The 144,179-nt window shown below is 42.5% G+C and overlaps 3 protein-coding genes across 5 annotated transcripts; 1 reads left to right on the forward strand and 2 right to left on the reverse strand.

Annotated features, from left to right (window-relative positions):
* Window positions 1–18,101: 18,101 nt before the first annotated feature.
* Window positions 18,102–93,541, reverse strand: SLC13A5 (solute carrier family 13 member 5). Of its 3 annotated transcripts, XM_072138221.1 has the most exons (13): window positions 93,247–93,538; window positions 64,991–65,360; window positions 41,132–41,260; window positions 40,538–40,674; window positions 37,899–38,110; window positions 33,533–33,704; window positions 31,804–31,926; window positions 28,439–28,654; window positions 26,741–26,862; window positions 25,276–25,391; window positions 24,959–25,120; window positions 24,329–24,466; window positions 18,102–22,028 (listed from the first exon to the last, which is right to left on the reverse strand). In XM_072138221.1, exons 2-13 carry the CDS (start codon window positions 65,093–65,095, stop codon window positions 21,900–21,902), a joined length of 1,761 nt encoding a protein of 586 aa, XP_071994322.1. In that variant the 5' UTR covers window positions 65,096–65,360; window positions 93,247–93,538; the 3' UTR covers window positions 18,102–21,899. The 3 variants fall into 3 exon arrangements, with proteins under 3 accessions (XP_071994322.1, XP_071994324.1, XP_071994323.1); XM_072138223.1 differs by lacking the exon at window positions 24,329–24,466 and having other exon boundaries at window positions 93,247–93,541; XM_072138222.1 differs by lacking the exon at window positions 93,247–93,538 and having other exon boundaries at window positions 64,991–65,492.
* Window positions 93,542–103,861: 10,320 nt separating this feature from the next.
* CIDEB (cell death inducing DFFA like effector b) lies at window positions 103,862–118,247 on the forward strand. Its single transcript, XM_072138225.1, has 5 exons — window positions 103,862–104,000; window positions 105,453–105,597; window positions 108,326–108,475; window positions 109,307–109,494; window positions 117,904–118,247. The coding sequence occupies exons 1-5, from the start codon at window positions 103,963–103,965 to the stop codon at window positions 118,034–118,036; spliced, it is 654 nt and encodes a 217-aa protein (XP_071994326.1). The 5' UTR covers window positions 103,862–103,962; the 3' UTR covers window positions 118,037–118,247.
* A 3,632-nt stretch (window positions 118,248–121,879) lies between these two features.
* LOC140117091 (myeloperoxidase-like) lies at window positions 121,880–134,697 on the reverse strand. The gene is made up of 13 exons (XM_072133525.1): window positions 134,694–134,697; window positions 133,546–133,639; window positions 132,391–132,584; window positions 131,077–131,197; window positions 129,485–129,614; window positions 128,183–128,389; window positions 126,917–127,232; window positions 125,618–125,778; window positions 125,171–125,423; window positions 124,895–125,038; window positions 123,610–123,847; window positions 123,188–123,396; window positions 121,880–122,027 (listed from the first exon to the last, which is right to left on the reverse strand). Exons 1-13 carry the CDS (start codon window positions 134,695–134,697, stop codon window positions 122,020–122,022), a joined length of 2,079 nt encoding a protein of 692 aa, XP_071989626.1. The 3' UTR covers window positions 121,880–122,019.
* Between the last annotated feature and the right edge of the window lie 9,482 nt (window positions 134,698–144,179).

Here is a 144,179-nt window from a genome sequence, read left to right on the forward strand (position 1 = left end):
GTTGGCTGGCCAGATCAGGTGACCCTGGGATAGACTAGCCGCTGCCCGCGCTGCTCGGATCATTCTCTGTCTGGATGCCGCTAGGGAGAGAGCTGCTGCTGCTCAGGGAAAGCGTTAGGGTGTTCTATTAGCTTACTGTTAGGCAGGAGTGATTCTTAAAGAACCCAACAGCCCTTCTTAGGGCTACAATAACGTTATAATTTTTTTTTTTTTTTATTTGCAGCTAGTACCATATTGTGAGGAATTAGCAGGGGGACTTGCTACCGTTGTGTTTAGCTCTTAGTGACACACATATCCACCTCAAACACCAAAGTGGGAAAATTTATTAGGGGTTTGAGTAGAATTAGGCACAGTCTGCCAGTTTCTTTTTATTTTACGTTTATTTTTTTCATAACTCAGCGTCATCTCATCTGGCATAGTAGTGTGCTGTAATACTTGGCTAGAAAATAGCCATAGGAGAATACAAACGTCTTAATTACGCCTGCAGTAGCGTTATATATATTTGATTTCTGGTTGATCTGCTGGTGGCTGTACTTGCTGCAGTGCATCTACTATCAAATTGGGAGCAATTTGGAGTCAGACTTGCGACCACTGTGTTTTAGTGACGCACATATCCATCGCAAAGACCGAAGTGGGAAAATTTATTAGGGCCCGGGGTTGTATTTCAATTAGGCACAGTCTGCCAGTTTCTTTTTATTTTACGTTTATTTTTTTCATAACTCAGCGTCATCTCATCTGGCATAGTAGTGTGCTGTTATACTTGGCTAGAAAATAGCCATAGGAGAATACAAACGTCTTAATTACGCCTACAGTAGCGTTATATATATTTGATTTCTGGTTGATCTGCTGGTGGCTGTACTTGCTGCAGTGCATCTACTATCAAATTGGGAGCAATTTGGAGTCAGACTTGCGACCACTGTGTTTTAGTGACGCACATATCCATCGCAAAGACCGAAGTGGGAAAATTTATTAGGGCCCGGGGTTGTATTTCAATTAGGCACAGTCTGCCAGTTTCTTTTTATTTTACGTTTATTTTTTTCATAACTCAGCGTCATCTCATCTGGCATAGTAGTGTGCTGTTATACTTGGCTAGAAAATAGCCATAGGAGAATACAAACGTCTTAATTACGCCTACAGTAGCGTTATATATATTTGATTTCTGGTTGATCTGCTGGTGGCTGTACTTGCTGCAGTGCATCTACTATCAAATTGGGAGCAATTTGGAGTCAGACTTGCGACCACTGTGTTTTAGTGACGCACATATCCATCGCAAAGACCGAAGTGGGAAAATTTATTAGGGCCCGGGGTTGTATTTCAACTAGGCACAGTCTGCCATTTCCTTTTTTATTTTACGTTTATTTTTTTCATAACTCAGCGTCATCTCATCTGGCATAGTAGTGTGCTGTAATACTTGGCTAGAAAATAGCCATAGCAATAGGATAGCATCGTTTGGTTTTAAAAACTAAAAAACACAAAAAAAAAAAAAAAAAAAAAAAAAGTGAAAAAAAAAAAGTGAAAAAAAAAATACAAGTTATAACTCTCATTTTCAAAATGTTTAACCCGAGGGCTAGGGGTAGAGGACGAGGGCGGGGACGTGGGCGTCCAACTACTGCAGGGGTCAGAGGCCGTGGTCCTGGGCGGGGTGAGACACCACCTGCTTATGAGGGAGCAGGGGAACGCCGCAGAGCTACACTCCCTAGGTTCATGTCTGAAGTTACTGGGACTCGTGGTAGAGCACTGTTGAGGCCAGAACAGTGCGAACAGGTGATGTCGTGGATTGCCGACAATGCTTCGAGCAATTTGTCCACCAGTCAGTCTTCCACGCAGTCCACCCATGTCACCGAAATCGGCACTCCTCCAGCTCCTGCACCTCAGCCTCCTCCCCCCCAGTCTGCCCCCTCCCAGCAAAATTTGCCATTTGAACCGGCATACTCTGAGGAACTGTTTTCTGGACCCTTCCCACAGTCACAAACCACTTGTCCGGTTGCTGATGAGCAATTTTCCGATGCCCAGGTTTTCCACCAGTCGCAGTCTGTGGGTGATGATGACCTTGTTGACGTAGTGGAAGAAGTGTGTAAAGAGGTGTCCGACGATGAGGAGACACGGTTGTCAGACAGTGGGGAAGTTGTTGTCAGGGCAGGAAGTCCGAGGGGGGAGCAGACTGAGGGATCGGAGGATGATGAGGTGACAGACCCAAGCTGGGTTGAGAGGCCGGGTGAACACAGTGCTTCTGAGACGGAGGAGAGTCCTCGACCAGAACAGGTTGGAAGAGGCAGTGGTGGGGCCAGACGGAGAGGCAGGGCCAGAGCTGGTGCATCAGCGCCAAATGTGTCAACTAGTGAAGCTCCCGTGGCGAGGGCTCCTGCTAGATTTTCAGAAGTCTGGAGGTTCTTTAAGGAAACACCGGATGACCGACGGACTGTGGTGTGCCACATTTGCCAAACCAGGATCAGCAGGGGTTCCACCACTACTAGCTTAACTACCACCAGTATGCGCAGGCATATGAATGCTAAACACCCCACTCAGTGGCAACAAGCGCGTTCACCTCCGGCCGTGCACACCACTGCTCCTTCCCCTGTGTCAGCTGATAGTCAGCCCCCTGCCCAGGACCCTGCCACAAAAACCCCATCGTCACCTCCACGATCCTCCACAGCATCCACCAGCGTTCAGCTCTCCATACCCCAGACGCTGGAGCGGAAACGCAAATATAGTGCAACCCACCCGCACGCCCAAGCCCTTAATGTGCACATTTCCAGATTGCTAAGCCTGGAGATGCTGCCCTATAGGCTAGTAGAGACCGAGGCCTTTCGCAGCCTCATGGCGGCGGCCGCCCCTCGGTATTCGGTCCCCAGCCGCCACTACTTTTCCCGATGTGCCGTCCCAGCCCTGCACCAGCACGTGTCAGACAACATAATCCGTGCCCTGACCAACGCCGTTTCTGACAAGGTCCACCTGACCACGGACACGTGGACGAGTGCTGCCGGGCAGGGCCACTATATATCTCTGACGGCACATTGGGTTAACTTGGTGGAGGCTGGGACCGAGTGTGACCCTGCGGCTGGTCATATACTGCCGACGCCGAGGATTGCGGGGCCTACCTCGGTCCAGGTGTTTGAGGCCTACTATGCCTCCTCCTCCTCCCACCCCTCCTCCACCTCCTCCTCCGAACGACCATCCGTGGGCATGGCGCCATCAGTCGGTAGCTCTAGGCACAGCAGCAGTGCCGTCGCTAAGCGACAGCAGGCGGTGCTCAAACTGCTGAGCCTAGGCGATAAAAGGCACACCGCCCAAAAACTATTACAGGGCATCACGGCGCAGACTGATCTGTGGCTGGCACAGCTGAACCTGAAGCCAGGCATGGTTGTGTGTGACAACGGCCGTAACCTGGTGGCGGCTCTGCAACTCGGCAGACTGACACATGTGCCATGCCTGGCCCATGTGTTAAATCTGATAGTTCAGCGTTTCCTCAAGACATACCCCAATCTGTCTGATTTGCTCACGAAGGTGCGCCGCATCTGTGCGCATTTCAGGAAGTCCAGCACAGATGCTGCCACTCTCAGGGCAGCGCAGCGCCGCCTCCAACTGCCCGCTCACCGACTGTTGTGCGACGTGCCCACGAGGTGGAATTCAACACTGACCATGTTATCCAGAGTTTACAAGCAGCGCCGAGCGATTGTAGACTGCCAGATGTCAACTTCCACCAGAACTGGTAGTCAGGTCAGTCAGCTTCCTCAAGTCTACAATGAGGAGTGGACGTGGATGTCTGATATCTGTCAGGTGCTGAGTAACTTTGAGGAGTCAACACAGATGGTCAGTGGCGATGCCGCCATCATCAGCCTCACCATCCCGCTGCTTGGCCTGTTGAAAAACTCTCTGGTCAGCATGAAGTCGGAAGCTTTGCGCTCCTCACAAGAGACAGGGGAAGAAGATTCCCTTGTTGATAGCCAAAGCACCCTTAGGTCTGTTTCTCAGCGCATATCGGAGGAGGTGGAGGAGGATGAGGAGGAAGAGGAGGAGAATGTTGGCGAGACACAAGAGGGGACCATTGTTGAGTCCTACACTGTTGAGCGTGTATGGGCAGAAGAAGAGGAGTTGGAGGAGTTGGAGGAGGAGGAAATGGACAGTCAGGCCAGTGAGGGGAGTGAATTCTTACGCGTTGGTACTCTGGCGCATATGGCAGATTTCATGCTAGGCTGCCTATCCCGTGACCCTCGCGTTCAAAGAATTTATTCCAGCACCGATTACTGGGTGTTCACTCTCCTGGACCCACGGTACAAGCAAAATCTTTCCACTCTCATCCCTGGAGAGGAAAGGAGTGTGAGAATGCATGAATACCAGCAGGCCCTGGTGCACAAGCTGAAACAGTATTTCCCTTCTGACAGCGCTAGCGGCAGAGTGCGTAGTTCTGCGGGACAAGTAGTGAGGGAGAGTAGGCGAGCAGGCAGCTTGTCCAGCACTGGCAAGGGTACGCTTTACAAGGCTTTTGCCAGCTTTATGTCACCCCAGCAAGACACTGTCACCTGTCCCCAGTCTCGGCAGAGTAGGGCTGATCTTTACAGAAAGATGGTGAGGGAGTACGTAGCTGACCATACCATCGTCCTAAATGATCACACAGCTCCCTACAACTACTGGGTTTCAAAGCTGGACATGTGGCACGAACTGGCGCTCTACGCCTTGGAGGTTCTTGCCTGCCCTGCCGCTAGCGTCTTGTCAGAGCGGGTTTTCAGTGCAGCTGGTGGCATCATCACCGATAAGCGTACACGCCTGTCGACTGACAGCGCTGACAGGCTGACGCTTATCAAGATGAATAAAGCATGGATTTCTCCTAATTTCAAATCTCCAGCAGGTGAAGGAAGCTCAACCTGAATAATTTATCCACTCCTCCTCCTCCTCATTTTCCTCCTTCTCCTCCTCTTTCTACAGTAAAGCAGAGGAAACTGGCTGTTTTTTGACAGGGCCCACTGGCTCTAGGTATAGTACTTTATGCATTTAATTTTTCTGGAGGGCCACCGACACGGTCCTCTGTTTTAAACAATTTTTGGGAGTGCCACATACAGGCACTCAATCTATTCAATTTTTCTGGAGGGCCACCTTTCCGGTCCTCTGTTTTAAACAATTTTTTGGGACTGCCACATACAGGCACTCAATCTATTCCATTTTTCTGGAGGGCCACCTACCTGCTCCTCTGGTTTAAAAACTTTTTTGGACTGCCACATACAGGCACTCAATCTATTCCATTTTTCTGGAGGGCCACCTACCTGCTCCTCTGGTTTGAAAAATTTTTTGGACTGCCACATACAGGCACTATCCAAATTGAATTGTCTCCATAGCAGCCTCCACACGTTGTCTCCATTGCTACCTCCAAAAGTCGTCCATATAGCTGCCTCCATACATCGTCCCTTTATCAAACGAGGTTTGTCAGGCCGAAATTTGGGTTGTTTTCATGGATTCTACATCAAAGTTGTTAACTTTGTCGCCACCCTGCTGTGTTATCCACAAAATACACTGGCAAACTTTTACCATTTACGGATATTATTTCAGCGCTTCTTGCGCATCTGTTTACATTCCCCTCACCCGCCATATCCTAAACTTATAAGAACGCTACTACACTTGATCTTATACAGAAGGTTCTTAGAAGTGCTGTTTGGGGAGTAGCCTAGAGACAGGGGCTTGGATTGGCGAAAGCTCGCCTGGCAGCGGAGCGCCAGCTCCATGCGCATCATGCGCTTCTTGCGCATCTGTTTACATTCCCCTCACCCGCCATATCCCAAACTTATAAGAACGCTACTACACTTATCTTGGTGCAGGCTGTGACCGAGTCTGACCCTGGGGCTGGTCATATACTGCCGACGCAGAGGATTGCGGGGCCTACCTCGGTCCAGGTCTCAAAGGCCTACTATACCTCCAAATCCTCCCACCCCTCCTCCACCTCCTCCTCCTCCGAATTACCATCCGTGGGCATGGCGCCATCAGTCGGTAGCTCTAGGCACAGCAGCAGTGCCGTTGCTAAGCGACAGCAGGCGGTGCTCAAACTGCTGAGCCTAGGTGATAAAAGGCACACCGCCCAAGAGCTATTGCAGGGCATTCCACATCAAACTTGTTAACTTTGTCAGGCCGAAATTTGGGTTGTTTTCATGGATTCCACATCAAAGTTGTTAACTTTGTCGCCACCCTGCTGTGTAAGCCACAAAATATACTGGAAAACTTTTTTCATTTACGGATATTATTTCAGCGCTTCTTGCGCAGATGTGTACATTCCCCTCACCCGCCATATCCCAAACTTATAAGAACGCTACTACACTTGATCTTATCCGAAAGGTTCTTAGAAGTGCTGTTTGGGGAGTAGCCTAGAGACAGGGGCTTGGATTGGCGAAAGCTCGCCTGGCAGCGGAGCGCCAGCTCCATGCCAAGAACCAACTAACATAGTTTTAACTGCAGCACCTTTAATCTACTACTAGTTCACTGCCTCCATACATCGTCCCCTTATCAAACGAGCTGTGTGAGGCAGAATTTTGGATTGTTTTCATGGCTTCCATGTTAACTTTGTCGCCACCCTGCTGTGTAATCCACAAAATATACTGGCAAACTTTTATCATGTACCAATATTATTTGAGCGCTTCTTGCTCACCTCCTTTGGTTCCTCTCTGCTACCCATTGGTTTGAAGCCTGAGTCCATTTAGGGTATGTCGCCATGCCACTCTCTAGCCTTCCGCTGCTGCCGCTGCCTCTGCATGCCGTCCCCTATAGTGTCAGGGTCAATTATTGGATGTTTTAGATGCTATCTAGCTTCATTCTGTCACTCTGTCATGGCCATGCTGTTGGCCATAATTTTGGCATAATGGTGCATTTAAGCAGCCTCAGAGGCATCCATGCATGCTGCCCCTGCTGTTTCCTGTCCATTTCCGTGGTGTTTCCATCCTTTTCTGAGGTTCCCAGGTGTTTGGCCAAGCTTCCCTGTGCAGAGCCTTGGTCCCCTTGAAAAATGCTCGAGTCTCCCATTGACTTCAATGGGGCTCGTTACTCGAAACGAGCACTCGAGCATCGGGAAAAGTTCGTCTCGAATAACGAGTACCCGAGCATTTTAGTGCTCGCTCATCTCTAGTCATAAGGCTTCTTGAAAGTCGGCATTGATCTATAATGTCTATACAATGTCCTAATAGGGTCACCCATATTGTACTTACCCCGGTGAACTTTCCCGGGGCATGCTGGAGGTTTCATTACGGATTTCCATTGACTTCCCGGTGGATCGGGGGGCAGTGAGCTCAATACTAACTGGATACTTCTTTTTCCCATCAGAGAAAACTTATTAGCATATTCCTTATGTGTGGGAGCATCTCAAGAGTCTTTCTGTCTTGAAATCTCTGTACAGATGAACTGTGCTTGTGTTACATAAATGCATAAAGTAAGAGAAATCATATGGAAATAGTAAAATCCTAAGCCAATACTAATATTTGCTGAACATTCATGTGTGATAGTATCTGCATATGATGACCTCAGTAGTACAAACTTATAATAATACACAAAGGGATAGGCTATTCTGTTACTCCTGCAATGTTTCTTTACATAAGAGAGGTGCACAGAAATCCAGATTCAGATAAAAGTTTCTGGTACCTCATTCGGGGGTTGAGATGAAATTATCATTACCGTCCATTATATAGCATAAGGTATCATTAGTATCCCTATATATGGTAGGAGCAGCCTTGAAATTACATGCATTTTGCACATTTTCTTCCTGTAATTACTGTAATAGTATTACCTTACAGTAGGACAGTATGTGTTTAAAGGGATATTTACCAGTCAATTAAAAGGAACTTGTCATCAAGAACAGGCGCAATAAACCTTAGGCTATATTCACACTGCTGTATGGGGTGCGTATATATGTGGCCACTATACGTCCCTTATAGACTGCAACGGGACCGTACGGTGCAGCACACGCGCGGAACCATACCGCTCCGTACCCCGTGAAAAGATAGGACATGTCCTATCTTTTGTCAGCTTACAGCGCCGTGCTCCATATTCCTCTATGGAGAGGGGCTTGGGTGAGCAGCGCTCATCCCCTCCTCCTCTCCCTGACGCCGCCGTGTGCCCGCCGTGCTACGGTATGGCGGGGATTGGCAGTGTGAATGCGCCCTTATTCAACCCCCTCAATATGCATTTATTAAAAAGTGCAGTGCTAGCGTCCCATCTTAAATCAGACTCCTCCGCTCTGTAACATCCTTCCCTGAATGTTCTCCACCTTAATCTACATTGGACCCGCCCCATTGTCTATTGGTCCTACCCACTGCAGATGAAATAGTGAGAAAAACTGCAGTTTCTCTGTTCACTGCTAAATACACCATACAGAGAGAGGAACTGCATCCTGGTAAGGGCATGAATTGGAATTCCTGTCTGTGCAGGCCACGATTTGAACAGACACTGAGATGTCAGTCGAAATAAGGAGGCGTGGTTCACTGGCAGCCATGGAGGAAACTTGACTCTTTTCATCAGAAATTGTCTCATCTACTCATTTTCATATCAGAAAAAATGGCTGTAATTATGGTACAGAGCCTCAGATAATTTTAGGTGATATGGAGAGGTCTTTTAACCCTTTACGAGCAGGTATTACTGGTGTGAGGGTTGAAATTCTGGTGACAGGTCCTCTTTAAGAGATAACTGCACATGTGCATTACGTTTTCTATTTTCCTCAATGGGATATGTTCCAGTTGGGACTATCCTTTGAGGCTGGAGTCACACGGGACATATCCGTAGAATAGACAGTTGTCCCATATAAACTACAACGACCATGGAAATCACCTCCGTGTGTGTGAGCCCATAGAAATACACCGAGCCGTGTGCTATCCGTTAGCCAAAAAAATGATGTTCTGTGCATGTGACTTTACTTTAAGAGACTTTTCATAAATCGTCCCCAGTGTGTGAATATGTCCTAGTGTCTCCCACATAGTCAGTAATATGCTTTTTAGCTACAGTGAAGCTACACAGTTGCTTTTTAAATAATTTTTATTTGCCCTGACTTCCACATGAACTAAATTCTGTATTTTAATGAGATGTATCTAAAGGAAATTCTACGCAGAGATCTTTGTCAATTGTTTGTTCAGGACTTGCAGAGATAGATGATATTCAGGAAGCATCAAGTGTAACGACTGTTGCTAATGAATTAGACGAGCGTCTTATATCTATTATCCCAGAAAGCTAATCAACATTTTATGAAGAGTATGCGCTTGGCCATCGGCCATCAGCAATGTTCTGGGAGTTACCCCCACAATTCACTGGCAGCTAACCCAAAATAGTTTACCTGTATGACTCTTTAATTAAATTGTAGTAAGCATTTTGGTAGAATATGTTCACATCTTTATTACTCTGTTCACATATTTATCATTATTCTAATCTGAAACAAAAGAAACAAGTTAGATTTTTATATAATTAGTGAACCACTTACTGCTGTATCTCTATATATACATTGGACAATTGTATACGTGAGCTCTCTCCATATGTGTCATTATTATACAGCTAACATCTGCCAGTAACTTCTGCGGTCATTGGTGACACTGATTGCGTCAGATAGCTTGTTAGGTGCTAGGGGAACCCCAACACAACACTTAAGAGCTTTCCCCATGGGCGCCGCCATGTTTAAAAGTTTAAATTGGTTGCCATGACACCTGGGAGCCTGATAAAGTAGTAGTAGTAGTAGATATTGTAGTTTGACAGAGACAGAGTGTAATACCAAAGCAGTATACAGGGGGTCCCCTACTTAAGAACACTCGACTTACAGATGACCCTTAGTTACAAACGGACCTCTGGATGTTGGTAATTTTCTGTACTTAAGCCTTGGGTTACAATAAACAGCTATAACAATTATCAAAGGTGTCTATAATTAAACTTAATTATTAATCTTGGTTCTCATGGCAATCCTGTGTCGCACTGCCTGTATTCACAATATACTGCAATACAGTTGTGTTGTAATATATTGTAAGAGTGATCAGACCCCCTTAGGTTAAAGTACCCTAGAGGGACTGACATAATTAAAAAAAAAAATATATATATAATTCAACTCACCCCCTTTACCTAGAACTGAAACTGTAAAAATAAATAAGTGAAACACAGAACACATGTTCTGTGTCCAGAAATTTCACAGCTACAAAAAAATAAAAGCGATCATTCCCTGGGGAGAACCCTGTAATGCAAAATAGCACCCACATTTCCATATCGCCACTTTTTCCCCAAACGCATAAAAATTTATCAAAAGTTCGGACAGTCCCCAAAATGGTAGCAATATAAAGTACGGTAAGTCTCAGCTGGTCCTGCAAAAAGATGACACCTTAGTGTTGAAAAGTTATTTTGGAATATGGCAAAACTTTTTATTTTTACAAAAGGTTATAATTTGTTTTTAGTATTAAAACATAATAAACCTATACAAATTTGGTATTTGTACAGATCCACAGGAAAAGATATAAAAACAAAGCCTGTAAGAAAAGGGTGCAACAAAAATATAGAATAGAAAGCACAATTTGTCCTGAAGATAACAAGCCATTAAATGTCTCTGTAAAATGTAAAAATAAAAATTATACGTAAAGATGGAAAATGGAAGCGCTAAAATGTTAAAGGGCCTGCTAAGGAAAGGATAAATATGATACCAAATGTGTACAACAACCAGTTGTATTCAGCTGAATGGAACAAGGAGCAGACAGCTCTGTTCAGTGCACGTGTGACGGATGACTCTCTTTTATTCTATGGCTTAAACACAGTGGTCATTTCCAATGTCATGAAAAAGTCACATGGACAGTCACTGTCCCTAATGGGGCAAACAATCTACTCAACCTACCAGTATGTTTTGGAGTGTGGGAGGACACTGGATAACCTGCAGAAAACCCAACCGAACACGGAGAGAACATACAAACTCTTTGCAGATGTTTACCTAGATGGGACTTGAACCCAGGACCCCAGTGCTACAAGGCTGTAGTGCTAACCACTGATTACCATTCATATCACTGTTCTGAGATATAAATACATCACATATTCTTTATGAATCATTATGGTTTTGTTATATGTCTGAAAATATCCTGTCCTTTTGGATTTTTTGGAAATATTGTTCAATGATTAGGACTTCTTGCTAAAATATTTAATGACTGTATTTAGCTATGACTAAAACAATACAGCAGGGTAATGCATAATCACACAAACAGGCCAAATGTACCGATTTCAGTATAAATATTTCTAAGTCCCCTTGTAGGCAATGTTGGGGGGGGGGGTCGACATTTGTCTCCGTAGATGCCTAAGGCGTCCGGCCATGGTACGGTGAGCAAACGCGCATGTCATTGTACTGTGTCACTATCGGTAAAAAATAGAGCATGCTTTATCTTCTCCCGTACGTTCTGCCGTCGCTCTGGAGAGGGGTTCACCGTTCTTCAGTTGAACATTCTCCAGCTCGAGGATTGTATATGTTCGTGTTAAAGGGGCCTAACATACAGCATTTTATATGATCAAGATTATTGCAAACCTCACATCCTTTTTATGTATCAAAAATATTTTTTGGAGTGAGATCTATTATCCGAAGTTTTTGAAAGAATGATGTAGTATTGTTTTATTGCTGTGTAAAACTCAATTAAAGCCTGAAAGTTTTGAGCAGTTGTTGGTGGGTAGGAAGAAGTTGAGCATTACAATAGCTTCTCAAAGTATATAAATACAGAAGATAAAAAGAAAATGATGCTGTTAGTCATGACCTTCAAGTATGGTAAATTATGGGTCATATTCTTATAACCCATCATTTGCATTCTTCTTTCAGGACTGATTTAACTATTCTTTATGAAGTTTTCACAACCAGCTTTTGTTTGGATGCCAGATGCTTAAATGAAATGAACAAAAAAAGATGAGTGATTTAAGATGTATAGTTTTTTGGGGACTAAAACACCATGAAAAAATAAATTCAGACTATGTTCATATTTAGAAGAGTAAAGGGAATGCCAACTTTGTTGGTGGTCTAGGACATTAAGTGGGATAAGGCCAGTGTATTTTGTATTCTATCTTGTTGAGAGGTTAATTCCAGCTTCCCTGGTGGTCTACATTTGTGTGGAGGGGTTAAACGGGTAGGCCATAAGATCATTGTTACATGTGATCTGTATATAACATACATACCAGTGTATATAACAGTTCTCTGTTAAGTGGAGCTACAGTTTAATGCCTGTAATAAAAAAACAAGCAAAAAATTTCAAAAAGTTAAAAAAATTAAAGCGTTATCAACCCCCCTACTCCCAAATACATTAAATAAAAAATGTTAAATCTGTGGCTAAATATGTGGCATTAGCCACATTCCAGTCTGGGGTGTTAGTCATAGTCTGATCTGGGGAGCCAGTGTCAGCCATAGTCTGGACAGGTGGGTCTGGGGCATCAGCCATAGCCTGGACAGATGGGTCTGTGGCATCAACCATAGCCTAGACAGGTGGGTCTATGGCATCAAACATAGCCTGGACAGGGGGTCTGTGGCACCAACCATAGCCTGGACATGCTCTGGGGCATCAGCCATAGCCCAAACATAGCCATACGGATCTTGGGCGCCATTCATAGCCTGGACAGGAGGGTCTAAGGCATCATCCATAGTCTGGACAAGGGGGTGGTCTAGGTTGTCAGCCATAGATTGGACAGGGAGGTCATCCATATTCTGGAGAGGGGGGGGGGTCTGAGGCGCCAACCAGAGTCCGCTCTGTAGGTTGAAATTTTGTGAGGAGACAGAAAAAGGTTGTACACCCTTTATTCAATTTAAGCACTGAAACAGTGGCTGCAATGATTTTCTTATATAAATATTTGTCTATTAACACTATATATGCCAAGGAGTTATTTATTTGTATTACTGAAAATGTTATACTCTTCCTAAAAATACTCCTCAAAAATGGTGAGAAGAGATGAGTTTCTAGAAACACATGATAGTGGAAAACGTTTATGGGCTGTCCGGGCACACAGCTGCAATAAATTCAATACTTTTTAACAGATCAGTTCCCATGGCCACTATTCTAACCGACCCAACAACCTATACATTAGTTTATGATGATCCATGAATAACTGATGTCTGACTGTTGCAACTCAACTATCGTCTCGAGAAATGGCTCATTCCGTTGCATCTAGTAATAAGGATATTATAATCTCAACTGCACATGCATTGAATGCCCGCAGTTCCAGCAGAGAAGAAGATGTACCCAAAGAGGATCGAAGGGTCCAGTACCCACACATTAAGGCCATTTGAGAAGTTTAATCAGAAAATAATGAACCCATTTATTAATATATTTAAATAAAATGCTTTTTTGTTTCTGTACATGTTACTTTATATTGGGACCAGTTGAATTTAATGTTTAATTACCTTCTGATAAAAAACCATTGGGAGGATTTATCAAGACTTCTACTGGCTATTTCTACCCTTACACCAGCTCCACACAACATGAACTTTCTGTACCAGGCTGTGGATGCCCCACACCAACACACTGGCTATAGCCTGCACCAGTTCTTGGCTCAGGTTATCACATACTTCTATGCCAGGAAGAGCTTGGCATAGAAATTTCCTTTATGGCTTTCAACCAGATGTATTAATAGACCAGAGCATTTTGATATATCTGGCGCAAGCAAAGGGGCAGGGTTAACATCAGGCCCTAGCGCACATTGCACCAGTGTTTGATACCCCCACCCTTCGGATATAAAAACTGTTAGCCACCAAACATAAAAATAATCTTGTACAAGGTCGGCTTCAGCACTGGGCATACCTGAGCAAGTGCCAGGGCCCAGAGCTGCTGGGGGGCACACATGTGGCTGTAGATAAGGAATCCATGGGTGTGAGGGGACTGTATTTAATCAAACCATAGAGGGTGTGGGGGGCTTTTTATAAAATAACCATGAGTGAGCTGTTTGGGATGATAAACTAGGGAATATTTTAGGGAACAGGAGCCTCTTTTAGTTTTTGATTTTTGAATGCCGCCTGCAAAGGGGCCTACCGAGGCTCTGTCACCCAGGGGCCAACTGAAACCTGGAGCCAACCTGGTCTTGTATATATGAAACATAAATAGAAAATATTAAGCAGATGATTTTCTTGTGTTGTTGGTGCTGATGGATAGGAATGGAGAAGGTGAACATTGTGTCTTTCTCATCCTTCTTCTAGCAATACAAACATTTGAGTGGACAGATTATTATATTTTTAATATACAATGAGATGACCTGTTCTATTTCTCTCCGGGAATGTGTAATTTCTATGTGTAGGCTGTGATTTCATGTTCTCTGGTCTTTCAGAAGCGAGACCAAAATTATATACTATATGATAAATGTGGTGCTGTCCTTAACCCCTACTATGTATTCAGCTGCTGAACTCTCTAATTTGCTACAAAGTAATAGTGATTGTTCCGAAAACCCCACACATTTTACCAGAAAAGGTCCTAAATGTGTCAAATGTTTGTTTCCAAAAAGACAATCCTTACATGTTCATTAATGCAAATTCTATGTGGCTTTTATGGGCTTTTACTTATTGTCCACGGCTTTAACAAAACTAAACTACCAGCCCCCTCAGGTAGGGTATGTAATATGTAATCAAGAACAGGCACAATAAACCTTACTAACCCCCCACTCATGCCTTTGTTCAAAAGTGTCCCAATCGTTCCACTAACTTTTTCTCCCTTTGTCTGTTGACCCCACCCACTACCGGTGCGTGAAATGGTGCGATGATCTGCATTTTCTCATGTAGTTCTTACAGCTAAATACAAACTTGTAGTGAGAAGGACTGCATTCTGATAAGGACAGGGAGGGGACTTCCTTCTTTCTTGGGTCTAGATGGGATGATACACAAAAAACAACAACAGCTCTGTTTTATGCGGCCCCTAGTGTGTACACCGGTCTAACGATGTGTGTACACAGTGGACGATGATGTAACAACTTACTCCATGGTGGCAGCAAAGGCAAAGTACAGAATCATAAGGCAAACCTGTGGCAGGGACAGGCAGGAGGTCGAGACAGGCATCACAGGATCAGAGTCGGGGACATAGCAGTAGGTCAGGACAGGCAGCACAGGAGCAAAGTCAGGAATGGAATCGAGGTCACAACGGGAAATCAGGATAATCACAAAGGGCATGGAACAAAGTAGAAAGCTATCGTAGGGGACACAGGAAGGGGCTGCAATTTAAACGGAACGGGCGGCCGGCCAGTGCCAATTATCGGTGTGCTGGCCCTTTAAATCTCTGGAATCTGGCACACACATGCCTTAGGAGGTGGGGAAGTGTGAACCAGACCACCAGAGCCAGCGCTGGATCGAGGTGAGGTGAGTTAACCAGCAGGGGTCCGGGGCAGCGGAGAGGGGCACAGGTGCTCCTGCGACACGGGTTGTGGGTCGCAGGAGCACCCGTGACAAGTTTTGATAGCCCTCAATCTTTAGTGTTTCCCTGAACCAGTTTTCAAAGAAAATATCAGTATCAGCTTCTGCTGTACCTTCTGGGAATCCTGTTATTCAAAGATTAGATCTCTGAGACCTATTTTCTAGATAGGTCTTTCTTTCTATATCTTATTTTCCCTCCCCATTGTCTCAATTATTTTCTTTATAAACCTTTTGTTGGCATTTAACCTGTTGTTTTGTTTCTTTTACTGTATCTCGAATCCTTGTTAAGTTCTCCTTTAGCAAGGTGATATCTGTACTTTTGTCTTTTTTAATCTAAGATCTGTATCAAAATACAATTGGGATCTAACTCCTCTCCCTCAGATGATAAAACATCATATCTGGAGCCTCCTAATGTCTGCTCCTTTTCAATATCTTGAATATCAGAATGAGGCTGAGTGGCCTTGCCCACTTGTCTAGTTTTGGTTGTGGGATATTTAAAGAGTTTATCTATTATATCAGACCTATCACCACTATTACCAGATATATTGGGGGGTTTTTTAACTCCAAAAGTCACCAATTTTAGGAGACCACTATCTCTGCAAATAACCTCTTCCCCACCAAATTAACTTGAGTCAAAGACTACTAAACAACATGAACCATCACATTTGATAAATCCCCAGTTTAGCTACGGAGAAGAATTAAACTATATTGTCTAGAAAAGTGCTCCTAAAGGTTATTTACAGTGATTTGGAGTATTTCAGCTTAGCTTACAGACAGTTTGTAATATGAAATATCTACAGCTTTATCTACCTACATATTACACTTCACAGTGAGAGGTAAACATATGTTTATCCATAATCATGTAGTAATTTTCATCTTTTTTAGCTTAGACGTGCTTATTATTGAAAACCAAACATAACAAATTTCTAGCTTCCATTTATCACAAGGCACAGAAATGGACCAAATTTACCATTTAAACCAATATTTATTTATTTTTTCACACAATTTGTTGTATAATTTCATATTCTTTCGAATGCCATAAAAACACCCTTGAGCATGTGGTTTTTATAATTTGTGCAGATCATAAAGAGCCTGTGAAAGTTTAAAAAAAATCTTCCCCCTAGGATGAAGGATTGTAAACCAAGCATGCTGACATACTAGTGTGTGCTCCCTCTGGCAGGATCTGCTTTTATTTTAGCTCTTATTTTTAAATGACTTTAAACATCATGTAAATGAGCCTTAAGTGCTCTGGGTTCCATTAACACCTAGAGCCTGGAGCCTCTCAGGCTAATTTGCATAATTTTAAAAGTTTTTTTATTTGTAGAAACGAGGTCCTAAGAAGCTAAACATATCCTGCCAGAGGAGGATCACACCAGCATGAAAGTGTATTTGGTTTACAATTCTTGATCCTGGTGGTGGATGTCTTTTAAGTTAAAGTTTTCATAGACCTTCCAAGCAAATCTCCAGGCTTTTAACTTTTTAAAGGACATCTACCACCAGGATGAAAGATTGTAAAACAAGTACACTTATATGCTGGTGTGTGATCCCTCAGGCTGGATCTGCTCTTCTTTTAAATTCCATATGCCCTTGTTATTAAGAAAAAAAAGTCTTTTAAAATTATACAAATGAGTCGGAGGGGCTTTGGGCTCCATAGGTGTTAATGGAGCCTGGAACCCCTTAGGTACATTTGCATAATTGTAAAGCCTTTTTTCTTAAAAACAAGGCATAAGAAGGTAAACGAAGAGCAGATCCTGCCAAAGGAGGCACACACCAGTATGTAAGCGTACTTGGTTTCCAATCCCTGATCCTTCTGGTAGATGTCCTTTAACAAATGTCATTATAGAAAGTATCCTTTTTATTCGGTATCTATTTTGCCATTTATTTTAACAAAAATTTTCATAATAACTGAAAAATATACAGTGCCAACCAAAAGTTTGGACACAACTTCACATTCACACAGTTTTCTGTATTTGAATGAATATATAAATTGTAGATCCACACTGAAGGCATTAAAACTATGAATTAACAAATGGGGAATTATATACTAAACAAAAAAGTGTGAAAAAACTGAAAATATGTCTTATATTCTAGGTAATTTTGCTTTGATTACTGCTTTGCAGGCTCTTGGCATTCTCTTGAGGAGCTTCAAGAGGTAGTCACCTGAAATGGTCTTCCAACAGTCTTGAAGGAGTTCCAATTTAATGGTCCCAACTCCATTAAATAGGTAAGAAATCCCACTTATTAAGCCTTACAGGGCACCTGTGATGTGAATACCTTTTTAGGTGACTACCTCTTGAAACTTATCAAGAGAATCCAAGAGTGTGCAAAGCAGTAATCAAAGCAAAAGGTGGCTACTTTGAAGAACCTAGAATATAAGAAATATTTTCAGTTTTTTCACACTTTTTTATTAAGTATATAACTTCACATGTGTTAATTCCTAGTTTTGATGCCTTCAATGTAAATCTACAATTTTTATAGTCATGAAAATACAGAAAACTCGTTGTGTGTCCAAACTTTTGGTCTGTACTGTATGTTTATATATGTTTAAACATAAAAACAGGCCATGTTCAAAGGACACGTTCCCTTTTGTGAATTCTATATAATTGTTCTTCATAAAGTCAATCATTTTTGTCAGAAATATGTCAAACATGAAATACGTTTACTTATGCCCAACCCTTTTGACTTTTGAAATATGTATATTATTTATGGATACATCGATGTAGTTAGTTATGGAAGTAGGCAGTATAAAATTAAGGAAAACACCAAGTAAAATACAGTTTTTTATTTCTTTTCAAAATTTTGCACTCCATGTCTGTTTACATTGGATCATCTACAGCAATTTCCAGTGATATTACAAGGCTTCAATCACATCATCTTCATGGACTGGATGTGTCTATGGCTTTATCCAATTCAGAATTTATCCCATTCAGGATCAATCTGCCAATTATATGTAAGATATTAAGGCGTCTTGCACACAATTGTGTGCAGCCCATGGAAATGGACCCATAAATTAGCCCAATCCCATGGTCTGCAAATCTTGCACAGAAGGGGAGTACTTGCATTTTACCAAATTATGATGCAAAAACATCCCTTCTGCCGGCCAGACTGCAGTGCCAGCACTGTATTAACTGATACAGTGCCAGCACAAGTCTAGCTGGCAGACTGGAAGTCCTTGAATCATATTTTGGTATAATGCAATGACTCCCCTTCTGTACAAGGTTTGCAGTCCATGCAATCGGTCTGACATATTTGAAGTCTAAAAAAAACCTAAATATATTTGAAGCCTAAAAAAAACACATAATGGCTCTATTTCTCAGTGTATGAATTTATGGTGGTGATGTCAGGTTTTACATAATTTGGAAACCCCAGACTTCTTGGTGTGTTTCTGTACTTAGATAGGTCATTTAGGGTAAAACTATGCCCAGGAGATATACCAGGGTATATACTTTGCAGATGTAAAGATTTATCAAGTGTCTGAATATTTCCAATCACAGCTCCCCTTTAAAATATTCATGAGCACTGGTAAAATGAAAGCTGAGCTGTGATTGGTTGTCATGGGCAACTGGAAATATTCTGACTTTCAGACACTTGATAAATCTGCCCCTATGTTTCATTTTTTGGTGAATAAAGGAAGATAGCTATTGTACAGGTAGGTTGGATATATCTTCTTAATGGAATATGAGATCATTTTCCAAAATGTAATTTCAATCTAGTCTAGTAGCGACTATTCACGGAAATCAAAAATCTTAACATCTGACATTGCTATACAAAATATATTTAGGAAAATTCAAAATTAAGTAAGTTAAAAAAAAACTCTAATTTTTTTAATAAATACTTGTACATTCTATGCCCTTCAAGTGCTCTTCAAATATTAAGGGGGTTGTACCACAAAAGTCTCATCCGCACGAGTAAAAGATGTCCCGTTATTGGGAATCATTTATAAAAGGGAACATTTATAATTTATAAAAGAGAAATGTATTTAGCTATTTCACCATTTATAATATTTCCTAAATATTGAAAATATGTGTGACATATAAATATACCACATTACACATCCCATAACACCCTGGAAGCATCATATAAGTTAATAAAGGAGGCATTAACATTAATGTGCGTATTATCAACTAGGGATGAGTTGACCCATTCAGGGTTATCAAGTTCCGCTGAACCTTGAACAAAGTTTGGTTTGGTTGTTAACCCTTTAAATGCTTTGCCAGCATTTATCAAGGTCATGAGGTCATTATCTTTGCCTGCAGCATTTAAAGAGGTAATACCTGCGAGTGGTGCCATGACCGATCGTGGGTGTTACTGGTGGATGTTGAGTTAAAACGCCAAGCACAAACTTTTGATAGAAGTCTGGGTTTGGGGATCTAAACAATGGGGTTCATGTCCACTCAACCCAATTTTCAACAGTGATTTGTGGCTGTGGTAAATGTATATTTTATACAGATAAACCTAATCTTATTAAACTTATAAATATCCTGTAGGGTCCTAGAAATGATGGTCACTGATCTCAGGCGTTCTACACCATCCTGTTGACCCTCATAAACAAATAGGTCTGATGGGATCAGGCGATCATCTTTGATAACAACTTGTACGTGACCATTGCAGGTTTTCTGGTTGCACCTGCAAGTAAATTACATGTTACAGAAAAAGTAAAATTTTGAATTCAATAAATCTTTAGGAAACCATATGATGAGTCAATCTGTTTATCGATTCATTGACTTTTAGAAACTGATGATTTTTGGACACTGAATAGAATCATAATTGTTACGATTCACTTGTGCCCCTCTAGTCTTCTGGAAGCCCACTTCTTGAGCTCTTACCAGTGGTCTCATAGCAATTAATGGAGTGGGTGCAAACTTGCAAGACTGCGTCTGCATATAAAGAAAGGGGGATCATTCTTAGGGCCTCCATTCCAATGATTGGTGGGAGTACAAGTAGCTCTTCCATTCTCCTGTAGAAGCTTGTGCAATACAAACATACTATTACATGGTGCCCATTAAAGTAAATAGGCAACTATTTAATGATGCATAGGATTTTCAATAGGAGCTGAGGTTTTAATGACAGCTTCTGCCTATCACAAGGGCCCTGAGTCAACTTCTTCCGGCTTTGCGTCCTGCGTTTACCTTGGGCTGGATGTCGGCAATTATTGATTATATATATTATAAATTGATCGGCTATAAATTCGGATTCACCCTCAATGTAAATTTCTGTTCAATCCTTTTAAGTTTATACAGTTGGCATTTATGAGTAGGTCAAATTAACATCAGGGCCAACTCTACATTACAGATAAGTATAGTACATAATGCCCAACAATGCAAACATGAATTCACTGAATAGACACATGTGAAACTGAAATTGCTCTTCATTGTAGTAATGAATCCATGAATCCAATCAGCTTCTTATGATTATATGAAAGGTAGTCTAAGCACTGCTCTTACTATGAAGAACAGGCTTTGGTCCAGTATGGAAACATTTTAATAGTAGGAATCTATGTATGTACAATTTATAGATGTTATATACAGCTTTACTATATAACATTTAAATTTTCTTTAAAAACATAATTTTATTTTTCATAGTTAATAGTCCTCTGAAGTTAAAAGTCTGGAAACATATACATTGAGAGTGGTAATTTACCGAGGAATTACATCTACCGTGTATATACAAAACTGGAGACTTTGGGCCCATTAAACTGGGCAGTAAACCATCGATGGAGGAAGACTAATTTATTCAGTTGTCCATACTCCACCTCTCACTAAACGGGTAATGCCACCAGACTGTAGGTGGCCATACACATTAAAAAGTTGGTGATTGAACAGTCGTTGTCTGGTGGGTGACCATTGTAGTCCATATTTAGCATGCAAACTGGCCAAAAAGCTTCAGTGACATTTGGTGAGGGGCAGGCAATATTTATCGGAGCATCTTTCGTAAAAATATAAATATTTTGATTTGTCCATTTGACGAAAATCCCAACAACACTGATGACCTGTTTCCAGGTAATAACAGATTGTAATTATGTTGGCTAAAATAATCACATGTTCTTAAATTTCACCCAATAAATGTGAATCACTGGTGAGAATGTCAGTGTGTATGGGCTGACAATGATCAATGCAACCCCCCAAAAACGAGATCTCTCCCATAGATGGCCTTGTAGATTCAACAACAGATTATCTACTACCATAGTTCAGCCCGTATAGAGGTGGCAGTGACTGTCCCATTGACAGTCTCATATCATTTTACTATTAAATTTTACTATTATCACCAACTTAGAGAAACAAATATAATAACAACAACATGTGCAAAATTAGTATTTACAAAAGGAGACATAGTTTAAAAATGTCCGAAATCAGCCCATATAACCTCCTCGGATAATTGTATCAATATATTTTTTGCTCTTAGATCAACGGTCTCCTCTTGTTCCTTGATCTATTATTTTGGGGTGATCACTATATCTTGCAAATCAATTATTCACACCAATTCACAAGATGTCATTATAGTCTTCCTTATGATCACTGAACCAATATCTTGTGGGCTTCTGGCTATGCCTCAAAGTGATTTTCCATTAATTTCCATCTGTGGCATTTGCCCAGGTTGGGAAAGTATCCAAATGAAACATGGGACGGCCCCAGCTGTTGATGGCTATTGTGGAACATAAGACTCCAATGATGTTCATCATAATACCAGTTTTCACCTAAAAAAAAGAGAAAAACAACATGGAAATTTGTGACTATAATTCTTGCATTTGGTATTTATTTTGCTTATCGGTATTCGTGTTTAAGAAAGGTTTGGCATATTAGTAGGATATACAATATAAGGCTGCATTCACACAGCCGTATGGGGGGTTGTACATACCGCCGATGTATATACGTCAGATATACGTCCCCTGTTGATGGCAATGGGCGCACGGCACCCTATGGGATCGGTATGATCCAGCACAAGTGCGGCACCGTTTCGTACACCATGAAAAGATAGGACATGTCCTATCTTTTCCTGGAATACGGCTCCGTACGGCTCCATGTTTCTCTATGAAGAGGGGCGGGGGTGAGCTCCCTGGCGCCGACGTGTGCCCACAGTGCCACTTTACGGCGGGCACATGTTAATGTGAATGTAGCCTAAGTCTGTGTTCACATCACGTGGTCTCCCTCTGTCCTAAGGATACGTCTAATGGATTGCCGATATACTCCTATCATGGATGGCACATATATATATATATATATATATATATATATATGTATATATACACTCACCAGCCACTTTATTAGGTACACCTGTCCAACTGCTCCTTAACGCTTAATTTCTAATCATCCAATCACATGGCGGCATTTAGGCATGTAGACACGGTCAAGACAATCTCCTGCAGTTCAAACCAAACATCAGTATGGGGAAGAAAGGTGATTTGAGTGCCTTTGAACGTGGCATGGTTGTTGGTGCCAGAAGGGCTGGTCTGAGTATTTCAGAAACTGCTGATCTACTGGGATTTTCATGCACAACCATCTCTAGAGTTTACAGAGAATGGTCCGAAAAAGAAAAAACATCCAGTGAGCGGCAGTTCTGTGGGCAGAAATGCCTTGTTGATGCCAGAGGTCAGAGGAGAATGGGCAGACTGGTTCGAGCTTATAGAAAGTCAACAGTGACTCAAATCGCCACCGTTACAACCAAGGTAGGCAGAAGAGCATCTCTGAACGCACAGTACGTCGAACTTTGAGGCAGATGGGCTACAGCAGCAGAAGACCACACCGAGTGCCACTCCTTTCAGTTAAGAACAGGAAACTGAGGCTACAATTTGCACAAGCTCATCGAAATTGGACAGTAGAAGATTGGAAAAACGTTGCCTGGTCTGATGAGTCTCGATTTCTGCTGCGACATTTGGATGATCAGAATTTGGCGTCAACAACATGAAAGCATGGATCCATCCTGCCTTGTATCAACGGTTCAGGCTGGTGGTGGTGGTGTCATGGTGTGGGGAATATTTTCTTGGCACTCTTTGGGTCCTTTGGTACCAATTGAGCATCGTGGCAACGCCACAGCCTACCTGAGTATTGTTGCTGACCATGTCCATCCCTTTATGACCACAATGTACCATCTGATGGCTACTTTCAGCAGGATAATGCGCCATGTCATAAAGCTGGAATCATCTCAGACTGGTTTCTTGAACATGACAATGAGTTCACTGTACTCAAATGGCCTCCACAGACACCAGATCTCAATCCAATAGAGCATCTTTGGGATGTGGTGGAACGGGAGATGTGCATCATGGATGTGCAGCCGATAAATATGCGGCAACTGTGTGATGCCATCATGTCAATATGGACCAAAATCTCTGAGGAATGCTTCCAGCACCTTGTTGAATCTATGCCACAAAGAATTGAGGCAGTTCTGAAGGCAAAAGGGGGTCCAACCCGTTACTAGCATGGTGTACCTAATAAAGTGGCCGGTGAGTGTATATATATATATATATAAGCACATGCAGTGGGATACATTGCTCGCTGCCTCCTTCTCTCCTCTGAATGTGGGACTAATGGACATAGGCATCAATGTTCAGGTTGTCCTGGTGATGTCACTGTCCTTTTATGGTCAGTGACATCACTGAAATCCTCCCTCCTACTGAGCGATGTATACACTCACCGGAGGCTTGGAAGGGGTGCAGTACTGTTGCATCCATCCCCCATAGAGTTCACTTTCCTATGCTAAGCATGTACATTATACAACTGGAGGTAGCAGGATGCAAAGACATAGCTTACTCGGTACACAACATATACTGATCAGACGGAGGCAAAAACTATGCCTCCATCTGCCAGTATATATCAGAGTATACGCTGGGAGTTTTCCCGGCATATATGTTGAGCAAATATAAAAGGTGTGAATCTAGCCTTATTATATTTGTGAGGGGCTCAACCTCTGGGAGCAAAAATTATATTGTAGGTCGATGTCTCCCCCAACCAACCACCATCACACATGCACCTTATTCCCAAATAATGAAAGGCTAGTTACCATATCTGACACATGAAGATGCCCATATGAGAAGACAATGGCATTTGGTGGTGTGGCCACAGGTAACATAAAAGCAAAGGAAGTGCTGAGCGTGCAAGGAATCATAATGTACAGTGGATTTACCATGATGGATTTTGCCTGGAATGAGAAAATATTGAAAATGTCAATATTAGTTAAATAACTTATTTGAATGAACCAGAGCTGATTATTACTTGGAATCTAGTTATTCCAAGGGTAATATGTGATCAATTTCAATTCTAATAAGTGCATTGAGTCCACTGCAGGGAATATGGTATTTAGTATTACTATGTATTGTGTCTGTTGAGTAAATGGATGGACTTGGTTTCGTTTTACTTCTTATGTTATATTATGTACAACCCTCCATGGCAGATTTCCAATATGACACCATGCATTTATTCAATCTACAGTCCCCAAAACTCTTTTTGACACTACACCCAGGAGTATACAGTATGAGGTATGTACAAAGTACTTTGATGGAGTTGCAAGGGACCAAACACTTTAGTTACGAAAAAATCAGACACCACAAAATCCCAATTAATTTTGCTGTATATAAAGTTGACAACGAAATTGATTATAATAATGTTGAATTGTAATGAGCGATAGCCTTACCATAGAGGCAAGGATTGGAAGGAAGAGAGTGGCTGTGGCAACATTGCTGGCACATTCAGTAAAAACAGCGATCATCAAAGACAAGATGATGGCGATGGCCCATGCCGGAACGTTATGCAAAAATGTCATCTGTTCACCAAGCCAAGAGGACAATCCAGAGGCCTGGGGAGAAAGTAAAGATAGGATAGTGAATGACCAGTCATTGCTGTAACCTTTAAACTTCTGTAATTACAATGCTATGGTTACTTTTATCTATTTTGGGTATTTTGGATTTATGGAATTAGAGTAAGTGGAAAGAGCAGCATATTGGTACTTACATCACTTCCTTTGGCCAAGGCAAAGCCCCCACCCAGAAGGAGTACAATACTCCAAGGCATCTTCTTATGAACCACTTTCCATGTTAATAATGGTGCAGACATAAATGATTCTTCCTCTATAAATAAAAATAAAAATAGTGTTGCAAATAACCACAAAGATTTATAGTTTATCAATGATATCAGTTTTGTATCCCTATAGAGCACAATGAAGTGAGCTAACATATGTCTAGCTAGTTATTATTTAGTACGACACAAAACGCATTTTGAACCCCCCCCCCCCTCCCCATCCTATTCATTTCAATAGATGTATCCTATTCATTCTAACATCGGGGCAACCCTTCATCAGAACAAAGCATCACTGAAGTTTTTTTTATTATTTCAGAAATGAATAAAGCAGGGGTCATAGGATAATAGTAAACTCATTAAAGGAACCCTATCTTCAGATATTGACCTAATATATTATTACCGCTATCTTATCAAGCTGTTTAAAAGCTTTTAGATTATGTGTCTTCCATAGCCTAGTGTGGTGACATCATCCTGGCGGGGCTTGGGTACCACCATCTTGGATTGGATCATGTACCAGCGTCCTGTGATGTCATCGGGGGGGGGGGGGGGAGTTGACAATCTGTCTCTATGTAAGAAATATCAGGAGATATGTTGCAGTGTGCCATTTGCACAAAACCTAAAAATTCTAATCACCCCCAGTTTCCCTAGAAATATTTATAATAAAAAAAATAATTAAAACCCCCACAAATCATAAACATGTAAGATATTACCACGTCCCCAAAGTCCCAATCTATCAAGATATAAAAGTGGTTATTCCAAGCGGTGTAATATAGCGGTAATATTCCTTGTTTACTAAGGAAGCTTAACATTTACATTTATTGCAATAAAAAATGATATGTACATAGAGAATAGATATATGGATAAAAAAAAAGACAGCAACCAATCTATTTAGCAAAAGCTGTTTTGTTTGATGCACGCAGCCCAGGGTCCTAGTGTGCAGGATCCATAGTCCAAGACAAAAAGAGGAGAGAAGGCCACAGCATCCAATATGATGAAAAAAGGTTAAACCTTTATTCACACAGGCATAGAAAAAAGTGCCTTGTCTTAGATATATGGATAGATATTTGGAGCCTTGTAAATTACTTCAGTCGTACATACAAATTAAATGTGTGTCAACTAAAAGAGTCAATTTGATGGGGACAAGCCAAGGATATAGGGGGTTATTTATTATATGCAAGAGCAGCCCGGCTTAGTATCCAGCACAGCCGATTGCACCAGCGGGGGATCTTGTGCAGGCCCTGCCTGGCACAGAAATGAACTCAGCCATCGAATTTTCATGTATGAAAATTTGTCCGCTGCAGCAAGTGCGCAGAACACCCCGGGCCGGCTCACTCTCCGCCGGCCACCCCACCACACCTTAATGCCCCTCTACGCCACCTTCATGCCCCACCACTCTTACCTTCTACTGGATCTTCAAGGTCAAAACTGTTTTCTTTGTGGCATGAAAATCTAGGACTTTTGGCTGGTAAAATAAAAAGAAGGACAGCTACAAAGACGGCAACAGTGGCATCAGTTACATACCTGCAAGGATAATGAGAAAATATTCATACATTTTTGTGGTTTGATAATGATGGTTAATGACTGACTCTGCATCTAGTAATTTCCCTTCCAAGAGACAAACACTATGCATAATATAATTAAGGCAAATAACCATAATCATACAGTAATCATACTACACAGGCTGCTCCTCATGTCTGCTTATACCAGGCGAATCTGTTGCTGAATAAGCAGGAGCCTAGTTATTTTCATGAAATCTAGTTATATTTTATAAAAGATGTACATTTTATTCTGCATTTTATCATGATGAAAGGCTATGATACTTTGGATTTACATGCAGCCATAGTCATCATTCTTCTAATGTAATATTCTATACACTTGCTTTGTGTTGCTTGTGGAGTTCAGTCTGTGTACCACTGATTGTGCAGGGTCCTGTTTCATGGTCAGAACCTATGGCCCATAGCCACTCCGAGCACCGGGGAAACAGGAACTCCTTGCATCATATATATCAGTATGGTACTAAGGGTCCTGTCCCCAGGAGTGGGTTCCTTCTGTGAAACAGGACCCTGCACGGTCTGTGGTTGTAGTACCGAACTTGGCGGGTGTGAATGTGCCCTAAGAGTGGTCATACACATTAGCTGAATGTTGACCATAGTGTATGGTCAATGCTTCCCTAGCAGCATGTCTGATTTCAATATGTCTATACCCCTAAAGAGCTGTCTGATGGCACTGAGCTAAGTGTGCATGTTTATACGGGGGTAGGGAAAAATGGCTGTTGGATACATTGGGGCTTATTTATTAAGGTCACACGGCCGCATTTCCGTCGGGTTTCCCAACGTTTTCGGCAATCGCGCCGGGGGTTGCGTCGCACGTGATCGTTTTGTGTCGCAATTGCACTGGCTTTCATGCGACACAAAACAGGGGGCGGGCCCCTGGACGATCCGACAGATTCGGACAATGCACGGGATTTAACAATTCAGATTGTGTCGCAGGACATGCACTCATATACACCGAGAGGAAGAAGGTGAACTCGGGCGCATAATCTTGGTGAATCGCGGCAGACTTCATCCTCGTCGGACAACGCACCTCGGGGATCGCGCAGGGACCGGGTAAGTAAATATTCCCCATTATTTAAGATGTTTGCCTGCCCAAAGTTACTGTGTATCGTGCATATAACAATCCATTTCATTTCAGATTGGTTTAACAGGAATCATTTGAAATAAGCAAAAGATTAAAGCTGACTGTAAACTATAGATATAGCTTTTCCCACCCATAGCTATGTCAGCCGACACATGAACACTCAGCTTAGAATGTAGAAGAGTGAAATCTATAGGCAGACAACTCTGACTTTTATCCCCCACATTAAAAGGATTGGGCCATTGGAATTCCAGAAGACCCTGGCATCTCCTATAGATATCCCGGGGATTACTGGATGAAGCATTTGTGGAATGAGTCACTGTCATCCCTGTCTATCTGGATTAGGCAATGACTGATGAAATGATGACTACAGGTGACAGAAGGGTCATATATGACAAAGAATACATTTTACTCAAGCATGGAATGTGATGAAAACATCTATACGAAACCCATAATTCCTTACTCAATGTTGTCTTTATTGAAGAGCACAGTAGCCCAACCTTTCACAAAGCCAGGATCTCTTGTAAACCACAAGATGACCAGAAGAGTAAAGAGCAGAAGGACGTTGGACTCTGCAAAAGAAATAGGTCCCAGCTTGCGATATTCTTCCCGGATCACATTATACGCGGCCTGCTCCTTCTCCGAGCTCTTAGTGCCACAGCCCCAAGTCTTCTTAAAGCTTAATATGGGGAAAAGGTGAGGGTATTACTGATAAGGGAAGAGATAAAGCTTGTCTCAGGAAGAATACAATAACCTCCTTCTTTCCTACTGACTGATTAATCCTGTGGATTTCCCTACGGAAAGACAAGATAGAGAAGAGGAAACTGAATAATAGAAGGGACAGAAGTTAATAGAGCAGTAGACAGAAATAAAATGTGAGAAAAAGTGAGAGAGACGATACAGGAAAAGGCAAGGGTATAGCAACTCTATTAATCCAAAATAAATTAGGCTAAAAATAATATATATATTATATACACACACTGGAGAAGAACAGATAATGTCACAGTCATTGTGTTGTCCTATGTGAATATATCCTCACATGAGTAAAATAGTATTTTAAGCTTACGGGCAGTTCCCGGGTTACATACAAGACAGGCTCTGTAGATTTGTATGTAAGTCAGAACTGTATATTTTATAATTGTGACCAAAGAACTAAATATTTTTGGTCTCTGTGACAATTGGATTTTAAAAATGTTGGATTGTTATAAGAACCGAGATTAACAATAAACCTTAAAGGGGTTGTCCGAGTTTTGAAAAAAAAAACTATATGTGGCCGGGAGCGGGCTGCCTAAAACAATAAAGATTTACTTACCTTCCGGTGCCCTCCGGTATCCAGCGCTGCTGTCGCTCCGGTCGGGGCGCCATGTAAACAAACATGACCCCCGGAACAACGCTGCATTCAGCTTCCGGCTGGACCCGACAACCTTCCGGCCCCCATACACAATGCTGTGTATAGGGACAGATAGGCGTAAGCTGAGTGCAGCGCTGCTCCGGCGGCCATGTTTGTTTACATGGCTCCCAGACCGGAGCGACAGCAGCGCTGGATACCGGAGGGCACCGGAACATAAGTACATCTTTATTGTTTTAGGCAGCCCGCTCCCGGCCACATATATCTTTTTTTCAAAACTCGGCCAACCCCTTTAATTGCAGACACCTGTGATAACTGTTATAGCTGATCATAACCTTTGTAGCCTGGGACTAAAGGACAGTAAATTACTCACATCCAGAGGTCCATTTGTAACTATGGGTCGTCTGTAAGTTGGGTGTTCTTAAGGGAAACCTACCACCATGGATCTACCTATTAAGGTAATATCCAGTGGAATGTGCCTCTAATGTATGTAAGGATAATCCTTTTAAGGGCTAATCCTTTAATCCCCTTTATCTTTTTTAATCTTTAACTGTGGTAATATGTATATTTTCTAAAGAGGCTACTGGGGCGTGGAGTAGCCGGAGCTGAGGCTACATGGTGCGGCTAATCCACACCCCAGTAGCCTGCCTGATCCTCCTTCCCAGATAACCCTTGTCCGCGAAGCCGGCGTTCTGCGCATGTGGTTGGTCTGAATGAAGTGTCATGATTTGGGGAATGTTTTCTGCAGCAGGAGTTGGACCTTTTGTATAGCTACAGGGCAGAGTGAAAGCTAGTGTGAATTAGAACCTTCTTCAACAACACATGGTTTCTTTCTTGCATTAATCACTCAATCAGCCAGCAATTTTCATACATGGCAATGCTCAGTGTCACACAGCAAAATAGGTTAAGCAGTTCCTTGACAAAGAAATGTCCAGCCCAGAGTCCTGATCTAAACCCAATAGAAAACCTTTGGAAAAGTTATGGCCAAGAAACCCACAACAGTCACAGAACTGTGGAAGACTGGAAGAAGAGTGGACTAAAATCGCACCAGGGCAGGGTGAGACTCAGGGGTGTAACTTGAGCGGGTGCAGAGGTTGCGATCGCACCCGGGCCCAAGAGGTTTAGGGGGCCCTTATGATGTCACTTTCCCATATGAGAAGACTATCACTATAAACCATACATTATAGTCGGGGCCTGGCACAGACTTTGCACTGGGGCCCGTCAGCTTCTAGTTACGCCACTGGTGAGTCTATTGATGTCCTGTGGCTTCAGATGTGCTGAAGTCATTCAAAGCCAAGGCCTGTGCAGTTCCTACTGATTGATGACTGTTGTGATCTGCAGCAAACGTAACTATAATGTTTTTTTTATTTTTGCAAAGTAAAGGTTTTATCCATTATCTTTCATATAGCTGTAAATCACTGTTTTAGAAGCATGGTGTACCCCTTACAAAAATCCATAAAATGTTAATCAAAGGAGAGTACATAATTTTTGAAAACAATCATTTGATCATACATATTTCTCCAGTGTATATATATATACATTATATATATATATTTATATATGAACTCGTATTTATACATTTAATATCATTTTATATATTATTATGGTTATAATATTTTGTAATATATATTATATATTGAACATGATTACAATTTAACATATATGACAAAATTTTGTAAGACGTATTTTATTGCACATTTTCCATCCTTTGCAATTTCATCTAAAAAATGACTATACTTACAACACGGTTGTCAATGACAATATTGAATTCTGACTATCCAGTAAAACCTTGCAATTGGCAGAACTGACCACAAATCCCACTTAGCTGACATACAATGAACAATTCAGGCCTGAGACATAGCAAACATCCATCTTGCCTAGACTACTATAGGACTTGGGCACAATCACAGGACAAGTCGATGCCAGAAGTCTGGATCTCAGGGCAGTCAAGGGGCATTTGTGCACCCTCTCTTTGGGAAAACCTTTACACTTTTAAAGATTGAAATATCAAACTATTTGACAGAGAAATCCTCATTCAAATCTCAATTATCACTTGTTTGAACAATCCAGCCTGCAATTAAGCCTTCAACAAAAGATAGGACCAGGGCATCAACCCCAATACCATACATCTCCCGGGAAGTTCTATTGAGTGTGAGAAAAGACCCAGCCACCACCGTCCCTATAGTGATATGTGAGAGGAAGACATGGCAAGCAGAGACACCACCAGGAGACTTAAAAAAAGGGGGAAAATCCATGATCCATGTAGTCGACCCTGGGCCTAACAAGGAGAATTCCCTCTTCTGATACCTTCCGGAAACTAAATTATTAGTTGTGAGAACTTCCTGGTATCCATCTGTGTGGCCCACGACAATATTGCCATAAAACTTTCTCAGATATGGAGTGAGACCTCCACACAATCCATTCTAAAGATGTACTGATGTCGTTTTCTTTTTCTAGAAGTAAAAAAATATATTTCTTACTTTAGTCCCATGAAGGAGAACTGGAGCCAGATCCAAGCCAAAGTCAGCATCACTATCATGTTGGGAAAGGCAAATCCAAACCAAGAAGCAAAATTCAAAATATCTCCATTGTTTGGAAAAATTCTGTAGGAAATAAAAAAATATGTCAATAAATAATGTTTGAAGGCAACAAGGAACCAATGTTTGTCCAACCTGAGCTATACAATTAATTAATAGCTCTTCACTCTCTCTTCAATGCTAAGAAATAGTAACCTTTCCTGTGAGATACCATGTGGGAAGATGAGTTGTTTTTTTTAATGCAAGTTTTTAAAGCATAGTAACCCCTGAATGCAGTGCTTCGATCTTGGATGAGGTGTGAGGAGTTATATTTGATGAACTTTGGGGGAGATTTCACATAAAAGGGAATTTTAGAAAGGATGTTTCATACCCTACCTGAGGGGGCCAGACGTTTAGTGAGTTAAAACCTGGTGACAGGTTCCCTTTAAAGGTTTTTCATTTCTGCATAATATTGTTCTTACACAATTACACTAAGATCATTTTCCTTGCAAAACACATATAGAGATGCTGACACCAGTTTAATAGATAAAAGACACACAGTTTTGCCGGTGGGTTAATGTATACACAGAATAGACAATATACGTGTTCATCAATTTCAGGTTAGATGAATGTGTAAACTAGTGACCCCTTTACACAACCAGCAACCTATGAGCCCTTCATCTGGATACAGAACTCTACTTAGATATAACATTATTGTCAAAACTCGCTATTGACTTCTTCTTTGCTTACCGACCATTCTATTTGCTATACGATTCTGTATCTTTACCACCATCTTGGTTTTGACCCGGCTTGTTTGACTCTGCTTGTCTGTCTGTATCTGTTGTTCCTCAGTATCGTTTTTCTCCTAGTGTTACCCCACCTTCCTTTCTCAGTCTTGTGTCGGTTTCTGTGTACCAGTGTGCACACTGGTCTATCGCAGTATTCCAGTTACCTGTCCGCTCCACCATCCAACAGCTGCCAGACGAAATAAGCCTTCCCTGTCACCTTGTAGGGTCACTCAGGGACCATGAGTTAGGTTCCTGATAGTGGGTTCGTCCTTGGCGGTTTATCTGCTTTAGGCAGGGCCTTAGCCCGCAGGGACGTCGCATGGTGAGTTCGCCACCACTTACCTAGCCTGACAGCTATCTTCTTTTAAGGGAAATCTATAATGGGAAATCAACTCTCCAAAGTAAAAATATCTTCTTCTAGGGCTTCTCCTTTATAAGGAGCACTCTACCACTGTACCATTGAAAAAACATTTTTAAATTATGCTAAACTTCCTGAAGTTCATGATCAACATATAAACGGCATATTCAACATTCACCATGAACTTCAGATATGTCCACCTCTCTGATGCATGCTGATGCTGACATCAATCTGGTCGTTATCAACTAGACCCATTGGGCTCCGCGGCTTCCTCCAGGAGTACATTAAAGGTGCTCAAATGATGAAGCTGCTGGGTGGCCTGAGCAAGTGGGTTCCTCTAATAATTACTCTGAATCCATAACACATAATTTTTCTTATTTTTCTTGATTTTCTTTCCATTTTTGAGGGTTTCTAAATAGTTGTAATCATCGTTACTGATCTTTTTGTGACACGCATTTCTGAATTTTATTTTGCAGTAGTTAAAAAATTCCATATTTTCATCTCAAGCAAACTGATCTCACCACTACATAGATTTGTATCTACTTACGAGCTTATCTGTCCTTTCAGCACAAGGTTTGGCCCGGTTCCTGTTAATGTGGCGGTCCCTCCAATGCTGGCGGCGTAGCACACACACAGCATCATGCCTTTGTTAATTTTCTTCTTCTCCTTTTTTTCTTTATGCTCTATTGAAATATCTTGTATATGTCCATTGGCCACAACTATCGGAAAAAAAAACATTTTTTCTGAAAAAGGTGAAAGGAAATGCAGTATGACATACTGATGATATAACATTAGGTGTCATTTCTTGGTAAAGTTAATGATTTATTTAAAACAATTTCTTTATGGGATAGTTCAGTCAACTAAAAAATTTTAAAAGAACATCAGCAAACTACCTTCCCTGCGGCAGCATCCAGTTTTTTCCTAAATCTGGGATGCGGTTGCTGTAGAAATAAACTTTAATTGAAGATTATGCTAATTAATTGCAGAGGTTACTGGGGACATGTAGTAGCCTCAGATGACTCCAGAGTCGAAGGCTACTTAATGACCCAGTAGCCATTTCAGCTCAACATCAATCAAGCTCAGTGCAGAAGCTCCTGTCCCACTGCCAGAATTGCGCCTGCTGCTCGTGAGCATTGCGAATGTGCAGTAGCTCGTATACTTTGCCAGCGGTGCACCAGCAGCAGGAAAGCTATGCGTATGCACTGTAGCTTGTATAGCTCATGAGCAGCAGGCGCATATCCAGCAGCGGGACATGAGCTATGGCGCTTGCACAGAGCGTGATTGATGGAGAGTTGCAAGAACAACTAAATTACGAGGGGGTATATGGGTCTGAAATGTCTGCTGGGGGCGTGAAGTAGTCTTTGGCCCCCAGCGTGCTCTGGGGCTACTATATGCCCAATAATTAGCATAATCTTCAATTAAGGTTTATTTCTTCAGCAGCTGTGCCCCAGAATTTGTAATCTGTACGGGAAAATCATAAAAGTACTGTAGTATCGTTTCCCGGTAGTGGATTTCCTTTAAAGGATTCTACCAACTTCAAAATAACCTCCCACATAAAACAAGCATTCTGTAGAAAATTTCAAAAAATATTCCAGGCATATTTTTTATGTTTCTCACTAATTTTTCATTGTATAGTACATTTAGTTTTAATATTTATATAAATAAGCTACTCAGGGCACCAGGGATGGGGCTGTGATTCCTGGTGCACCCTATAGTTATATTTTGATGATGTCTTTCTACTAGTGATGTCAATCATTGTATAAAGGCATGCTTTACAGCACTACTTTGCATTGGAAAAAGAAAATTGTGCAATGGAAACTCATTTACATGGCGATAAAATCTTTCTCTAAAATGACAAATTGCTGGGAAATGAGAAATTGATTTCGAAAAGTATTTTGGGAAAATATATGAAGTTACATACACAAAACAGTATTTACGGTACTTGTTAATTGATTTGGTAGCTGGTAGATATTCTTTAAAGAGGGTATGCAAATATGAAAAAAATTCACAAAAATATTTTAACTGTAGATTTTTTTTAATCATGCTGCAAATAGATCTTAAAATGAAAGAATAAAGTCTTCCTCTGACTATTTCCCGTCTTTGAAATTTTTTAATTTTGCCTTCTTGTACTTATTTCATTAGCTCCTTGTAAGAGACAGTAATTTATGTATAGACTTCACGTGGTTCAAAGGTTCAAAAGTCCAAAAGTAAAAGAAAAGCCTGTCAGATGAACCTTTAGGAGAGTCTTAATGTCAATGTTTAATTGGTGAAGTTAAATAAGTAATTTCAGTCTAAATGTACTAGAAACCTGTGTAACGCAGAAGTCTTGTTTCTTGAGTCAATATTAACTCTTAAAAACAGCAATTGATCACCAAAGAAAATATTTCCACTTTTGCAATGTGATATATCCTGGGAAAATGTGCAATTTCTGTTTTAAGAAAATAAAACAATTCTTCTTCCACAGTCACCAAATATTCTAGTTTTGGTTAATCTGTGATTTGTTTCATTTGTTTAACTAAAAATGTTACCTTTTTTTAGCCTTTCAAACTCACTTGCTTCTTTCTACTTCTGTGATCTGTCCATAGAGGAAAATTTGATTTTGGAAATGAAAATTTAAAAAGAAAGGTTCTGGTTCCCTCTTTACTATACTCTGTATGTAAATAATGGAGAACACTATGGGGGGGGGGGGATTTATTAATTTGCCGTCTTCTGGATCAATGAAATATAAAGTTGGCCTTGATGGACTGATGTAATTTTCTAATCCATTTTACTATGACACTATTATGAATGTGTCAGTCTCTTGACAGTTCTCTGTTGCCCCAGATTAATCTTGTGTCCGATGCTGGAAGGATTATCTGGTGCACTATAAGACTCCTGAGTGGTACTTTGCACCTTCTATTAGTTGGTCTACTTTGCTGTGCCACAATTTAGAATTTTCTGGTGCACGTGTTGCTTCTGGCACAGACATGCCCTATTTTACCAAGGGCACACCACTTTTCGTAGGAGTCGGAAAAAGCATAAGCATAACATTATGGCCCTAAATGCCTTATGCAACAATTTATTGTCGTACAAGGCATGAAAAAGTCACATATTTTGTCACAACATGCAGTTTGCGCCTTTTTATCAAGGCTGGGTTCACATCAGTGTATACGTTGGGAAAGCTCCTGACATATACACTGAGTGTACTCATTAACATATACTGGCAGATGGAAGCATAGTTGTTGCCTCTGTCTGCTCAGCTTACAACGGATCCTGTGAAAAATACAGGAAGGTTTTTATAACCGAAACGCGTTACTGAGACATATCAATTTTACCAATTATGTTTTAATATGCCACTTTTTTGTTCAATGATTGTTTCAATAAATGTAATTATGTTCATTTAATCACTAATCTGGAGTAACAATTTATCACCAATTGAGATACTCCCATATGAATCGACTTAGCGCCCCAAGTTAGCTTCCCCCAATTTTTTCCTCTTCGTACCTCACTGTATATACCGCCCTCACTTTGGGGTTTCCGGTGGTTGTGGGAGCTGCTTGACTAAGCCAGCCTTCCACTTCAGTGAGAGAAAAACATTTTCCGGACAATTGAGAAGCCGTCCCCGGAGTGGGCTACAAACCACATCTCAACAAGTGGTCATCAGGTGACCCGTTTTCTTCTCATTCACCACACCTCAGCTCTAACAATATTACACAAGTCACCGTCCTCTCCTGTTGTTTCTTGTGTTCCTTCTACACTGTGAAAAATACAGGAAGGAAATACTGTATGTAGCAAGCTACATGCGACATAATACACTCAACAGAGGACACCTAAGTCTGTGGGGAGTGGATGCAGTTCCACCCAGTCTCTGCTGAGTGGATACGTCATTCAGCAAGAGGGAGGACACCAGTGATATCACTATCCTTATAAGTACAGTTTCATCACCCCTAACATCAACAGCAGCCAATCACAGGCTGTTGCCTTTGTTCACTCCCCCCACCCTCATATTCAGGGGTGAGGAGGACTCAATGGGTGACATATACCACTGTATAACCATCCAGTGGTATACATCTGTGCCATATGTTGTGAGGACATGTCGGGAATCCTACCGATGTGTCATTATAACATATAGCAAAAAACAAGGTGTGAAGCCAGCTAACTTTTAAAAAAAGGAACAAGAAGGGCCATCCAAATCTACCAGCCTATGTGTACCTATGTCTCCTCATGTATTCTTGCTCTCCTCCACAGCATCCCCCTACCATGTTCAGTACACAAGACAAGAAGTGGGGTATGGGGAGGGAGATGGAGTGTGGAGGAGAGAAGACTGACTCAGGCGCACACAGGTGTTAGCTGGCCCCCGTCCTGGGACTCACCACACACTTCTAACAGGGAGCCAAGTAATAAAATAAACTAATTTAAACCACTGAAATGATTCAGAATGCTGACAAAGGCATTTTTAAAATCAGCATAGCATAGGCGATAGGAACATGTCACTTGTTAAAAATGACATTCCTGGTGACAAGTTTTATGTATTATTAGACAGTGTCTATGTATGTCAATAATGTAATACAGAACAGGACATCTTTATAATCAGCTCTGACCAGAAGGTGTTGATCTGAAATAGGGGACTTCCACTACCACATTCTGTGAAGGAAATTAGGTTTATATGACATAATCGCTCATAAGAAAACAAACACTCTATTGTGTGTAGTTGGCATTTCCCGGTGGCGGGTGGCAGTGCTCCTCCTGGAGACTATATGAGGCAATAAACAGGTATGACAACTCTGAACAAGGGTGTTTAGTACTAAATCTAGCAATACATTATTACCTGATTAATGATGAGATAAATACATTTTAATGTATTCAAGGTGTGAACAAACAGATTAAAATCTGGGTAGAACCGAGGGCAAATAATTCATCATTTCTGTTCTTACCTTGTATATCAGTCAAGGGGATGGCGTTCTTTTCATCCAGTTGCATTGCTGGATTTGTCTGTCCTTCTGAGTCTAAAATGGAAGATTCCTGCCTAGTATTATTGAGCTGACCGAGGACTGCTTGGACGATAGGGACCATCATAGCAGTGGTTGCTGTATTGCTAATCCACATAGAAAGAAAAGCAGTGACTCCCATGAAGCCCAACATTAACCTAAGAATAATTCAGAAGAATTAAATGTTAGTTGTATAATATATGTAGATGTATGTTTGGGTATTTGTGTGCAGATATGTGATATGTACATATTATGACAACTGTCTCTCCCTCTCCTCTATAAATTCCCATAGAAACATGTTGAACCTCTCTCATACCTGGGGTACGTCACACTTCTGTGACTAAGGGAACTGTTGTCTTACTTTCCCTGGGGCAGCTTATGACCTAGAAGGTGGGATACACTTCAGGTGGCTTTCTCAGCAACAGGAGTCTATGGATGAGTACACACCTCGTACTGTATTGGGTGATCATCTGTTTCCCAGCCACTTGAGAGAGAACACAAAGGAAAAGTTCAAAAGGGTCTTGGAGTTGATGGTTGGGAAGGAAAGAATGGGCTCCTTACTATGACCACAATGAGGGGGGAAGACAAACCTCCCTACCAGGAGAAAAGACTATCGAAGAAGATCTCTGAACCAGACGGCTTTCATTCACCTTCCCCTACAGACTGTTGGCTGAGTAATTGTATCCCTTCCCTTTTTTCTGTTAACCTCTCTTACATACTTTCCCTTCTAATCAAATTATTCTATGGAAGTAGGGAAAGTTTAGTGTAAGGTACTTTATATATATATGTGTATTGATGCTTGCATGTGAATTGTGGGGTGGATTTAAGTATTTTGGGGTGATGTAGGTACTGTGATTTGTATTTTGTATTTATTTAGATATGCATATTTTATAACATATATATGTATATATTTATATACATATATATATGTATATATATATATATATATATATATATATATATATATATATAAATATTATATACATATATGTGGAAAGTGTTAATAAAGATTTTAACATTGAATGTGCTTACTAATTGTATACACCAAGGTGTAATTGGGAACAGAGGGAAGACTGACTCTGAGATAAGTGCAAAGGAGATAGTGATACTAGTTATTATTTGACATAATGGGGCAGATTTACTTACCCGGTCCATTCGCGATCCAGCGGCGCGTTCTCTGCGCTGGATTCGGGTCCGGCCGGGATTTATTAAGGTAGTTCCTCCGCCGTTCACCAGATGTCGCTGCTGCGCTGAAGAGCATCGGAACGCATTGGAATACACCGAGCCGGGCTGAGTGAAGGTAAGTGCAATTTTCGCAACACATTTTTTTTTAAATGCGGCGGTTTTTCCGGGTAACACGTCGGGAAAACGAGAATCGGGCCCTTAGTAAATGACCCCCAATAATTGATATAAGTTTGAGTCCTTTTACATTAGTCATATAAGAACTGCGGATGAGTTAATGCATTATAAGGACCTTTTACACGGACTAGTGATCACCACATGTGAACGTTTCTGTCATAGTCCTATCAATTCCTGAGATCAAATGGCAGACAATAGAGCGATTGTTTGTCATTGAACACATTGACAATACTATATGTGTCTACATGTACTGGATCATGCTGTATAGACATCCTCAAGATGCCAATACAGTCTAAAGCTGTGGCAAAAGAGAGTAATGGGCTCCCTGCTCTGCGAATGGGAGCAGATTTGAACACTAAAACTATGCATATGGTCCAAGAAATACCAAATCAGCCCTTTAAAGGAAATCACAATTTACCTATCCAAACCTACAGCTATGTTACGTATGCCTATGTCCGCACATGCCACCCATGCCTTTGCTCTTTCTTTAATATCAACACCTTGTGGTGCTCTGCCAAGCCAATCCTGACAGATTCCCTTTAATGTTGGGAAACAGAATTGATAAATTTATTATATATTTATCCCGAATTACTAAATGTACAGGTTCTTACCCTGAGCTGGAATCACAATCTGCAATTTTTTTAAGGACCCTTTTCTCTTGTATCAGGGAAACTCACTCCATAGGAAGCTCTTGGTTTTTGGCGTTTCAGGTTCCATCGGATGCTAACCCAATTCCTAGACGTGGGATTGACTCTTTCACCACATGCTCAATGAAAGTCACATCAGCACTTCTATTCTAATGAGATTAGAAGTGGGGGAGTGATTACTGGAGCTGTGAGGGGTCATCCAGTGGGTTGGGTCATCCAGTGGGTTTTCTAAATTTGTAGTCAAAATGTGACACCAATGGGGTTTTTCCGATCTTTGAAATACCCTCCACGATTTTGCACACTTGGCCCAGGATTTCTATAGTTACTGAGGTCAATAAAGAAAATGATTGTCTTTTTTATTTGATAAGTATCTTTGGTTTAGGTAAGTTATATTCTAGAATTTATAATATAGAAGTAATTATGAGTTATAAGTAACCCAAATAAACAGGTGAACAATGAAACGTTGAACTCTTGAGAACAGATACAAATATTAGAGCAAGACAATAGAAGCCCAGATAATGTTTAACCTGAATGAAAAAGACAACTTATGTTTGGTAGATGAATAAATGAGGGTCTTACAAGGGAGGTCGAACTCCAACAATGAGCAGGACCTTTAGTGCAATTCTCTTATGTAGGTTCCAGTGCTCCACGGCCACGGCTACTATTAATCCTCCGACAAACAACATATTCGTGTCCTTCAGATACTGCATACAAACCTAGGAAAGATCACATTGATAACTGCTACATCATTTTATGAACACACAGAAGCCATAAGAGAGCAGATAACAAAGGAATACTGATAACTTCCCAAAACCTTTAATCTTCCCAATTTGAAGGGTTTTTTACACATTTTCAACTCATCAGGGGTTAACTGCAGTAAGATAACGTTCATTGTCAAAGGGCTTTACATTACGTAAAACCTGTAGAAAACCTTTATAAGGAATTTTATCTTACTGGAAAACCCCTTTGTATTTTAAGGCTACCTTGTCATATACTGGAATGTGTTAAACAAATTTCCAAATTATATAGCAATAACTAAATTTTGTAAATTATTTCTCTTAAAAATGGCCAACAACTCTGTTATATCAGACCCCTAATTGTCTGGAAGCAATAAAGTCGGTAAAAGCACAAGAGGACAGTCTTTATATACAAAAAAGACACATTGCTACTTACATGCTTGGATTCCAGAATTCCAAACATTGGGAATAACAGGACTGGCAGGAGAGCAGTGACTGCTAGGGGTATGACCTCCGTACACCAGTACACCGCCATGAGGATTATTGAGTAGGCACAGCTGGCCTCCTGGAACGAAAAAAATATGTATCAAATCAAATAAGTCTTGACGACCATGTGATACTTACCTGTTACTATCTGGGAGTATCTTAAAGGTAACTTAGTACAGTCCAACCTATAGCCTTCTTGTGCTAGTGCTGAGAAGATGGTTACAGATGCTAATTTGGAAATATTTAGAAGTTAGAACTAATAATGTAATAATTTAAAATATGGTGCTTCATGGTTCCCTATAGAATATTGTGACTTTTGAGCCCTAAAGTAAAACAAGAGCTCTTGAGAATATCTTTTAAAAACTCAAAAAGTAAATCAGGATGTTGGCCTACACAGCTTCAGTGACTTATTGAAATCTACAACACATAGAGAACGTGGCTCTGGTACATTACCATTGTGTTTGTTTTTCCTCTAGGACACTTCTTCCTGACCTCCTATGGTGCCTACATTACCCTTGTGTGTTAGCATAGCATTAAACTTAATACAGACCAGATACATCAAGTACATGGAAATACAAGGGGAGATTTACTAATGCGTCGCTGTCTCTGAAAGTGCAGAGAGCTCGATAACACTAGACTTTTGCTGCAACAGATTCATCACTGTGATGATGAATCTGTCTCAGTTTAAGATTGTCACGTTCTACTTTTAGACCTGATTTTAGCTGATCTCAATTGTGTATCACAATGGGGAAGAGCCTTCAAATTTTTTGGCCCCCAGAATATTTCCTGACAGAGCACACTCCAGTTTCCAAAGCCACGCCCATTTTCAGGACGGACGAGTCAAAAAAGTGGAAAAAAAATGGTCTAAAATTTTTCATAAATGTGTTGGAAGGGTTTTTTTGTGTGCACATTAGTGCAGAAATTTGCCCAAAGCAGCTTCATAAATTCCCACATCTCGTACAGTCCTTCTACCCAGCAGTCACTTCTCACCTCACTAAAATCTTCATCCTTTCTCTTTTCTGGTATTGTTCCCTCTTCTTTTAAGCATGCTGTTGTCACTAAAGGAACCCTCCTTGCACCCATTCAATGCTGTTAACTACTGACCAATCTCTAATCTTCCTTTCATCTCCAAACTTTTTTAACGACCAGACTATTCTCGTTTTACCCTTAATCTCTCTGCTAACTCCTTCTTCGATCCCCTACAATCTGTTTTTCTACTATGCATTCCTTAATTTGAACCTCTCACTCATGTCTGCAGGACTTCTCCTGAGCTACACCAATTCTCTGGAATGCCCTTCCCCAGACTAGTAATACCCAACCTCCAGTTTCCAAATTTCAAACCCATCTCTTTAGGCAAGCTTCTCACACTCTCTAACAGCATAAAATTTCAACTATCTCTATACTAACTGTGTCCTCCTCCTGTCTGTCATCCTGCAAACACCAGCGACAGGCATCTCTGAAGTCTCATTGACCTTGTCCCTAGTATATAAGATGGCAGTTGATGACTGGTTCAAGATACAGCATTTGTATTTATTAAATTATGTTATTCTGTTCCCTTATAAAGAATGGCTGGACCATTATACAAGCTTTTTACCTCTTGTGTCACCCCTTCATCCTCATAGTCTGTAAGCTCTTGTGTCACCCCCTCACCCTCAGACTGTAAGACTGTAAGTGTTTGATTAATCTGGTGCACCCTATACACTCCACAGGCAACTACACATAGTACAGTTTACACTAGTTTTGTTAAACATGGGCCTTTCAATACAGAAAACTGATGTAAATGCAACCATACATCCACCCCCATTAAATATTTCACCTACAAATCCCTGATTTTAAAGCATGGGCTAGAATTCTTAGGTGAAAAACACTTGGACGAGGCACAGGTGGCCAATTAAAAAAAGAGACAAAATGTACTTACCCTGCTACAGCTTTTGGTTCCCACATTGTGCAGGTACTTCCAGTACTCGCCCCCTGCACCAAGGAAGGGGGCTTACAGGACCTGCATTGGCCAATCCATAGTCTCCTCTGACCACTGAACGTCATTTCCTCCGAAATTACCAGTAATTTTATGAGGTCGGAGGAAGCCAAAGATTGCCCAAAGCAGGCGGGTACAAGTCCTGGAAGTACCAGCACAACACAAGAACTGGGAGCATGGTAAGTACAATATTTTTTTTTCCACCCCTGCCTTTAACATATGTCAGGATAATGGGGGATCCAGTGGCATTGCTCCTGTATTTCATTATAGAATAAAGAATAGGTGAAATATATAACATTATAAAATTTGTTGTAACCTCTTAGGAAAAGCTTTGATATATTTAAAATGTGTAAATTTCCCAACTCTCAGTTTCACCGAAGCAAATAATTCTTTTTAAATCAACATCATTCCACCCTCCTGCCAAGTGTGTAAAGCTCTAACCACTCGGTTACTCGGGTTTCTGTAGAACCCACGTGGCTCCCGGCTGTGAATTGCACCATATTAACACAAAGTAAATATTTCAGAGAAATTGACATCATGCACTTCTCCTGCCAATAGGACGATAGCTGCCATTCTTATCTTGTTCCATGTATCCTGTACACATCGACCTCTGAGCTGGTAACATCACACAGACACCCAGTATTTTAAGGATGAACATATCTACAAATCCATATTACATGTAATGGTGTAGTCAAAACAACAAGGTCAAGGTTGTCTCCAGGAGAAATAGGAGAAACCATCCGAAAACATATAGAAAGTCCATCCTAATTCTTAAAAAAAGTTCACAAAAACGGAGTCAAAAGTGATACACAAATCACCCACAAAAAATGTCCCGAAGTTTGGAACCAGACAATGGTGCACATTTACTAAGAATGTAGGAAACTGCACTGGCCCGACAGAGTTCACCAACATTTTTTGTGGTGCACCTTTTAACCTCTCATGCATGTCTCCAGGCAGGGCCAGCTCCAGGATTCAGTGGGCCCCTGGGCGACAGAGCCTCAGTGGGCCCCTTAGCAGTAAACTCATGTGGCGGCATTGAAAAAATATAGAATTTAATTAATTAACCTCTTAGCGCTTTAAACCGTACATGTACACATTGTAACGAATCCTATGTAAAAATGGCATAGAGTGCAATATAGTAGTATTGCAGTATATGGCAGGAGCGATCAGGCCATCTAGGGTTAAATTAGGGTCTAAAAAAACTAAATTCAATAAGATTTATCCCTCTTTCCCTACAACTGATATACAATTAAATAAACAGTAAAAATTACAAAAACAGGCATCACAGCTTCTCAAACTGCCTGATCAAAATATAAAAATAGTTATTCCTGACGGTGAACCCCATAATGGAAGATAGCACCTAATTAGCCAAAACACCACCTTTACACCATTTTACATCACATAAATTTATTTTATAAAAAGTAATCAAAATGTTGCGGTCCTCAAAATGGTAGCAATGAAAACGTCAGCTCATCTCACAAAAAATTATACCACACACAGCTCCTACACCATAATATGAAAAAGTTTTCATTTTTCCAAAATGTATTAAAATGCAACAAAACCTATATGGAAAAAACAGCCCACAATAACGTCAAACAAATGTGTTTTTTCTCCAATCTCCCCACATTTGGAATGTTTTCCAGCTTCCCAGTACACGGCAGGAATAATAAACAGCGTCACTGAGAAGTAAAGTTTGTTATGCAGAATAAAGCTCTCACACGGCTCTGTACACAGGAAAATGAAAACCTTAAAGATTTTAGAAGGTGTGAAGCGAAAAATGAATGTAAAAACACTTCATCCTTAATGGGTTAATAAACAGCCCATCAATTTAATATACAGCCCCTCAATGTAATATACAGCCCCTCAAATTAATATACAGCCCCTCAATTTAATATACAGCTCCTCAATTTAATATACAGCCCCTCAATGTAATATACAGCCCCTCAAATTAATATACAGCCCGTGAATTTAATATACAGCCCCTCAATTTAATATACAGCCCCTCAATTTAATATACAGCCCGTGAATTTAATATACAGCCCCTCAATGTAATATACAGCCCCTCAATTTAATATACAGCCCCTCAATTTAATATACAGCCCCTCAATGTAATATACAGCCCCTCAATGTAATATACAGCCCCTCAAATTAATATACAGCCCGTGAATTTAATATACAGCCCCTCAATTTAATATACAGCCCCTCAATTTAATATACAGCTCCTCAATGTAATATACAGCCCCTCAATTTAATATACAGCCCCTCAATGTAATATACAGCCCCTCAATTTAATATACAGCTCCTCAATTTAATATACAGCCCCTCAATTTAATATACAGTCCCTCAATTTAATATACAGCTCCTCAATTTAATATACAGCTCCTCAGATTAATATACAGCCCCTCAATTTAATATACAGCCCCTCAATGTAATATACAGCCCCTCAATTTAATATACAGCCCCTCAATTTAATATACAGTCCCTCAATTTAATATACAGCTCCTCAATTTAATATACAGCTCCTCAATTTAATATACAGCCCCTCAATGTAATATACAGCCCCTCAATGTAATATACAGCCCCTCAATTTAATATACAGCCCCTCAATGTAATATACAGCCCCTCAATTTAATATACAGCCCCTCAATGTAATATACAGCCCCTCAATTTAATATACAGCTCCTCAATTTAATATACAGCCCCTCAATGTAATATACAGCCCCTCAAATTAATATACAGCCCCTCAATTTAATATACAGTCCCTCAATTTAATATACAGCTCCTCAATTTAATATACAGCCCCTCAATTTAATATACAGTCCCTCAATTTAATATACAGCTCCTCAATTTAATATACAGCTCCTCAGATTAATATACAGCCCCTCAATTTAATATACAGCTCCTCAATGTAATATACAGCCCCTCAATGTAATATACAGCCCCTCAATGTAATATACAGCTCCTCAATGTAATATACAGCCCCTCAATGTAATATACAGCCCCTCAATGTAATATACAGCTCCTCAATGTAATATACAGCCCCTCAATGTAATATACAGCCCCTCAATTTAATATACAGCTCCTCAATTTAATATACAGCCCCTCAATGTAATATACAGCCCCTCAATGTAATATACAGCCCCTCAATTTAATATACAGCTCCTCAATGTAATATACAGCCCCTCAATTTAATATACAGCCCCTCAATTTAATATACAGCCCCTCAATGTAATATACAGCCCCTCAATGTAATATACAGCTCCTCAATTTAATATACAGCTCCTCAATTTAATATACAGCCCCTCAATGTAATATACAGCCCCTCAATGTAATGTACAGCCCCTCAATTTAATATACAGCTCCTCAATGTAATATACAGCCCCTCAATTTAATATACAGCCCCTCAATGTAATATACAGCCCCTCAATGTAATATACAGCTCCTCAATTTAATATACAGCTCCTCAATTTAATATACAGCCCCTCAATGTAATATACAGCCCCTCAATGTAATATACAGCCCCTCAATTTAATATACAGCTCCTCAATGTAATATACAGCCCCTCAATTTAATATACAGCCCCTCAATTTAATATACAGCCCCTCAATTTAATATACAGCCCCTCAATGTAATATACAGCCCCTCAATTTAATATACAGCTCCTTAATTTAATATACAGCCCCTCAATTTAATATACAGTCCCTCAATTTAATATACAGCTCCTCAATTTAATATACAGCCCCTCAATTTAATATACAGTCCCTCAATTTAATATACAGCTCCTCAATTTAATATACAGCTCCTCAGATTAATATACAGTCCCTCAATTTAATATACAGCTCCTCAATTTAATATACAGCTCCTCAGATTAATATACAGCCCCTCAATTTAATATACAGCTCCTCAATGTAATATACAGCCCCTCAATGTAATATACAGCCCCTCAATTTAATATACAGCTCCTCAAATTAATATACAGCCCCTCAATGTAATATACAGCTCCTCAAATTAATATACAGCCCCTCAATGTAATATACAGCCCCTCAATGTAATATACAGCCCCTCAATGTAATATACAGCCCCTCAATGTAATATACAGCCCCTCAATGTAATATACAGCCCCTCAATGTAATATACAGCTCCTCAATGTAATATACAGCCCCTCAAATTAATATACAGCCCCTCAATGTAATATACAGCTCCTTTTACGTGTTACAGCCAGGCTCTATTAGTTAGGCACCATATAGTGGGCAGTAGAAAAATAATAAACGTTATCTCACCTCATGCAGGTCCAGGGCTCCATCCCGCATTCCTCTTCTCTTCTCCTCTTCACCTCTTCAGGGGCCGCGATCCTCAGGGCAGCGTCTTCTGTGCGGCAGCAGGGACGCTGGCGGCGTGAGGTCATGACGTCGCCGGCCAGCGTCCTGCACAGAGACGCTCTGCCTGTCACTTGATGAGTCCTCCGAGGGTCCCGCTTGCGGCGCCGCCTCCATCACCCGCGCCAGCACTCCGGCTCTCAATTACATTGGCGGCACAAGGAAGCCGATGTAATTGAGTTATGTGATCGGGCCAGCGTGTGCCGTGGGCCCCTCTGGAAGCTCTGGGGCCCCGGCACTTGCCCAGGTAAGCCGGGTGCTGGCGCCGGCCATGTCTCCAGGACTTCTCCCGAGCTGCACCAATTGTTAGGAATGATCTTCCCCAGCATTGGAGTAACTAGGAGAGGCTGGGCCCCATGACAAACTTCAGTGTGGGGCCCCCCTTACCCTGACAAAAAAATACACATTTTTGTACAAACATATTTATAAAATTACACACATGTATATACTTATATCTCCGTCACGCTCTGCGCTGTACAGAGCTCCAAAGGGTTATGAAGAGGGAGCCGCCATCTTTGTTGAGATGGCTGCTCCCCGTGACATCATCAGGGAGCTGCGATTGATCGCCATGAAAGCCACAGGTCTGCCTCACACCTAATGCTTTCTGGCTTCTGTAGATTCATTACAATGCGCCATTGGCTCACTGTAATCAATCCTATGTAAAAATACCACACACTGCAAAAACCTAAAAATACTAATCAGCCCCCTTTCCTTAGAACTGATATAAAACTAAATAAACAGTAAAAATCACAAACACGTTCGGTAAATATAAAAATGGTTAATGCTGGCGGTGAACCCCATAACGGAAAATAGCCAAAATGTCCGAAACGCCACTTTTACACCATTTTACATCACATGAAAGAGTAATAAAAAGTTATCAAAAGGTTGCACAGTCCTCAAAATGGTAGCAATGAAAACAAAGACTCATTAAGCAAAAAAATCACAACTCCCCATCTCTGTGCACTAAAGTTATTAGCGTCACAAGATGGCGAAACTATTTTCTTTTTCGTACACTGTTTTAATGATTGAAAAAGTATTAAAACACAATAAAACCTATAAATCTGGTATCACTGTGATTGCACTGAACCATAGAATAAAGGAGACAAATCATTTGGAGCGCACAGAGAAAGTATTAAAATCTGGCCCACAAGACAGTGATGCAAATGCGTTTTTTCCGCCATTTTCACCATTTTTTTTCCAGCTTCCCAGTACATGACATGGAATAATAAATAAACAGAAGTAAAATATGTTACGCAAAAAATATGCCCGCACACAGCTATATATATATATATATATATATATATATATATATAATATAATATGTATATACATAAATACATACATAGAAATACATATTTTACTTGCTCTTTGGTTGTCCAAAGTGACGGGCGTGCTGGTGGGCAGAAGTTCAGGTGTCCAGTGTTCCAGGGGGGTGGGGTAGGGTAGAATAGATGAATAAATGGACAGAGGGGGGGCGGAGTTACGGCTGGGGGGGGGGTTAATGAGACATGAGTTCCAGGGGAGCGGGTGATGGGGGGGGTGACCGGAGTTGGGGTGGGGGGTAGCGAGAGCAGCCAGAATTCTGGCGGGGGAGTTGCAGTAGTGGGCGGAGTTGGTGCAGCGTGGGGAGGTTGCCGTAGCGGGCGGAGTTTGGGCAGGGGTGGGGTTTGTGGTAGCGGGTGGCATTCGGCCGGGGGTGGGATTTGCGGTAGTGGGTTTGCAATAGCAGGCGGAGGTCGGGAGTCCTTTGCGGTAGCGTTCGGGTGGGGTGTGGGGTCTTGTGGTAGCGGGTGGGGGGGGGATTGTTGTAGCGCGCGGAGTTCGGGTGGGGGGGCTTGTGGCAGCGGGCCGGCTGATCTATTATGCCCTGTGGATGCCATGAATAAAAAAAAAATAATAAACTCACCTCAGGCTCCTGGCTTCTTTCTTCTGCACACAGAGTAAGGTGCCCAGCGCTGGCAGCGTAATGACATCAGCGCAGCTCCGATACTGTTTAAAGCAGAGTTAAATTCAAAGGACCTGCCCGCCGGTGCACATCATCCCGCCGATCTATGAATGACAGGGGGGGCTTTCCGATGTGTCACCTCCTCATCCTCATAGACTGTAATCTCTTGTGTCACCCCCTCATCCTCATAGACTGTAACCTCTTGTGTCACCCCCTCATCCTCATAGACTGTAAGCTCTTGTGTCACCCCCTCATTCTCATGGACTGTAAGCTCTTGTGTCTCCCCTCATCCTCATAGACTGTAAGCTCTTGTGTCACCTCCTCATAGACTGTAAGCTCTTGTGTCACCCCCTCATACTCATAAACTGTAAGCTCTTGTGTCACCCCCTCATCCTCATAGACTGTAAGCTGTGTCACCCTCTCATCCTCATAGACTGTAAGCTCTTGTGTGCCCCCTCATCCTCATAGACTGTAAGCTCTTGTGTCACCTCCTCTTCCTCATAGACTGTAAGCTCTTGTGTCCCCCCTCATCCTCATAGACTGTAAGCTCTTGTGTCACCTCCTCTTCCTCATAGACTGTAAGCTCTTGTGTCACCCCTTCATCCTCATAGACTGTAACCTCTTGTGTCACTCCCTCATCCTCATAGACTGTAAGCTCTTGTGTCACCCCCTCATCCTCATAGACTGTAAGCTCTTGTGTCTCCCCTCATCCTCATAGACTGTAAGCTCTTGTGTCACCTCCTCATAGACTGTAAGCTCTTGTATCACCCCCTCATCCTCATAGACTGTAAGCTCTTGTATCACCCCCTCATCCTCATAGACTGTAAACTCTTGTGTCACCCCCTCATCCTCATAGACTGTAAGCTATTGTGTCACCCCCTCATCCTCATAGACTGTAAGCTCTTGTGTCACCTCCTCTTCCTCATAGACTGTAAGCTCTTGTGTCACCTCCTCATAGACTGTAATCTCTTGTGTCACCCCCTCATCCTCATAGACTGTAACCTCTTGTGTCACCCCCTCATCCTCATAGACTGTAAGCTCTTGTGTCACCCCCTCATCCTCATAGACTGTAAGCTCTTGTGTCACCCCCTCATCCTCATAGACTGTAAGCTCTTGTGTCCCCCCCTCATCCTCATAGACTGTAAGCTGTGTCACCCTCTCATCCTTATAGACTGTAAGCTCTTGTATCACCCCCTCATAGACTGTAACCTCTTGTGTCACCCCCTCATCCTCATAGACTGTAAGCTCTTGTGTCACCCCCTCATAGACTGTAAGCTCTTGTGTCACCCCCTCATAGACTGTAAGCTCTTGTGTCACCCCCTCATAGACTGTAAGCTCTTGTGTCACCCCCTCATCCTCATAGACTGTAACCTCTTGTGTCACCCCCTCATCCTCATAGACTGTAAGCTCTTGTGTCACCCCCTCATCCTCATAGACTGTAAGCTCTTGTGTCACCCCCTCATCCTCATAGACTGTAAGCTCTTGTGTTTCCCCTCATCCTCATAGACTGTAAGAGACCTCCCGGACCAAGGGGTTGAAGAACTGGTATATGAAGGACACTGTTTAGATGAATTCAGGTGGCATTAATAGCTCTTCAATATGAGAATGGTGGGGTTATAAAATAAGGTAAGCTTAAGCAACACTGTCTGACCACTACACAAAGAGTGGCGCTGTTCTTCATACTATTGTCTCTTTGTTGATTCTGGCAACAACCTCTGAACTGCAGTTGCTGTCCAATTCAATGTCAACAATCTTAATAGGCCGGACACCTGTAAATCTTGTCTAATATAATTTAAAGCAGATTTGTTAGACCCCTTGTGCTATTTGGTGCAATATATGGATGTAAATGATTGTTTTCTGTATTTTAATAAACTTTTTAGGAAAATAGTGAAGGAGATTGTTTACTGTATCTCTAAAAACTCTATATCCCTAAAGTCATTGCTCCCCTGCATTCATACAGTAGACACAGAAGACTCAACAGATATACTTTAATAGAGGTTGTCCTAAAGGGTCATTTCACCAGTAGGTGGAAATTTTTTGTTTCCTCAAACACATTGATGCATTCAAGCCCCCCCCCAAGCCCTCCCAGAACCACATATTAAATGATATTCAACTTCTTGTTATGGGTTATAAATTATATTCAACAGCTGGTTAAGGGTTATGTATACCGTATACCATCCTCTCTACTCTACATTTGTAAGGTATTCACATTTAAAAGGTAAAGCAAATATTTGGTTGTGATCTTATATACCAATGAAGTGAATATAATCCTATCCAATGAAATGCAATCATTCCGTTAAAAGAAGACCTGACATCGGGTGTCTGTACAAATATCACCACTGGTGAGGACACGGAGCAGAAATGCCAGGTAGGCGTGGACAAACAATGAGGTGAACTTTAAAAACTCTTAAGAAAACCCCTTTCCAGCCTTTTGATAATCTCAAAAATTAATAACGTAAATTAACAATAAAATTTGAAACAGATCTATTTTATTATTTGAATTGTATTGTATCTAATCTATCGAAAGTATCGAAGCAAATTGAAAAAATGTCGCCAGATTACAAGATACAAATACAAAAAGCCTTTGGATTTAGAAAAGCTTCTGATAAAGGAGCTAAAGGGCTGCCCTGCGGAAATAAAGTAACCAAGTTTTTTTTTTTTTTTTTTGAGCACTATCATTTTTTTTGGTTTGTATAATGAGGATTAATCAGCTCCTGGATGTGCACCCACTTCTATTGGCTGGTAAAGCAAATCTATCTATCTATCTATCTATCTATCTATCTATCTATCTATCTATCTATCTTTCCAATGAAGTGGCTCATTCCCAAATCAGTGAATGCTTCATTGATGTGACCCTTGTGCCCTGGGATCTAGGGCGTTGAATTCAATAAAAGTTGTGTTGCTCAGGGCTTTCTTTTTTCTATCTAAAGCATCTATCTATGTTTCTATCTGGAGTATCTATATACACCATCTATCTTTCTATCTATCCATACAATGGAAAGTCCAAGGCAACACAGTGGAACTGCGAAGGACTGGAGCAATGTCCGCAGGCCTAGACAAAAGCTCCAAACTGCGGATACATAGTTCAAAGATGAATCTTATTCCATATGCAACATTTCGGTGTGAGGGCTTGAAGCAAGTGTATCACACTGAAACGATATGCATGTTAAAAAGTTCACCTTTGAATTGTATAACCAAAGTATGGAGCACTGCTGCTTTTCCAATTTTTAACTATATATCTATCTAGATGAAGTAAGGTCCAAGTCAGCACAATCTTAAAGAGAACCTACCACCATGAATCTACCTATAAAGGTAGATCAGGTGGTAGGTGGATCAATAGGACGTGAGGATAGCCCTTTTAAGGGCTAATCCTCACATCCCCGCACTTTTTTGGAAACTTTTATTAGAGTTATATGTAAATTTTCTTATGCGGCTACTGGGGCGTGGAGTAGCCACATCTGAGGTTACATGGGGCGGCTACTCCACGCCCCGGTAGCCTCTTTTCTCCTCCTACTCACAATCTTCTCCGACGAACCTGCCACCTGCGCATGCGCAGAACAGCAGGTCCGCTCCTGTGCAGCTCCGGCTTCGGAGCAGTGACCGCGCAGGAGCGGACCTGCTGTTCTGCACATGCGCAGACGGCAGGATCGTCGGACGAGGGTTGTGAGTAGGAGGAGAAAAGAGGCTACCGGGGCGTGGAGTAGCCGCCCCGTGTAACCTCAGATGCGGCTACTCCGCACCCCAGTAGCCGCATAAGAAAATTTACATATAACTCTAATAAAAGTTTCCAAAAAAGTGCGGGGACGTGAGGATTAGCCCTTAATCCTTGATAAAGTAAAAAGCAGGCAGCACTCCGTGGTTCCAATTTCAAAATAAGAGGTGAACTTGTTAGTTCCTTTATGAAGGTGTTATACACCGAAATGTCGGCACCAATTGGAGTGCTGCCCGCTTTTTACTTTATTTATCGATCTATTTATCTAGAAGTGAAAAAAACAAGCAGCACTCCAGAAGTCAGGTGTGATCAAAGTTCTGCTTTATTCCATGTAAAGCAGTAGCAATGTTTTTGCTTGTACTGAGTTCAGCACAACTGAATAAATCTAGAGAAGGGTAGGTGCACGCCAAACAAGGCCGGGCCTCAGGTCCTTCAGCAGTAGATCCAGGAAAAATCAGCACTCCAATGAATCTAATAATAGGTTACAAAAATGGTCCTATTACCACAAATTAAGTTACAGCAACGTTTCATCTCTTGGAAAAGGCTCAGTTAGAGCCGAAAAACATTGATGTAACTTGTTATAGAATAAAAGGAACACTTTTTTCACCAACTATTGGTTTTATTGGAGATCTGCTTTTTCCGGGATCGATCTATCTATTTTAACATATTCTAAATAAAAACAACTAAAAACAAAGCAAAAGTCCATGTGTTGGGATTTTCCTGTTACTACCCTGCTAATAACAAGTTAATCATAATGAATAGTCAGTGCTTCCACTAACTTGCTTTAACCTTTGACCTAACTCTGACATTTTTTTTACTAGAATTTCAGAAATTGCAAATATTTGATCCCGCATACAAAGGGTCCTATGTATCTATCATACAGGCCTGTTCCAAGTAATTCTGCACGTCTCTTTTTGTGAATGTGAATTGTAGTTGTAGATAACACAAGAAAATAAGAAAATCATACAATGATGTTTATCACAAAAAATACTCCAGTAGTGGTAGCCGACAGGGGGCAGGGATCTGTCTGTACTAGAAATGTATAAAACACTTCCACAGAGACAAAAATGGACAATTCTTTTAGATGAACCAATTTACTGTATTACCAGAAATTCCCATGTTCTGCCACACTGCAGTAATTATGTTATATTCCCTGCGCCCTCCAATGATATTGAGATGACTCTTTGTTTCTATATAGCAAAGTTTTCAAATATAATGTGGATAGTAAAAAAAAAAAATTGTAAATAATGTTTAAAGAACATCTACCATCAGGATGAAGGATTGTAAACCAAGCACACTGACATACTGGTGTGTTCCCCCTCTGGCAGGATCCGCTCTTCTTTTAGCTTCTTATTCCCTGCTTTTTTTTACAAGAAAATGCTTTTATAATTATACAAATAAGCTTGATGGGCACTGGACTCTATAGGTGTTAATGGACCTAGAGCCCCTCAGGCTCATTTGCATAGTTTTAAAAGCCTTTTTTTCTTAAAAACAAGGGCATAGGACACACACCAGTATGTCAGTGTGCTTGATTTACAATCCTTAATCCTGGGGGTATATGTCCTTTAAATAATTAGAATTATAATAAAATAATGGTTTAAATAATATGCAATTATCCATTTTAGAATGGATAATTGCATTTAGAATCCATCTCATCTAAAATCATGTAAAAATGAGCAGAGAAGAGTGATATTTGCCTGAGATAAGTCAAGGCTGCAGGGAGAGCGCTATTTATATTTTCAGTTCTATAGTACTAAGAAGAGTCATATGAGGCTTGTGGTTCTGTTAGAGACATTTTTCGGAAATTATAGCTGCAGGTGAAGATCCAGGCAGTACCTCTAGTTCTGTAGTACACAGAATCACAAGCCTGATGTGACGATGCCATAAACATGGTTAGAGGTACTGTAGAACAGTCAATATGACTCTTTTCAGCTTATCTCATATAACTTTGGGATTTTGTAATAGGTAAAAGGACAATTCCATAAAGGACTATTCATACCTTTCCTGAGGGGGATTGTAGTTTAATGGCGTAAATTCTGCTGCCACAGTCCCATTAAGGCTTTTACTGTAATCTCAGATGTATTACTACACATTACTGTCATAGCAGTACAGTGTACACCTTGTTTCTACACAGGACATTGATGCTCTCTGCCGGCTATTCATCTGACGCTCTGCTGGGAACACACATAAATTATTGGCTCCACTCCAGAATTTACATGTAGACTACAGGCAGAATACTCGTGCCAATGCTCTTAACCTCCTAATCTCCCATCTATGTGTGTTTAATGTACCGTTTTATAAGAAGGTTCTCCTGGGTTCTTTTAGTTCAAGTATTAGGAAAATAATGGGGCAGATTTATCAAGCTGTCTAAAAGTCAGAATATTCTTAGTTGCCCATGGCAACCAATCACAGAAGCCCTTTAAAATATTCATGAGCACTGGTAAAATGGAAGCGATTTTTAGACAGCTTGATATATTTACCCCAATGTGTTATAGTAGGGATCAAGAATTGGTTTATAAGTAAGTATTCCTCACTAAGCTTTAATTCCATCCCAGCGTCATAGAGAAGGAGAGCAGTTATTCACATATGAAAGCTGAGAGCGATCAGACCCCCAATGACTTCCATATCCTGTGGACAGAAAACAAGTGTCTTTGATGGAAAAACCCATTTAAGTATCACACCATGTAAAATGTGTTCTTTTTCTTAGTATGAAAAGGTCTCAGATTTTTGTGTCGTTGAGAATTTGCACATTTCTCTGTGTCTTTACTATATTTGCACCACAACTCATGGTGCACAGATTTTGGATGGATTTGCTCTATTTATCTAATGAATTCAGATATTTAGACTAGTTAGATGTATTGGCCATCTTTTACCTTTGACTGATCTCAGGTGGCAAACTTGGCATGACAAAGCAGTGCGACCAACTCTGCCACCTTTTTTCGCAAATATTTGCAATTTTTTACTTCCTCCACTCCACGCAGCAATGCTAGACTTATAGGCAGTGGTGCAATTTAACCCAAGGAAAAGCCAATTTAGGCTCCATGCAAACAAATGGATATCTGGCTGTACAATTTGCGGCCGGATATCTCTCGGTATGGATGCTTATGGCGCCTGGTGTCTCACTGCACCATGATCATGCGCAGAAAAATATAGGTCATATATTTTTCTGTCGTACGGCACCGTCAATTTGCTTCTCTATGGAGAGGGCAGGGGTGAGCAGTGCTCAAAAAGAATGTCCAGCTCACCTGTCTCTCACTGAGGCGTGGCCTGGTGCACGGAGCTCACCCCAGACTCCATGGGCACAAGTGGGCACACGCCAGAAAGAAAATAGGTCCAGCACTCAGAATTGAATATTTTTCTTCCAATGTTTATATATAGACAGTGTATAACGGAGTATACTGATTGACACATTTCCTTAGTCCTAAATATAATATTGTCTATTATATTTCTCCGACAGAGTGCAACAACTATTTTCTTTCTGTCGGACACCACTTGATAAAAACTGTGCAGCATAATTCCCCTTTCAGGACAGACTTTTGTGTCGCGTCGGGTACAATGCAGTGGACACTGCTTAAACATATGTGCAAGCAGTTTGCAGTTAGGTCTGTGTGTGGAGGATAAAATGTATTTATATTAAATGTTAATACTTTGTGTTGTTCTATGACATGAATTTTATTTAAATTGGTGACTAACGTTTAATAATTAGGAAAAGTTCGAAGAATATGAATATTTTTGTAATACATTGTATATATATATTTAGTGAGAGAGAAAGATATGTATATATAGATATTCTGTGTACTGATAAATTTATGAATAATCCCAAATAAGACATCCTAATAGCAGTAGCACTATTTGCAGAACACAGAGAGAACAGTTCTGCACCTTACTTTATTTTCTCTTTGAGACACTACAACTCTGTGCTTAAATGGATTAACTGTGCCTAAAAATGTTCTTTTTGGCCAGCTCGGGACATAAGAGCAGCACAGACTGGAAATGAAAGCGTGTGTGATCCCTTCAAGTGAAAAGTGCATCTGAGGTGCTTTACTATTCAGAGTATGAAGTATCATACTGGGAGGAAAGTAACTGTGAGCGTCTGTGTCTGCCTCTGGCCCAAACCACATGAGTTATTCTAGGGCCTTTGTGGGGCCCTTGTTCAGATACATAACATTTATTTATTAGTGGCCTGAAACTTTTCCAAAAACGATGAATGGGCATTCTATAGAGCTTGGTTCTGTTACTTCGGAAATCCAGATGAAGGGAATCACAATAAGAGTCAGGTGGATAGAGAACTTTTACTTTGATTACCCTAAAGCGTATCATTACTTTAAATGGTTAATGTGGAATTATAGTTATTCAGTATATAACAGAATGTAAAATTAGCTGGTAACATCATTGATGCCAGAACTACGTTAAAGGGGTTGTCCGAGTTTTGAAAAAAAGATATATGTGGCCGGGAGCGGGCTGCTTAAAACAATAAAGTTGTACTTACCTCCCGGTGCCCTCCCGTATCCAGCGCTGCTGTCGCTCCGGTCCGGGCGCCATGTAAACAAACATGGCCGCCGGAGCAGCGCTGCATTCAGCTTCCGGCCGGACACGACAGCCTTCCGGCCCCCGTACACAATGCTGTGTATAGGGACGGATAGGCGTGCCCGGCCACAGCCGGCCGGAAGCTGAATGCAGCGCTGCTCCGGCGGCCATGTTTGTTTACATGGCGCCCAGACCGGAGCGACAGCAGCGCTGGATACGGGAGGGCACCGGGAGGTAAGTGCAGCTTTATTATTTTAGGCAGCCCACTCCCGGCCACATATATATATATTTTTTTTTTAACTCGGACAACCCCTTTAAGGTCTATAACCTCCAACAAAGGTACATCTGATAGGCCCCAGTGCAAAGACTGTGCCCGGCCCCCCTGACTATAATGTATGGTTTATAGTAATAGTCTTCTCATATGGGAAAGGGCCCCCTAAACTTCTTGGGCCCGGGTGTGACTGCAACCTCTGCACCCCCTCAAGTTTGTCCTTAGAACCAGGAGAACTGCTATTCCCTCCTAATCACTTCTCTTTCAGTGTCCCTCCATGCTTGATCACAAGATAAATCTCCTGCTTATCTGATGAAGATATGATGGTCCAGGTAGGAATAGCAATGGTCTGGGTGCTGAGGTGCGCCAACTGCTTCATTATCATATAATTTACAATGGGTATTTCTCAGCATAATGCTCTAATTTGGTGCATTTCATGACCCATTCATAAAGGCCACACGTGTTTCATGGCAAGGGCAATGTTAAACTAAACCCATTAACTAGGTGAACTCTTTGACGTGACTCATTTATTTCCAGGCACTTAATAATTAGTGTAAGGTTCTTGTGATTTCATCACTTTAGAAACTTTTGTGATAAGTTGTCTAGTGTTCTGGCGAACACATTTCATCATTTTCATTCCGAAATCAGAAATATTTTCATCTATTAAGTCAGAATCAGTAATGTCCCACATTTTCTGATATGTTTCCATGTATTAATATCTTAATGACTGATCTTAATAACCCCTTTAGTGACCAGCTGCCCTATTTACTCAAGGGGTTCAAGGGAGGTACAGAGTATTTCCAGTCTTGGAAATGTGAGCACTCAGTGATAGAGATGAGAATATTATTCAAGGTTCGATTTGTAGAATCTGCTACAAACTTTTCAAAAGATTCTAGAAAAGAAGATCCTAGCACCTCAAGGTAGGTCAAGTAGGTAATTTCTCTTTTAATTCACAAAGCGTTACATACAACACAAAGTGTGCTACGCGAAAACACGTTTTTCTGCCCCGCCTGAGCCTTCAACAGCTCAGGAGGGGCCGAAAAACGTGTTTTCGTGTATCACACTTTGTGTTGTATGTAAAGCTTTGTGAATTAAAAGAGAAATTACCTACTTGACCTACCTTGAGGTGCTGGGATCTTCTTTTTTTGATACTTAACTACCTGTCCACGTGCACGAGGAGAGGGTCACCGAGTACCGACCAGTTACAAACAAATTTATTTTCAAAAGATTCGGGTTTGTATCGAATTGGTCTGAACCAATGTTGCTCCAGTTGTCGTGGAAAATTGGAATATATACCCCTCTAGTTCTCTAAAACATTTTTTTTTTCAAAAAACAGATCTTGTCTTGCACAATCTTGTGGATAGAGGAGAACTGGAGATAACCAGAAGATCCCTTCTTTGGATTATATTTAGAAGACGAGTTAGTATTGGAGTCAGAGATGGTTATGGCACACAAATAAACCCCCTTTGGTGTACAGTAGACTAAGACTATGCTGGAAGGAGGGTAGACGTAGGAATATAAAATGAAGGAACATAATGAATCTCTCCAGTTTTCGCCTCTGTGAAGTATGTGTTTGTTTACATGGGGGGAAGCTTGACTAGTAGGGAGGATGTAATTGGAATAATTTGGTCATAAATGTGACAGTAATATCAACATGACCTAGCACAGCCACACCCCCAGTGCTTGACTGACAGCCTGTATAATGATGTGAGGCTGTATAATGATATAATGTATAATGTATAATGAGGCTGTATAATAAACACACACACACATGCACACACAGGCTGCAGGGGGCGTGGCCTGCAGCCTGTGTGTGCATGTGTGTGTGTGTTTAGGAGAGATACAGCAGCTCCAGGCAGCCATGTTACAGCAGAACATGTCAGATTCATGTGTAGCTGATGTACGTGTCTCTCACCTGTATATTAGGAGGATGCAGCATGTCAGCAGATGCAACACACACTAGCCATGCTTTACTATACATTACACACAGACATGAGCAGGGGGAGGAGAGGGGAGGGGTAACAGGGGTGACATCACTGCCTCTGACCATGTGACCAGCCTCATTTACATGATAAAGAAATGATGATTTTACAATGAATAATGTATGAAATAACTAGATAAAGGCAGGGATGGATCCTTGTGAGCTGCTCCAACAGGTAGAGGTGACAGGACTAGTGGCAGAGACCTGATGACAGGTGTCCTTTAAACTTTTTTCTGCCATGTGGCAAATATGAATACATTTGGTAATGCTAATTGAAGTAAAACAGATTCAATGCCAGTAAAGTTAAGTATTTTTATATAGTGTATGTAAACTTCTGGTCTGAACTATATATCACTTTCAACACTGAAAAGTTCTGTCATGGTGAACTATGCTAGGTGAGTGGAAAAGTCACACATTTTTGGACACATCCGATATATCATATATAAGAAAATAAAAAAAGAAAAAAACCACGATAAATGCCCCCCCCCCATGATGATAACAGTGCAATTTATAAAGCTTCACCCTTTCAGAACATGATGCAACAGTTTTCAATTTCACTGCGTTAGGAATTTTTTCTAGCTTTCCAGTACACTTCAGAGAATACTAAATGGTGCCACAAGGAAGAACAATTTGTTCTACAGCTCTGTAAGTGGAAAGATAAAAAGATATGCCTTTTCGAAAAGTGGCAAGTGAAAAACAAAGTTAAACAAACTGAAGTTGACAGCGTCATGAAAGGTTCAACATTGGGAAAAAACTTTTAAGGGGGAAGTTGTTATATAAAAGATACTAACATCTCCAGAGTTTTCCCATTTCCATATAAAATTGCTGTTTTCTTGGACTTGTCCCAAACTGGTGCCATGATATAGAAAGTGGTGATTTCATAATCATTGTATAATCACTGGCATAATGCCACCCATATGGTGTCCCATGGTAGGGCCAGCATCATGATGCACCCCAGTAATGTATCATCAATGCTCTGGCTGTTTTTGTTGATTTTGTTTGCAGGTCTATAGCCAGAGATTATATGACCATGGCTGCACATAATACATGACCTATTCTAAGAAGGGATTACTAAAGAGAAGAGCGATTCTATTTAAGAACTCCATTGCAGCCTCTTCCCGGAGTTTGTACGTAGTAAGTTTGAACTGGCAATGGAAAGTCTATTGTTTATTCAGCAATGAACAGAACATAACATTCACTTTTTAGCTTGTGGAGAACATCTTGTCTTCCTAGTTGTCCGGAATGAATCATGGGCAATTAATGGGAGGTGTAACCCTGGGCAACCCTTCTGCTTCCCTTTTCTAATGTAGCTTTAATAGGCTAATAAAAAAGGGGTGGAAAGTAGAAAGCAGTCTCATTGGTGCATATTAACTGATGCTGTCTAAGATGTCAGCCAAATTTAGCACAGTGGGTCTTTCTCTACTGCTTTGCATATATTCACCACACGTCACAACTCGTGTTGTTTAATCACATTTTGTCTGTTTGACCCAGGTCTTTTACCCTGCTGTGATCAGAGCATTCTTCTTACTCATCTTGGAGCCTAGTGTGTTTGTGAGGTGTGGTTTGGGTGATTAACGGCTAAACCAATCAGCGGCTGGGGCGGTGTTCAGGAACTCCATATACACTTTCTCCTCACTTTAATCAGGTGCTGGTTATACTGATCACATGACACTTGTTCTACCTCCTCTACTGTGCCATTCTGATACTTTATGCAGTTTTGAATACAGGCAGTCCCCGGGCTACATACAAGATAGGGTCTGTAGGTTTGTTCTTAAGTTGAATTTGTATGTAAGTCGGAACTGTATATTTTATCATTGTAATCTCCGCCAGAACTTTTTTGGTCTCTGTGACAATTGGATTTTAAAAATGTTGGGTTGTCATAAGAATCAGGATTCACAATAAAGCTTCATTACAGACGCCTGTGATAACTGTTATAGCTGTTTATTGTAGCCTAGGGCTAAAGTACAATAAATTACCAATATCCAGTGGTCCGTTTGTAACTAGGGGTCGCATGTAAGTCGAGTTTTCTTAAGTAGGGGACCGCCTGTACTCCTTGGGGTGGATATATCACTATTCTATTTTCTGACTTTTCAGGTGCAAGATTCCACTGTGTGACTTTTTTGGTGCACTGTACTTGCATTCTGCCATTGTACTGCACTTGCTTCTTAACTGTCACACGGCTGTGTCTGAAAGGGTGCATGTTGCTGCCTTGCACCTGAAAAGTCACAAAAATACAGCCAACAAGCCAGACACAATAGTGATATATCACCCCCTATGCTTCACGATTCTGTACCTCGCTGCCATCTTGGTTTTGACCCAGTTGCTTTTGTCTCTCTGTCTCTCTCTGTAAGCTTGTCGTTTATTCTAAGTATGTACTCAGAGTAGGGGCTACAGGTTTTCACCCCTGGGTTAGCCCATTGGCAAGTAGACAGGGATAGGGGTCGTGGGCTAGTTCAGCTTCTGCATCTCTTTCTTTGTCTTGACATACCACCAGCAGTGCTAGATCCTAGTAAGCAGTGAGAATTTGAGTTACTAATCTTCAATCAATCAGACGCTTATCCCACTGAACAGATTGTTATACCGCATCCATGACTTTATCACCAGGCAATGGTAGTCCTTCATCAAACCAATTTTTAATACTGGCAAATGACAAACTTGCAACAAAATCTGGAATTTTGGACATTCTCTCACCCTTTTTTATCCATCATGATTTGGCCATTGTCAAAGCCAAAAAAATCACCTTCAGGATGTGTTTGATCACTACACACCTAATATATTCCCTACCATGTGCCATTGTTTCAAGATAATTATTGCCATTCACTTCATCTATATTGTGTTCCAAGTCCTGACCTGACATCTAAAAATTCTATACAAATCATTGTCTCATATAAACCAGAAGCACTTGTTTATTTCTGCATAGATGTATCATTTAAGAGATAGACCTTAAAACATATTGTTCAATGGGAGAGGGTGACACATGCAAGAGGTTAGAAACTGATGTTAAAGGTGGTTGATTTAATTTTTTTTTTTGGTTGTAGCAGCAGCTACATTTATAGAAATTCTGAACATACAATACTCTTTGTTGGTAATAAATATCAGATCAGAGGGTTTCTGACATCCATGATCCCTTGGATCAGCTGCTTAAAGAGATCACAGTATTTGGATAAGTGTTGTTTCACAGTCAACCACGAACCAAGCCCATTAATTTGTTTGAGATTGAGTTGTAAATCAGTCATGTGACCAATGGATGTGACATTACAGGCCTGCAAAGCAATGTCACACATTGCAGCACTGTGACTGCTTGAAGCAGCTGGTCAGAGGGGGTACCAAATGTTGTACCCCTGCCATTCTGATATTCATTCTTATATAGTTGATCAACGTAAGTGTAAGAATACATCTGAAATATAAGCCACATTCATTAGCAAAGTTTAGTAAGAGTATTGCTTAATTGGGACTTCAGAGTCTGATTTTTGGTAAAAGCAGTAAAAATTCATTACTGAAAGCCACTACTATAGACCTACTAACAACATATCAGAGCAATCACCTATATAAGGACTCATGAATAGTGCTGGACAGTAGACATTAGTGGATGTTGGTTCACTAGCACAGACAAAGCTACACCATCTGCTAGTCATCCCTTATGTATATGATATGTATAGAACACATATATGAAATCTCAAAATAAGACATTCAGACAACAATAGTAACATTGGCAAATATTCTATACGAAACAAAGATTCAGCTGTAATGACAATCATGAGCCAACAGCTACATAGCAGTTTGTACCCAAAATAGCTGTGACTCATTTCACACTTAAAGGGAATCTGTCAGCAGAAATATACCTAATAAACCACTACCAGTATGTTGTCAAGCAGCTAAACACGTTCCAGATCATGTTTCTTTCAGAAAATCAACTTTGAAGTGAGTGTTAATTTGTTGTATAAAGTCAAGGAGGTGGAGATTTTAATATTGAAGTCAAGCTTTCTCTGTCTCAGAAAGCCGCCTTTACTGGAATTGATGCTCCAGCACCCAGAGACATCACTAATCAGATCTCCTGAAGTCTGGGGCATGATGTATGTCACGGGAGGAGGTGTTCAGAGGCGGGAGAGCTTGACTTCACTGAAACTCTCTGCCTCCCTGACTTCATACAATCCATTTACATTTGATTTTCTGGGTGATGGAACTATGCTGGCCTGTAATAGAAACATTATCTTTAAGGTGTAAAGCTGCTAGACAACACACTGGTGGTAGTTTATTAGGCTCTTTCTGATGATAGGTTCCCTTTGAAGGAAATCTACCAGCAAAATCAAGCATGATAAACTAGGGGCACTTATCCAGGCACTGTGACTGTGGTTAACTTGTTACCCATGGCCTCCTTCCTTCTTAAAATCAACTTTCATTATTTAAATTATGCTTATGCTACCTGAGCCCCTCTGCAATCTCGCTTTACATCCTGTTATTCTGTCTCACTATTCCCCCTGCAAAGTGTGATATAGTCTGTAAAGCCAGATCACAGAAGGGCTAGGGTCCGCTCACACAGTAGAAGGGGGAGGGGGGCTTCTGCACAGTGTAACAGCCTGTGAAGCTAAAGCATGGAGGGGCTCTGGCAATGACCCCCAGAGCCCTTCTGACTAATTAGCATCATTTTAAACATTGATTTTTAGAAGGAAGGAGGCCATGGATAACAAGTATAAGAAGATTACCACAGTCATGGTGCCTTGATCTATGAGTACGTGCTCCTGGTATATCATGGTTGATTTAGGTAGATTTCCTTTAATGTCAATGTGTTCATACATAAATCCAGTATGGCAAATTTCTTGAGACTCATGGTCATGACACTTGAGGCGTACGCTATTACCACTTTCACTATCGTCAAGTGCAATGTAGTGCAGCAGCTTTAGGATTCTGTGCTACAGTCTTACCCTAAAGGCTCCCCCCCCCCATCTCTTATATACAAGTAAGCTTTTATATATACTTATAATACATAAAAAATAATACATATTAGACATTATAATTACTCACCTTTGTACGGATAACAAGCGGTAGTGGTAACAATAGCAGTGGCGTTGCAACGAGAATAAGAAACCTCTTGCAGTTCAGAAGATACTTCATACATGGTGCCATCATACGGAGAAGCAGATGTAATAAATAAGGATCTCTTGTGGATTTTGGTCACAGCCTGAAGTGTAGCGTCTTTGAGGTGCAGTGAAGATGTGACTACCCTAGGACTCCTCACATTGATATAGTGCGGAGGTAGATAGTGGGAGGTTAGCAAGGTGTGTTCTCAAAGATCCTCTGTCAAGCCGCATTTCCAAGGCAAGGTCACAGTCCAACCTCACTATAGAAATTGATGGGTGGAGAGAGTCCTCCTGTCACACAGCCTGTATCACCGCTGGAAAAGATAAATGGGATGGTTGGGTCACATGAGCTTCATTGGCTGGAGACATACAAAATGATGGTGCTTAGATAAGCATGCTGCCCAATGGCGTAGGACAATTGTTGGGACATTCCCGTACGGACGGATTTACATAATGTTGTGGCTTACTCCTACTCTTTGATCGTGTCACTGAAGCTGAATGAAAGTTCTGCTGGGAACTGTCCAAGTACATCATTGCATCAGGAGAGATTTTGCAATGCATTTGGTTCTATTCTATATCCCCATCTACTGGGCAATAGTGTAACTGAAGAAGGGTGACGTGAGGACATGGCAGCAGAAAAATATTTTAATATGGATTGTTTATGACGATGGATTAAATGCTTTTTTTGGTTATAGTTCTCCTTTTTAGTGTTTAGATTTTTAGCAAATTTGTTGCTGAGATTACTACAAAGAACATCCATTCCATACCTGGGCAAAGATTTCTGCTGCCTTCAGAGTGGCATAAGCTTAAGCATCAAATCTTCTATGTGTGAATACACCACAAGAGGTATAAGTTACAGTATAGAAGAAGAATGCAAGAGGAGACATATGTGCTACAGCTGCCAATCCCCCCCCCCTCTCGATCCCAGGACTCACCACACACTGCTGGCAAGGAGCCAGGTAATGTGAAATAAAGTTTTATAAAATACTGAAACAATTCAGAGTGATGACACAGGCATTTTTTTTAAATCAGCATAGCATTGACTATTGGAAACAATCACCAGCTAAAAACGACATTACGGGTTACATGTTCACTTTAAGGACAACCAACAACTAGTTATAGACAGACCTCTCTGTCACCTGTGACCTGTGATTATGCTCTCTGGATGCTGGTAATTTACTGTACTGTTATGTAAGAGTTACTGTACTGTAAGAGTTATCAAAGGTGTCTGCAATGAAGATTTATTGTTAATCTTTGCTTTTATGATAACCCAAAATTTACATAATTCAATTGCGACCAAGACCGAAATAATTTTTATCTATAGTTACACTTTCAAAATATACCTGTTCTAGCTTACATACATATAAACTGAAGAATAAAATGGATATAATTTATCTTGTATGTAACTAGGGTGCTGCCCATATTCTGCAAAGCTAGACTAGACAGTCTTAAACTGTTCAGGATAATCAAATTGTCCAACGCTTAAAGATGCATCTAATCTAACTTTACATTTTACAATTCTTAGTTAGTCAACCTACTTCTCATTCTGTACTATGAGAGAGGTTACTTCTGTGCTAAAGGACAACCAATACACTACACCAATCCGACTGTGGGGCAGTGCCGGACTGGCCCACCAGAGTACCGCATCCTCCGGTGAGCCCAGGCTCTAACCTAATACTGAACACCATAGAAACAGCAGAAGACAACCTAATTGGAGGTTACTAGGGTTTAGGTGTTTGGGATTTTATCAGAATGCAAATTAGTGAATCCATGATTATTCTTAGAGTGGTCACTCATAGCTCAGAGGACAGTCCCAATGGATTTTAGACAGAAGACTAGAAATTTAATATTTAGGGTCATTTCATTAGGGAATCAATGTAGTCTGACCATGTCCACAAAATTTACTCTCCTTATTCACAAGCAAAGCTTATGCGATTTCCTACTGAATAAGTATGAGTCACCATTATTTGCGTACTTTGTGTTATGGGAGAGTTAGCTCCACTCATTAGATAGATAGAAAGATAGATAGATAGATAGATAAAATCCAAAAAATGAAGCAGCACTCCAAATCCAAGCGACGTTTCAGTGTGTTACCACTTTTTTCAAGCTTGAGAAAGGTGGTAACACACCAAAACGTTGCCAGTTTTGGAATAAACTCTTCTTCACTTTTACCTGCTTGGATTTGGAGTGTTGCTTCATTTTTTGGGATTTTATGCATACATGGGTTCCCACCCCGAACTCTGAGGCCTCTGCAAATCCCCCCCCCCCCTTGTAGGGGAACTTTGGACATTGTGCTGCTGTGGACTTTCCTTTTTTTAGATAGATAGATAGAGCAGGTTCTATTCCTGCCGAGTTTATAGCTGCCTATGCACAGGCCCATAGAAGGGAATGGGAAACCAAAATTCAAATTTGTGTACATGAGGACTGGGCATCTTCCCAGAATAGCCGTATCCTTGCCCTCCTTGACCTCCTTCCTCCCTAAGCTAATCCATAGGGCTGTATGTGAACCTACAGGCTCATTTGCATAAATGTTTAAGCCTTTTTTTTCTTACAAACAACGGTATAGGAAGCTTAGTGAAGACCAGTGTTAGGGTTGGATAACACAGAAGACAGGGGATAGTGTGCCCTGAGCTTGCCCCAACCTCTGTCCCTTCCTAAACCCCCCCCCCCCCACATTAAACCGTGGGGCGACTACTTGAAGAAACACAAAAGAAAGGTTAACTAGCCGGAATCACAAAGAGAGAGAACGTCAAGAACAAAATCAGTAAGCAACGAGTCAATTTCAACAAACTAGCCGAGGTCACAACAATTCAGACACAGAGCAAGTCAAACCTAATGCTGAGCGAGTGATGAAGGGATTTCAAACACTGGCACAGGTGACTAGTGAGGCTGCAATTTATGCAGCCAGAACCCCACCTCCAGAACATGATAGGAGCTGGACAACTTCTGGGAATTAACCCCTCATGGTGCAGAATAACCAAGCACAATAGCAGGCACCATGCAGAGGTACCACAAGTCCCAGCAGTTCAGAAAACAACTTCTAGACAGCACGAGGTCTTAGCAGCCGCTGCCCGGGGCGAGCCTGACAAGTAGTTCATGCCAGAGGGGGCACACACCAATTTGTCAGTGTGCTTAGTTTACAGTTCTTGATCCTGGTGGTAGATGTCCTTTCAGTGCTGCAGAAATTATTTTGTAACCTTGCCACAGTTTTGTCTCTGGGCTTCCTGGGCAGTTCCTTAGACCACATGATTCTCATGTGCTTTGACATGCACTGTGAGCTGTGAGGTGACATACAGACAGGTGTTTGCTGTTCCTAATCAAGCCCAATCAATTTAATTAAACACAGACGGACACCAATGAAGGAGTAGAACTATCTCAAGGAGGATTAGAAGGAAATAGACAGCAGGTGAGTTAAATATAAGTGTCACAGCAAAGGATCTAAATATGACCATGTGACATTTCAGTTTTTCTTGTTTAATAAATTAGGAAAAATCTCTACATTTCTGTTTTTCCTGTCGACATGGTGTGCAGAGTCTACACTTAAAAAAAGCTATGCTGCTATGCTGCTCCCTCCTGCTGAGAGGCATAATGGGGCACATTTACAAAGGGTTGTGCTCCAGTTTTCTTGCGGATTTTGCACTTTGCTAACTGCTTGCACAGGTATTTAAGAAATGTCCATGCCATATTTGTGTCGCATTTGACTGTTTTGTATGCACTACTAAGCATATAGCAGGACATGTCTGTGCCATATGTTGTAAGAACACGCCGGGAATTCCCTACGCGTCCTTACAATTTAGAGCAAAAGCAAAGGTGTGAACCCAGCCTACCATGCTGCCTGCTGTTATGAAACTGTGTACAGTCTGCTCTGTTCTTACTGCTGTATAACATGCCGCCTGCAGATTTGACTGCAGATTTCATAGTGGCAGAAGATTTTCCTACAAAGGCCAACAGTAATATTTACCTATCAATCAAGGTTGTCATGGATACATTGTAGAAGATACTGTACACAAACCAACATTTACATAATGTCAAAGCCACTTAATATAAATCATATGTGGCCACACCAAGAAATGGAACTAATCAGCAATACAAAGTAAACATATAACACTCAAAGACATGATAATACAACAGATACAGGAAATAAAAGCTGAACTCGTTTTTCAGCTATGGCTGCCAACTTTAACAAATGCATTCACAAATATTGAATCCAATGTATAACCATTTCAATCCTGCAAGGAGGGGTTGGTAAATCCGCCTTGTATTATAGCATATCAATCACACAAACCTAAAATGAAAGAAGCGCCAATTTTACCATTCATTATTATTCACTGTTATAACCTTAGTATACAGTTAGTATACCAATTCTGAGTATTAGACAGTTTCTGATTATTAGACAGGATTAGCAAATCATGCAACGGGACCCAGAAGGTCCAGAATAAATTTTGCGCCAAAATCCGATCGCGTGCGCCAAAATCCCGGGGCAATTCAGGGAAAATCGGCGCAAATCGGAAATATTTGGGTAACACATCGGGAAAATGCGAATCGGGCCCTTAGTAAATGACCTTATGACCTAAGTTCTTTTGATGATACTATGAATATCCACAGTGAGTTCCTCCATGTCTTGGAGAAGAGAAGTTCTCTAAAGAGGTCTGTGGTAAAGAGGATTCAAGTGGTCTTCCACAATCGAGGAATTAGTGGAGCTAATCAAGATCTATCCCATTAGCGAGCGTTTTGTAGTTCGAGGTAGGAGTAGTAATAAGAGTAGAAGGCTTGCTGGTTCATTAGCGAGATAGTGTCATAGTCTTGTTTAATCAGATAACCTTGTTCTAAAATGGCTGAAGCATGGGATAATCCCACCATATGTTGTGCATAGTGGAAGGAGGCTGTCAACATCTCCAACATTCAGCAGGGTAAGTTAGGTAGCGTGTAGTCTAGACCAATTCCATGCAGATAGGATTTTGAAATTAGTTTCTTGCGCCTTGCTCGATATAGAAAGTAGAGATGAGTGAGCACTAAAATGCTCGGGTGCTCATTATTCGAGACAAACTTATTCGAGACAAATAACGAACCCCATTGAAGTCAATGGGAGACTCGAGCATTTTTCAAGGGGACCAAGGCTCTGCACAGGGAAGCTTGGCCAAACACCTGGAAACCTCAGAAAATGATGGAAACACCACGGAAATGGACAGGAAACAGCAGGGGCAGCATGCATGGATGCCTCTGAGGGTGCTTAATCGCACCATTATGCCAAAATTATGGGCAACAGCATGGCCATGACAGAGTGACCGAATGAGGCTAGATAGCATCTAAAACATCCAATAATTGACCCTGACACTATAGAAGACGGCATGCAGAGGCAGCGGCAGGCTAGAGAGTGGCATGGCGACAAGGGGACGACATGTGGAGGCAGCCATGGAGACGACTTCCATGATTAAGAGTGACAGGGGCATCCATATTGCGCTGCTATGATTGAAACTTCAGGTCTCCAGCATGGCGGCGACAGATGCGCCGAGTTCCATTGTGTATCTGGTGAAACACCTGAAAATTCTGCCTGACACAGCTCGTTTGATAAGTGGATGATGTGCTGTATATCCTCTCGCGCTCCAGCGTCTGGGGTATAGACAGTTGAAAGTTGCGCATGGAGACATTGATGGACGCTGTGGAGGATCGTGGAGGCGAAATGGACAGGAAACAGCAGGGGCAGTAAGCATGGATGCCTCTGAGGCTGCCTAATCTTGGGATGGAGCTGGCGGTCCGCTGCCAGGCGAACTTTCGCCTGTCCAAGCCCCTGTCTCTCAGCTCCTCCCCACCCAAAATGGGCCTGGGGGCCAGAAGCGTTTACTTTGAAAAAATTATAATTTTCAAAGCAGGCGGAGTCGTTTGAATATTTCATCTAGGAATAATGGAATAGCATAGCGGTTCTATTTTTAATTGTTTTTTTCGGAAATGGTTCCATGATTAAGAGTGACAGTATGGGGCATCCATATTGTGCTGCTATGATTGCAACTTCAGATCTCCAGCATGGTGGCGACAGTTGGGCCGAGTTCCATTATGTATCTGGTGAAACACCCGAAAATTCTGCCTGACACAGCTCGTTTGATAAGGGGATGATGTGCTGTATATCCTCTAGCGCTCCAGCGTCTGGGGTATAGACAGTTGAAAGCTGCACATGGAGACATTGGTGGACGCTGTGGAGGATCGTGGAGGCGAAATGGACAGGAAACAGCAGGGGTAGTATGCATGGATGCCTCTGAGGCTGCCTAATCTTGGGATGGAGCTGGCGGTCCGCTGCCTGGCGAACTTTCGCCTGTCCAAGCCCCTGTCCACCCAAAATGGGCCTGGGGCCAGAAGCGTTTACTTTGTAAAAATTATATTTTTCAAAGCAGGTGGGGGCTGCAAACAGCACTTCTACCAACCTTTTGTATAAGATCAAGTGTAGTACTGTTCTTATAAGTAATTGGCTTGGTTATGGCGGGTGAGGGGAATGTAAACAGATGCGCAAGAAGCGCTGAAATAATATCGGTAAATGATAAATGTTTGCCAGTATATTTTGTGGATAACACAGCAGGGTGGCGACAAAGTTAACAAGTTTGCTGTGGAAGCCATGAAAACAACCGAAAATTCTACCTGACACAGCTCGTTTGCTAAGGGGACGATGTATGGAGGCATCTATATGGACGACTTTGGGAGGCAGCTATGGAGATGATGTGTGGAGGTAGCAATGGAGACAACGTGTGGAGGCAGCTAAAAAGCCGACGTGTGGAGGCTGCTTTGGAGACAATTAAATTTGGATAGTGCCTGTATGTGGCAGTCCAAAAAAGTTTTCAAACCAGAGGAGCAGGTAGGTGGTTCTCCAGAAAAATTAAATAGATTGAGTGCCTATATGTGGCACTCCCAAAAATTGTTTAAAACAGAGGACCGGGTAGGTGGCCCTCCAGAAAAATTAAATACATAGAGTACTATAGCTAGAGCCAGTTGGCCCTGGCAAAAAATAGCCAGTTTCCTCTGCTTTAGTGTACAAAGAAGAGGAGAAGGAGGAAAATGAGGAGGAGTGCATACATTATTCAGGTTGAGCTTCTTTCACCTGGTGGAGAATGGAAATCCTGAGAAATCCAGGCTTTACTCATCTTGATAAGCGTCAGCCTGTCAGTCGACAGGCGTGTACGCTTATCGGTGATGATGCCACCAGCTGCACTGAAAACCCGCTCAGACAACACGCTAGCGGCAGGGCAGGCAAGAACCTCCAAGGCATACAGCGCCAGTTCATGCCACATGTCCAGCTTTGAAACCCAGTAGTTGTAGGGAGCTGTGTGATCATTTAGGACGATGGTATGGTCAGCTACGTACTCCCTCACCATCTTTCTGTAAAGATCAGCCCTACTCTGCCGAGACTGGGGACAGGTGACAGTGTCTTGCTGGGGTGACATAAAACTGGCAAAGGCCTTGTAAAGCGTACCCCTGCCAGTGCTGGACAAGCTACCTGCTCGCCTACTCTCCCTCGCTACTTGTCCCGCAGAAGTACGCCCTCTGCTGCTAGCGCTGTCAGAAGAGAAATACTGTTTCAGCTTGTGCACCAGGGCCTGCTGGTATTCATGCATTCTCACACTCCTTTCCTCTCCAGGGATGAGAGTGGAAAGATTTTGCTTGTACCGTGGGTCCAGGAGAGTGAATACCCAGTAATCGGTGCTGGAATAAATTCTTTGAACGCGAGGGTCACGGGATAGGCAGCCTAGCATGAAATCTGCCATATGCGAGTCCCAACTCGCAAGAATTCACTCCCCTCACTGGCCTGACTGTCCATTTCCTCCTCCTCCAACTCCTCTTCTTCTGCCCATACACGCTGAACAGTGAAGGACTGAGCAATGCTCCCCTCTTCTGTCTCGCCAACATTCTCCTCCTCTTCCTCCTCATCCTCCTCCACCTCCTCCGATATGCGCTGAGAAACAGACCTGAGGGTGCTTTGGCTATCAACAAGGGAATCTTCTTCCCCCGTCTCTTGTGACGAGCGCAAAGCTTCTGACTTCATGCTGACCAGAGAGTTTTTCAACAGGCCAAGCGACGGGATGATGAGGCTGATGATGGCGGCATTGCCACTGAGCATCTGTGTTGACTCCTCAAAGTTACTCAGCACCTGACAGATATCAGACATCCACGTCCACTCCTCATTGTAGACTTGAGGAAGCTGACTGACCTGACTACCAGTTCTGGTGGAAGTTGACATCTGGTAGTCTACAATCGCTCTGCGCTGCTGGTAAACTCTGGATAACATGGTTAATGTTGAATTCCACCTCGTGGGCACGTCGCACAACAGTCGGTGAGCGGGCAGTTGGAGGCGGCGCTGCGCTGCCCTGAGAGTGGCAGCATCTGTGCTGGACTTCCTGAAATGCGCACAGATGCGGTGCACCTTCGTGAGCAAATCAGACAGATTGGGGTATGTCTTGAGGAACCGCTGAACTATGAGATTTAACACATGAGACAGGCATGGCACATGTGTCAGTCTGCCGAGTTGCAGAGCCGCCACCAGGTTACGGCCGTTGTCACACACAACCATGCCTGGCTTCAGATTCAGCGGTGCCAGCCACAGATCAGTCTGCGCCGTGGTGCCCTGTAATAGCTCTTGGGCGGTGTGCCTTTTATCGCCTAGGCTCAGCAGTTTCAGCACCGCCTGCTGTCGCTTAGCGACGGCACTGCTGCTGTGCCTAGAGCTACCGACTGATGGCGCCATGCCCACGGATGGTAATTCGGAGGAGGAGGTGGAGAAGGGGTTGGGAGGAGGAGGAGGCATAGTAGGCCTGAGAGACCTGGACCGAGGTAGGCCCCGTAATCCTCGGCGTCGGCAGTATATGAGCAGCCCCAGGGTCAGACTCGGTCCCAGTCTCCACCAAGTTAACCCAATGTGCCGTCAGAGATATATAGTGGCCCTGCCCGGCAGCACTCGTCCACGTGTCCATGGTCAGGTGGACCTTGTCAGAAATGGCGTTGGTTGCGAAAGGCCTCGGTCTCTACCAGCCTATAGGGCAGCATCTCCAGGCTAAGTAGTTTGGAGATGTGGACGTTGAGGGCTTGGGCGTGTGGGTTGCACTGTACTTCCTCTTGCGCGCCAGCGTCTGGGGTATGGAGAGCTGAACGCTGCGCATGGAGACATTGGTGGATGCTGTGGAGGATCGTGGAGGCGAAGGTGTGGTTTTCACACGGGAGGTGTTTGGGCCGGGGTCCTGGGCAGGGGGCTGACTAGCAGAGGCAGCAGATGACACAGGGGAAGGAGCAGTGGTGTGCCCGGCCAGAGGTGAACGGCCTTGGTTTCATTGAGTGGGGTGTTTAGCATTCATATGCCTGCGCATACTGGTGGTGGTTAAGCTGGTAGTGGTGAAACCCCTGCTGATCCTGGTGTGGCACAGGTTGCACTCTACAGTCCGTCGGTCATCCGGTGTTTCTTTAAAGAACCTCCAGACTTCCGAAAATCTAGCCCTCGCCACGGGAGCTTCACTACGTGAAACATTTGGCGCTGATGCACCAGCTCTGGCCCTGCCTCTCCGTCTGGCCCCACCACTGCCTCTTCCAACCTGTTCTCGTCGAGGACTCGCCTCCGTCTCAGAATCACTGTGTTCACCCGGCCAATCAACCACTTGGGTCTGTCACCTCATCATCCTCCGATCCCTCAGTCTGCTCCCCCCTCGGACTTCCTGCCCTGACAACAACTTCAACGCTGTCTGACAACCGTGTCTCCTCATCGTCCGACACCTCTTTACACACTTCTTCCACTACGTCAATAATGTCATCATCACCCACAGACTGCGACCAGTGGAAAACCTGGGCAATCGGAAAAGAGCTCAGCAGCAACTGGACAAGTGGTTTGTGACTCTGGGAAGGCCTGTTGGGTTCTCGTATGGCTAGTTTCTTGCCTACACTGACCGCACACAACTGGATTTTGTGCTGTGCCTGATGAGTTTGAGTTATAAAAAAAAATACAAGTAAAAAAAAAAAGAAAAAGCAGACTGTGCCTAATTCAATCAAACCCCTAATAAATTGTCCCACTTAGGTGTTTGAGATGGATGTGTGTGTCACTAAGAGCTAAACAGAACGTTCGCAAGTCTCCCTGCAAATTCGTCACAATATGGTACTAGCTGCACTACTAGTGCCAGCAAGGCCAGCCACAAGCAAATCAACCAAAAATAAAATATATAACGCTATTGTAGCCCTAAGAAGGCCTGTTGGGTTCTCGTATGGCTAGTTTCTAGCCTACACTGACAGCACACAACTGGATTTTGTGCTGTGCCTGATGACTTTGAGTTATAAAAAAAAATACAAGTAAAAAAAAAAAAGAAAAAGCAGACTGTGCCTAATTCAATCAAACCCCTAATAAATTGTCCCACTTAGGTGTTTGAGATGGATATGTCTGTCACTAAGAGCTAAATAGAACGTTCGCAAGTCTGCAAATTCGTCACAATATGGTACTAGCTGCACTACTAGTGCCAGCAAGGCCAGCCACAAGCAAATAAACAAAATATACTGTATATATAACGCTATTGTAGCCCTAAGAAAGCCGGTTGGGTTCTTTTAAGTCACTTTAAGTTTTGAAAAAAAAAAAAAAATTGTCAGACTGTGCCTAATTCAATCAAACCCCTAATAAATTGTCCCACTTAGGTGTTTGAGATGGATATGTGTGTCACTAAGAGCTAAATATAATGTTCGCAAGTCTCCCTGCAAATTCGTCACAATATGGTACTAGCTGCACTACTAGTGCCAGCAAGCCCAGCCACAAGCAAATCAACAAAATATATATATAACGCTATTGTAGCCCTAAGAAAGCCGGTTGGGTTCTTGTATGCCTAGTTTCTAACCTACACTGACAGCACACAACTGGATTTTTAGTCACTTTAAGTTTTGAAAAAAAAATAAATCAGCAGACTCTGCCTAATTCAATCAAACCCCTAATAAATTGTCCCACTAAGGTGTTTGAGATGGATATGTGTGTCACTAAGAGCTAAATATACCGTTCGCAAGTCTCCCTGCAAATTCATCACAATATGGTACTAGCTGCACTACTAGTGCCAGCAAGCCCAACCACAAGCAAACAAAACAAAAAATATATATAACGCTATTCTAGCCCTAACAAAGGCTGTTGGGTTCTTGTAGACTCACTCCTGCCTAACAGTAAGCTAATATAACACCCTAACGCTATCCCTGCAGCAGCAGCAGCTCTCTCCCTAACGGCATCCAGACAGAGAATGATGCGAGCAGCGCGGGCAGTGGCTAGTCTATTCCAAGGTCACCTGATCAGGCCAGCTAACCACTGCTATCGACGTGTAAGGGTACCACGTCATGCTGGGTGGAGTGCAGAGTCTCCTGGCTTGTGATTGGCTCTGTTTCTGGCCGCCAAAAATCAAAACGGCGGGAGATGCCATTTTCTCAAGCTGGCAAAGTATTCGTCCGAGCAACGAGCAGTTACGAGTACGCTAATGCTCGAACGAGCATCAAGCTCGGACGAGTGTGTTCGCTCATCTCTAGTTCTAAACATTCTTGAAGATTGAATACATATACAATGGCACAATTTGAATGTTTTCTCCCATTGTTCCAAATCAAATGGCCTACCAAGCTCCTGCTCCCATGACCTCACATACATTTGCTCAGGGTCAGCCCATTTGTCAGGGTACAGAAATCAGCCTAGGTGTGGCTGAAGGAGCACTGCACATCAAATGGGGTTTGATAGCGATGTAGAAGTAAATGTGATGTACTGGTGTTATAGAAGTGTGTCAGCTGGCCTCTTACGGCCAGAAGCCAGTAGACCCACTAACCCACAAGATCAAGTAAGAGAGTGGTCTGATACAGGTAGAGAAGTCTAGGAAGGATAGTCATCTTCAAAAAGGTAATCCTGTCTACCTAATATATTTTATTTTACGAGATACCCAACCCCTGAGGTCTGATTGGAGATTGTGGAGGAAAGGTCCATAGTTGTGAGCATAGGGAAGAGCATAGAAAGGGAAGTGGGCCTTAAGAGATTAGACTGTTTGCGAGTGAAGCTCCATGCTCATCCCCACTGATTTGGCTTTATATTCACATTGCTAGAAAATCCAAAGTCGCAACAATGACCTGGAGAAGGGAGGAGTCCAGATTGATGATATACAATGAACCTCATCCGCAAAGGCTGAACATTTGATGCAGCGGTTCCCAATCTGAATCCCAGTGGTGCTGGGGTTCTTACGGATGGCATTCAGGAGCTACTCAATCGCAAAGGTGTATAGCAAGGGGGATAGGGGGCACCCCTCCCTGGTGGCCATTGCTGATTGTGAACGGGGAGGAGAGAGATCCATTGACCTTATTTGTTCTTTGGGATGATTATAGAGGGCCTTAATACGAGACCCCTATCTGCACAAGGGCTGCCCCAAAGAACCCCCAGTCCACGCAGTCAAAAGCCTGCCCTGCATCAAGAGAAAGGATTAGGACAGGGAGAGATAAGCAAGAAGGTATTAAGGTGTTGTCTCTTGCTTCTCTACTGGGGATTTACATCTAAACTAGAAGAGTTGTATGGAATAAGATGTTTACGTAATATGTAATAGAAGACTAAAAAATTGTGGACACCACCATGTACTGAATGGCATGTTTATACCCTGGAGTAGCAGCTCGAGGAGCATGGAAGAAACTCTTGAACGGTTAGAAAATTGTTCACTGGAGCAACACTCTTGGTTGACATTTGGGTTTTACTGAATAGGGTGTTTATACTTAGCTAGATGTATTGCATATAGAAAATAGCGGGGATGTGCATGAAAAACTGGCCTCAAGAAGTAGAAATATGCATTTATAAATTCCTTACTTTATTGTGATGCCATAGCACTAACATAAAAACATTTAAAAACATCTGGCCACAAATGCCAAAATACAGTGCATAAATGCATACAGTTCGTGCAACATGCTGACAACCCCCAATGGGTCCGGTATGGACTAACTCTGGTGTGGATCTAGAAATCCTGGTCTGTAAGGACTAATTGTGTAAATAATGCAGATAAATCCGACAAATAAAGTGGCAAGTGCCTGAAAAGTGATGAATGTGCATCCTATGCCATAGGCAGTCTAACACATAAAGTCCAAAACAGTATAAGAATGATATCACTGTGTAGTTGTTGGGGGATGGAAGGTTGTGCCCCACGCGTTCCGCTCCACAGGCTTCCTCAGGGGTATGATTTGTGTGGGGTGCTGAGTGTGTTTATACCCTGAAAGTAAGTGGCCTGAGAGGACTCACCTGTGTGATTCTTCTGTGTGAAGTCGCATGTAGTGCGTGTGATCGCGGCCGTGGAGGAGCGCACTGCGCATGCGTCCACCCAGTTCTCGCGAGACAGGCACAATCCTCCGCCTCCTGCTTGTGCCGGCCGCGCGTCACCAGGTAGGCGCACCCACAGCACGCCTAACCAGAGTTAGTCCATACCGGACCCATTGGGGGTTGTCAGCATATTGCACGAACTGTATGCATTTATGCACTGTATTTTGCCATTTGTGGCCAGATGTTTTTTTTTTTTAGATCAAATAAATTTTTTATTGAAAACCAAACATTAGTTTTCCATTTTTTGCATGTAAACAACCTAAACATTACAACAAAGCCCCCCCCCCAACCCCCACCCCTTTCCCTCCCTACCCCTGCTTGGCGAGCGAATTGTCCACATTCCAGCATGACCCTTGCAATCGCAGAAAGTCCATAATAGATGATGTTCGTCCTTTGGCAATGTGAGGTATACGTATGAGTCCATCCATGATATCCTTAGTCCTAAATGACTATATGGACAGTTCCGTACAGCTCAGAATAAGTGACGATATACACAGGCATCTAACAATCAGAAGATCATAAATTTTTACATACATTATTCACCCTACTAACTGTTGGCAAAACAATGGTTACAATCACCTTGCAATACTACTAATTAGTCTGTCTCTAGTAAGAGTTAAGGGTGCCAATCCTGGAGCATCAAGCCATGGGCCCCATATGGCATCGAATTTTTTCAAGGAATTACGCTTTTGATAAACAAATTTATCCAGTCGTACTAAGAGATTGACCCTAGAAATAAATTCAGAGATTTGTGGAGGCTCAGTATCCTTCCAATGGAAAGCTATGAGCTTCTTTGCTACGTATAACAGTCGCAGCACTGCTATCCTATGGCTCTCAGATAGTTGCAGCTCCCACACATATCCCAGAATAGATATAAGAGGACTACGTGTTATAGTTGTGGAGTACGTTTGGTCAATCAAATCAAAAACTCCTTGCCAGTAACGACGCAACCTGGGGCAATTCCACATCAAGTGGATCAGGTCTGCGCCAGATCTCTCACACCTGGGGCAGCAATCGTCACCTCTGTACCCCATCTTAAACAACCTGGCAGGTGTAAAATATACCCTATGTAGCAAGTATAAATTGGATAACCTCTGCGCCTCACTGACCGAGACTCTAGGTGCCGATTCCAGAATCTCTTGCCATTGATCTTCGGTAATGGTTCCCACATCTTTCTCCCACTTAGATTTTAAGTCTGTAGGGGATTTTTTAATATGGGCGTCCCTCAGATATGAGTAGTTGATTGAAATTATACCTCGCGTATCTCCTGATTTACTTATCATATCTATTACTATGTTATGGGCTGATTTTTTTATGGGCTGTGAGCGTTCCTGTTGGGTTATCGCATGTCTCAGTTGAAGAAATTGATAGAAACATGAGTGTGGAAGGTTAAATTCTGAGCGCAATTGTTCAAAGGACTTTAGTGTGTTATCCTCATATAATTGGGCCATAGTAGTGATTTCCTTACTTAACCACTGAGGAAATGGAGTAATTTTGCCTATTTCAGGGTATTGGACATTTGGCCACAAGGGAGTGTGTACAGTATACCCTTCCATCCCCAGCAGGCTACGCGTCTTCCACCACAGTTTGTCTATACATTTCAGTGTCACTAATTTTCCATCTACAGTTTTAAATAGACCCCCTTCTAAAGCTCCTAACAAATTACCTTGTTGTAAAATATGACATATCACTTTTTGGGAGGCTAGTCCCCCAGCCATGTCTCCCCACCCACGTAAGTGCTGTAATTGGGCTGCCATGAAATATAGCCATGGATTTGGCATTGATAACCCCCCATCTTCCTTGGATCTCTGCAAGGTGGCAAGTTTGATCCTCGGAATCCCTTTTTTCCAAAGCAGATCTCGAAATATACCATTGATTTTATGGAAGAGTTTTAACGGAATCCATATGGGGGAATTGTGAAGAAAGTATAATAATTGCGGCATCATGACCATTTTGACCAGATTGGCACGACCAATTACTGTGAGAGGAAGCTTGCACCAGTCCTTTACTTTCATTTGAAATCTACAAATCAAAGGTATTATATTAAGCTCAATATATTCAGTAGGGTCCGCCGATATGTGTACCCCAAGATATTTGAAGACCGACACCACCGATAAACCATACATAGTGAGTGATCTAGGGCAGACCTGTGGGGACAAGGGCATTACTACAGATTTTGTCCAGTTTATGGTAAAACCAGACAAAAACCCAAACGAGGTTATTATATCTATTGCCGCTTGCAGGGAGGGAGACCAATCATCTAAGAAGAGTAGTAGGTCATCAGCATATAGTGCAACTTTCTCCTGGTGTTCTCCATATTGAAGGCCTTTGACAGCTACCGCCGATCGTAGAGCAGCCGCCAGGGGCTCCACTGCAACCGCAAACAGTAGCGGCGACAGCGGACATCCCTGGCGAGTTCCTCTATATAATGGAAATGGAGAGGAAAGCAGTGAGTTTATCTGCAGTCTAGCCATTGGAGAGGAGTATAACAATCGCACCCACGCCAGAAATTTTGGCCCAAATCCTAGCTTTTGCAATGTTGCAAACAGATACGGCCACTCCACACTATCGAATGCCTTAGCCGCATCAAAAGACACGACCGCGGCATCCGATAAGTGTCCACGGGTGGCTTGGATGTTCAGGTATAACCGTCGCAAGTTGATGGCTGTGGACATATTAGGCATAAATCCTGCCTGATCAGCGTGTATAACTGACGTGATTACATTAGACATTCTGGTCGCTAACATTTTAGCTAACAGTTTAATATCTACTGTAAGAAGCGAGATAGGGCGATATGAGTCCATTTCCAGCGGGTCTTTTCCCGGTTTTAAAAGAATTACTATGACCGCTTCCCTCATTGATGGTGACAATTGACCCAGCTCCAAAGCCTCATTGTATAATGTTAATAAGCGGGGGAGAAGAATATCTTTAAATGTTTTAAAAATTTCCACTGGGATCCCATCTATTCCAGGGGCTTTGTTATTGGGCATAGAGTCCAGTGCAAGTTCTAACTCTTCCATTGTGAACGGGGCTTCTAGTGCCGCTCTCTGTTCTCTATCCAACTTAGGTAATGTGAGGCTATTCAGAAAGCTGTCTAATTGTTCCTGCGTGGGACTGACCTTGGATGAGTAAAGGGAGGAGTAAAATGACTTAAAGCTATCCAATATTTCTTGAGCCTGAGTGACTACGTTGCCATCTGCGTCCCGAATTGTAGGTATATGAGTGGCCGTCCCCTGACTTGAAGCCATAATGGCTAAAAGATGACCCGCTTTTTCCCCTTCCTCATAAAACCGTTGCCTGCAAAAGAAGCGCTTATTGTCAGCGACAGTTAATAAATGCTCAGTAAGTTGGTTCTGCGCCCCTTCCCATGACAATTTATTCGTCTGGGATGGCTGCAGGATGTAGGTCCCTTCCGTTTCAACTACAGTCTTCTCCAGAGCCTCCCCAAATTCCCTGGACTTCCTTTTTACTCTGGCTACCTCCCTAACTAGGTTATCTTTAAAACAGACTTTAACACAGTCCCACACTAATAGAGGAGAAGTGGACCCCTCATTATGCTCGAGAAAATCTACAAGTGAAGTTTGTAATTCCATAATGCGCCCTTTTTCAGATAACACTGGCAGCCAGAATGGATTGAACCTTTTACATCTTAGCCCCCTAATAGGTTCCAGCAAGGGCCTCAACCTCACTAAGAGCGGAGAGTGGTCTGAAAGACGCCTAGGTAGGTATTTGGCTTCTAGGATCATAGGGACCATTGTTGAGTTACCAAGGGCCAAGTCAATTCTTGACAACGTGTTATGCGATCTGGAATGGCAGGAGTATTGTTTATCCAAAGGGTGCGACATGCGCCATACATCTACCAACCCAATATCAGTCATTGTGCGACCAAATTGGGAAGGGATAGGAGATAGAGATGGGGGACGGGTGTCACTAAATTTATCTAGGGAATCGTCAAGCACATTATTAAAATCCCCCAACATTAGCAAGGGAGTACCTGGGTATTTCTCCACAAAGCATAACAACTTTTGTAAGACTGTAGCCGAATAAGGCGGGGGCACATATACTGCTATTAGCATAAGGCAAACATTATACAATTCCCCGTATACACATATAAAACGGCCTTCCTTATCGATCAGTGAGTTCTGACAAATAAATGGCACTTGTCTATGGAAAAGCATGCTGACCCCTCTGGAGTATGATGAGTACACTGAGTGGTAACATAAACCAGCCCACTTAGGACTTAGATGCTTTGTTGTATCTTTTGTCAGATGAGTTTCTTGCAGGCAACAGATCACTGGTGTATGGTTTTTAAGTGTATCTAATACAGCCTGTCTCTTTTTCGGCTCACCCACCCCTCGTATGTTCCAAGTGACTATCGCAATAGAGGAAGCCATAGGTATTTAGTAAAGTATATCTCCTTGATCCTGTTATACCCTCTATTTCCACAAGAGGGCGGCAGAACTTCATCTATATATACTAATGTTATCAGATGTACACACATGCGTTTGCAATATTTTCTGGTCCCCACCAAGCATTTATCTAAAACCCCCCTTCCATCCCCCCACCCCTGTAACAGTAGTAAAACAAACACACCCCACATACTCTCTCGCAATACGTAACCGCAGTCGCCTAATAAGATACAGGTTCCGGTGAAGGGGGAACCCCCCAGGCGAAAGTAACAACACTTGCGGTATTTACGGGGGAGAATTATCCAGAAAACACTATGGTGTGGGATGAGTAGAGTCACACTGTAACTCCCCTCAGCCCCCAAGGCTATCTAGACAGAGTGATATTAAAGTGAACAATGCAATAAACTTTTAAGGCAGGACATAAACACAAATTTTGAACAGAAAAATTGACAAAAAAAGAAAATTTAGCAGTGAGCTAACCGTTCCGCATACCCGTAGTGACACATTTATCATACGGAACCTCCGTGCGCTGTAAAGTGTTCAGAGAGAGGCCATAACCGCCAGTTGTATCATACTCACGGCGTGACCCCCGAAAAGCAGTAATGAGAGTCCAACTTATTCTTGGCGCTGATCTGCTTCGTTGTTGTTATCTCTTATTTGCCGCTCATGTAGATCAAGCCACCCGAGCGCATCTTGGGGGGAGTTGAAGAAGTGAGTGGCGCCTAGAGCCACAACCCGCAAGCGAGCTGGATACATCATAGAATAGGAGACTTGTAAATTTCGCAGACGCCTTTTAATATCCAGGAATTTTGCTCTTCTTTTCTGTACATCTGCCGAATAATCCGGGAAAAAGGAGATTCGTTGACCATCAATTGATAGACCCTCCATATCTCTGGCCTTGCGCAATATGATGTCTCGGTCTCGGTAGTGCAGGACTTTGACCAGTACTGGTCTGGGAGGGCCACCAGGAGGGAATGGCCTAGTAGGGACTCTGTGAGCCCGTTCCACTGCGAACAACGGGGTTAGGACGTCTTTACCGAATTTCTCCATTAGCCATTCGTCAAAGAATTCAGTCGGCCGTGACCCCTCTATTTTTTCAGGCACTCCTATCAGACGGACATTATTCCGCCTTAGGCGGTTTTCCAGGTCGTCTTGTTTGGCTAGGATGGCGTCCAGGGCTCTGGAGTGCGTCTGAACATCTCTTTGGAGAGGCGGGAGTGCATCTTCCACATCACATGTTCTGTCCTCCAAAGCTGTGGTGCGCTCTGAAAGCTTTTTAAAGTCATGACGCATTATAGACATATCTTCTGCCATAGACCCCACTTTGAAGTTAAGGGCTGCCAGTGATTTATTACATTGGGAGACAGCTTTAAGAATGTCTTTCAGCGTGGGTTCTTCGGTATCAGAGGGAGAATTATCATACTGGGCATTGGGTGAGCGGTTAGCAGCCTGTTCCACTTCTGCCCCCTCTGTCTCAGACATATCTTCCTCCCTAAGACGACCCTTATCTGCTGCTGATCTTCTAGGGGTATAATAGCTGGGCCCAGCCCAGCGATCAGCTCCTTCTGCGGGCCTGCTGCGGGCATACTGCCCTAATCTCTCTGCAGCCCCCCTGGCTGCCTCAGCAGCGCGTGTGGATCCGGCAGGAGTGTTTCCGGCGGCGCCATTTTGTGAGGCCCTCTTCGCCCCCCTACCTGACCTCCCGCCCGGCATAGCGGCTTGTAAGAGTGGCGTTACGGGGTGTCGGCGGCTGCAGAGTGGTCTCCCCTGTCTGGGGTCAAGGTATGGCGCTTCTGTGCGCGGAGGTTCAGGCTGGATTCGGCGATGTATGCGGGCCGCGGCGGGAGCTCACTTGCCGTGCGTCTGTTCACATCGCCGGCTTAGCTCCGCCCCCGGCCAGATGTTTTTAAATGTTTTTATGTTAGTGCTATGGCATCACAATAAAGTAAGGAATTTATAAATGCATATTTGATATCTACTTCTTGAGGCCAGTTTTTCATGCACATCCCCGCTATTTTCTATATGCAATACTTCGTCTACAGGGATGTGAGGCTAGTTAGTCCATACATCAGCAATTATACTTAGCTAGATGTGAGACTGATCAGCAGGGGCGTAAGTTAAGGGGGTGCACAGGGCACAAGCAAGAGGCTTAGGGGACCCATATGAGAAAACTAGTACTATAAACCATAGATTATAGTTGGGAGCTTGGCACAGACTTTGCACTGTGGTCCATCAGCTTCATGTTATACCACTGCTGATGAGGCACATTGAACTGACATCAGGAGCTCTCAGCACCTCCTCTGTCAATGCTTCAATGAAGCTGGAATACTACCCTGGCTTCATAATGCAGTTACAAACAGTAATTCTACAAGGTGATTGGAACACTATTCCATCATAAAGACCTGTTTTCCTTATTGATACACGTGCCATTTGGTCTTTAGTGAATTTGCAACTTTTTAAAACAAAAACCTTCAGAAGTCTCCAAAAGCAAAGAGCAAAGCTATCATAATTTCTACGACTGGTCAGGGGGAATCATAGATTTTTGCCAAAATTAGCAACTTTTTTGTAACTTTTTAAAAAGTTGCAATTTTAACATGTGGATTCAGGTTATGACAACTGGGGAAACACAGCAGCAAACTAGACAATGGCGAGTTGTGAAGGGAGACTTTCTTAGGTGCAAAAAAAAAGTCGCAAATGAGTACAAACACAATGAAAAGTCTCAAATATTAAAGAAAAAGGAAAACCAAAAGTTTGTTACATGTCACCCATTCAATTCAACAAAAAGTTATGAGAACCTCAGCACAGAAGAACTTATTATTGGAGACCCATGATAATGCAAAATGTAATAATGGAGACCACTAGAGCGGAAAGTGATCAATGATTTACACCTCAGACCAGACAAAAGAAAAAAATTACTCTCCCCTCTTTGCTCCTTTTCTGCTCTATGCACCTCCTGTGTGACTTGACTTGAGTGACTTGTGAAAATGGCCATTATCTTTTTAGGAGTTAGATACCACCTGAGGAGCAGTTCATAGATTATATTATAGCATTATACCAACATATATGACTGGTTATTCCAAATATCATTGTGTTATACATAAAAGATATCCCTTTTTCCTTATCGACATCTGATTGGACAATACGTCATGCTGTCCTTAAGGATGTATGAAAATGACTCATAGGATGAGCCCCTTTCATACATGATAGGTGTTTGCTGCATATTGCACTATGCATATCGCTGGCCCCAATTATGGGGGATAACCATTTAAATAGCGGTGGCGCATGCACAGATTGTCACTCCCATTGCATTATTGGGGGGTGGCAATATCTCCAGGCCTGATATTCAACTTGATCTGTAATGGCAGACTGTTACAGATGACCAGTATGTGCCCCATATACTGATACACAATTGTATTGCAGTATAAGATATGAGGGATAAAACCTTCTAGGGTTCAAGTACCCTAGTGGACCTAAACACTGAAAAAAGTTCAAATCATCCTCTTTTCCTAAGACTGATGAAAATGCCCAGTCTATCAAAATAGAAAAGTGATTATTCCCTATGGTCAATCCTGTGATAGAAAATAGCATCCAAGTTGCTACATTTTGCAAAAGATAAAAATTTTAATAAAAAGTGATTGAAAGATTGTTCAGGTTCATACAAAGTATAAAAAAATTATGCCTAACAAAACCTAAATTTGGTATCTCTGATTGTACTGACCCAAAGTATAAGCACATGTGTCATTTGGAGCGCACATTGAAAGACGTTGAAAAAGAGCCTACAAGTAGATTCCGTAAATGCGCTTTTTTCAGCAATTTCACCGCATTTGGATTTTTTTCCCAGCTTCTGAATGCATTGCATGGAGTATTTAATACTGGCGCTAGGAAGTGCAATTTGTTACGCAGAGAACAAGACTGCATTCAGCTCTTTATATATATTGTAAAAAGTTATGGCTTTTGAATGTAGGGGAGAAAAAAACTAAAATATAAAAAGGAAAATGGACAGTGGTGACAAGGGGTTAATTTAAAGGGTTGTATAACTATTCACTGGCACTTCAACTTTTTTTGCTTTCAAAATTAACAAACTTTTAACTATTAAAGGAAATTTGTTTTTATGCATTGTGAATAGAGATGAGCGAACATACTCGTCCGAGCTTGATGCTCGATCGAGCATCAGTGTACTCGTAACTGCTCGTTGCTCGGACGAGTATTTTGCCCGCTCGAGAAAATGGCAGCTCCCGCCGTTTTGCTTTTTGGCGGCCAGAAACAGAGCCAATCACAAGCCAGGAGACTCTGCACTCCACCCAGCATGACGTGGTACCCTTACACGTAGATAGCAGTGGTTGGCTGGCCAGATCAGGTGACCCTGGGATAGACTAGCCGCTGCCCGCGCTGCTCGGATCATTCTGTGTCTGGATGCCGCTAGGGAGAGAGCTGCTGCTGGTCAGGGAAAGCGTTAGGGTGTTCTATTAGCTTACTGTTAGGCAGGAGTGATTCTCCAACAAGAACCCAACAGCCCTTCTTAGGGCTACAATAACGTTATACATTTTTTTTTTTTTTATTTGCAGCTAGTACCATATTGTGAGGAATTAGTAGGGGGACTTGCTACCGTTGTGTTTAGCTCTTAGTGACACACATATCCACCTCAAACACCAAAGTGGGAAAATTTATTAGGGGTTTGATTTCAATTAGGCACAGTCTGCCAGTTTCTTTTTATTTTAGGTTTATTTTTTTAATAACTCAGCGTCATCTCATCTGGCATAGCAGTGTGCTTTAATACTTGGCTAGAAAATAGCCATAGGAGAATCCAAACGTCTTACTTACGCCTACAGTAGCGTTATATATATTTGATTTCTGGTTGATCTGCTGGTGGCTGTAGTTGCTGCAGTGCATCTACTAGCAAATTGTGAGCAATTTGTAGTGAGACTTGCGACCACTGTGTTTTGCGCTTAGTGACGCACATATCCATCGCAAATACCGAAGTGGGAAAATTTATTAGGGCCCGGGGTTGTATTTCAATTAGGCACAGTCTGCCATTTCCTTTTTTATTTTACGTTTATTTTTTTAATAACTCAGTGTCATCTCATCTTGCATAGTAGTGTGCTTTAATACTTGGCTAGAAAATAGCCATAGGAGAATCCAAACGTCTTACTTACGCCTACAGTAGCGTTATATATATTTGATTTCTGGTTGATCTGCTGGTGGCTGTAGTTGCTGCAGTGCATCTACTAGCAAATTGTGAGCAATTTGTAGTGAGACTTGCGACCACTGTGTTTTGCGCTTAGTGACGCACATATCCATCGCAAAGACCGAAGTGGGAAAATTTATTAGGGCCCGGGGTTGTATTTCAATTAGGCACAGTCTGCCATTTCCTTTTTTATTTTACCTTTATTTTTTTCATTACTCAGCGTCATCTCATCTGGCATAGCAGTGTGCTTTCATACTTGGCTAGAAAATAGCCATAGCAATAGGATAGCATCGTTTGGTTTTAAAAACTAAAAAACACAAAAAAACAAAAAAAAACAAAAAAAAGTTTAAAAAAAAAAAGTTATAACTCTCATTTTCAAAATGTTTAACCCGAGGGCTAGGGGTAGAGGACGAGGGCGGGGACGTGGGCGTCCAACTACTGCAGGGGTCAGAGGCCGTGGTCCTGGGCGGGGTGAGACACCACCTGCTTATGAGGGAGCAGGGGAACGCCGCAGAGCTACACTCCCTAGGTTCATGTCTGAAGTTACTGGGACTCGTGGTAGAGCACTGTTGAGGCCAGAACAGTGCGAACAGGTGATGTCGTGGATTGCCGACAATGCTTCGAGCAATTTGTCCACCAGTCAGTCTTCCACGCAGTCCACCCATGTCACCGAAATCGGCACTCCTCCAGCTCCTGCACCTCAGCCTCCTCCCCCCCAGTCTGCCCCCTCCCAGCAAAATTTGCCATTTGAACCGGCATACTCTGAGGAACTGTTTTCTGGACCCTTCCCACAGTCACAAACCACTTGTCCGGTTGCTGATGAGCAATTTTCCGATGCCCAGGTTTTCCACCAGTCGCAGTCTGTGGGTGATGATGACCTTGTTGACGTACTGGAAGAAGTGTGTAAAGAGGTGTCCGACGATGAGGAGACACGGTTGTCAGACAGTGGGGAAGTTGTTGTCAGGGCAGGAAGTCCGAGGGGGGAGCAGACTGAGGGATCGGAGGATGATGAGGTGACAGACCCAAGCTGGGTTGAGAGGCCGGGTGAACACAGTGCTTCTGAGACGGAGGAGAGTCCTCGACCAGAACAGGTTGGAAGAGGCAGTGGTGGGGCCAGACGGAGAGGCAGGGCCAGAGCTGGTGCATCAGCGCCAAATGTGTCAACTAGTGAAGCTCCCGTGGCGAGGGCTCCTGCGGCGAGGGCTAGATTTTCAGAAGTCTGGAGGTTCTTTAAGGAAACACCGGATGACCGACGGACTGTGGTGTGCCACATTTGCCAAACCAGGATCAGCAGGGGTTCCACCACTAATAGCTTAACTACCACCAGTATGCGCAGGCATATGAATGCTAAACACCCCACTCTGTGGCAACAAGCGCGTTCACCTCCGGCCGTGCACACCACTGCTCCTTCCCCTGTGTCAGCTGATAGTCAGCCCCCTGCCCAGGACCCTGCCACAAAAACCCCATCGTCGCCTCCACGATCCTCCACAGCATCCACCAGCGTTCAGCTCTCCATACCCCAGACGCTGGAGCGGAAACGCAAATATAGTGCAACCCACCCGCACGCCCAAGCCCTTAATGTGCACATCTCCAGATTGCTAAGCCTGGAGATGCTGCCCTATAGGCTAGTAGAGACCGAGGCCTTTCGCAGCCTCATGGCGGCGGCCGCCCCTCGGTATTCGGTCCCCAGCCGCCACTACTTTTCCCGATGTGCCGTCCCAGCCCTGCACCAGCACGTGTCAGACAACATAATCCGTGCCTTGACCAACGCCGTTTCTGACAAGGTCCACCTGACCACGGACACGTGGACGAGTGCTGCCGGGCAGGGCCACTATATATCGCTGACGGCACATTGGGTTAACTTGGTGGAGGCTGGGACCGAGTCTGACCCTGCGGCTGGTCATATACTGCCGACGCCGAGGATTGCGGGGCCTACCTCGGTCCAGGTGTTTCAGGCCTACTATGCCTCCTCCTCCTCCCACCCCTCCTCCATCTCCTCCTCCGAACGACCATCCGTGGGCATGGCGCCATCAGTCGGTAGCTCTAGGCACAGCAGCAGTGCCGTCGCTAAGCGACAGCAGGCGGTGCTCAAACTGCTGAGCCTAGGTGATAAAAGGCACACCGCCCAAGAGCTATTGCAGGGCATTCCACATCAAACTTGTTAACTTTGTCGCCACCCTGCTGTGTAAGCCACAAAATATACTGGAAAACTTTTTTCATTTACGGATATTATTTCAGCGCTTCTTGCGCAGATGTTTACATTCCCCTCACCCGCCATATCCCAAACTTATAAGAACGCTACTACACTTGATCTTATCCGAAAGGTTCTTAGAAGTGCTGTTTGGGGAGTAGCCTAGAGACAGGGGCTTGGATTGGCGAAAGCTCGCCTGGCAGCGGAGCGCCAGCTCCATGCCAAGAAACAACTAACATAGTTTTAACTGCAGCACCTTTAATCTACTACTAGTTCACTGCCTCCATACATCGTCCCCTTATCAAACGAGCTGTGTCAGGCAGAATTTTGGATTGTTTTCATGGCTTCCATGTTAACTTTGTTGCCACCCTGCTGTGTAATCCACAAAATATACTGGCAAACTTTTATCATGTACCGATATTATTTGAGCGCTTCTTGCTCACCTCCTTTGGTTCCTCTCTGCTACCCATTGGTTTGAAGCCTGAGTCCATTTAGGGTATGTCGCCATGCCACTCTCTAGCCTTCCGCTGCCGCCGCTGCCTCTGCATGCCGTCCCCTATAGTGTCAGGGTCAATTATTGGATGTTTTAGATGCTATCTAGCTTCATTCTGTCACTCTGTCATGGCCATGCTGTTGCCCATAATTTTGGCATAATGGTGCATTTAAGCAGCCTCAGAGGCATCCATGCATGCTGCCCCTGCTGTTTCCTGTCCATTTCCGTGGTGTTTCCATCCTTTTCTGAGGTTCCCAGGTGTTTGGCCAAGCTTCCCTGTGCAGAGCCTTGGTCCCCTTGAAAAATGCTCGAGTCTCCCATTGACTTCAATGGGGCTCGTTACTCGAAACGAGCACTCGAGCATCGGGAAAAGTTCGTCTCGAATAACGAGTACCCGAGCATTTTAGTGCTCGCTCATCTCTAATTGTGAACCAAACATACCTTAAGAATGCTGTAGCTACACTGACACAGAAACATATCTTTTTGTATCCTTGAACCGAGTAGTTTTGCACAAAAAACAATTACATATAAAATTGTAAAAATATATAAAATTCAGGACCTTGGGAAACCTGGGTGCCTACATAAATACTTTACACATTGAGGTTCCTGAACTGTCCAGACACAATTATTTAACTTGAGCTGCATGCATCATACACAGCAGCTGGGGGATATTGCAGTGATTGATTACTTTTGCCTGTCAGGGACAACACAGTGATTACGTAGGACAAGGCTGAAGCAGTGCATAATTAGGGTAAGAGGAGACATGCTGAGCCAGCCACAGGAGAGACCGAACCTCATTATCATAATTTTATAAATGTTTTTTCAAAACCACTCAGTTCAGGGATTAAACAAGATATTTAATGCACTACCGGGTGAGTGCCGTTCAACTTTTTCTACCTTTTTCTGTTTCGAAGATTAAACAAGATGTGTTTCTGCATTAGTGTAGCTACAGCATTCTCAAGGTATGTTTGCTTCATAATGCATAAAAGCAAATGGTGGATTTCCTTTAAAGGGCACCTACCACCACAAATCTACCTATAAAGGTAGATTGGGTGGTAGGTGGACGGCGATCCTGCCGTCTGCGCATGCGCAGAAGAGCAGGCCCGCGCCTGCGCGGTCACAACTCCGAAACAGGCGCGGGCCTGCTCTTCTGCGCATGCGCAGACAGCAGGATCGCCGGACGAGGGCGCGCAGCTACGCGGAGCTGTGCGCCGAAGATGGGTGAGTAGGAGGGGTAAAGTGGCTACCGGGGCGTGGAGTAGCCGCCTCGTGTAATCTCATATGCGGCTACTCCACGCCCCGGTAGCCGCATAAGTAAATTTGAATAAATATCAAATTAAAGTTATCAAAAAAGTGCAGGGACGTGAGGATTAGCCCTTAAAAGGGCTATCCTCACGTCCCATTGATCCACCTACCACCCAATCTACCTTTATAGGTAGATTTGTGGTGGTAGGTTCCCTTAAAATAAATGTAAACTTTTCCGGATGCCCAGATATATGAAAACTGGTGCAGTGTGCTTCTGTACAGTTAGCCTTACTAATATGCAGTATGTGCCACATTATTTAATAGTGACACACGCTCTTAGTTCATCTGGTCTGTTTTTTAGAATGTGCAAACAGTTGCCCCTTATTTTTCTTTGTGCACTTTACTGGGGCAGCTCAGTAAGAAATGTTGTGCAAACTAGGAACACACACCAGCATGTTCCCTTTAGGTGCACAGTTTTCAAAAGTGTTGGACAATATGCAACCAAAATACAAAAGTGGCGCAAACACCTAATGAATACAGGTACAAGCTTCAGAGACACTTTTTTTAGTGCAAACTTAAACAAAAAAACTGGCGCAGACACAATGATATATCTGGACCTTTGTCTCTTTTTGCCCTAACGTCAAACAATCATTGTTTTTGGTGGCAAATCCAGGTAAAGTCGGGCAATTGGCTGTGAATTGTGAACAGCTCCTAATACTTGTGCACTAGCTGCCTTACATAATACATGTAAGAACTAATAATCATGCAATCAATGAATCATTTTTCTAATGATAGTTTCCATGGCTCTCGTATACATGCTCTATAGGGAATACTTCAGTCCAACCAAAATTTGCAGTAAACCTGCACAAAAGTTAGAGAGCGGAATTTATCATGACAATTTCTTTGCTATATTAACATTTACATAGTAGATTTATCCTCTGCTCTATATGGAAGTGTCTATGATGTTACAGGGAGATATGCCAAATGACAAACTAACCCATATACAATTGTGCAAGAAAGAAATTACAAACTTTTAAAAAAGTTTTGAAAACTTGTACAGTCCCTCTAGTACTAACAGTCTTTCTGTCGATAAAGCTTAGTGTGATATGACAATGTGTTATCTCTGGTTCCCATAGGAGTTTCCAGCATACATAACCCTATTAGCTCTGTAACATTCATTTACACAATAGAAGCAGTTATGTGATAAATTCAGCCCTACTTCATTACAAATGCTAACAAAAGCAATGAAAACCGATAAGAACTTGATTGAAAATTCTATGAGACAGCATACCCTATGGTCTATATTGGATGTCATAATGACGCAATAATCCCTTCCCCATTTTTGGCCCATCCATAACTCACCTTTATGAAATTCAGGGTAGAGATCACGATGATGCCTCTGATGGTCGGAGTAGGTGCCTTTTACTTATTTTGCCTTTTGTTCTCGTTGTGTACTTGGACAGATTCTTAATGCCTTCCCCCTGACACATTTCCGAGAAAGACGTTTGGTTGCTTTGTTGAGTTTCTCTTCATTCCCTCGGACATGAAAGCTCTTATTATGAACTGATTTCAATGGTGTGAAGGAAATCTAACAGGGTGGAATGTAATTCACAATATCTGTTCTTGTAAACCACCCCAAACCTCACAGAGTTAAGTAGTGTGAGTGCAGCGATGTGGTGTGGAGCAGTACATCCCTACGTGCCTTGGCACTCAAGTGAGGGAAAGAATGCCCTGCCGAGAGCTGGACTGTCCTCCTTCCACAACAACATGCTCTACTTTTCTTCTAAACTTCCTATTAGCCAGAAAAGTTTTATAACGTTGAATAAGTGTTACATGATACAGAAAAACCGATGCAACAGGGGCGCAATGGTGAAATGCCTTATTGTTGTACCCCTTGTGGGGAAGAGTTTTAAAAAAAGGTGCTTTCAAAAAGTTTATTACTTTGAAGGGAACTTTAGTGCCGTTTTTAGTACTGCTCAGGTGTACGCAGACACTGTAAAGCATAATCCAAAACAGTTTTTATACAATCAATGACTTTTATTGTTAGTGAAATAAATTATATTAAAATTTACCCAGTCCCCACCCCTCTCAAAAAAATACTCATCATCAAGATTCAAATCATTCATAGAGAGGCAACAGGGAGGCTTAGAGGCTTAACAGTAAGGCCCTGGCAGGTTACGCAAACTCTGTAGTGAGCTGTGTACCCGCCTCACTACCAAGCAAGCTGCCGCTCTATGTGGCGCATGTGCAGGGAGAGTAGAGATGGATGGCCTGTATTCACTGCGTATGGCAAGTACTAGGTGCTGACCCTGCAAGATTGTTTGCTGCAGTCAGTGAGAGTAGGAGGAAGGGGGGGGGGTAACAAGAATTTTCTGGGGGTTGGGGGGACTCTGCCCCTTTCAGCACATGTCCATGGGACTCAAGAAATAAAATATATTATATTTCACTAACCCAGTCATTGATTTTATAAAAACTTTTTGGATTGTGCTTTATAATGTCTCCGTGAACCTGGACACTACTAAAGTTGGCCCTCTGGTTACATGTTCCCTTTAAAAATTGCAATTTATTTTGTCCTAAAAATGTTTGTCCTATTTTTTTCAACCCTTTCTCACAGACAGTGAGACACCATAGGGGGGGGGGGGGGCGTCAACTGCATTTTCAAATCACTCCAAGTACAACTTTTAGCTGTAGTCAAGCAATACTGGAAGTATCTCCTCAAAGAAAAAAAAGTTTTGTATATGTTGTGGGAGATTTGGCCCAGTAGAGATCGTGGTAGCGGGGTGCTGAGATGCAGTTAACGACAGTGACACCAAAGTACAGTCCAAAACAGGTCTCGCCTGCGTTTATTTCAGCAGGAACAAAAATAAAACAGCCTTCACATTCAGGCATAAAAAACAAAATAATATCCTACCCGTCAGGGTGCTAACTAAACAATGGTTCTCTGACTCACCACTAACAAAACACTTTCGCTGTTTCAGGCACAGAGGTCAAGGCTGCGTGCTCTCCAGCCTCCTTCCAGAGAGACCACACTCTCAGCTCTGCTCAGCCACTTTATGCAGACTGATTAGGCTGCTCCCATCACCTGTGTCCAAGGTGCTGGACAACACAACCTCAGCACTCAGGCCTTGCATAATAGGAAAACCTAGGGGAAACATACCGCCCATCCACAGTTAACCCCTTCAGTGTCTCACAATGTATTCAATCTTCAAGAATGTTTAGAACCTTATGCAAGTTTCTTTTTTTCAGTGCATTAAGCTGCTGTTTGAACATAAAGCTCACATATGCTGGTGACGTAGGGATCTGTTTACATTGGCCAAAATGTGCTAGTTGAAATATGTTGTTGGGTGATTTGTCTGTATAGTGAAAGGGCCTCAATAGGACATTTCAAATGAATGGCTTTTATGGATGGTGTAAAAGGCCACAATAATAATTTATTTTTTGCTTCAGATTCTATGTGCCAAAACCAGACAGGGAGATTATACAGAGATGACGTTTAGTGGAAAGACCCGCTCTGCGTAGCCTCCACACTTGGATAATAAATAATACATGTAAACTGTTGAAATTACTGAGATGTGAACTGACTCTAAATTTGCAGTATTTTTTCCACACCTGTTAAAAACTTTAGTATATTACATCATTTCTTCATTTGTATACCCCCTAATGTACTGAAATCCTAAGGCGTCCCGTCACTTATACTATACCACAATACTACAGTAGCTCTTATACAGATCCTAATATGACAGCCAAGGAAATCTGTGTTAGGGTTCTGGCTATGATAGCAACGGGCCACCGGCCTCTGATGACGTCAAAGGGGCACGACAGATCAAAGATGGCAGCAGCCAGCGGCACATTTTATGATGGCACTTAAGGGGTTGAAACCCATCATAAGCACCGATTACGGGTGTCAGCCCATTGTGTATGTGTACTCTAGAAAGCCTTTACTGGAATTTGACATACAGGTACATCACATTTTGTTAAGGTGTTGTGGTTGGGTTTTACCCTGGCAGTTAATGCAAAGTGGCTGACACCAGCCCTTCATGCCCTGTTGACGGAACTTTACATTGACTGGTGATGAAGGTGTTAAGACAGATATATACTTTTTGGTAACTCTACAACAAGCTGTTTCTGTGTTGGCTTTGTTGAGGTGGATCTAGAGGCAGGCTGGTTGTACACGTAGATACTACATTCAGGCAAAAATTAGTATTTGTAGACACTCTTTCTTCTCAGAAAGTGCTGAACAGGTTAAACGTATTTCAGTAATAATATGTTACTTTAGTAATGACAGGAAAGTGCAGGTTTCATTAGATATTATTCCTTTAGAACAAAGATGTGTGTCATCTCTGGAGCACAGCAATGACTACACATGAAAAATGTGGATTTTCCGGAAAAGAGACCGTTAAATTGCCCCAACACACTAAGGACCTATTTTTATACATAAAACACACAGAGAAAGCATTATAGGAGAAGAAATCAGCTGAACTGCAAGTGTAAAATCTAAACCGGAAACACATTGGGGCACATTTACTTACCCGGTCACCAGAGTTCACAGAAAGTGTATTGACCGACTATAATGCACTGTGTCGCGATTCACTAGGATGTGCGCCCAATATCCAGCATGTGTAGCTTCCCCGCTCAGGTCCGACAGAGTTCACCTTCTTCTTCCCGGTGCATGTAAGTGCTTCGCGATACAATTTGAAAGTTAACTCCGAATTAGTCGGACTGTCCAACAACATGCCCCTAAATTGTGTCTCATGGAAGCCAGCGCAGCTGCGCCAAAAAAAAATTGCAGCGCAACCACTACTTAAATACCCGTGCAAGCCATTTTAACATTGATGAACGAGCACAGTCTGAAAAAGGTGTGTCGCAAAGCCCTTAGTAAATGCCCCATTGCTCAGTATTATTGCTGAGCTGATTTTCACTGTGTACTATCCCTGTACTGTGACATCACTGTGTGTATTATCCATGTACTGTGACATCACTGTGTGTATTATCACTACTGTGACATCACTGTGTACTATCCCTGTACTGTGACATCACTGTGTGTAGTATCCCTGTTTTGTGACATCACTGTGTGTATTATCCCTGTACTGTGACATCACTGTGTGTATTATCCCTGTACTGTGACATCCCCGTGTGTATTATCCCTGTACTATGACATTACTGTGTGTATTATCCTTGTACTGTGACATCACTGTGTGTAGTATCCCTGTACTGTGACATCACTGTGTGTATTATCCCTGTACTGTGACATCACTGTGTGTAGTATCCCTGTACTGTGACATCACTGTGTGTATTATCCATGTACTGTAACATCACTGTGTGTATTATCACTACTGTGACATCACTGTGTGTACTATCCCTGTACTGTAACATCACTGTGTGTAATATCCATGTACTGTGACATCGCTGTGTGTATTATCCATGTACTGTGACCAGGGCCGGATTATAGGCGGGGCTCCCGGGGCTCGAGCCCCGGGGCCCCCACCATCTTGCCCCCCCTAGGGGCCCCCACCAGATCGCAACCAACGTTCCCCCGCCGCTAGACACGGGTGACCGCCTACCCGCATGACAGAGACGCCCCGTCACAGGTGACACCGCCTCCACCTCCCAGGCTGCCCACTTCGCACAGGTGACACCGCCTCCAACTCGCGGACCACCCGCAACAGGTTACTGCCTCCCGGCCCGCCTATCCCCAGCCATGCACCCCAGCCATGCATGGCTGAGCAACCAACCCCCCGGTGGCCCGCCTGAAAAAGAAAGCCTGCTCGATCTCCCGCCCCCACTCTCGCTCGCCTCCCCGGCCCTCCCCGGCACACAGGTGACACCGCCCCCGCCCGGCACAAAGGTGACAGCCTGCTGGCCCGCCTATCCCCCGCCATGCATGGCCGAGACAACAACAACAACAATACTGTTTATTTATGTACATATACTGTGTATAGGTGTATATATATATGCATCTACTGTGTATATACTGTGTATATGTGATTATACTGTTTATTTATGTGTATATACTGTGTATATGGGTATATATGCATCTACTGTGTATAGATTCATATATATATATATGCGTGTACATTTAAATTTTATATATTATGCTGGGTATATGGTATGTATGTATATGCTCTATATACTGAATGTGTGTGTGTGTATTTGCTGTATGTGTGTATATACTTTATGGGTTTGTATATACGCTGTGTATTAGTGTATAAATGTATATGAGTGCATAAATGTGTGTGTATAAGTGTATACTTGTGTGTGTATATATGGGTGCAAGTATACGAGTTTAGAACTTTATCTGTGTATATAAGTATATAAAGGTGTGTATATATCAGTGTATAAATGTGTGTAATTGTATAAACATGTCTGTGTAAGGGTACATTCATAAGAACGTATGTGGGACGTTTATCTGGCTGCAAATTTGCTACCGGATATACTTCCCTCATAGGACTCTATAGCCTGGGCTTGATACGGTGAGCACAATGAGCACTCACTGTTTCTATTCTCTATGGAGAGGGGAGGGGTGAGCTGCGATCACCTCTCTTCCTCTCCAGCACGCCAGACATATGCTTGGCACGCTCTAGCTTGGCGGGCACACGTTAACATGTAGCTGTGTTACTGGGGGCGAGTCGGCTGTATGTAGCTGTGTTACTGGGGGTGAGGCGGCTGTATGTAGCTGTGTTACTGGGAGTGAGACAGCTGTATGTAGCTGTGTTACTGGGAGTGAGACAGCTGTATGTAGCTGTGTTACTGGGGGTGAGGCGGCTGTATGTAGCTGTGTTACTGGGGGTGAGGCGGCTGTATGTAGTGTGTTACTGGGGGCGGGGCGGCTGTATGTAGCTGTGTTACTGGGGCCGAGGCGGCTGTATGTAGCTGTGTTATTGGGGCCGAGGCGGCTGTATGTAGCTGTGTTACTGGGGCCGAGGCGGCTGTATGTAGCTGTGTTACTGGGGATGAGGCAGCTGTATGTAGCTGTGTTACTGGGGATGAGGCGGCTGTATGTAGCTGTGTTACTGGGGATGAGGCGGCTGTAAGTAGTTGTGTTACTGGGCGCGAGGCGGCTGTATGTAGCTGTGTTACTGGGCGCGAGGCGGCTGTATGTAGCTGTGTTACTGGGGCCAATGCGGCTGCGTGTAGCTGTGTTACTGGGGCGAGGCGGCTGTATGTAGCTGTGTTACTGGGGCCAAGGCGGCTGTATGTAGCTGTGTTACTGGGGCCGAGGCGGCTGTATGTAGCTGTGTTACAGGGGATGAGGCGGCTGTATGTAGCTGTGTTACTGGGGATGAGGCGGCTGTATGTAGCTGTGTTACTGGGGATGAGGCGGCTGTATGTAGCTGTGTTACTGGGGATGAGGCGGCTGTATGTAGCTGTGTTACTGGGGATGGGGTGGCTGTATGTAGCTGTGTTACTGGGGATGAGGCGGCTGTATGTAGCTGTGTTACTGGGGATGAGGCGGCTGTAAGTAGCTGTGTTACTGGGCGCGAGGCGGCTGTATGTAGCTGTGTTACTGTGCGCGAGGCGGCTGTATGTAGCTGTGTTACTGGGGGAGAGGCGGCGGTATGTAGCTGTGTTACTGGGAACAAGGCGGCTGTATGTAGCTGTGTTACTGGGGATGAGGCGGCTGTATGTAGCTGTGTTACTGGGGATGAGGCGGCTGTATGTAGCTGTGTTACAGGGGATGAGGCGGCTGTATGTAGCTGTGTTACTGGGGATGAGGCGGCTGTATGTAGCTGTGTTACTGGGAGCGAGGCGGCTGTATGTAGCTGTGTTACTGGGGATGAGGCGGCTGTATGTAGCTGTGTTACTGGGGGAGAGGCGGCTGTATGTAGATGTGTTACTGGGATCGAGGCGGCTGTATGTAGCTGTGTTACTGGGGGCGAGGCAGCTGTATGTAGCTGTGTTACTGGGGGCGAGGCGGCTGTATGTAGCTGTGTTACTGGGGGCGAGGCGGCTGTATGTAGCTGTTTTACTGGGGATGAGGCGGCTGTATGTAGCTGTGTTACTGGGGGCGAGGCGGCTGTATGTCGCTGTGTTACTGGGGATGAGGCGGCTGTATGTAGCTGTGTTACTGGGGGAGAGGCGGCTGTATGTAGATATGTTACTGGGATCGAGGCGGCTGTATGTAGCTGTGTTACTGGGGGAGAGGCGGCTGTATGTAGCTGTGTTACTGGGAACGAGGCGGCTGTATGTAGCTGTGTTACTGGGAACGAGACGGCTGTATGTAGCTGTGTTACTGGGGATGAGGCCGCTGTATGTAGCTGTGTTACTGGGGATGAGGCCGCTGTATGTAGCTGTGTTACTGGGGATGAGGCCGCTGTATGTAGCTGTATTAGTGGGGATGAGGCGGCTGTATGTAGCTGTGTTACTGGGGATGAGGCGGCTGTGTGTAGCTGTGTTACTGGGGGCGAGGCGGCTGTATGTAGCTGTGTTACTGGGGATGAGGCGGCTGTATGTAGCTGTGTTACTGGGGGAGAGGCGGCTGTATGTAGCTGTGTTACTGAGGATGAGGCGGCTGTATGTAGCTGTGTTACTGCTGGGATTGTGGAAAGGAAGCAGGGGGACGTGTATGTACACTACACTCAGTGGGGGCCTCCACCAGATTTTGCGCCCTGGGGCCCCCACCAACCTTAATCCGGCCCTGACTGTGACATCACTGTGTGTATTATCCATGTACTGTGACATCACTGTGTATATTATCCCTGTACTGTGACATCACTGTGTGTATTATCCCTGTACTGTGACATCACTGTGTGTATTATCACTACTGTCACATCACTGTGTACTACCCCTGTACTGTGACATCAATGTGTGTATTATCCATGTACTGTGAAATTTCTGTGTGTATTATTACTACTGTGTAACTCCTTAAATAATGAACAAAGGCAGAGGGAGAGAAGGACAGGAGCTCGTGGTCAGGAGAGGAACTGTTTGTGGTATAAAGGGGTGGCAGTAGTGTAATACAAAGCAGTTTTTGCAATAAAAGGCAATAATCCAAGGGTTGATTCTCTCACAAATCAATTCATTAATTAACTGTACCATAGTCTATCTGCACACAATGCAAAGTACCTGAGGAATTTACCCTTCAATAATTCCACAGGCATTGTGGATGCAACTGAATCCAGACAAAATGAGCTGTTCTGTACTGCTCTCTGCTGTTCACTAGAGAAATATTGTTTAAAGGAAACCTACCACTTGAAGTGGCAGGTATAAGAGGGAACTACCGAGCACCATCTCAGGGTGAGCTGGTGCCGGAGCTTATTTTTGTTAGTGTTTTAAACTGCAATATCGCAGTTTAAAACACTTTTTAAACTGTATGGCCGAAGCAGCTTCGGCGCAGGGAGGTACGTGCTCGGCGCACCATGCGCGCGACCGTGCACGCGGCTACATAGGAAGTGAATGAGAGCCGCGGGCACGGCCATAAACACAAGCAGCTTCGGCCATAAAGTTTTAAAAGTTTTTTAAACCGCGATACTGCGGTTTAAAACACTAACAAAAATAAGCTCCGGCACCAGCTCACCCTGAGCTGGTGCTCGTTATTTCCTTCTTATACCTGCCACTTCAAGCGGTAGGTTTCCTTTAAAGGAAATGTCTTAATTTCCTCTCTCAGGGTCTGTCAATCTTCCCCTCCCAGTCCAGGGGGTGTCCTGCTTTAAATATCTGGGCGTCTAGGTCTCTCATAAGATTCAGTCATACCCTGAGCTAAACATAGAACCTGTAGTTTCTGCTCCCCAGACTCGTCTGCATGCATGGTCAACACTCCCTCTTTCACTCTACAGGCACATTAACATTTATAAAATGATATTTCTTCCAAAATTCTTGTACTTATTCATTGCCTGTCCGGTTTTGCTCCCTAAGAGCCTATTCAAGTGCATACACAACATTCTTATATCCTTCTATTGCCAGGAGGGCCCACCATGCTTTAGCTTAGCTCTGCTGCAGGCACCTAAAACCCAAGGCGGGTTAGCATCCCCTGACCTGTACCAATATTATTTGGCTTTGCATCTAGTCTACATATACTGATGGATTCACATAGATAGAGTAAATGCGTTACAGCTCTGGCGGGGGCCCTCATGGGATCATATGAAGCCCGTACCAATCTTCTGTATCGGTACAAGTCTCCATCCTCTGTCCTGCTACCCCTACAAACGATTGCAATGTGCTGGCGTAGGGCCCAAATGATGATTTGTAGCCCCAACTCCCTGCCCTTGTCCCCCTGGACTCACCTTTGGCTTAACCCATAGCTCTCACACCTCCTATCCTTACTAGGATGGATGATGAGGGGTGCTGCAGGGGTTAAATTCTTGGCCAGGTCCTATCCTCCTATTCTGAACTACCATCTTTAGATCAGTTGGTTGAAAAATTCACCTTGCCAGCCAGAGCCTTCTTTTACTTACTGAAACCTGTAGCAATTGTTACCGATTACCTGGTCATCGCAATACGGAACTGTAGTCCAACGCCTGTGATATTATTCATGTTTTTCTTGTGTAAAAATGCAAAAATAAATACTTTAAAAAAAAAAGGAAAATGTCTTAAAAGGGGATAGTTTGGCAAAATCTACCATCAAGTCCATCATGAAAAACCAGGGGCACTTACTTATAGATCCAGGCACCGTGACTGTGATAATCTTATTATATTTGTTATCCACGGCCTATTTCCTTCTTAATTCAACTTTTACAATTATGATAATGAGCCAGAAGGCTCTGGGGGGAATCCTCAACAAAGATGTGAACTCAGCGTTAAGAATTATTCATACATCCAATTTTTCCATAATTTTCACTGAATATTTTCTGTATGTTTTTTTACATGTCAGTTTTTCTCCATTGATCCATGTTTTGTTGAAAACGAAAATTTTAGATGGCAAGAGAAGTCTATGTACAACACACAGGGGAAGAGTTATCAATGTACAATGGAAAATAAATATATTGGCAGACAGAATTATTTTTTATGGCACACAGACTTTTAACTACAAAGCCATACCCCATTTCCTGAGACCATGCCCCTGATGTGTAGTCTTTTATATCACCTCAAATGCATGGGAAACTAATCTAATTTTCGTAAAAAATTTTTTTACAGATTTAAAAAAAAAATTGATCAACAAAAAAAATTGACCTAATTTTATTTGGACACAAAATGGAATGAAAACGGAAGTGTTTTTTGTTGAAACCAAATCAATGAGCCCTTAGAAAGGTTGTCCATTTTAGGTCATTGGTGGTCCGACACCAGATCTGAACAGTTTACAGACATGGAAGCAGACAGCACACTACGCTGTGTAGTGGTAGGGCCATGCTATTGCAGCTCACTCCAATGGGAGCTGAGCAGTAGTGCCACAGCATTACCACTACATTCCCATTTAAGAATTCAGAAAAACACAATTGTGCATATCAGCGAATTATGGGGCACATTTACTTACCCCGTCCTGTCGCCATCCAGCGTCGCGTTCTCCGTCGAGGATTCGGGTCTTCCGGTGATTCACTAAGGCCGAGGTCCGCTGGAGTTTACCATCCTATGCTGGGTGCAGGTAAGCGCGTGTCAAGCGACACTTTTTTAAAAAAAATAAGGCGGTTTTTCCGAATACGTTGGATTTTCCTATGGCAACGCCCCCGATTTTTGTCGCGTGCATGCTGGCGCCGATGCGCCACAATTCGATCGTGTGCGCCAAAACTCCGGGGCAATTCAGGGTCCTTAGTAAATGTTGCATTAAACTGGGGCAATATGAAAGTGAGTTCCAACCTGTTCATGGTTGTGTTAGAACGAGTATGTTGCAATATATTATGAGCTGTTCTTGGCTATAACAATATGTGATACAACCGCGATAAATTCCCCCCAAAGTCTAAATATCCTAAGAAATTGGAATCTTAACCTCTATATGTGTGAAGAAATAACTGTGCCCCTAGATACCAGTGTTGCCAACATTAATGTGATGTCACTGATGCTTTCTCAGTGTTGCAATCTGCAGTCTGTTCTCTTTGTTGAACTTTGCTCTTGTGTTTGTCTGCTGGAAAGTTTCATAGTCCATGTCATTTAGCTGGAAATCGCTTGGCTACAAGGGAGCAGGGGTTCGCCTTCTGTCAGTGGAGCCTAATGGAGTTTATATCTAACCTCGGTGTTGGGGCTTTAAGGTTTGTCATTTGCTGGTTAAATCTTATATAGAGTTATGTGTCTCAGGGTCTTAAATAGCACTGGGTATATCAGTATCACTAGGGTAACTATAGGGGGCGCTGAGGGTATAATCACTCCGGCCATGGATCCTGAGGGGGCTCCCTTATACTTTTACTGGCTGCCAATTATATACTTTATTCTTCACTGGAGGGCTTTGCTACAGGGTTCATAGTGGAATCTAGGAGGTAAAGTTAGGTCTCTGTTGAGTATTTTTTGTTCTTTTTTAGCCAAACCTTGTGACAATAACGCACATACACATACATATAAGGCCAGTCAGATAAAACTCATGTACTATTGTATTTGTTATATGATTCTATTACTTCTTATCCAATGAGAGAGATCACATTGTTCTAATAATCTGCTTTCACAATGTAAGATTAGAAAACAGCAGATGTCTCAGTGACCAAAGGTGATGTTAACACACAGACAGACGTCACCCGAACAGTATGTATCAAGAAAGGAGAGAATTAACTTAAAGGGGTTTTCTTATCTGAGCAATCACATTCAATGTAATCCTGTTATTAAAAATATGTTCCAGTGGGAAGATAATTTTCCATTAATGTAGCCATGTTGTACCTTAGAAATGAAATGATTGTCCTTGGATATGACCACATCTGCGGAAGTGTTTGCACAAAGAAACAAATAATTTTTGCATGTGAAGTGTCCATGAGTTACTGCATGTCCCACAGCCAGCTTATATAGTAATGAAAGCTGACTCCAGGTGGTCAGACAGGACTCATTAGAGCATGTGTGGCCACTGCTGCCAGAGTGGTCATATCCAAGGGCAACTATCTCGTTTCCAGGCAACAAGATGGCTACATTTATGAGAAATTATCTTCACATAGGTACATTTTTCAATAACATGCAATTAAAGAAAGATCCATGGGATAGGGCCTAACTTGTTGATCAGTGGGGTCTCAGTGCTGAGACCCCTGCAGATTGCGAAAAAGAGGGGTCCGACCGACCCCTCGTTGCTCCATAAGAGTTCCGTCAGTTCCATAGAGATTAATAGAACCGAATTGTCATGCGCGTCCATCTGCTCCATTTAACTGATGGATCAACGTTTTCAAAAACTGCACCGGGACCCCCACTGATCAGCAAGTTAGGCCCTAACCCGTAGATAGGGCCAAACTTGTCTTCGTGGAAAAATCCCTTTAAAGGCAGGAAAGTTTTCAAATACAGTATATGTGTCTGTATCATACAATTTCCACTTTACATTAATCAAGTTATGACCTCAGGCTATTGTATCCAATTGTAGATACTTATGTGTATATTATAAAGGTCCTCTCTAAAGTTTATGAAGATGATAATAATAGTTGACAGTTGACTATGTAACATTCCCATCAGATCCCATAATAATGCTGTATATTTCTATATTGACCAATGTATCGCATTGTATTGGTGTTTTCTAGGTCCGTCTCATCAGTAGGTTCAGAGATAACCCGGAGAGTGAAAACGGCCTCAGCTCCACCACAGAGACCCTTCCGTGTATGTAGCCATGACCGCTCTGTACGGAAAGGCCTTACTGCTGGCTCCCTGCGAGAACTTATAGCAAAGGTACAGAAGCAAATCTACAAATGTCATCCTGTAATGGAGACAACAAAATTTCCCCTAAATAATTTCCATTATTTATATCAAATGTTTATGTAGGGGAGATTAATCCGATATTCTAACCTGCTAAATGATGGAAAAGATTGAATTCCCTGTGTAGTCACTGGGGCCCATTAAATCCTTAAAACGATTTAAGTTAAGTTGTATGTCATCTAAATACTGCCTGGAAGTCTTTAAAAATTGGTGTTCCATTTATACAGTTTTCATATAAAGAGAGTTTTCTACAAAAGTTTTATCTATAAAAGTTGTCAATAAATGTTTTAGATATGGCTGAGCAGACTTTAAAAATAATAAGCAGCACATACTTATCTCTCTTTATGCTCCCATCTAGCTGTGGTGCTGCCCTGACCACTGCCGTACATAGGACCGCCATCATGGGAGGTTTAGCGTGACTGTGTTCAGGGGGTCCCGAGGAGGAGAAGGGGCCCCAAGACAAAGAAAACCCTCCCTTTTTATATACCTGGACAACCCCATGGCAAAGGATATTTATTTACAGAAGCTTAGCTTCTGTATGTTGGCATGAACCCCCACTGATAAGATTTTGATGCTTATGAGCTTCATTCACAGTAAACTGGCATTAAAAGGGGGGGTACAGTGAATATGATTTCATTTTGGTTGTTTTGTCTAATTCCCTGAATGGGCCACATGCATAAAGTGAAAGGTTTAGGTCACATTGCACATTGCAGGTAACGTGGTGAGTAACTGTCAGTCACAACATCATACCATGTGTGACATCACATCATATCGAGTAACTGTGGCAAAAAATTGAGAAATAACTCCTGGATCTGACTATAGTGTTAATCTTAATAAAATATAAATGTTAGAATAATTTAGAATTTGTTTTACTTAGTTAAATAACATAAAGGTAAACAACTTTACTGTTTCCGTCAAAAACAAATCTGATTTGATCAGCCAGTAGCTTACCTTGAACTCCCTACACATCACCCTACCCCTATTCAAATTGCCAGGGGCACATGTCAAGGCTGGTCCCTGTCACCAGCTCTTTTTGCTCTAACTATGGAACCCTTAACTGCAGCAATATGAGCCAACCCTGATAATCAGGACTATTACACTACCCACGATACTTATAAAGTCAGAAGATATACTCCTGTCAATCACTAGTCCCCACAAGTCCCTACCAAACCTATTGCGTCTCCTTAACAGCTTAAATTTTGTTACTGGGGTAAAAGGTAAATATGCATAAGTCAGAGGCCCTCTGTCTACATACCTCATCTAGACACAGGAAGCTCTGGTGGATTTCAATGGCTTCAAAATACAGCCACACTATATCACATACTTTGGGGTGAGGCTCACAACTCATAGATCAACACTAATCCGCTGGAACTACACCCACTACTACAGCTCTACAGCTGGTCTAAGCTTTTGCTCTGCTGGCTGGGTCGTATCCAGACAATCAAAATCGTGACCTTACGAAGGTTTCTATACCTTTTTCGATTCCTGCCTAATTCCATTACGTGCGAGAACATTCCAACTTATATAGTCCCACGTCTCTAAATTTGTTTGGAACAATAAACGCCCACGTATTGCACTCTCCACTATGTTTAAACATAAATGCCTGGGAGGCTTGTCCATGCCCAACTTCATCCTCTATTACAATGCAGCTCAAATAGCCCAATTTTCCCCTATAGCTACCCTCAAAAACACGCCTAGATGGAATCCCAATTACTTTAGCCTGTATCTTTGCCAAGCCTGCTTTGGATGACACACATTGCCACCCTCTGTACAAACCCTTTTCATTTCATTCCTTAAAATTGTGGTGCTCGGTCATATTCCAGCATAAACTCCAATCCAATCCTTCCTTATTTCTACCTTTATTCCACAACCCTGTCTTTCCTCCAAAGCTAGAACAAGGGAACTTTAGATGGTGGCCAGCAAAGGGCACTGTCCTTGTGTGGCACTTGATGTCCAGGGGCAAATTTCTACCTAGCAATGCCATCAGTCCAAAATTTGAGGTTCCTCCCTCTGAACTCTTTAGGCTCAATCAATTGTAACATCGAATTACATCCTTGGATTCCTGTACAGCTTTTGAAAATATTTTTATAAATGATCCATTTGGTAGGGGGACGATCTCCCTCTAATATTCAATGCTCCTCCCCCGGATGTCAAGTCACGATTTTTGGAACAGTGGGAGGCGGACCTGGTCAGCCAATTCTCTTTGTCGAGAGACATTGCTGCACCACCCTAGCTATAGGTAGCCAACTGATTTCACTGACAGAAACCTCCCATACATTGCTACATAAGGCCTACTATTGTTTTTCTCTGGAACAATGTTAAAACCTTTATCCAGTCCCTATTAGGTAATGCAATACCAGTGAACCTGGTGGTTCTCTTGTTGGGGGATAAGCCAGCGAACAAAAACAGAGCCCATCGACTGATTCAATTCATAGCACTAGCAACTAGAATATATATAGCAGCAAAATGGAAAATGTCTGATCTGTCCTTTACAGTGGTTAAAAATAGAATTAACCTAATCATGTTTGAGAGAAATTAGGTGACTAGGACTGACACGTTCCAGCTGTTCAAGCGGATATGGAACCCTTGGATTGTTTCACAAGGCCCCACCCCACCCTTGAGAAGTCCTGCCTTTAACAAATTAAGTATTATCAAGTAACCACTTCTGGTATTACACAATATTACTTTTTGTCTCTGACAGGCTATGGATACCCTCTTTCTGACAGGTATTGTGACTTTAGTATTGGAAGAGGATGGAACGTTACTGGATACAGAAGAATTCTTTGACACCGTTGAAGATGGTTCAGTTATCATGGTATTGGAAAAAGGACAAAAATGGAATCCAAGAAAGGTGACTTTTTTTGTAAACTTTACTGGAATTTTCAATAAGGCGAAATAATTTTAAATTTTAGAATAATATATTTAACTTTGTGAACTGTTTTCTCTTTGCAAGTTATTGTCAGCAATATTTTCCAGGATAAACTACCAGTCGCTGTCGGGCTGGGATTCCTATGCTCCACCAGATAAAATTATTCTTGGGGCCCGCCCATCATCACCCCCTAGGAAATAGATCCTGCCAGCCTCCAAACTAGGTTGTCTTCTGCTCTATCTCAGGAAGCTCTCTCACCAGTATTAGGTGAAAGCCCACTGGGGGATCCTCTGGGACTTTGGTGTGGCAATGTGACACGGCTGCTAATAGGCTTTGCCAATTAAGGCCGGCTTGCAGGCATGTAGAGATTTACAGCCATTGACACTCCACAGGGCGATTCTGGGAGATATGCAAAAATGTTTTCCAGGATAGGAAAAAGAAAACATTGCCTCTTTTGGCTACTTTGTAAGGTAGTCCCCTTAAAATCAAGCATGATTTTCAAGAAGCCTAATGACATGGCTTCCAACTATAGGGTTTCCAACTGTAGGGTTAATTAGCCAGCCAAAGAGATCTCTGTCCTAACATGGCTGTGCTCTTAGCTATCTGAAATAAGCTGCTTCACTCCCCATCCCCTCTGCTCTGAGTGACTTCTGTTGCATTTAAGCAATAGTCTGATACAGCTTTTACTGAAGATAGAGAAATAGACTATTGGGCAATTCAATGCAAAAAGCACAACGATAAGAGGAAATGAAAAATTTGAAATAAGAACATTGCTATTTATTAATAATAAGGTATCCTTTGTCTTTCCTACAGGGTGTGTTGTCTTATTCCTTGCAACAAGAGAAACCAAAGAACAGTCGTGATATTGCACGGATCACATTTGATGTGTACAAGCTTAACCCAAGGGATCTGTTTGGCAGCCTAAATATAAAGGCGACCTTCTATGGCTTGTATTCCATGAGCTGTGACTTCCAGTGCCTGGGACCAAAGAAAGTGCTCCGGTCAGTAAAATGATGAATATGGAACAACCTGGTAGTTTAAGATAGTAATAATATTTTCTTTTAGCTCAGGCCCATCAGAGTACTAAACCATACCTAACAGACAATATTTCAGGCTCAGTAGCACGTACAGGGACAAGATACAAATCATGGTAATTGTCCAAGATGACTGCGCACAACTGGGTGTTGTTCATTAAACTGACTAATGTGGGGAAAAGGTAAAAACAAAATCTAGGTCAGCAAACCAAGCCAGTCACAACCGGATGACAGCACAGTACTAAATCAGAATGCAAGGCACAGTCAGAAAACAGATGGTAAGCATATAGAATCAAGATCAGGAAAACCCAACACACAAGGAACCAAATAACTGGCAATGAATGTCAGTCTCATGGACATTTTAGAGTAAGCCAATGAGCTGACTGAGTAGCCACTGAGCAAAACCTCTCAAGGTTTTAGACTTATGGGCCTCCATGTACTGACACTTACACTCTTCAGTTACAATTTTGGGTGGGTCTGTACAGGCTGTCCTTGAGTTATAACTAGAGATGAGCGAACATACTCGTCCGAGCTTGATGCTCGTTTGAGCATTAGCGTACTCGAAACTGCTCGTTGCTCGGACGAATACTTCGCCCGCTCGAGAAAAGGGCATCTCCCGCCGTTTTGCTTTTTGGCGGCCAGAAACAGAGCCAATCACAAGCCAAGAGACTCTGCACTCCACCCAGCATGACGTGGTACCCTTACACGTCGATAGCAGTGGTTGGCTGGCCAGATCAGGTGACCCTGGAATAGACTAGCCCCTGCCTGCGCTGCTCGGATCATTCTGTGTCTGGATGCCGCTAGGGAGAGAGCTGCTGCTGGTCAGGGAAAGCGTTAGGGTGTTCTATTAGAATAGTGTTAGGCAGGAGTGATTCTACAAGAACCCAACAGCCCTTCTTAGGCCTACAATAACGTTATAGTTTTTTTTTTTTATTTGCTTGTGGCTGGGCTTGCTGGCACTAGTAGTGCAGCTAGTACCATATTGTGAGGAATTTGCAGGGGGACTTGCTACCATTGTGTTTAGCTCTTAGTGACACACATATCCACCTCAAACACCAAAGTGGGACAATTTATTAGGGCTTTGATTAGAATTAGGCAGAGTCTGCTGATTTTTTTTTTTTTTAGCTGTATTTCATTTTATAGCTCAAACTCATCTTGCAAAGCAGTGTGCTCTCATTGTAGGCTACAAAATAGCCATAGGAGAACCCCAACGGCTTACTTAGGCCTACAATAGCGTTATATTTTCCTTTTTTTTGTTTGCTTGTGGCTGGGCTTGCTGGCACTAGTAGTGCAGCTAGTACCATACTGTGAGGAATTTGCTGGGAGACCTGCGACCGTTGTGTTTAGCTCTTAGTGACACGCATATCCACCTCAAACACTGAAGTGGGACAATTTATTAGGGGTTTGAGTAGAATTAGGCAGAGTCTGCTGATTTTTTTTTTTTTTAGCTGTATTTCATTTTATAGCTCAAACTCATCTTGCAAAGCAGTGTGCTCTCATTGTAGGCTACAAAATAGCCATAGGAGAACCCCAACGGCTTACTTAGGCCTACAATAGCGTTATATTTTCCTTTTTTTTGTTTGCTTGTGGCTGGGCTTGCTGGCACTAGTAGTGCAGCTAGTACCATACTGTGAGGAATTTGCTGGGAGACCTGCGACCGTTGTGTTTAGCTCTTAGTGACACGCATATCCACCTCAAACACCGAAGTGGGACAATTTGTTAGGGGTTTGATTAGAATTAGGCAGAGTCTGCTGATTTTTTTTTTTTTTTTTACCTTTATTTCATTTTATAGCTCAAACTCATCTTGCAAAGCACAAAATCCAGTTGTGTGCTGTCAGTGTAGGTTAGAAACTAGCCATAGCAATAGGATAGCATCGTTTTGTAAAAAAAGAATAAAAAACTAAAAAAAAATAAACACAAAAAATTTTTTTTTTTCAAGTTTACACTTTAATTTGGAAAATGTTTAACCCGAGGGCTAGGGGTAGAGGACGAGGGCGTGGACGTGGGCGTCCAACTACTGCAGGGGTCAGAGGCTGTGGTCCTGGGCAGGGTGAGACACCACCTGCTGATGGGGGAGCAGGGGAACGCCGCAGAGGTACACTCCCTAGGTTCATCATGTTTCAAGTTACTGGGACTCGTGGTAGAGCACTGTTGAGGCCAGAACAGTGCGAAGAGGTGATGTCGTGGATTGCGGACAATGCTTCTAGCCATTTGTCCACCAGTCAGTCTTCCACGCAGTCCACCCATGTCACCGAAATCGCACTCCTCCAGCTCCTCCACCTCAGCCTCGTTCCCCCCAGTCTGCCCCCTCCCACCAAAATTTGGCATTTGAACCGGCATACTCTGATGAACTGTTTTCTGGACCCTTCCCACAGTCACAAACCACTTGTCCTGCTGCTGCTGAGCTATTTTCCTATGCCCAGGTTTTCCACCAGTCGCAGTCTGTGGGTGATGATGACATTATTCACGTAGTGGAAGAAGTGTGTAAAGAGGTGTCGGACGATGAGGAGACACAGTTGTCAGACAGTGGTGAAGTTGTTGTCAGGGCAGGAACTCCGAGGGGGGAACAGACTGAGGGATCGGAGGATGATGAGGTGACAGACCCAAGCTGGGTTGATAGGCCGGGTGAACACAGTGCTTCTAAGATGGAGGCGAGTCCTATAGCAGAACAGGTTGGAAGAGGCAGTGGTGGGGCCAGACGGAGAGGCAGGGCCAGAGCTGGTGCATCAGCACCAAATGTTGCCCGTAGTCAAGCTCCCGTGGCGAGGGCTAGATTTTCAGAAGTCTGGAGGTTCATTAAAGAAACACAGGATGACCGACGGACTGTGGTGTGCAACCTTTGCCAAACCAGAATCAGCAGGGGTTCCACCACTACTAGCTTAACTACCACCAGTATGCGCAGGCATCTGAATGCTAAACACCCCACTCAATGGCACCAATCCCGTTCACCTCCGGCCGGGCACACCACTGCTCCTTCCCCTGTGTCATCTGCTAGTCAGCCCCCTGCCCAGGACCCCGACCCAAACACCTCCCGTGCGAAAACCCCATCTTCGCCTCCACGCATCCACCAGCGTTCAGCTCTCCATACCCCAGACGCTGGAGCGCAAAAGGAGGTATAGCGCAACCCACCCACACGCCCAAGCCCTCAGCGTCCACATCTCCAAGTTGCTTAGCCTGGAGATGCTGCCCTATAGGCTGGTAGAGACCAAGGCCTTTCGAAACCTCATGGCGGCGGCCGCCCCTCGGTATTCGGTCCCAAGCCGCCACTACTTTTCCCGATGTGCCGTCCCAGCCCTGCACAAGCACGTGTATATATCGCTGACGGCACATTGGGTTAACTTGGTGGAGGCTGGGACCGAGTCTGACCCTGGGGCTGGTCATATACTGCCGACTCCGAGGATTGCGGGGCCTACCTCGGTCCAGGTCTCAAAGGCCTACTATGCCTCCTCCTCCTCCCACCCCTCCTCCACCTCCTCCTCTGAATTACCATCCGTGGGCATGGCGCCATCAGTCGGTAGCTCTAGGCACAGCAGCAGTGCCATCGCTAAGCGACAGCAGGCGGTGCTCAAACTGCTGAGCCTAGGCGATAAAAGGCACACCGCCCAAGAGCTATTACAGGGCATCACGGCGCAGACTGATCTGTGGCTGGCACCGCTGAACCTGAAGCCAGGCATGGTTGTGTGTGACAACGGCCGTAACCTGGTGGCAGCTCTGCAACTCGGCAGACTGACACATGTGCCATGCCTGGCCCATGTGTTAAATCTCATAGTTCAGCGTTTCCTCAAGACATACCCCAATCTGTCTGATTTGCTCACAAAGGTGCGCCGCATCTGTGCGCATTTCAGGAAGTCCAGCACAGATGCTGCAACTCTCAGGGCAGCGCAGCGCCGCCTCCAACTGCCCGCTCACCGACTGTTGTGCAACGTGCCCACGAGGTGGAATTCAACACGAACCATGTTATCCAGAGTTTACCAGCAGCGCAGAGCGATTGTAGACTGCCAGATGTCAACTTCCACCAGAACTGGTAGTCAGGTCAGTCAGCTTCCTCAAGTCTACAATGAGGAGTGGACGTGGATGTCTGATATCTGTCAGGTGCTGAGTAACTTTGAGGAGTCAACACAGATGGTCAGTGGTGATGCCGCCATCATCAGCCTCACCATCCCGCTGCTTGGCCTGTCGAAAAACTCTCTGGTCAGCATGAAGTCGGAAGCTTTGCGCTCGTCACAAGAGACGGGGGAAGAAGATTCCCTTGTTGATAGCCAAAGCACCCTTAGGTCTGTTTCTCAGCGCATATCGGAGGAGGTGGAGGAGGATGAGGAGGAAGAGGAGGAGAATGTTGGCGAGATAGAAGAGGGGACCATTGTTCAGTCCTTCACTGTTCAGCGTGTATGGGCAGAAGAAGAAGAGTTGGAGGAGTTGGAGGAGGAGGAAATGGACAGTCAGGCCAGTGAGGGGAGTGAATTCTTGCGCGTTGGGATTCTGGCGCATATGGCAGATTTCATGCTAAGCTGCCTATCCCGTGACCCTCGCGTTCAAAGAATTTATTCAAGCACCGATTACTGGGTATTCACTCTCCTGGACCCACGGTACAAGCAAAATCTTTCCACTCTCATCCCTGGAGAGGAAAGGAGTGTGAGAATGCATGAATACCAGCAGGCCCTGGTGCACAAGCTGAAACAGTATTTCCCTTCTGACAGCGCTAGCGGCAGAGTGCGTAGTTCTGCGGGACAAGTAGCGAGGGAGAGTAGGCGAGCAGGCAGCTTGTCCAGCACTGGCAAGGGTACGCTTTACAAGGCTTTTGCCAGCTTTATGTCACCCCAGCAAGACACTGTCACCTGTCCCCAGTCTCGGCAGAGTAGGGCTGATCTTTACAGAAAGATGGTGAGGGAGTACGTAGCTGACCATACCATCGTCCTAAATGATCACACAGCTCCCTACAACTACTGGGTTTCAAAGCTGGACATGTGGCACGAACTGGCACTGTACGCCTTGGAGGTTCTTGCCTGCCCTGCCGCTAGCGTGTTGTCCGAGCGGGTTTTCAGTGCAGCTGGTGGCATCATCACCGATAAGCGTACACGCCTGTCGACTGACAGCGCTGACAGGCTGACGCTTATCAATATGAATAAAGCCTGGATTTCTCCGCATTTTCATTCTCCACCAGGTGAAAGAAGCTGAACCTGAATAATGTATGCATTCCTCCTCCTCATTGTCCTCCTTCTCCTCCTCTTTGTACACTAAAGCAGAGGAAACTGGCTATTTTTTTGCCAGGGCCAACTGGCTCTGGCTATAGTACTCTATGTATTTAATTTTTCTGGAGGGTCAACTACCCTGTCCTCTGTTTTAAACAAACATACAGGCACTCAATCTATGTAATTTTTCTGGAGGACCAGCTACCTGCTCCTCTGGTTTGAAAACTTTTTTGGACTGCCACATACAGGCACTCAATCTATGTAATTTTTCTGGAGGACCAGCTACCTGCTCCTCTGGTTTGAAAACTTTTTTGGACTGCCACATACAGGCACTATCCAAATTAAATTGTCTCCATAGCAGCCTCCACACGTCGTCTTTTTAGCTGCCTTCACACGTTGTCTCCATTGCTACCTCCACACGTCATCGCCATAGCTGCCTCCAAAAGTAGTCCATATAGCTGCCTCCATACATGGTCCCCTTATCAAACGAGCTGTGTCAGGCAGAATTTTGGATTGTTTTCATGGCTTCCATGTTAACTTTGTCGCCACCCTGCTGTGTAATCCACAAAATATACTGGCAAACTTTTATCATTTACCAATATTATTTCAGCGCTTCTTGCGCATCTGTTTACATTCCCCTCACCCGCCAGAACCCAAACTTATAAGAACGCTACTACACTTGATCTTATACAAAAGGTTCTTAGAAGTGCTGTTTGGGGAGTAGCCTAGAGACAGGGGCTTGGATTGGCGAAAGCTCGCCTGGCAGCGGAGCGCCAGCTCCATCCCAAGATCCAACTAACTTAGTTTTAACTTCAGCACCTTTAATCTACTACTAGTTCACTGCCTCCATACATGGTCCCCTTATCAAACGAGCTGTGTCAGGCAGAATTTTGGGTTGTTTTCATGGCTTCCACATCAAACTTGTTAACTTTGTCGCCACCCTGCTGTGTAATCCACAAAATATACTGGCAAACTTTTATCATTTACCAATATTATTTCAGCGCTTCTTGCACATCTTTTTACATTCCCCTCACCCGCCATATCCTAAACTTATAAGAACGCTACTACACTTGATCTTATACAAAAGGTTCTTAGAAGTGCTGTTTACAAGGCCTTTGCCAGTTTTATGTCACCCCAGCAAGACACTGTCACCTGTCCCCAGTCTCGGCAGAGTAGGGCTGATCTTTACAGAAAGATGGTGAGGGAGTACGTAGCTGACCATACCATCGTCCTAAATGATCACACAGCTCCCTACAACTACTGGGTTTCAAAGCTGGACATGTGGCACGAACTGGCGCTGTACGCCTTGGAGGTTCTTGCCTGCCCTACCGCTAGCGTGTTGTCCGAGCGGGTTTTCAGTGCAGCTGGTGGCATCATCACCGATAAGCGTACACGCCTGTCGACTGACAGCGCTGACAGGCTGACGCTTATCAATATGAATAAAGCCTGGATTTCTCCGCATTTCCATTCTCCACCAGGTGAAAGAAGCTGAACCTGAATAATGTATGCACTCCTCCTCCTCATTGTCCTCCTTCTCCTCCTCTTTGTACACTAAAGCAGAGGAAACTGGCTATTTTTTTGCCAGGGCCAACTGGCTCTGGCTATAGTACTCTATGTATTTAATTTTTCTGGAGGGTCAACTACCCTGTCCTCTGTTTTAAACAATTTTTGGGAGTGCCACATACAGGCACTCAATCTATGTAATTTTTCTGGAGGACCAGCTACCTGCTCCTCTGGTTTGAAAACTTTTTTGGACTGCCACATACAGGCACTCAATTTATTTAATCTTTTTGGAGGACCAGCTACCTGCTCCTCTGGTTTGAAAACTTTTTTGGACTGCCACATACAGGCACTCAATCTATGTAATTTTTCTGGAGGACCAGCTACCTGCTCCCCTGGTTTGAAAACTTTTTTGGACTGCCACATACAGGCACTATCCAAATTAAATTGTCTCCATAGCAGCCTCCACACGTCGTCTTTTTAGCTGCCTTCACACGTTGTCTCCATTGCTACCTCCACACGTCATCGCCATAGCTGCCTCCAAAAGTAGTCCATATAGCTGCCTCCATACATGGTCCCCTTATCAAACGAGCTGTGTCAGGCAGAATTTTGGATTGTTTTCATGGCTTCCATGTTAACTTTGTCGCCACCCTGCTGTGTAATCCACAAAATATACTGGCAAACTTTTATCATTTACCAATATTATTTCAGCGCTTCTTGCGCATCTGTTTACATTCCCCTCACCTGCCAGAACCCAAACTTATAAGAACGCTACTACACTTGATCTTATACAAAAGGTTCTTAGAAGTGCTGTTTGGGGAGTAGCCTAGAGACAGGGGCTTGGATTGGCGAAAGCTCGCCTGGCAGCGGAGCGCCAGCTCCATCCCAAGATCCAACTAACATAGTTTTAACTGAAGCACCTTTAATCTACTACTAGTTCACTGCCTCCATACATGGTCCCCTTATCAAACGAGCTGTGTCAGGCAGAATTTTGGGTTTTTTTTCATGGCTTCCACATCAAACTTGTTAACTTTGTCACCACCCTGCTGTGTAATCTACAAAATATACTGCCAAACTTTTATCATTTACCGATATTATTTGAGCGCTTCTTGCTCACCTCCTTTGGTTCCTCTCTGCCACCCATTGGTTTTAAGCCTGAGTTCATTTGGGGTATGTTGCCAAGACACTCTCTAGCCTGCCGCTGCTGCCGCTGCCTCTGCATAGTCCCCTATAGTGTCAGGGTCAATTATTGGATGTTTTAGATGCTATCTAGCCTCATTCGGTCACTCTGTCATTGCCATGCTGTTGCCCATAGTTTTGGCATAATGGTGCGATTAAGCAGCCTCAGAGGCATCCATGCATGCTGCCCCTGCTGTTTCCTGTCCATTTCCGTGGTGTTTCCATCCTTTTCTGAGGTTCCCAGGTGCTTGGCCAAGCTTCCCTGTGCAGATCCTTGGTCCCCTTGAAAAATGCTCGAGTCTCCCATTGACTTCAATGGGGCTCGTTATTCGAGACGAGCACTTGAGCATCGGGAAAAGTTTGTCTCGAATAACGAGTACCCGAGCATTTTAGTGCTCGCTCATCTCTAGTTATAACCACAAATTATTGAGATTAATGTAAAGAAAATTGCTACCATTTTGAGTCAAGTACATAAAGTGCATTATATAATTATTATTTACTCTAACAGGGAACTTCTCCGGACTCTGTCAGCAGCTTTGCACGGTGTTGGACGTTTGCTGCTCACGGCCTCTGGTGTCCTGAGACGGTTGTTGGATGGTGGAGATCACTGGCAGAATCGCATCTGTGAATACGAAGGTTGAGATTCTGTCTGCACTTCATGAGTTTGTTGTAGGTAGTAATTCACTATTTTGGTTGACTCTGCGATGAACTCAACTTTCCCAGAAGGTCTCTTACGCTCTTTTGGCTTTAAACAGAGCACTTATTAAAGTGTATAGGGTCTAAATGCACCTGGAAAAGATTACCAAGTAATACACTGCTTCCATGGGAAACTTTTTTAAATATGACATTTATCCTTAAGAATGTTCTTTAATAAATTATTGAAACATGGATTAATAAGTTTAGTGTCAATTCTTATATTGATATTATACTGAGTTGGTATCATGCATGAGGCTTCCAATGGAGGTTATAGTTTACACTGTATAATTCTGCCACTTAACATTAAGCTACTGTCATCTACTTACCTCACCGCAATAACTCACCTTTGACATGCAATAGATGCTGTAGATTTATGAAGAATATCATAAAGTAAGACAGCACACACATATACTAGACAAGTCTTATGTTCTACCAGATTTATAATTGTCTGATGATAAATGAAAAATCTGAAGACTGTCTTATTCCAATTCTGTACCTCTTATTATTTGGCTCGCTTTATGCCAAGAAACAAAGCCAATATTTTTGGTGCACAGTTTTTCGCACAGTCACGCCCCATTTTTGGAGACCAATTTTGGTGTCTAAAAACTGCCTTAAACCCATGATGCATGTGGCGCAGATAAATCTGTCCCAGTTTTCCTAAATTATTTTCTGGACACTTTGGGAACAAAGGCCATAAGTGATATATAGAGTGCAGTGTTCTGTGGTCTAATGAGAAAAAGATACATTTATTTGGTTAAGATGTTGTCAAGAATGTGCTGCTGAACAGGAGAGACAAGTGTGTCTTGCCAACAGCCCAGCATGGTGGTGGGAATGTCAAAGTTTCGGGCTGCATGGTGCTACCTGCTGTGGGTAACTAAAGCTCTTTGACAGAGCCATGTACTGTGACTTACTGAAACAGAGCATAATCCACTTCCTTAGGAAACTGGGCACCAGGGCAGTAAGCAATATGAAACAATCCGAAACAAAGCTCCAAGACAACAACCTAAAGAAACAGAGGTAAAAAGTGTAGGACTGGCCAAGCTCGTCTCCAGACGTAATCCCTATTGAGCATCCGCAAACAGAATATGGAGGAGCACAAAGTCTCCATCATCCACCATCTCCAGGATGTCATCATGTAGGAGTACAAGAGGATTACAGTAGAGATCTAGGGAACACCATGCCCAAAAGAGATAAAACTGGAGTATAATGGTGGCCACACAAAACATTGATACTTTGGGTACAATTTGCCCATTTTAACCTAGGGATGCACTCACTTTTGTTGCCAGTGGTTCAGACATTAATGACTGTGTTGTGGGTTTTTGAGGGCACACCCAAAATTGCCACTGTCACATAGGCTGCATATATTGACTACTTTACATAACATCGAAGTGTTATATCTTCAGTATTGCTCTGTGAAAAGATATAATAATTTTTTTCCAAATGTGTGAAGCGTGTATTCATTTTTGTGAGACATTGGGGCACATTTACTTACCCGTCCCGTTGACGGCACCGATCCGGAATGTCCAACGAGGATTCGGGGTCTGCCGCGATTCACTAAGATCGTGCATCCAATTTCCTGCATGTGTAGCTTCCCCCGCTCAGTTCCGCTGGAGTTCACCTTCTTTCCGGTGTATGTGAGTGCTGATCTTGCGACACAATTTGGTTTTTAAATTCCACGGTTTGTCCGAATCATTCTGGTTGTCTGTTGTCCATCATCGATGCGCCACAATCCGATCGCGTGCGCCAAAAACCCGGGGAAATTCAGCTCAAAACGGTAAAAAGTCTGCAAACTCGACTAGAATGCGGTGTTAGGACCCATAGCAAATGTGCCAAATTATATATAATCTGTATTTGTCATGCTTTATGGTTTCCACTAGAGCAGTGGTTCTCAATCTTTCTAATGCCCCGCAATACAGTTCCTCATCTCATGTTGCGGTGACCCCAAACCATGTAGAAGAATATTGTATTTGTGCCAAAAAAATGCAATAAAATCGAGTCTCTGATGGCTTTAGGCGACCCCTGTGTTTTGGTCATTCGACCCCTGCCGGGGTCGCAACCCACAGGTTGAGAGCCACTGCACTAGAGGGAGTTTGACAGCTGTATTCCAATAATATTTTAGAACTACCGTAAGTATCCTTTTTGTAAGAGATTAAGAAAATGTAGTGGTCAGAAAATACTTACTGTGTAAAACTATTTATTCTTTGTTATTTTAGACTTTCTGCACTGATAGCCATTATCTGACTCCTCTCACACACTTGTGATCTGCTGGGGAGAGAGAAGGGAGCTGGATAGTCATCCAAGGTCTATTATAGGTGTATTATATTTCTTTTATTGTATTGATCTGACCTCTTATTAGAGCTTGGCACATTCTCGGCCATGTCAGACCTGTCCCATAAAGTCTCAATAATATGAGCAATCTCTGTTAGCTGGGATTATTCTCTCCATTTTACGTATTCCCTGTACCATAGTTATACAGTCTGAGAGGCAGAACTTGTGCTTCTTTTAACCTATTTAATTACACTTATCAACTGGAATTTCTGTCCAATTCCCCTCAACTGGAGTTTCTGTCCAGCGTGTAAAAAATCTGTGTAGTATAGTCCATTATACAGTAAGGATCCAGTGCCTGGGTGGCACATACATCTCCATAAACCTTATGCCACTCATGCCTGCAACCATAAAGCATTCAAATAGAATTCTTTCCCACAAATTCAAGTTAGGCCCTATCCACATTAATCTCCCTGAGCGACAAGGGGTCCAACAGAGGTACATGGGCCTAACTTGAATAGAGATAGGGCCTAACTTGAATTTGTGGTAAAATCCCTTTAAACAAAAGATGTCATGTGTACATGGTTATCAACACTAATTCTATCATGGTGTAACTAGGAGATGCAGGGCACCATAGGACACTTCTGAATGGGGCCCACCTTTCCCCTAAGAAATATACCTATTGGTATACTCACAAATGTATACACTCCTACACACATTTATACACTAATGCACACACATTTATGCTCTGATATTTATACACATATACAGATCTGTCCCAGCAGCGGCTGACCACATGAGGGGAGTGCAAGGCAGGAATCACAGTGAGAGATCCAGTGTCCTGTCGATCTGCTGTCTCCTCTCTCTCCCCTGACATCTTTTATCTGAGCTGCTGATTCATTCCGTGTACTGTGGAAGATGTGCACTGTTATATACATCACATATATGTACAACGTGCGGCATAATATGTATACAATGGTGCACATCCTCCAATCTTCAGTGTCAGGCCAGCTGCCGGGGCCCCCTGACAATTGGGGCCCAATAGCAGCTGCTATGGCTGCTTCTCCTGTAGTTGAGCGACTGATTTCTATGGATTTATTATTTCTAGGGTTTATTTATTTATTTATTATTTCTAGGGTTTATTATCAGCTTTCTCCTCTTTAAGCTCTAAATCTGATTAACAACTATCCCTTAGTTCTGCTCAAGAGTGGTAAGAAAATAGCTGCTATAATGTATCCTCTTCATAGCACCCAAAAATCCTGCTCTTTCTATAGGTGGCACCTGTACCCTGATCCCCCAAGTCTCATCACTGATCTCTCAAGATGGTGAACTGAGAGTGATGAAAGCAATAGGCATGGGGAAGAGAAGAGGCAGGTAAGTAGAGAATGAAGACGTTTTCTGTGATATTACAAAATTTCTTCTATTTTCTCTTGTACTGATTTTTTACAAAGCTTGCGGAAGTGTCCAGAAGAATAAAAAGTACATATTACTTCAGATGTCAATGTGATTTTTTAAAATGACTCTTTATTTTTTAGTTTTTACTATACACAGTGAAATAAATACTGCAAAGAACATATTTGTATATGCAGAGAGCCAAAAGTCAATGAAGATTTTAAATTCAGATTTCTCTTCTTCTCAATAGCTGAATACATGGAGCTGGAATTCAGCTTTCTGTAAGATAAAGCAACAGTCTTATTTTTCTCATGTTAAAGATATATATCAAATAGCTAATATTACTAGCTATTAGTCTATACCACACTGGTATTTAATCTTTCCCTAAGTAGTAAATGAGTGACATGAGGGAACTACCTTCTATATTATATCTCTGGAGAGCTGTCATTCTTAAAGAGAACCCGTCAGGCAAATTAACCCCCGTAAACTAAATATATTTTCATAAACTTTCATTAGAAAGCATTGCCTCTATCCCTTCATTGTCCCTCTACATGCCTGTAAACTTAAGCAATGAGGTCCTAAAGTTGTATGCAAATTACCTGTGAAATGTCCAATGAGTCATATCATATTCAAGCTGTCCGGCTTATTCATGAGTGGGAGGCACAGCCACACTCCCAGTGCTTGACTGACAGCCTGTGTAATGATGTGAGGTATAATGGTGTAATGGCTCCTCCATGTGCTTCCTGGTGCTGGCACCCCCTGCAGCCTGTGTGTGTATGAGATACTCCTATATACATGACTGACAGCCTGTACAATGATGTGAGGTATAACGGTGTAATGGCACCTCCATGTGCTTCCTGGTGCTGGCGCCCCCTGGTATTTTGTAATGTATGTGTAAGTGTAAGTTTAAATCAACACAACACAAAACCGATTTGTCAATATTTCTGAAAATCATCCACAGATCTGAAGTAAATCCTCTAGTTCGGTTGAGGAAAATTCTGATCTGTCGCTCTTGATTTCCCTTCCTCAAGTATTTATCACAATGGGGCACATTTACTGACCCATCCGGAGCAGTTCACAGAAAGTGCATTGTCCGGTGATAATGCACTGTGTACCGATTAACTACAATCGTGCACCCGATATCCTGCATGTGTCGCTTCCCCGCTCAGGTCCGCCGAAGTTCACCTTCTTCTTCCTGGTGCATGTACTTTCATGATCTTGCAATTTGAAAGTTAAATCCTGTACACAGTCCGAATCAGTCAGATTGTCCGACGGCCTGTACCTGATTTCTGAAAGCCAACGCAGCCGTGCCACCATCCGATCGCATGTAACTCAAACCCCCGTTAAATACTTGTCATAGCCGTGCAAAAACGGCGGAAAATCTGACAAATGAGCATCCATGGACTCTTAGTAAATAAGCACAATAGGTTTGCACTTACTGTTAGTGACTTCAGCTTTCCATGGCTGTAGGTCCAGTACAGGTAAATTGGAGCATTCAGTAAAGCCTCCAGGGTACTGATTGGCTAGAAAGACATTTAGAGGGACTTGTTTTATGTTGGTATTAGCACAAATAATGTGTGCCAGAGTCACTCTGTCTATTGATCTTATTTGGGCTTCACTCAAAACGGAGGGATTTTCATAGAAAAACCTAGAAAAACAAAGATGCAACAGTCAAACATCTTCAGCGTTTTTTGGGCCAACTGTAATCTGTAAACTGTGATTTACAGATATCCAAAACCTTTATGTAATCCAACCCAAAGGTATACCAGTGATAAAAGTCATTTTATTATGGGATTACATTATTTTTAATTATGTAAAATAGAAACAATTGTATGTTCTTTTACTTAAAATTGATACAAACCGATCACCATCTCTAGTTCTACGGAACTGTCCTCCAATTAAACAAGAAAACAGCTTTCCAGTTCTTCCTCCAGGAACCAAGGGCTCTGACACTCCTCCAACCCAGATATCAATATTTTCTGGGGTCCCATATAACTCTATTAGGCTTTCAGCAAGTTTCCTGTTTTCCAGGACTGTGGCCAATTCATCCACATTTCGTGGGGCAGAGAGACCACAGAACCTTCTCCATGCATTGTATCCTAGAGAAATAAAGAAAATATTTAGCACGTAAAGTAGGTGATTTCTTGCCTGAGAATGGCATACTGCATGACATAGAAAGAAAAGCTGGGAATGAACAGGCATGTGCGGTGTCAGCAGGACTTCCATTTTGGTCCCTTCCACAGACATTCGAGGGACCGACATCCGGCCGCAAATTATAGGTCCCCATAGACACCTATGGCACAGACATCATCAGAAGATATAGGAAACAACAGTGGTACAATTTAAAGCGGTTTTCTAGTAATCCTTGAAACCTCCTGGAGGCAGATGAAGGAGTAACCAAGGAAGACAAAAGTGGGCTTACTCTACTCTTGGTTCCAGCATCATGCTGGTCTCTCGATTCCTCATAGGTGAGCCAATCAGTGGGCTCATCAGACCTCCACTATCTTCCACTATATTATATCAGATGTCCTACAACACATTTAAGCTGTGAATGCAGAAGACCAGGAGAAAGCAGTGGGTTTTTCAGGATTCCCTAAAAACCCTTTAAAGGAAATCTGTCATATGGAGGCAGTGCTTGTAAACCAAGCACACTTATATGTTGGGGTGTGCCTCCTGAAACATTATCCTTTCGGCTTTTTGCTATTAATAGCTTAGTTTTTATGAAAAAAGGGGCTTCTGTGGCATAACCAGTAGTCCCTCAGGCTCATTTGCATTTATTTTAAAAGACAGTTTTTGCAAAAGTCTATTAGATTAAAAAATAAAACGAATCCTGCTTCAGGAAGCACATACCAACACATGAGTGTGCTTGTATGAGAAAAACTGCATCCATGTTTTAGGTTTCCTTTAAAATTTACCTTTTTGTAAGCTATTGTAAGAGAAAATTTAGTTACAGCAAATGTGTGTACACTAGGAAGGATTATGACATGGTTTAAGTTCGAAAGGTTCTTCTGTGATCCTGGGGTGGTGGTGATATGAAAATGACAACTACTTAATTTACAACGCCAACCACGACTACCAAGTTTAACGATATTCCAAGCTTTTTTGTCTAAGGATATTGCGCTTCTGATTAAAAGTTCTTACTTTACCTGGTAGTCCATGTTCACGACCTCTCTGTATATTAAGAGCAGCTAAATCAAGACCGATGATCAGGTCATCAACCATTATCTGATTCTGGCAGTTTAGTTTGGCCTTATTGGCTATCATACCACGGAGTAGAGGATCGATTCCACCTACATGAAGGGTTTAATAGAAATAACCAAGGCTGGATGCTCATTGCTTTAACACAAATACACAAGCAACATCTACTGTATTACAAATACATGACAGTGTGTATAATGAGGAACAAGCTTAGAATAACTTACCTTGTCTCACCACCTTCCATGTTGTGAAAAAGGTCTTGTGGAGAGGAACAACTGGCTCCGGGTTATAGGGGAGGTAACCCTCTGCTAATCTGTAAATAAATGGCTGTATGAGGGTATGACCCATTCTGAAAGCAATGGTGAAAATGTTTGATACTGATGGGTCCTCATCCTCATTGTAGGATCCATAATTTGGAAGAACATTTGGCATCTCTTGGCCCAACAGCAATGGTAGCCAGTCTTTGTATGTTATTTTCTGTCAACCAAAAACAATATATATTCACAAATATACGTATAATATACTTATAGTGAACACAAATATAAATAGTAGTGGCACTACAGTAGGATTAGGGTAGGAGTGGTCCTGGATGGTCTATAGATCCTAGTGAAACATGAGCATACAACAGCAGCATTATTATTGCTTGTATCCAGCAGTCTGATATATTGTACCTGCAGGATGCTTCCTATTATCTTGCGGGTTTCTTGATATATTATTTCTCCAGTCCAAGTTGGGTTAAGCTTATGAAGCTCTGTAGCAATACGATTGTGTTCTCGCAAGAAGAGAGTATGGAACACTATCAGACCCGGTTGTTCACTAACTCGAACATCCCCTGAAATAAATATAAACCATTAGTGACCTGGACCCAAAATTATGCACTCATAAATGGCTGAATAACAGTTAACAATAAAGTTACTCCAAAAGTTTAATCAATATGTATGAAAGATTTAAAGAGGAACTTTTACCAACTCCACCGACTCCAACTCTTTACATCCTACGATAGAAGCCACTGCAATGAATCTGGCACAGCCCACAAAGTTCAATGACATTAATTTCCTACTGTCACCTGGGTGGGGAGAAGTTTCCTACCCACCTATCTGAAAGTTCAGAGCAGTAGTTAACATATTTGGTACTGGGAATATGCAAACTCGGCTTTCTACCAGATGGATGGTTTTGGGCTGGGAAAGATACTGTTTAATTGGGAGTGGGAATGAGAAAAGTTGAAATACTTCAGAATCTATGTCTTTAAATGAAACCTACCATGAGGAATCAACTATCAGTAGATGGTAGTTTACTCCTGCCTCTGCCCTAATCTCCCCTAATCTCTTTAATTTAATTATCCTGGAATTTATCCTTACCTAACTTGTTGAAAAACTTTATATTAGTAAATAATGTGCAGAGGCTACTGGGGCTTGGAGAAGCCTTAGCACCCAGTCCCCGGACAGGCTAGTACACGCCCCAGTAGCCTCTGCAGTTACTTTACATATTACTTAACTAAAGTTTTTAACAAGTTAGGTTAGGTTCCAGGATTATTACATTACAGATTAGGGCAGGGGCAGGCAGGAGGAATCTACCATCACATCCATTTCTGGTAGGTTTTCTTTCAAAGGACACAAAGCATTGGGGTTGCATTTTACACAATTTATCCCTAAAATAAATAGAAAAACATGCAATGATAGATAATATTTGTGAAGCTCTCTATAAAAACTCTTGTATGGTGGCAAGAACCCACATAGTCCCTTTTCATACCTTTACGGGAACTAAAGAACTGGTCTTACAAGTGATAAATGGATTTACTGTTAATTCCCAGGCTACATTTTGAAGCCTAAAATAACAAAAGGCCCATGTGTTGCCTGGCAATAGCTGGTAAACAGGAAGCTCTAGCAGCAGCCACTAATATTGGTGTAATATCCCCATTGGTTACCCATTAAATTTTATAAAGTACATTAAATGACCTTGCTCAGACTCACCTGCTAGAAAGCAAGGAACTCCTAATGGCTGGTTTGTCCTTTCACATCGGTCATCTGGATTTCCATTAAAAGGCAGGAAAGGAAAACCATTGTCTGTGAATTGCTGGTTAATAGCCAGTAGACCCAGTTGGTTTGTGTTGTTTCGAAGCATGGTGGCTACTTTGATGTCACTGCCATAGACTTGGCTTCCATCAACATAGGAAGTCAAAGCATTGATTTGTTCGCGAACTGGAGACACCAAATTGCACACTGGGGCGGAGCGAACCATCGGGATACATTCAGAGCCACTGACATACCTGTTATCCATGAATGGGATCTAAAATGTACAGAGGCTATTCAGGGTTATCAGTTTCAAGACTCACACACCTACCAGCTGTGACTCTGGCTTACTCCTCCCCCTTCTGTAGCTTTCTATACAGACTGACACCTCAATGAGATTATGTCCATCTTGATAGCAAGACAAAAGTTACCAGAGATTTCAGAGAAAAAGTGATTTGATCGGGAAGGGATGGGCCATGAGAGAAGCCAAGCAAATATGGAAGAAGGCACTTTCCACTCATAAAATACAGAATATTACTATTAATATTAATTAACGTAAGTTTCTTGTTGCTCCCATGGCAAACATTAGATATAATTTCAAGACGCAATATTGAGATCTTTCTGTCACACCAAAGAGATTTTGTATTTAAACTAGCCTCTTAGACTAAGCCTCTTAGACTAAGGCCACATGGCCAGTTTATAGGCCAAAACCAGAAATGGATTGAAAGAAAATAGAAGTTTTACTAGCCCACCAGAATACCAGAGTATTCTTTGGTGGGTTAAAGCTCTAAGCCAATGCTGTACCTCCTAGATACAGAAGTAGACAACCCAAATTGAAGGCTACTAGTATTTCCTAAGAATTAATGGAGTATGGGCCCCTTTAATAATTTTTTTTGGTGGGCCCAAGGAACCCTAGTCCAACACTGGTATCATCTGGGTATTTCTCCTAACCTTTACAAAAGTGGCCTAAGGGAACAAATCTTAGCTAGGTTATACTGTTAAGTTGTACTTATCTGTGCTATCCATCTCATTCAAAACTGAAACCACTATGTAGTAGCTGTATTTTCTGTGTCAATCACAACTGAATAGCAAGAATGTATCTGTCTAATATAAATCCTAAATTTTACAATTCAAAGCTTAAGTTAAATTACATGTGACCATTTTTTTGATTTTGGATGTAAATTTTTATAATAACCAGGCCATTCATTTGTCACTAAAATCTCGAACCTGTAATGGGAAACAAGGATGTGCCTTGACGCAGCTCTGCTCACAATCCAGTCCTTGAAAGAATGTTGATCTTACAGGGGTCTCCGGGGAGAGGTCAGTATCGTGATCCAGCCACTGACCCCACTGCATGAACATGAGCGATCTACTTTCATCCAAGGTCATCGAGTCGGTGGGGAATTTTACAATTTCATTTGATACAGCACGAGCCTGTTGAGGAATATGTAGTTTGATGGTATGTCATAGGAATCCGTCACTTTTTTCTGTTATATAAAAACTAAAGGAAAAGCCCCCTTTTTATTATATTGTAACCCCCCCTTTAATTGTGAGTTCATGAGGTAAATATGTAAGACTGTATAGTCCATGATCTATGTAAATTATTGTGTAATGTTTAAAAGGAACCTGTCATCAGGAGTCCCTTTTTCTGGCTCACCCATGTCCCCATAGAAAATAGTGTGCACATTGCAAAAGTGTTTTTATAATAAAACTGGATTTTTCCAATAAAAAGATTAACCTCTGAAACCTGTCATGTGTCCATTTCAAATTTTATCCCTCTTATGTGAAATAGACGCATGGCGGAGCGGTTTCCCAAGGGTAGAGGAGAACCACTTCTCACTGGCCACTCCCATGGGACACCGGACACTGCTCTGCAGAGAAAGCTAAACTTTGATATAACATTTCTTATTATTGGAAAAAGCCAGTTTTATTATAAAACACTTTTCTATTGGGGAGCCAGATGACAAGTTCCCTTTAAAATATAATGGGGTACATTTACTTACCCCGTTCCCGTCGCGATCCCCGAGGTTCATTGTCCGAGGAGGATGAAGTCCAGCACAATTCACTAAGATTGTGCGCCCGAGATCCTGCATGTGTTGCTTCCCCGATGAGGTCCGCCGGAATTCACCTTCTTCTTTCCAGTGTATGTGAGTGCATTGTCTTGCGACAGAATTTGAATTTTAAATCCCACCCTTAGTCCTAATCAGTCGGGTTGTCCGACGGCCACAACCCCCGATTTGTGTGGCATGAAAGTCGACGCGGTTGTGCCAAAATCTGATCGCGTTCCACAAAAACTCCTGTTAAATGCGTCACGGAAATAGTCGAGAAAGCCGACGGAAATGCGGTGTGCGGACCTGTAGTAAATGTGCCCCAATGTGCTGGAATCTATGAAAATCATTACTATAGTGTAGTACAAAGTATAGAACGTATGGGATTGTTCAAATCGTGGTGTAAACGTACATTAGAACACGAATTATCCTGCCACTGTAGTAGTAGTAGTAGTAATACCCTAGTTATAATTTATTTTACCAGTGGTAGAGTAAATCCATTGATGGTGCGGCTAGATGTCCAGCCTCGCGGCAGCGATATCCCATCCTCATATTCAGGTGTGAGAAGACGTTTGTAACCAGTGTTGGATGCACCAAGAAAGGGTTTCTTTCTATCAAAAATAAATTACGATAACAAGTAACAAGGGGTTGGATTTAAAATAGGCATACAATAGCATAGAAAGATACAAAAAAGATTTCTTGCTCCACACATTCCACTGAAGAGTCTTGGTCCCTACTGGCAGTGCTGGAGTTACATCATCAAACACAGTTATATGCCTTCAAGGGCTATTCCCATTTCAGAAAGTTATTGTTAATGTTTCAGGATAAAAAGTTATATAGGTTTCCAATTCCTCATAGTTTTCTGGATCTCTGCTTGATGTCAGTCTATAGAAAACTTATATCTTTACATCCAGTGGACCAAACATCCAGTGTGACCATAGTCACACAGAGTAATCGGAGCTGTGTGTTATAATGAGCTATAATAACCTGTGTCACCAGGGTCAGTTTTCTGCCCATTGGTAGTAAACGTAAAAGCTTTGTGTAGATTGACAGCAAGCAGAGATCTAGAAACCATGAGCAATTGATACAGAAATTATAACTTTTTATAATACAAATGATGAGGGAGATTAATCAGAAGTGTCTGTGAGTAGAGCTGTTTTAGTTGACCACGGAAATCAATCATTGCTCAGCTTTAGTTTTACAAACAGATGTGGCAAAAAGTTAACTGAGCTCTGATTGGTTACCATGGGCAACTAGAAGAGTTTTGCTCTCAGACACTTCTGATAAATCTCCCCCATAATAACTTATTTTCTGAAATGGGAATCACAGTTTAGCCAATTACTGGATCAGGCAGGTTGTTTCCCATCTATTGGGAAAGTAGAGCAAGAGACCCAAGAGTTGAACTATGGGGATCATAGAGGGGGGTATTTCTTCCCTTATGTCTTAGGTCTTTAACCCATTCTGAGGGTAAAACATATAATATCTGAATATATATATATATATATATATAAGTAGATTTTATCTATAGATGGTGGAGGGGTAGCAGTTCCTACTGGACCATGATGTCTCAAGAGATCTAAAGGCTCCTCTGCTTTATACAAGGACACCCACATTATTAGACCTCAGATTGTTGGGCCCTATTTTTAAGCATGTAAAAACAAGAAAAGTTTTAAAAGGAATTTGTCACCCGTTTATTCGTGTTCTCTATGGAGCTGACGGAGTTCGCCGAGTAGGGAGCTTTGCAATTTCTACCGGCTCCATTGAGATGTATGTAGCAGAACAGTCATGTGTGGCCGTCTGCTCCTTTACTCTCCCGGAGCGACGAGGAGTCCAACTGAGGTACCTAGGACCCTATTGGTCTCCTCGTTTTCATGATCTGTGGGGGTCTTATCACTGAGACCCCATCGATAAGCATGTTAGGCCCTATCCTGTGGGAAAACACCTTTAACAGACCAATGTAAGAAAATGTTGTCTGGTCTACATTTTCACATTAACAAATAGTAAACCAAATATTGCTATTGGATCTCATGCTTATACAGTAATCTGGTTGTAAAGATGGATGGCGTTTCATACCTGTTATTACACTCTCCTGTGATACTACGGTAGGGCGATGGGTCACACACTTTTGGCAGGTACTGATAAGCACATCCAGTCAGCTGCATTATAATTTCCTTTTGTTCATTTGTTAGTACATCTATGGAATAAATTGACACATTAATAATTTCTTATTGTGTCCCTCAATGAATAGGGGGATGTTGTAGATGGGGTGCACACGGCGCATTTCAGTCACAGTTTTAATCACTCAAAAAAATACAATTGGAAAAAATGCAGGTACTGTATAGTTGTAAAGAAGCAAATGTGTTCTTCATATTTCAAAAATGTCTTCTGCTTTTGCATTTTTCCAGTAATTTTAAACTCCGTGCTTCACGGCTCATCTTTTTCATCGGCTAGGTAAAAAGTACAAAGCTTTGAGTACTGTGTTGTCATTATATTGTAATTTTAAGATATGTCAGACTTTGAAACGTTTTGATAACCAATGGATGCTAACTAAACGAAAACTTTGAGTAATCATTAAAATAGTTTGTGACAATTTCTCCTATGTTGACAGATTCATCACTATGGTTAGAGCCAACAAAGTCTTTGGGGTCATTTATCTTTAGTTAAAGCATTTGTGTATATCTTTCTTGGCTTTTTCTGGGTTTTGGACCGGTTTCATTTATCTTAGAGGTTGATGAATAAGTCTTGAGGTTGTTATGACTTTTTATTAAAAAGTTGCATAATCTTATGCTTCGCCTTCTAAAGTTTTTACAACTTCTCATCAGGACTGGAGTTTATTTGGTTTTTTGACCACGATTTGCACCAAAATTGTGACTTTTCCATACATCCATTTTTGGAATTTAAAGATATATCAGGTGCAAGACAAAGTTTATTGCTCAGCTAACTTTGCTAGGAGAATGGAAAAGTTGCAAATGTAGATGCAAAAATACAAACGTGTCAAAAAAGTCTCAAATATAAGAGAAAATCCAAAGATAAATGAGCCCCTTTGTGTTTCTAAGTTTTAAATGTCTCTTGCCTTTTGCTATCATACATGTGATGAGATCTCCTCAAATCTAATGGTAAAGTTTCTGTTTGTCTTTTAGATGCACTGGTGCAATGCTTTCAATTTTGGACATATTCTGTGAAGGGGATGTCTCACGGATGATCACTTAGGTTGCCCCACAGGATAGGGGATGTGTGTCTGATCATTGAGATAAATCCAATGATCTGAGAATACTGGCTACATCCCACTACTTTGTTAGGTCCCTCTTTGAGGTCCCAATGATTGCTCATGTTGCTTCACATAACTGCACATGCCCATCCCCCTGTAGTCTATACCATATATAATACCTGAGACATTGAATGGACCAGGATGGATCATTTGCAAGTTCTCAGTTATGAGCTGTAGAGTCACATCCAAGTAATCTGCTGATCGGATAGCATTTCTGGTTGTTCCTACAGGTTGCTTGAAGAATGCCAAAATATCTTGAAATCTTGCCGTTTCCCTTTTCATTCGTGTCTTTAAACTAAAATTATATCGGTTACTAAATTATTGGAATTCAAATATAATTAATCACTTTTAAAGGACATCTACCACCAGGATGAAGGATTGTAAACCAAGCACACTGACCTACTGGTGTGTGCCCTCTGTGGCAGGATCTGCTCTTCTTTAAGCTTATTATGCCTTTATTTTTAAGAAATAAGGCTCATTAACATGATTTTAAAAGGGTTTTTTTTTGTAAAAAACAGGGCATAAGAAGTTAGAAAAAGAGCAAATCCAGCCTTTATAAGATTAAATCAGGAATGGTCTTAGATAACCCTAAATGTTCTCCCATGGTTTAACATGGGATTAATGCTTTGCCATATGGATATTGAGAAATGCCATCCAGTGGCTTATGTCAAACTATGTTTTTTTTTTTTAACAATTAAAGAGGACCTGTCACCCAGAAATTTGTCACTAAAGCAAGCAGCTCCTAGTGCTACAACAAATGCAGCAGTGTTACAATGATAGCGTTATTGGAAACCTCCGATAACGCTATCTAACACAGCTGCGGAGTACAATAGAAACGCCGGACCGCTTCGAAAGCGGTACAGCATTTCTATTGTACTCCGCAGCTGTGGAATTAGGGGAGGTGACCGCCGCATGACGTGTGGCAGTCACCGCCGAGCTATGGAGCAAGCAGGGTGGTCCGCGGAAGAGACAGCGCCTCGAACTGCCCCCCTCATGAATGCACCAGACCACTTTGAAAGCGGTCCGTTGTTTGTAATGTACAGCGCAACTGTGTTATATAGCGTTATCAGAGGTTTCCTATAACGCTATCATTGTAACACTGTTGCGTTTGTTTTGGCACTAGGAGCTGCTGACTTTAGTAAGCAGCTCCTAGTGCTGTATTTCTGGGTGACAGGTCCTCTTTAATAACTAATGTACAGTCAAGTTTTGTTTTATGGGTGGAGGTTACTTTAAATCTATTACTATTTGTTCTTTGTATGATGAATTATTCTTACTCTGTTCTAGTCTGGAGGTATGCTGCGTCCACCAGCTTCTTGGCTTCTTTAGCAAAATTTCGAATAACATGATTGCTCAAAATATTTTCTGCATCTAAATAAAACATAACGAAGATTAATCCTGTGCCAGAGACAACGATGCAATATATAATATCAAATAGAGCAATACAATATGAGGGTGTACAGCGCTAGTTTAGCTCAGCATTCCTAGCCATGTGACAGCCTGACTGCTTTTAGGGATTTGTACTGGGATGGAGTGATTCACCAAAAAAAGATGTGACACAGGTAAAGGCTGAAAATATAAATCACAGGTCCACAAATTTTTATTCTTCATTGTTCCTAAATGTGCAGGCGGCCTGTAGCCCAGCAAGAGCCAATTATTTGAAGCTAAATTCTAAATAAATGTGTCTCCCAGTCTATTCTGTGTGATGTACTTCTTATTATCATTAGCTTTGAGTCTACTGAAATAATAGTGTGTAGCTTTTGGGGGATCACCAGGGGGAACCTGACTACTCAGCTTTGTAGTATTATACTTAGTAACATGTTGTTACATTTTGTAATTTGATGTAAATGTTTTACCACTATATACAAAATGCAGGATCTTTGTCTCAGACAACTTGTTTTGGAACTTTCATCTTTCAGATGAGTTTAAAACGGAAAGGGGTTGTCCACTTTCGGCAAATAATTGATATGGGTGGTGTAAGAAAAAGTTGTACAATTTTCCAATATACTTTCTGTATCAATTCCTTTTTTCTAGATCTCTGCTTGCTGTCCTTTTTTAGAAAGCTTCTATGTTTATTTCCGAGGGATAGAGATCTGTCCCTGGTCATGTGATGTCACACAGGTGCACGACTCGTTATATATATATATATATCAGGGAGTAATCAGAGCCGTGTGATATAACGAGCCGTGCACCTGTGTGACATCACATGACCAAGGATTGATTTTCATCCATAGGAAGTAAACAAAGAGGTGTTCAATAGAATGACAGCAAGCAGAGATCTTGAAAACCGTAAGGAATTAATACAGAAAGTATATTGGAAAATTGTATAACATTTAATTACACAAACAATATCAATTATTTGCTGAAAGTGTACAACCCCTTTATCTATCATTAAAATCAATCGTAATAAACCAGGGACACTTACTCATGGATCAGGCACTGTGACTGTGGTAATCTTCTTATAGTTGTTATCCGTGGCCTCCTCCCTAAATTCAACGTTTAAAATTATACTAATAAGTCTGAGGAAGCAGGGGGAGGGTAAGACAATGTAACAGCCTATAAAGGCAGATAACAGAGGGGCTAGGGTAGCCCCTTAGGTTCATTAGAATAATTGCAATATTTGATTGTAGAAGGAAGTGGACAATAAATAACAAATATAAGAAGATTACCAGTCACAGTTGCTGGATCGATGAGTAAGTGTCCCTGGCTTATCATGTTTGCTTTTGATGGTAAATTTCCTTTAAAGTCGTAATAGTTGCAAATTATACTTTAAGGTATTTTTCAGGTCTATAATATTGATAAACTATGCACCCCAATGGTCTGCAGTATGAAATAATTGGGATCCAACTCCCTGTACCAGCACTGTACAACCACCACCATCATTGATTAGCTGATTGAAGGGGCTTTCGTAAACTGTTGAGACAGTGTTTCCCTTCTTGCCACAGACCTGTAAAACAACAGATATAAACCAATGCTAACTCCAAATATTTCCCTATTAATTAGATTCCTGGTTTTGTATTGTGCCACTGGGGTGAAATAGTTGGGTTCTATGTAGTTACATTGCTTTAATAGTGCCATTTATGAATGGCAGATGGATGCTGTTCCCATTGTGAAATTTGTTCTGGAAGCACCTGGGGACATGGGGTACATTTTTTCATGGCACTGGTTTACAGGAAGACTAAGATGGCGGCAAAGACTGTGCCACATACAACCTATGAAGACTGGACCATACATAAACTGCGTACAAATGTAACCCAGTGAAAACAGGGGTATCATCATCTCTAGATCTCTGCCTCACAAACACAGCTAAACTGTGCACATACACCTGTGTATCACACTACTACACAGCAACTATAGAGTTAACAAAACAAAGCTGCTGTAGTGACATCACACAATATTGTTACATTTTGCAGAGACCAGGGCAGACCAGGCCTAGTGTCTGAGTTGTTGGAGTGCAGAGCAGGTCCTGTGTCTGGGTTGTAGTGCAGCAACCTGTAGCAGCAAGAAGACACCTCAGTAAAGCTGGGAAGAAATTGCACATTAATTGCACATAAGAAAGAGCTGGAAGCACAAGATATTTCTGTACAGGACACAGAGAATGAATATATGTAACTGCAGAAGCTACAGAGGATCCAGAGACATGTGCAGAGGGAGGACACTGGAGCACAGAGACACCTCAGCCTCATACATCAGGTACTGAAGTCACTGCCCCTAGAACTTGTCTTGGATTATTATTATTACTGTAATTGCTGACTGAAGTGTTCATACTGCTGAGAATAAACTGTTCAAAGAGACTGTGGACCATGTGCTTATCTATCTGGGCCTAATATCCCCTAAACTACACACCCTCAGAATCCTAAAAGAACTCGCCCCTGCTAGCCCATCGTGGTCTGGCGTGTGTGGCTGTTACATTGGTGGCCCGTACGCGGATTTTGAGTGGATTTGGGATGCCCCAGAATGTCTTAAAGATACAGTACACCGCTTGTGAATCTCAGAACTGTGTATAAAGAGAAAGTGCCTTGCTGTACTAACAATAGCCATGGACATACAGCAACAGTTAGATGCCATTAGTAGGTCTCTCCTGCCATTAACCCATGCAGAACTGGTGTCAGTGGCCAAACAAGCCAAGGTGCCAGAGGACAGAATTAATCAAGCCCGCACCCGCAGACATCTTATCACAGCCATTAATTGCACCCTAGATGAAGCTGAGGAGAGTGAAGAATCAGAGACTGTGATTGTGTTCTTGCAGAGACTAGCTCAATTTATTGCAAGCCTGGGAACTAGTAACTCAGATGATTGTTTGGTGCCTGAAGAGAACCTGTCATCCCCACAAAAGGTGCTGCAAGGATTAAAAGAACAGGTTCAAGCCCTACAACAGACTGTGTTAGATTCAGCTACTACACTGGAAGGAGTATTTAGCACTTGTCCATCTCCAAGCAAGTCTAAGCCAGTAAAGAGAACCAGTCCTACTCCTGAGATCACCATCAGGAAAGAGTTTAAAATAAATGGCAAGATTGGGGAGAGAGAGGAAAGAGAAAGACTGTCCTATACTAATCTCATTCATCAGATAGATTTGGGAGTCCAGAAAGGATACCATGATGAAGAAATTATTGAGGCAGTAGTGAAAGCCATCAGTCCTGGACTGCACCTCAGAAATATGCTGGAAATGAAAAATAATCTGACTTTACCCCAACTCAGAATTATCTTAAAGGGACATTACAAAGAAGAAAGCACATCTGACCTTTACCATAAACTGATCAATATCTCTCAAGACATCAGAGAATCCCCTCAAAACTTCTTGTTTAGAGCTATTGTGCTTAAAGAGAGGCTTTTGTTTGCATCCAGAGAAGATGAAGCAGAAGAAAGATTTGATCCAGGTTTAATCCAGAAGAAGTTTCTCAGATCTGTTTGGACAGGTTTATTAAGTGAAAACATCAAGTTCCAGTTGAAGCGGTATCTGGAAGTGCCCCACATAACAGATGAGGAATTAATTGAGAAACTGAATGATGCTGTCTGCCTTGAATCAGAAAGGGAACAAAAATTAAAGAAGCACTCTGCAAGCAAAATCACCAAGGTGACTCCTCCTAAAACAGAAATGGTGGCTGTGCCTCAAGGAGAAGTCAGAGAAACTTATCTTGTGCCTAACCAAGCACCAATCACCCCCAAACCACTACTTAAAGCGACAGTAACACCAACTGATTGGGAAGCAGTAGTGAGTGATCTTCGAGCAGAAATGGCTGAAGTGAAAAGAGCTTTAAGAGCAGAACCAGAACAGAGATTCAGGAGAACACGTCGAGTCTTTCAACACAAACCACCCCCGGTGGACAGACCACCTCCAGCTTGTGAAGATTGCATAAACTCCAATCAAGCTAGAGCCTGTTGCCATTGCCTTAAATGTGGTGAAGAAGGACATTTTTCTAAAGACTGTAGAGTACCTCGTTTCAAGCAGTTAAAAGGCAGAGGGTTGCTGGTGAGGGACAACCAGTAACCTCAACCCCAAAGAGGTCCCAAATTAATCACACAAACCATGCTATGTCTTTTGAAGCTACTCAGAATGGAGAGAGGTTGCGCCAATATTATCCCCAAGTGTGTGACCGTCTTCAACAACTCCAAGCAAGAAGAAACTACTCAGTCACCAGTATTGATAGTGACACTTCTTCAGGCTATGCGCCATCAGAGGAAAGCACGTCAGAAGACCAGCCTAAACTAATTAACCTGGTTGGAGAAAAATGCATGATCCAGTGCACACTAGATGGATTTCCTTTTAAAGCTCTGTGGGACACAGGAGCTCAAGTCAGTATCCTGAATGAAGAGTGGAGGCGACAATACCTACCTCACACCAGACTCCGGTCAGTACAAGAACTGGTAGGTTCTGGCCCATTCAGTGGAAGAGCTGCAAATCAGACTGTAATACCTTTCTTAGGATGGGTTGAAGTTACCTTTCAATTGTGTGCCAAGCAGAACAATTCTTGTGAACTGTCAGTACCTTTCCTGGTTACTAGTGACCAGCGAGTCGCAGAAGAACCTATTATTGGTTACAATGTGATTGCTGAAGTGGTTCAACTAACCAAGAGTTACACTCCACTAGTGGACTCAGTGTCTACATCCTTTGCATTACCTAACAGGGCAGCAGAGAGAGTGGTGCAAGCTCTCAAGAAGGCCGAAACAACTGTGTCAGTCCGAGAGGTAAGGACGGGCCTACGCTCAACTACCATTCCTGCTCATACAGTGGTGGGAGTGAAGTGTGGTGTCAGAGTGGGACCAAGACCAAAGCCACAGAAGATGCTGTTTGTTCCTCAAGATCCTGCTCAGCTCCCTGAAGGAGTCATCACAGGTGAGACTGTGGTAAGCGTTCCTTATAGTGGTTTTGCCAAAGTGACTGTGCTAGTTATGAATTCCACCAAGCATGAAGTGAAATTGGATCCTAGAACTTCATTGGGACATCTTGAAGATATCAAGACTGTTTACCCAGCCAATGTGAGACCAATCCATTCACCACCTGAGAGTGCTTCATCATCTCCCAGAGTGAACACCTGTCAACAAGAGAAACAGACACCTTCATCGAGAGAACATTGGGATCCACCAGTTTCCCTAGAGCATTTGGGAGCAGAAGAACAACAGATGGTAAGACGGATGTTGAGAGAAGAATGTCATGCCTTTGCTAAAGATGACTTTGATGTTGGTTGTATACCTTCACTGAAGATGAGGATCAACCTTAAAGATAATACTCCAGTGACTAAGGGGTATACAGGAGTACCAAAACCCCTACACAAAGAAGTTAAAGAATACCTACAAGACCTTATCAACAGAGGATGGGTCCAGAAGTCAAAATCATCTTATTCCTCTCCCATTGTGTGTGTTAGGAAGAAGGATGGAACTCTTAGACTTTGCTGTGACTACAGAGAGTTAAATTCAAAGACTATACCAGATCGTCATCCTCTACCCAGAATACAAGATATGCTAGACAGCTTGTCCGGAAGCACTTGGTTTTCTGTCCTAGACCAAGGCAAGGCCTATCATCAAGGTTTTATTGAAGAAGCCAGTAGACCATTGACTGCCTTCATTACTCCTTGGGGTCTCTATGAGTGGATTCGCATTCCGTTTGGACTCAGCAATGCACCCGCCGAGTTTCAAAGAAGCATGGAAGCCTGTATGGAAGGATTGAGAGATGATATCTGCCAGCCTTATTTGGATGATAACCTTGTCCACAGTAAGACCTTCGCTGATCATGTGGAACACATAAGAACTGTTCTACAACGTTATCAACAACATGGAGTGAAGCTGACACCCAAAAAATGTGAACTCTTCAAGAGAAAGGTCAGATATCTTGGAAAGATTGTATCCGGAGAAGGCTATACAATGGATTCAAAAGAAATTGCTCCAGTGAAAGCATTGAAAGACAAACCTCCATCTACAGTAGGAGAACTAAGAAAGGTTCTAGGTTTCCTTTCCTACTACCGAACTTACATTCAGAACTTTTCCAAGATTGCATCTCCTTTATATGCTCTCTTGTCAGGAAACTCCACCTCTAGTGCTGTGACACCAGAGGACAAAAAGAATAAACAAAGCAGACCTAAAACCAAAGGAAGAATATCAGCTTCTGCCCAACAACCTATCAACTGGACTTCTCATCACCAAGAAGTGCTAGAGAAACTAGTTGACTGTTTGATCCAACCACCAGTTATGGGATACCCTGACTTTAACACTTCATTCATCCTACATTGTGATGCTTCTCAAGTAGGACTTGGAGCCGTCCTGTACCAAAGACAAGATGGAAAACTAAGAGTTATTGGTTATGGGTCAAGAACTTTAACACCAGCTGAGAAAAACTACCATTTACATTCTGGGAAGTTAGAATTCCTAGCTATGAAGTGGGCCATCTGTGAAAGATTCAGAGACTACTTATACTACAGTCCAGAATTTGTGGTCTACACAGACAACAATCCTTTGACTTATGTCCTAACCACAGCAAAACTAAATGCAACTGGTCAAAGATGGGTCGCGGAACTAGCAGACTTTAATTTCAGTATTAAATATCGTCCAGGCAAGTCTAACACAGATGCAGACGTCTTGTCAAGAATGCCACTTGAACCAGATGACTACATGCAACAATGTTCAGAAGAAGTGGGAATGGAAGACATTGTGAGTACTGTTCAAGCCATTCAAATACAACAAAAGGAATACATGCCCACCTGGTGTCCTCTTGCCGTGGAAATAACTGTAAAGGATCAGGAATTGGACTCTACTGTTTCTATTCGCCAATTGTCCAAAGAGACAATCAGAAAGGCTCAGAAAGAAGACAGAGTTATTGGAAGAGTACTTCACTATCTAAGTCAAGATAGACTTCCAAGCAAAAGAGAGAGAGAAGCTGAGTCACCTGCTATCAATACTTTATTGAAGGAGTGGCCTAAGCTCTATTTGACTTCAGATGGGATTCTACATCGAAAGAGAGGACCCAATTCACAACTTGTGTTACCACGAGTCTACCACCATACAGTGTTTAGAGAACTCCATGAAGACATGGGTCATTTAGGAGTTGAAAGAACAACTAACCTAATTCGAGAAAGATTCTTTTGGCCTTATATGCAGAAAGACATTGAAAGATATGTGAACAAGGAATGTGGTTGTTTAAAAGACAAACGCCCTCATAAACCTATCAGAGCACCCATGGGAAATATCACAACAACTTACCCGTTTGAGATGGTGTCCGTTGACTTCTTACATCTAGAACAATGTAAAGGGGGTTATGGATACATCCTTGTTGTCATGGATCATTTCACTAAATTTGCACAGGCTTATGCAACTACCAATAAGTCTGGGAGAACAGCTGCTGAGAAAATCTTCAATGATTTTGCCCTCAAGTTTGGCTTTCCAACCAAGCTCCACCATGATCAAGGTAGAGAGTTTGAAAACCAGCTCTTTCATCACCTTGGTAGATACTGTAGAATTCAGAAATCACATACCACCCCATATCATCCAGAAGGAAATGGCCAAGTGGAAAGATTCAACAGAACTCTACTATCCATGTTGAGAACTCTTACCTCAGAAGAGAAAAGAGATTGGAAAAATTCACTGTCTAAGATGGTGCATGCCTACAATTGTACCAAAAGTGAAGCCACAGGATATTCACCCTTTTATCTTCTATTTGGCAGATCACCCCGTCTTCCGATAGACATTATGTTTGATACACCAGTTTCAGACACTTACAAGACCTACCCTGACTATGTTCGTGCTTGGAAACAACGCATGACTGAAGCCTATAAAATAGCTTCTAAAGTTGCCACTGAAGGACAACACAAAAACAAAGACCACTATGATAGGAAATGTCATGGAGCTGAATTGTTACCTGGAAACCGAGTGTTAGTCAGAAATCTACTTGAAAAAGGTGGACCTGGTAAACTTCGTTCTTACTGGGAAGACAAAATCTACGTTGTTGTCAGAAGGAGGAGTAAAGATAGTCCTGTATATGAAGTGAAGCAAGAAGCGGGAAACAACAATAAAACAAGAATCCTACACCGAAACTTGTTATTGCCTTGTGACTACCTACCACCAGATAAATTCAATCTTGAATTAAGGAATCAACCTAAACCTTCCAAACCTTCAAGAAGACCTCAACTTGAAGAACCACTTGAAGAACCTGAAGAAAATTACTTAGACAGCTCAGATGAAGAAGATAATACTTACATCTTGAGAATGCCTACTAGGAGCAGTAATCCTCAAAACAGAAATACATTAAACCCTGAAGCCTCAGAGTTTACACCACAAACATCTTGTGAAGAAACTCCTGGAAGTACTGAAATCATACCAGAGCCAACTACAGTTGAACCAGAAGCTGAAACAAATCAGGAACCTGAACTTGAACCAATTCCAGAAGTTGATGCTGATGATCCAATACCTGAGACTGTAACCAGATCTTCTACAAGAGAAAGAAGACGACCTCTTACTTTAACCTATGACACATTGGGTAAACCAAGTGCCGTGCCAAGAACTGTTCAATTAAAACAAGTTTCATTACCTGTTACCCAGGAATTACAACCTGAGTGGTACCTACCAGCCACTTGTTTTTCCGAACCTTTTTGAACACTGATTTTTGAATCCTTTTTCTCATAGTTTTTTTTGATGGACTAAGGACATACAATGTTTTATCACTTAGTTAGGGTTAGCTTAGGTTTCAAGCTTCAAGGTACAACAGACCAACCCATCAAGATCTCAAGAAACTGTTATATATATATTCATGCAATGTTTAATTCATCCTTAACATTCTTTTTCTCCTTTAAGCAGGAAATTCTTCGAGCATGTTAGTTAGAATTTATAGTATAGGATGTTATTGTTTTTGCTGTAACCTGTTTAAACCTACATCTGTTAATATGTCAGGTCATCACCTCCCTTGTCACCTCACAAAAAGGACAGGTCAAGCAATATACACCTACCATGGTGGAAACCTGGTTCACATGCCTTAAACCAGTTTACCAACTGGACCACTGGAAGTGTAGACGTCCACTACCCAGAGGAAGCCTTACCAGGGGTAACAACCCAATACCAGGAACGAAACTGGGAGGACTAGTTCCAACCAACCCTGTCTTCACCAGTGTAACTCACTGATGTCGAGGACGACATTAAATTCAGAGGGGAAGAGTGTAACCCAGTGAAAACAGGGGTATCATCATCTCTAGATCTCTGCCTCACAAACACAGCTAAACTGTGCACATACACCTGTGTATCACACTACTACACAGCAACTATAGAGTTAACAAAACAAAGCTGCTGTAGTGACATCACACAATATTGTTACATTTTGCAGAGACCAGGGCAGACCAGGCCTAGTGTCTGAGTTGTTGTAGTGCAGAGCAGGTCCTGTGTCTGTGTGGTAGTGCAAGAACCTGAAGCAGCAGAAACACCTCAGCAAAGCTGGGAAGAGATTGCACATTAGAAAGAGCTGGAAGCACAAGATATTTCTGTACAGGACACAGAGAAAGAATATATGTAACTGCAGAAGCTACAGAGGATCCAGAGACATGTGCAGAGGGAGGACACTGGAGCACAGAGACACCTCAGCCTCATACATCAGGTACTGAAGTCACTGCCCCAGACCCTAGAACTTGTCTTGGATATTATTACTGTGATTGCTGACTGAAGTGTTCATACTGCTGAGAATAAACTGTTCAAAGAGACTGTGGAACATGTGCTTATCTATCTGGGCCTAATATCCCCTAAACTACACACCCTCAGAATCCTAAAAGAACTCGCCCCTGCTAGCCCATCGTGGTCTGGCGTGTGTGGCTGTTACACAAACATACACAGAAGTGCAGGAAGCCACATAGTCTATTAGACCATGGCTGAAACAAGATCATATGCTTGGAAATTATTTATTACCTTGAGACTTGTGTATAAGTTTGTTGTTTCCTATAGGAACTTCTACATTTTCCTATTTTACAAATTGAACGAATGGAATTTTGATGTTTGTCATGTAATTTTAAAAAGTTCCATAAAACCTATTTTAGGAAATAACTGCAATGTAAACATTCTTATGCACCTCTTTTATAATCCTCCAGGGTGCTGTGAGTCTCCTAGAAATGTTTGACAATGATTGTCCAATGGGTATTACCAATTGTGATTGGGTCGAAAAACATTCACTACATCCAATCAGTGATGAAAGTATCAGTAGATGGTAGCAACCAAGTGTCAAATAACTCAAGGAGGAATAACATAGGGCAATGCAGAGATATATAGAGTATAAGTATCCACTACATCTGATGTTGGTCATTCATTCCCCATGTATTCTAGTGGAATAATAACAGTAATAAAAAGATGGAGATTACCTTGGTTGGGAGTAGCATTTGTCTCTGTCAGGACAATTGCTATTAAGATTAGCGCAGAAATATGTATAAAATTCATCCTGAGACACCTGGGG

The sequence above is a fragment of the Engystomops pustulosus genome, chromosome 2 (genome assembly GCF_040894005.1).
Source record: "Engystomops pustulosus chromosome 2, aEngPut4.maternal, whole genome shotgun sequence".
Taxonomy (NCBI): Eukaryota; Metazoa; Chordata; class Amphibia; order Anura; family Leptodactylidae; genus Engystomops; species Engystomops pustulosus.

What these genes read in the sequence shown, in the direction of transcription:
- SLC13A5 (XM_072138221.1), bottom strand. Translation starts at nt 65,095, where the DNA reads ATGATGGCACCATGTATGAAGTATCTTCTGAACTGCAAGAGGTTTCTT. An exon ending in CCCCTTGACTGATATACAAG is followed by an intron (nt 33,705 to 37,898) that starts GTAAGAACAGAA and finishes TTTTTCCGATAG; the next exon opens with TTGTGGCCAATGGACATATA. An exon ending in CCTTGGCCAAAGGAAGTGAT is followed by an intron (nt 25,121 to 25,275) that starts GTAAGTACCAAT and finishes CTTTCTCCCCAG; the next exon opens with GCCTCTGGATTGTCCTCTTG.
- CIDEB (XM_072138225.1), top strand. Translation starts at nt 103,963, where the DNA reads ATGGAGTTTATATCTAACCTCGGTGTTGGGGCTTTAAG. An exon ending in TGCGAGAACTTATAGCAAAG is followed by an intron (nt 105,598 to 108,325) that starts GTACAGAAGCAA and finishes TGTCTCTGACAG; the next exon opens with GCTATGGATACCCTCTTTCT. An exon ending in AAAAATGGAATCCAAGAAAG is followed by an intron (nt 108,476 to 109,306) that starts GTGACTTTTTTT and finishes TCTTTCCTACAG; the next exon opens with GGTGTGTTGTCTTATTCCTT.
- LOC140117091 (XM_072133525.1), bottom strand. An exon ending in AGTTCCTTGCTTTCTAGCAG is followed by an intron (nt 125,779 to 126,916) that starts GTGAGTCTGAGC and finishes TATTTATTTCAG; the next exon opens with GGGATGTTCGAGTTAGTGAA. An exon ending in TCGTGAACATGGACTACCAG is followed by an intron (nt 123,848 to 124,894) that starts GTAAAGTAAGAA and finishes TTATTTCTCTAG; the next exon opens with GATACAATGCATGGAGAAGG.